The 129,094-nt window shown below is 47.9% G+C and overlaps 1 protein-coding gene across 4 annotated transcripts; it reads right to left on the minus strand.

Moving 5' to 3' along the window:
- Positions 1-32,672: 32,672 nt before the first annotated feature.
- Positions 32,673-100,988, minus strand: KMT5B (lysine methyltransferase 5B). 4 transcript variants are annotated; one of them, XM_036763517.1, is made up of 11 exons: positions 100,833-100,988; positions 67,598-67,833; positions 65,081-65,228; positions 61,048-61,116; positions 50,483-50,648; positions 49,527-49,636; positions 49,122-49,288; positions 48,792-48,811; positions 48,554-48,690; positions 44,175-44,371; positions 32,673-36,794 (listed from the first exon to the last, which is right to left on the minus strand). In XM_036763517.1, exons 2-11 carry the CDS (start codon positions 67,755-67,757, stop codon positions 35,266-35,268), a joined length of 2,703 nt encoding a protein of 900 aa, XP_036619412.1. In that variant the 5' UTR covers positions 67,758-67,833; positions 100,833-100,988; the 3' UTR covers positions 32,673-35,265. The 4 variants fall into 4 exon arrangements, with proteins under 4 accessions (XP_036619412.1, XP_036619411.1, XP_036619413.1 ...); XM_036763516.1 differs by lacking the exon at positions 100,833-100,988 and adding an exon at positions 100,280-100,437; XM_036763518.1 differs by lacking the exon at positions 100,833-100,988 and having other exon boundaries at positions 67,594-67,717.
- Between the last annotated feature and the right edge of the window lie 28,106 nt (positions 100,989-129,094).

A 129,094-nucleotide genomic window follows, 5' to 3' on the forward strand; every position in this document is an offset into this window, starting at 1 on the left:
CTGCCCTGGAGTCAGGAGGACCTGAGTTCAAATCCAACCTCAGACACTTGACACATTTACTAGCTGTGTGACCTTGGGCAAGTCACTTAACCCCAATTGTCCTGCCTTCCCCCCCTCAAAAAAAGTTCAAATTCTGCTGTGCTCCTAACTTCATAATAGTCCCTCTCCAGTTCATGGGAGGGAAGAGACCAAGGTGGATGCCAAAGTGCTCTTCTCATGACCCCCTCCCTAAATTCCTTCTCCAAAGTGGTTCTCTCTTCTTTGCTGCCAGAAGAGGCTCAAATATCCTAGTTTGATGGTTTTATGCAGGCCCCAGAGGGAATGACTGTCTCTCAGCCAATCTGAACAGACTTCTCATCACAGTTAGGGAGGTATTTAGGCTTCGTTCATTTAGTGAAGAACCCATGTGTCCTCACCAGATAAATGTATCGAGGCTTAACATCTTGACACTTCTTTTTGTGGTGTGTATGACCTGGATCTCTCTCCTAGAGCCAGCCCAGGTAATCTACCCTTTTGGGTTTCAGCAACCTCTACTGGCATTGACTGGAGCCGCTATTGGTTGCGTCCCCCTCCCTCCTTGTTAGGGGCCAATCTCCAGGTCCATCTAACCTCTAAACATGGGGTGGGTTTTCCAAAAGGATATTTAATTCAAAGATATAGCAAAAGCAAAGCACAAACATTTCCACCAATACCTAAGGAGCCCACTCTCCCCTATACTACCTCATCCTTTGGGGAGAATAGGCTCAGTTTCACTCTGTTCTTACATTATACCAGTCCCACCAAGTTCACATGTGAAGGCAGCATCACTGCAAGATGAGTCCTTAGCTCAGTTCCCACCTGTCTGGGGTCTCAAAGGTTTCTCCCAAAGGTCATTCCTTGCTACAGTGGACTCTGGCCCCCCAGACCTTCTAACTCACGTGGTCGTAGCTGCCACTCCCTTCAGGTGTTACCAGGATTGAAGGAATAATCGAGTTCCCTCAAGAGCGTTGAGCTTCAGCGGACATGCCTTTTGGAATGCCTCTGTAGCCAAAGAGCCTCCTCTTCCTCAGAGGTTAGCTGCCCAATGCCTACACATGTTCCAGAGTCTTTCCAAGTCACTTCCATTCCTCGTCCTCACCACCCTTCCAGAAGCAGGCTCCTCAGCCTGTGGAATGACCCCATTAGAGGCACTCTGCCCACACAGCAAACCCAAGTTACACTTTAAGTAGGATGAAGTGATTTGATGGATTTATTCAACTGACCCCAACCTTTGCCCAAACTACGCACGTCTGACAGTGCATGACCAAACTGGCTTCCTTTTCTGGAGGTTTTCTAACTCTCTCTGAAGTGACATGTCAAGCTCCCTGGCCTAGAAGTGGCAGACTGTTTTCCCCCCTTTTTGAAACCTGAAGTCATTTTTTCTCTTCTCTAGCCTTGGGGTCCCTCTCCTGTCCTCCAGGGCCTTTTAGAGGTCACCGATGGCAGCCCAACAACCTTTCCTCTCAGGATCTGGAGGTTCAGTTCCTCAGGATGGGCTGATCTGATTCCTCAAAGGCAGGGGGTGTCCTCCTACCCCCTTCCTTCTCTTGGCTATCTGCCCCCATACAAAGATCACTCTATCTGGCTGACCCAACCAGATGCAAGACAGAGTTCAACAGCAGAGCCTTCGAAAGGGTCCTTTTTGGTTTGTCTGGAGTCTCCCTCATTAGGTTATCATGGGCTTTAGTTTTCCTGACCCTATTCTTATAAGGCTGGGTCTTCACTCTTCGATTTGTCTTCTCATTCATTCTCATCTCTACAAATGCTGACTGACTTGACTGCCTTCCAGAAATCTATCAGATGGGTGAGTTCCTTGTTTTTCAACACAGTTCTTCTTAAACAAATACCCTTTTCCCCTTTAGCATCGAACACTCATAGACCTAAAATAGGAACAGAGGTTAGAAGCTGTCTGGCCCAACCCGCCCCCCCCCCCTTAATTTTACAGATTAGGAAACTGAGGCCCAAAAGGTGAAGCAATCTGCCCAGGGTTGCTCAGGTTGCAAGTAAGATTTGAACCCAGGTTTTTTGACTCCAGAGCCAGAGGCCTTTCTGCTACACTGCCCCTTCCTCGATCATTTCTCTCCTTGCCTTCCGATTCCCAGTCTCAGGTTTCCCACTGCTCTTGCTCAGGCTTCCTTTTTCCAAAAGTCCATGAGACCCTGGCTTTCCTTCCTTCAACCCTTTGAAGTCTTCACTCCCCAAATCTAAACGACACGGCTGACTGTTCAGGCCTGCAAGGGTTAAAATGTAGCTGACCCAGATGCTGGCCTTCTTCTTGGAGGCAGGCCTTTTCTTGGACAGAATCTGGTTCAACAGGTTCTGAGTCCTGTCTGCTCAGTCCTGCTTTCCATGGCAGAGAAACTCCCCACGGTCCTCAGGCGCCCAGGTGCCTTTTCCACCAGAGCTAATCACCTGCTGATCTTTCCCCTGAGGCCAGTTTCCCTGCCCGCTCCCCACTCCCTTTCCTCTCCTTTCCAAGAACCCTTCGATGAAGTGAGGAGGCGGGGTGGGGGAGCCTCAGGTGAGCTTCGGTGGAAGGGAGGAAGCCCAGAGGACAATCGTAGTACAGAGGGTTCCAGCTCAGGGAGCCTCCTCCTCATGGCTCCTACCTCCCTCTTAGGTCGAGCCAGGACAGTTGCCATCTGGAACACCTTTGATCGGGAGTTAGGAAGCCAAGCAATGCCTAGGTTCTAATCCTGGCTCAGACATTACTATCTGTGTGACCGTAGGCAAGTTGCAAGTTGCTTCACTGCTATGGGCCTCAGTTTCTTTGTCTGTAAAATGAAGGGGCTGGAATCGACAATCGCTAGCTTCCCTCCCAGGTCTAAATCTATGATACTATTAGCCTATCGGCAATGTTTGTAATTGGGGGGTGGGAGGAAAGTGGAGGGAGAGTGATCAATGACAACCCAGTTCTTAGAGCATGAACGGATTTGCCCTTCCTGGTGGGTTATACCAAGCCTGAGAAGATATTCCCTGCCTGGGTCCAGTATAACACAGGGAACTCTGAAGACTGGTACTGTGTGATGACAAAAAGTCTTTAGCTGGCTGTGGAGCCAGACGAGGACGGTTCAGGAGATGCTGAGCCAGAGCTGAGCTCCTGAACAAGAGGGAATGCCCAGCAATCTCTCTCTTTTCCTTCCTAAAGGAAGCAAGAATTTCTGTGAGCTTCTGGGCTGGGGTGGGGGTGGGGCATGGGGGTGGGGGTGGGGTGGAAGAAAGGAAGCTGCCCTCTGTCCCATCAAGACTTCATGTGCCCAGGGACACACGGCTCCCTTGTTTATTTGTGTTTATTCTTTCCTAACTTTGGGTGAATGAGTATTCTAAGATGGAAATGCCCAGGGGTGAGGTTGTATGTGATGAGGAGAATGGTCAGCATCATCAGGAAAGGGGATGGAATAAGCATTCATACGGTGCCTACTCTGTGCCAGGCACTGTGCTCACTGCTCTTCAAATATCACCTCGTCTGACCCTCACAACAGCCCTGTGAGGTTAAGGGCTACTATTAGCCCCACTCTACAGTTGAAGAAACTGAGGCAGCAGAGATTAAGTGACTTATCCAGGGTCACATAACTAATACGTGTCTGAAACTGGATTTTAACTTAGGTCTTCCTGCTTCTAGGCCCGGCGCTCTCTCTCTTGTTCCACTCACTGCCTCAAATGCTGAGGACAGAATCCGTTCAGTCAAATGGCCACCCTTGAGGATCTAGAAAGCCATGTGTGGCCTCGAGGGCACAGGTTCTCCCCGCCCCCCCCACCAGCTCTAGGTTCTTTAAGTCCCTGGGCTAGTCTCAGTTCCCTCATCTGAAACATGAGGGTCAGGACGGCAGGGAGTTTAAAGCTCTTCCTTCATCTGCTTCGGTGTGTGGAAGGATGGGGCGGGCGAGGTCTCATCCCTGTGGCTATTGGTGATCTCCAGGCAGCTCTTCCTGTCTTGGCCTTCTTCTTCCAGAAACCCTCCTTAAAGGCCCCCAAGGCTCCATCTAAGGTCCTGGGATGACCACCCTAGGAGGTCTTCCTCTGGCTCCTACTCCACGGGAGGACCCATGTATCATTTGGGCCATCCATCCCCTTCCGTGACAAACCCACCCCCTTTCCTTACCCTACGCTATCTGAGTGATAGCCCTTTGCCACTTCTGCAGATAAGATGTCACTGGAAATAGGCTTCGGCCTACTAACATGCACCAAACATTTTTCCTTTGCTCTTTGGGCCCCCACAATTCTGATTCTTCAGAAAGAAACCATGGCATTCTATGGTCTGCAGCCCTGTGAGGTTTGTATTTCAGAGAGCACCCTGGCATTGTCAAGGGAACCAGAGAGTTCTTCAAAGACAATCCAGGCTGCTCTCTGATTCAGTTTGAGGCCACTGGTAGCAGCTATCCTTGATACATAGAATGGAAGCTCCTGGAGACCAGGGACTTCTGCATTTTGATTGTTACACCCCCAGTCTTTAGTACAGTGCTGGGCACATGGTAGGCAATTAATAAATACTGATTGATAATAATATAATAAATAATAGTAATAAATGACTGATAATAAATGGCAAATAATAAATGACTAATTGAGGAAGGATTGTATGGTGGAAAGAACACTGGACTTGGAGTCAGAAGATCTGTGCTCAAATCCTGCCTCTCATGACAAGCAGGATGCTTTAAGAAAAAGCTGGGAAGACTTAACATGAACTGATGCAGAACGGAGTGAACAGAACTACGAGAACATTGTACAGACTAACCACAACATTGTAACAATGATCAACTATGAATGACTTGGCTACTCTCATCACCTCATCATCAATACAATGATCCAAGACAATTCTGAAGAACTCATGACAAAACATGCTATCTGCCTGCAGAGAAAGAACTGATGGAGTCTGAATGCAGATCAAAGCAGACTTTTTTAAAATTTATTTTTCTTGATTGTTTTTTTCTGGTCTATGTTTTCTTTCCCAATGTGACTAATATGGAAATATGTTTTACACGATTGTACGTATATGACCTATATCAAATTGCTTGCCTTCTTGATGAGGAGGAAGGGAGGGAAAGAGAGAGAATTTGAAACTCAAACCTAAGAAAAAGGAATGTTAAAATGGGTTTTGTATGTAAATAGAAAAAAATTAAAAATATTTTTTAAAAACCCTGCCTGTTCCTTAACTATCTGTGTGATGGTGGACAAGTAATAACCCTTCTGAGCCCTAGTGCCCTCCGCTGGGCAAGCCAGCTCTAAGTCTGTGGTCTTTTGATCACCCTAAGTGTTAATGTATTAATTCAACAGACAGCCTGTTCAACTGCATGCCATGTGTGGACAATAGACATTTGTCTCCCATTTGATCTTTTCCTGGATGGGTCTCCTTTTCTTGGCAATAATACTATGGGTAAGTTGGTTTTTTTTCTTTCTTTTGGCACATCCCCTCCCTGGGATATCCTGTAAAATAATCGTTCTTTGCTTTCAAGGTTTCACCTTCATCACAGAGCTCCTAACACATAGTCGATCTTATCCAACTGCTCCTCTGGACTTTGATCGGTCGATTGACTTGCATTTATTAAGTGCTGACTGTGTGCCAGGCACCGAGCTTAGAGCTAGGGATTCAAAGAAAGGCAAAACAAAAAACTAGTCTCCACCCTCAGGGAGCTCAGGTCTTATCGGGAGAGAATACACAAATGACTGAACAAAAACAAGCCATAGACAGGAAGTATTGAAGGGAATCTCCGAGGGAAGGCGCTGGCTTCAAGGGGTGGGGGGAGGCTTCTGTTCAAAGGTGGGATTTTAGCTGGGAGTTGAAGGGAACTAGTGAAGCTCAGAGGTAAAAATGAGGAGGGAGAGTATTCCAGGAATAGGGGACCATGAGAGAAAGGTGATAGAGATAATTTCTATTTGATCCTGTATGTAACAAGGAGAATTTATGGATGGGGGTGGGGGAGGGGAGGGTGACAGGGCCAGACATGTTTAGGAAGGTCATTTTTGTGGTTAAATGGAGGATGGATTGGAGGGGGGAGAGACTGAGGCAGGCAGAGCCCCCCACCCAGCAGGGCTATAGCAGTAGTCCAGATGTGAGGTGATGAGAGCCTGTGCCAGAGTGGGGGCCACATCAGAGGAGAGAAGGGGTACAGGTGAGCGATGTGAAAATGGAATTGACAGGAATTGGCCACAGATTGGATGGGGGCGGGGAAAGAGAGTGAGAAATTGAGGACAATATGAGGTTTCAAGCTTGGGGGACTGGAAGGATGGTGGTTCCCTCAATAATAATAAGGAACTTAGGAAGAGGAGAGATTTGGGGGTAAAAGATAACTGAGTTCGGTTTGGAATATGTTGATTTTAAGATATCAATAGGACACCCAGTTCAAGATTTTCAATAGGAAATTGGAGATACAAGTCTGGAAGTCAGGAGAGAGGTTGGAGCTTAATAATTAGATCTGAGAATCATCTGCATTGGAATTGTCACTGAAGCCATGAATACCATCAGAAGAGTGTAGAGGAGAGTGCCTTGGAGGACACCCATGGTTAGTAGGCATGAGGTGGATGAAGATCCAGCAAGAGAGACCAAGGAGTAGACAAACAGGGACAAAGAAAGCCAGGAGAAAGAAGTGTTGTAAAAGAGGACCCAGGTGAGATTATGTCGTCCCGGTTTTGTGATTTTCTCTACCTTTGCTCGTAAGTAGGAGCAAAGGCCAAGGATGGTGGCGGAGATGCAAAGTTGGGCTGTTGCAGTGATAAGCTAAGAGGGCAGTGGACTCCAAAGAGGAGCGCAGTGTAGACTTGAAATGGATTATGAAAGAGTCAAGATGGAGGAGGGAAAAGAGTGTAGCTGGAGCAAGAGCGGTAGAAGGATTAGAGGTTATGGTGAGGGTGAAGAATAGGGATTGGACCGCAAGGCAGGTGGAGATGAGGAATGACAACAGATTGAGATCAGGTAAGAGAATTCCGTAGTTCATAAACCTGGAAGTGGATATAAATAATTAAGTATATACAAGACACAGAGAGAATACATGGAAGGTAGCTTTAAAGGTAAGGCTCTAGATTCCTAAGTTCTATTGTCTCATAAAACACATCAGACAGTGAGATATTAGAATCTAAACATGATGGTTCTACTATGGATGATGAAAATAGATGATTATTGAAACTCTTTGAAAAATCTGATTTTGTTTTTGCCTCTTTGTTGAAACTAGTAGTTTCACCTACTGGTGTTTGGGGATGATTTGACTTAGCTAGGTCTCCTGACACACTTTTTGCTGTGGACTTGTTTTCTCCTCCATGACTTCTTCCTGTTTTGTGAAGTGATGCTGCTTACAATCTGTCATCTTCTTCTGGAACACTTTCCAAATATTTGTCCTCTAAATGGGCATTGATCTTGGCTGCTGCTTGGCAAGGAAAAACAAGTGTTTCTGGGCTAAGGCCATTGCTGGACCTTGTACTTTGTTGACTGCATTAGACAGATCACACATAAAGGAAATTGGGTCTTCCCAGTCAATATCTTTGCCTTTTTCCTTTTCCCATTTTTCAGTGTTAAAGATTGTTTGAATAGGTCAGACTGGAGATGCTGTAATTATAGGCAGTGACCTCTTGTCTTTATCTTTCATTTAACTTGGTGTTGACGGTCTGATTTCACCCAGAAAGCTGATTCAGAAATGATTTCCCTGAGAGTAATTAGTTGTTCCTCTGTGTTAAGACACAGCCAGTTGTGTGTGTGATGACTTGCTCATCACGTCTCATGCCCTCCAACTGTACTTGGAGAAAGTGCTGGTACAATGTTATGAGCAAGAATCTTGAGTCATCTCCAAATTCTTGGAGTCTTTCACTTTAGTCTGAGTCACATTCCCTCCCCATGCTCTTCACTGTCTTCCCCTGGACTAATTTTTGCATTGAAGTCACCCAGCCTCAAAGAGCCAGTTAACTTGGTCCCAAAGGCCCCTTCTCGTTCTCAATGTGTGACCCTCACACTAGCCCCCTGGGTCCAGTACCAGACATGTGTGGCTAGTCCAGTCCTAGCCCAGAGGAAAAGAAGGGGAGTCTATGTCAGGGAGATAGAGGAGGCTATTTTGAGCTCCCAGAGGGTTGGGAGGGGGCAAGCTAAATGAGCGTGCAAGTTGGCCTTCCATTTAATAGCAAGGCTACCTCTAAAGGGGTTGCTGAGTGCCAACCCTGGGTTGGGAGGCAAAGAGTTCATGAGTCAGAAGCTTATCTTCTGATCCTTTTCATCCCTAGTAAGATGAAATCCTGGCCATGTCAGTGGCTATCACTCCTTCTACAATGGCTTGGGTCTGCCTCCCCTTCGATGTTGGTCAAGGTCCATTTCAGCCTCCAGCCACAGTGATTTTTTGAAGACAACAGGAGGGAAATCTTTCTGCCAACATGAATGTCTTCCTCTGTTAATCGAAGGCAGCAGGGGACCCTTTGGAGTCATCTAACCCAAGTGCCTCATGTTATAAAGGAAGAAACAGGCTCAGAAAGCTAAAGTGATCCATCCAAGGTCACACAGATAGTCTGTGGCTGGGTTAGGTCTCAAACCTGGATCCTGGGACCTAGGCAGGGGGCTCTGGACTGGGAGTCCACAGGCCTGGGTTCCAGCCCTGTCTCTGCCGTGGCCTCTCTCTGTGACCTGGAGGTTAAGTTGCTGGATCTCTCTGGGTCACTGTTCCCTCCTTTATAAAACCAGCATGATAACTATGACTTTGCCAACATCACAGGGACATTTGGGGAAGCTGAAAAATCATGATCGAGAGTATTCTAGGAGGCCCAAGAATTACCCAGTTGGATCATGGGCCCTGCCTGTTCCTGCAGTACTCCAAAGTTTAACAAAGTAGTGCCTTCAGAGCAGCCCAGCGAGAGCGGAAAATGTTAGCCCCGTTTGGGGAAACTGAGACTCAGCGAGGGGAATGAAGTAATACCCCCCAAGGACTATAAGGCCATTTCTTACAGGAAGACTTTCTTGATCTCTCCTCCTCCTCTCCCCCCACCCCCGATCATTTGTGCTACCTACAGAAAGATTCCTTGGTATTTATTTTTTGTCCAGTTATCTATGGGTTGTTTGCCCTAATGGACCACAAGCCCTTTGAAGGAGGGGAATTCTCCCTTTCTTATCTTTGCTTCCTCGGTGCCTAGCCCAGTGCCTGGCACAGAGTAGGCAAATGTTTACTGATTTGAATTAAATAGCCACCTCCCTAGTAAGTGGAGAAGCTGAGACTAGAACCTAGGGTCCATGGCAGCATCAGGGGACCATAGATTTAGAGCCGGCAGGCCCCTTGGAGGTCATCTAGGTGGTGCAGTGGAGAGTGTGCTGGGCCTGGAGTCAGGAAGACCTGAGTTCAAATCTGGCCTCAGACACTTCCTAGCTGTGTGACCCTGGGCAAGTCACTTAACCCTGTTTCCCTCAGTTTCCTCATCAGTAAAATGAGCCAGAGAAGGAAGTGGCAAACCCCTCCAACAACCATAAATGTCTGCGGTCATGAGCATCATGCCAATTTTACAGAGTGGGGAGCTGAGGCTCAGAGCTTTCCAGTGACTTAGCCCCAGGTCACTGAGAAGGGCACTGGAGACATAGGACCAGAGCCTGGGTCTCTTGTCTTTCCCCCACCAAGCCCTCATCTGCTGGAGAAGAAGGATTTCTAAGGAGTGAGAAGGTCTGTATTCAAATCCTGACTGCCCACACCCACTGTGTGACCCTGTCCAGTCCTCTCAGCAGCCGAGTGTCCTCTAGCTGAAACCGGGCAGCAAGCAGAGGTCTGCCGCTGTCCAAGGGGGCCCATCACACTTGAGGGCCATTCCCAGGCTTCCTTCTATCTTTGCAGCTTTTCTCATCTTATACCCGCAGTGTGTCAGAATTAGGACTTTGAGTGGCGGATTTGCTCAGAATTCACACTCTTCTCTCAGGGCCCTCTGGCTCTCTCAGTAAGCTCTGGGTATCACCTTTTCTCCAGGACTCACAATCGCCTCCCAGATTCCTTCCCCAGGAAGGGAACGGAAGGAAGAGGAAGGAAGAAGCAATCTGTTAATTCAGACCCCTCTGCCCTCCTGTCAGGCCAGGAGAAGGTCACTGGCTAACAGAGGCTTGGCAACGTGTCCCCTCTGGGTTATGGGCTGTCCAGGGGCTGGCGCTTCCCTGGACAGCCTGGCAGCACAAAATAAAGTGCCATGGAACCAGGAGAAGGAAAGAGGATTTCAGTAGGAGCAACACAGGACAGCTCATGTGTGGGTCCTCCCAGCTCTGGCATTCTCTGCCCTAAGGGCCCTCCCAGCTCTGGCATTCTCTGCCCTAAGAGCCCTCCCAGCTCTGGCATTCTCTGCCCTAAGAGCCTTCCCAGCTCTGACATTCCCTGTTCTAAGATCCCATCCCATCTGAGGGCCTCAGTTCCCTCACTTAGCTGGGCTTTTCCAGGTCTCTGTCTGTGGTCCTGACCTATGACCTTTCTTGTGGGCTGGGAAGGCAGTTCTTGTGGGTGCTGCCGCCCCATCTGGGAAGGAGAGTGGCCTGGGCCCTTTCCATGCTCTCCAGAGCCTGGCCATCTGGGGCCCTTCTCCTGAACCAGGGGAGGAAGGCAAAGAGACCAGTGGCTGCAGCCGGCGTCCAGCCGGAACATGCTAGTGGCCAATGCTGAGCCGATCAAAGGTGGCCTGGCCTTCAGGTCACATGATGAGAGAGCCTCCTGGTCAGGGCCAAGGCTGCTGCACTTATTTGGTAGTTACCACTCCCCAGTAAAAAAAAAAAATCATTCTAATTATTAGGATCATTACTGCTCTTTCTAGTCCTGCCCTCCATGGTACCTGACTGAACCACACATCTCAGGGCTCCCTCCCGCCTGGCCAGGACAAGGGCCTTTGGGGGCCAACAGCTGGGCATAGCGAGAAGGGTCTAAGAGGGGGCAGGGTGCCAGGGAAGGGTCAATGCATGGTGGAGCAAGGGAGTGCAGCACTAGGCTTGGGCAGGAGGGGCAAGGGAGGGTAACTCACAGCCTTGACCTCAAGGGCCACATTTCTGAGCCTCACCTATGACTCAGGTGGCCAGAGGCAGTTCCAAAAGAATGAGGTGAGTCACTTAGTTGCCTTGCATGTCTTCCCTAGGTTTCCCCAAACTCTGCCCTGATTGGCTGCCAGTTACTCCCTCCTGCTCCACCTACCGTGAGCTGGGAGGAGGAGGGGGGAAGAGAGAAGAAGGAAGGGGAGAAGAGGGAGGGGGAGGAGGAAGAGGAAGAGAAAGAAGGGAGGAAGAAGAAGAGGAAGAAGAGGAAGAAGAGGAGGAGACCACACAGCCTCAGCAATACTAACCAACAGGTTATGCCAAAGGCTGGCAGCTATTCAAAGGCCACTGGCCAATACCTTGTGAATAGGCCGAGGATGCCCTTGAAGCCTGGGGACCCTGGTCCACTTTGGTCAGTAGGATCAGAGAATGACTGGCCATTTGGTGAGCAGGCCAGTTCCCCACTCTATGGCCCAAATGGCTGTGCCTGGGCTGACTTCCTGGCTGTCACACAAAGATGCCAGGGAGAGTCTCACCCCCTGTCACCCCTTCATTATCAGTTAACAAGGATTTCTTGGCAGGCAGCTGAGATTAGGAACAAGATAGGCACCGGAGAAACAGGCCCGGCTGCTTGGTCGGTCATTCTTCATTCCTGAGGAGGACCGAAAGGCTGTCACTATGTTGGGGTCAAGGTACAGCATGTCAGCTGCGGCGGATCAGACCCACACAAGCTTGGAAGGCTCTACCGCAGGTTGGGTGCAATAGGCCATACGGCAGAGTACCAGTTTGTGAAGGGAAGAGCCTGCTCTTGCTACCCACAGTTAGGCCCTTGGGGCCCATTCAGCATTCACACCACATGTTCACAGAAGCCCGAAGTTCAGGGTTAGGAGGGGCCTCTGTGGTCATCTAGCCCAGCCCGGATCCACCATCCAGCAACCAATCCCCAAGTACTTATTAAACTCCTATCATGTGAGAGGCAGTGTGGCATAATGGTTAGAGAGATGACTCAAGCTCAGGAAGGCTTCAGTTGTTGTGGCTGTGTTGACCCTTCTAAGACTCAGTTTCCTCGTCTGCAGAATGAGGGCATTGGATGAGATGACAGCTAATACCCCTAGTGGCTCCAAATCTCTGATCCCATGCACACACATGAGGAAATAAAACATTTACACTGAATGCATTCTCGACAGGTTTGGCAAAGGGGACCCCAGGTAGCAGCTGAGCTGAGCTCCTAAGGAAGGTGAGGAAACTGAGGCAGAGGTGAAGTGATTTGATGACACATTAATGGACCTGTTTTCCCAGAACCTCTTCAACAACGGTCATTTTCCTTCCAAAAAAGAAAAGAAATCCTTGCCAATCTGAAGGGTATGAGGTATCAATGGCCTTCTTAACCTGTGGCCCCCCAGGGCTGAGTCTAATCCCCATGCTGTGGTCTGACTGAGGACAAATGCCTTGGGACTCTCTCTCCTATTCCTGGGAGTCTGCCTCTCTCTGCCAGGGTCACCTCTCACTGCCCCAGACCAAGAAGGAAGCAGGGAGAACAGCAGCAATGGAGTAGTCACCTCTGGCCGGCTGCCCTGGCAAATATACTCCATGGGGCCGTACACACACACCAGGCCCTCGAGGACAGCCTCCATTTGACCCAGTGGCCCTTCTGGGCTTGCCTGACCCTCTTTGGCATTAGCATTTCCCTACCCTGGCCAATAGTCGGTCAAAGTCTAAGCCAGTCCCAAGGGTCAAACCTGTGAGGCCAGTGGCTCCAGGGAAGGGGGCAGGCCTGTGAGGGAATGATGGGGGAGGTTTCCAGTTGTGTGGGGGACTGAGGAGGGGCAAAGTCTAAGGCCACCCAGTCATAAAAGGAGAGCTGCAAAGACTCAGCTGACTGGCCTGTGCTCTTTGGATGGACACCTCAACAGTTGGAACCTGTTTCTGGACATCTGACTTCACCTCCTGGAAACCTTTATCTTCCCTCTGGCTTCCCTTCCCAGGCCCCACCCCCAACATGCTCAGGAAGCCATTAGGAGGCTGCTCACATTCCCTACCGTGAACTTTGGCCTCTGTCAGGATGTTGACTTGACCATGTGGACCGGCGCCTTTCTGATCAATGTGGGTCACCCAGGCACCCAGCAAAGGGATTGCTTCCAAATTAGAAATGGGTAGTCCAGGCCTGGGGCCAACATGGCAGGTGACCAGGCCCCGATATCTGAGAGATAAAATGATAAAAATAGAGCTCCAGCACCACCCTTCTCGCACCACTGAGGCAGGAGACTCGGGAACAGAAAGCTGTATATGCTGTCAGTGGCCAGCTGCTTCTCTTTGCTCCTAAGGCGCGCGCGCGCGCGTGTGTGTGTGTGTGTGTGTGTGTGTGTGTGTGTGTGTGTGTGTGTACGTACGTGTGCGCACACACATATACACACATATAGACATTGTGTGGGTTTTTCATGTAGACTATACACACCTGCATAGGAAGGACTTAGACGTAAAAACAATGATGCCGACCACGGGATAATGTCAGGTCCTTCCAGTTCTGGAGCTGATGAGTCAAGCCATCAACAAGTCTTTATTAAGCACCTACTATGTGCCAAGTTCTGATCTTTCAACACTGATTGGCCAAGTTTCAGAGAGACAGTGATTGCAAAGAGGGTGGTGGGTAGAAGTTGCTGTCGGATGTTTGATTCAATCACCACTTATGACATACCTACTGTATACCATACCCAGTGACCTGTGAAATGGCACAGATCATTGAACAAGACCACATGACCGGCAAAGCAGGCAGACGGCCGTACCAAGAGCAAGAGGGCTGAGCAAGAGACTTCCCAGTGGATACAACAAGCTCCTACTATGTGCAGCCCTGCAAGAGGCCCTGGGGAAGAGAGGCAAGACAAAAACAATCCCTCCCACCCCTGGTAATCCCAGCTGGTGCTGAAAAGAGGAAAAGGACAGCTTCTGGCCCATTGGCTAAGCCCCTCGAAGGAGATTTACAGAAAATGGTGGATGGGCATTGCTCGGGCTAGAAGCCTGTGCACGGAGTAGCCTCAGAGGAGGTCAGGAGCCTCAGGAGTGTTGGAGTACGAAGAAGGTGAGACTTTGGCCTCTGAAACTGGCCACCACCTGCAGCCAGGCCCTTCTGCCAGGCACTCCGGGATGGAGCTCAAAGTTCCGGTCTGTTCTTCATGACCCAGCCCTTGTCTTGTTCAATCACAGACCATGAGATCTGAGCGGACCCCGGAGATCCTGGTCCAACTTTGTCGTTTTACAGGTGAAGAAAACGAGGCCCAGAGAGGAAGGGGCTTGTCCAGGTCACACAGTAAGTAAGAGCCAGGACGCCTCCAAGTACACACACGTACGGACGTGTACATAATTACATAATAGACACGCACCATAATAATTAGTAATCATAACATTTACAAATCCCTTTAAGCTTGGCAAAGTGCTTTAACTTCTGTTCTATCATGTGATCCCCACAACAACCCTGGGAGGTAATCGATCAGTCAGTCAACCAACACTCGCTTATTAAGCACCTACTGTTTGCCAGGCACTGGACTAGGTGATGATAATACAAAGGCAAAAGGTAGTCGCTACTCTCACAATCCGATGGAGACACAAGCAACACCACTGTGCACAAACAAGCTCTAGGTGGGGGAGACTGAAGACGGACAACAGATGGGAAGCACCGGAATTAAGGGGGGTGGGGGGGGAGGCTTCCTGGAGAAGGTGGGGCTTTTAGCCAGGACTTGAAGGAAGCTGGGAAACCGGGAGGCAGAGGAGATGAGGGAAGGCATCCCAGGCATGGGAATGGCCAGAGACAAAGGCCAGAGGTGGAAAATGAAGTGTGTGTTTGAGGTACAGCTAGGAGACCAGGGTCATGGGACGGAAGAGTGTGGTTGGGGGGACCAAAGCAGGGGCAGGGTATGGAAGACCTTGAAGGCCAAACAGGGCTTTCTAGTTGATCCTAGTGTGACGGGGAGCCCCTGGAGGTGCCTAAGTGCGGGCATGGCATGGTCACACTGTGACAGCTGAGGGAGAATGGACTGGACTAGGGAGAGACTTGTGGCTAGGAAGCCACTTACAGATGTGGAAACTGAGGCTGAGAAAGGTTCAGTGACACACCCAGGGTCACATGGAAATACCAGAAGCAACATTCGAACTCAGGTCCTTCTGACTCGGAGTGATCCCCATCACACAGTGGCTTCGGGTGCTTTTACTTCCCTTTCACAGCTGGAAAACTGAGGTTCGGAGAGGAGAAGCAACACCTGGGGGTGTCAGAGATGAGGAGGGAACCTGGAGTCCGGAAGGACGAGGCTTTCAGTTCCACCTCTGACACTGACTTTGCGATTCTGCGAATCACCGAGCCACTCTGAGCTTCAGTTTCTTCATCTGAGAAACCCGAAAGCACCTGCCAAAAGCGGCCGGCGAGGCTCAGCCCGGGGAGTGCCGCGCCCCAGCACTGCGCGAACCTGGTTGTTCGCCCTCCGGCCGTCTCGTTATTGGCTCTTCCTTCCGGCCTCCCCAGCTTCACGGGTCCCTGCTCCTGGGGAGGGCGATCGGGCAGACCGTCCACCTCGTTGTCCCCCAGAGCAAAGGAGGAGGCTTTGGGGCCGTCGCTCGGGGTTTGAAGTAAAGTCAGGAGGAGAGAGCTGGAGAAAGAAAGGTCTCTTGTGAGAAAGGGGGCGGCGCCCGGCGCTTCGCATTTGCCCAGGCTCTCTGTGCCCTGGCCCCACCGTGCCAACGGGAGCTGGGCCGGGCAGCTGGGACCCAGGGCAGGCAAAGGCAGAGAGAGCGCTGTGCGTGAATGCCAGGCTTGTGCCCCAGTGAGCCCAGCTGGAAGGGGCGGAGAAGAGAGGCAGAGCCGAGGGAAGCTCGGCAAGCTTGGACTTGGGCCATCTGAAATTCACTGGGCACCAGAACCCCACCAAGGCCACCCCCTCATTTGAAGGCCAAGAAAGGGGTGGGACTTGATCATGGTCCCACAGCTGGGGCCAGAACTCAGGCCTCCCAACCCTAGGTCTAGAGTGACGTGGGTGCCCCTTCCCCCTCTCCGGAGCCCCAGCCCTGTGGAAGATCAGTCACAGCATCGCAGGAGTCATCTGCCCACTTCCCCCTGGCCTGGGCAAGGGGCTAACACCCACATCCACAGCTGGCCTGGACATAGGCAAAGTAGGTGGCTGCCCGTAGCCCCAGGTTCAAATGGCCCAAAGGGGCTCCCAAATCTCTCCCTGATTCCTGAAATTCGGACTCCTCAGACTGAGGTATTTCCTCCAGAAGCCCCTGCCATATTCACAAAGAGGAGCTTCAGAGACTCATGGCAGCGACTGAATTGGGTATTGGACGTGGGACCAGGAAGACCCAGGGTTCAAATCCTTCCTTAGACAAGCCCCTTAAACTCAGCCTCAGTTTCCCCATCTGTCAGACAGGAATAATGATGACTGTTGACTTTTGCAGCCTCCTGAGGTTCTTCTTGGAACTGACCATCCCTGACTCTCTTGCCTTGGTGCCATCCACCACTTCCTCCATTCCTTCCTCCTTCTCTGCCCCCCAGCTTTGCGGCCCTTGTAATGGACTGGGGTCCCATCTGGCAACCAGTGCTGGTGAAACCTCAGCCCAGAAGGGAGAGTCCCAGGCCCCGTGCAACATCAGGAAATGATATGACCTGAAAGTAGAGACCTGCCCCTCTGCCCTGCCCCTGCCCTGCCCCCTAAGGACCAGGGGACCTTCCCTCTGCCTTGTCTCTAGCGTTAGAGCCAGGACTCCATGAGGGCATGGGCTGCCCCCTGCTCCAAGCACAGAGTAAGTGCATCCTAAGGGATCACTCACTCACTTGTTTGTTCATTCGCTCACTCATTCATTCATTCACTCATTCATTTGTTCATTCACTCATTCATTCACTCATTCATTCGTTTGTTCATTCCCTGCTCTCAGGTCTCTCTCCCACTTCGTCCCCATCCTCTCTAGCTCTGACACTGCTTCTGCTGGGCTCTGACAACCCTTCCAGCACCTCTCAAGCAGGATTCAGAAATCAGGCAGCAGCCCTTCTGGCCTCCGTGCTGAGGGGCCCAGCCCCTGCACAGGAAGTGAGGCAACCTTCCCTCATCTTTCTGGGAGATCCTGGTGGCCAAGGTACAGATTCTAGGAATGGATTGAGGGCCCCCTGGCCCTAGGACAGGCTGTCCTGTTCTCTTCCTTCCCCCTCTGTTCTCGGCAGGAGTCTGGAAGGGCCCTCTGTCTGCTCCCCACCCCCTGGGCCTGTTCCTGGCCCTGCCTCCTCCGTTCCCTCCCCCCATGCAGGAGGCCCAGAGTATCCAGGACCGGGGAGGGGGCAGGGGAGGAACTGGAGAGTGGGGGGGGGGGATGCCCTCCCACCTCCCCTTCATCCCATCTGAGCCTAGGAGCAAAAGGGAGCAGGCCTCTGCATTTGACAGGTGTGGAAACTGAGATCCTGCAAGAGAAAGGCAGTGCCCAGGCTCCTACCCCAGGGCCGGAGGGGACCTCTGAGGCCAGCCAGCCCATTTTATAGACTGCAGAGGAGGAGTTGGAACCCAGGTCTTCCACTTCCACAGCCAAAAGGCTGCCAATCAGTTAGTCAGCAAGTGTGCATTAAGCTCCTACTGTGTGCCTGCCACTCCCCCCAACCCAGCTGTCCTCGATGCCCTTCTGCCCCAAGCATGTAAGACACCTGTGTGTGCACACACACGCACACATGTTTGTAGCTTTCTCTTTCTAAAGGCTCTCCCAGCCCTCCCTGCCACTGTCATCTTGCCCCTGGGCAGCTTCCCCATGATTTAGGATTGTGTGTATCCCCATTGGACAGACAAGATGGGCAAGACTCAGAGCAGACCAGTGAGGTCTCCCCTCAAGGTCACCCTGAGAGTCCACCTCATGGCTCCCTTTGGATGCCTCTGCATTCCCTTTGCAGCCCTTCCCTGAGCACAGGCATGCATGAGGGTGCACACACACACTCACTCACACTCACAAACGCACTTGCATACATTCACACTCATGAACACACACACACACTCACAAACAGGCACGAACAAACGTGTACTCTCATACATACATACAAACACACATACACATGCTCATACTCACACACATATGAACACTTGCACACACACTCATATGTACATACAGGTACACACAGAGTGGGGAGGTCACGGCAGGGAGTGCGGGACAGCCAGGGATGGGGGGCAGCTGTCTCGGACCTTGGGTCTCCTTTGTCTCCACCCAGCCCTCCCTCTGGCTAGTCTGTCTGCCTTCTTCCAAAGAGGAGGCTGGGAAGTGCTCGCCACCTCCTGGAGATAGATGGTAAAGTCCAGCCCAGCCCGAAGCGGTACTTGGATGCTCTGGGCCGAGGCCTTAATGGGCAGGCAGATCCTCTGACTGCCTCTGTTTGTGTGTGTGTCTCTGTGTGTGTCTATATCTCCCCTTTTCCTATGCCACCTGACACACACAAAGGACAACCAGCAAGGATTTATTAAGGGTCCAAGCCGTAGGATCACAGATTTTATGTGGGAGGGACCTCGGAGGCCATCAAGGCTGGTGCCTTCATTTTACAGGTGAGATCACTGAGGTTCAGGAAGGTTGAGGGGCCTACTACCCTGCATTGTGTCAGCCACCACAAAGACAGAAATGAAGCCATCTTTGCCCTCAAGGAGTCAGAGTCAGGGAGGGAGACAGGAAAACCGCACATGCCTAAGGGACACAAAGTGTGTAACAAGTGAAAGGGAAGATAACTTCAGGGAGGCAGAAGAGGCCCCAAATTGTCGTGGGGTTCTCCCTCTACCTTCCCAGCCTTCCATTTACTGCTTAGGCCATCACACCCCCTCCCTGTCATAATGGACCCAGCCGAGGTGTCCTCTCATCCCCTGTGCCTCTGCCCTTGGGCGTCTTCCCATCAGTGGAACAACTTGACCAGGAGGAGATACTTTGCCCAACTGAAACCTGGCCTTCATGGTGGGGATACTATTAAGAAAAAGAGCACCCAGGCCTGTTGTGTGAGTTGTCCTGGTTACCTATGTGATTTGTACCTGTGCCTTTCTACTAGCATACTCTCTCTGCATAATCATTCTTCCCACTTATGCTATGCATATTGGTGGGAGGCAGCACCCCAACTTGAACAATGCCATTTCAGTAAATGCCTTTGCTTTGAGTTTGTTACCTGACTTACTGTTCTACATAAGGCCACTGGTGGGGGCTCACAGACTAAAGTTTTCAGAGTGTAAATTCATAGCATACTTTGAACCTAGGGTAGTCGTCTCCCTATGAGTGTGACTTAGAACGACCCCAAAGGAGATGCTACAGACATTGCTTCAAATTATATGTAAAGTAAATGCCAGGTAATTTTTCTTTGGTGCTATGGAGCAACACCAGTCAGGGGAGGGGCGCTTCAGCAAAGTCCTCCGGTCTGAAGGTGCTAGATTATGACAGATGGAGAAGAAAGCAGTCACCCCCTTCCTCACTTCGGCACAGCTCCATCCGCTTTGCCAAACCTGTTCATGTTCATATCTTGCTGTATCTGCCAGGGCCCCTGGGAGCTGGGCAGGGCAGAAATGATAATGCTGATTTTGCGGAAGACAGGGAGTCAGGCAGATGGAACATCTAAAGACCTGGAATCTTCTTGCAGATGGATGTCGCTATGACCCTGGGGAGTGTCCCCAGTCGACTCTCCCTGCTCCCCAAGCAGTGTTAGGGCTTGTCCAAGGCATGGATATCCCTGGGAGCCATCCCAGGTTCTGGGACTAGCCAGTCACAGTATCTAGAAGGTCCTCTGTCTTCTGCCGTGGTCAGGTCACATCTAACAGACAGTGGAAGGACCTCCTGTGTGCTGGGGGATACAACCACCAGGATAGGGAGGGCCCTGAGGTCCTGCCATCCAGGAGCAGTCCAATTAAATCCAAGAAGCTTTTACTAAGCACCAACTGTGTGCCATGCCCTGGAGATGCAGTGACAAAAATGAAGACAGCCCCTGCCCCCGAGGAGCTTACATTCTACTGAGGAGGGAGAAACAATGTATACACATAAGTAAATAGAAGATTTGGGGATGTGGAGAGTGGAGTCCTAACCAGTGATAGTCACAAAAGGGGGAGGACTTAGCACCTACTGTGTGCCAGGCACAGCACCAAGTGCTGGGGACACACAGGAAGGCAAAGACTGTCTCTGCCCTCAAGGAGCTAACAATCTAGAGGAAGACACAATGTGAAGACACCTGTTCTGACAAGACACAGGGCAGCAAGGTGGCGAGGTGGGCAGAGCACCAAGCCTGGAGTCAGGAAGACTCATTTTTCTGAGTTCAAATCTGGGCTCAGACGCAGGTGACCCTGGACAAGTCGCTTCACCCTGTTTGCCCCAGTTTCCTCGTCTGTATGATGCTGGAGAATGAAATGGCAAACTCACTCCAGTATCTCTGCCAAGAAAACTCCAGATGGGGTCATGGAGAGTCAGTCAGGACAGAAAAGACTGAACCACAATAAATAAGTGGGATGAACCAGTGGCTGGGGGTCCCTGAAGATGTGGGCGTCCCAAGGCTTCTCTCCCCAGATGCCTGTGAGTGAAAGAACCTAAGAAATCCACTAAGACTGAGTAGCCAATCAGAGAGGCTGTCCTATCAGGTATGGAACATCTACACCTGTTTAACCATACCGCTTCCCCCCCCCCCCCCACCAAGGCTCTTCCATTTCAGAAACTGTTCAGGAATCAGGATTCTCAGCCCCTTCCACCCTAGGCATGAAGTGCTCCACATTACATCAATATTTGTTTCATTTAATTAAAATGTTCTTTTGTCACATCTCCCAAAACTCTTAGCACAGGCTTGGATGCATAATAGATGTGTAATAAATACCTACTGACTAATTATGTAATTCTGTTCTGGTTCCACTGTGGGCCAAGCAATCAAATGGACTATTTGCGCTATAACCAGGGTTGGGTGATCGAAGCTTTGCCACAGGGTGCCAGAATTGGGAGGGTGATTCTATTCCTTCAGCAGATAGGAACAACTGAGCTTGGTGCCTAGTTGGCAGGAATTCATGGTAGAATCCCAAGTGGGCTCCTCCCTGCCCTCCCGGCCCGCCCTTCTGAGGGCCCCAAATTGTCTATCACCATTTCCTTCCCCCATAGAATAGTGGCCAGGGCTTCTTCCCCTACGGGGTCTTGTGCCCCAAAGTGTGAACACTTTTCCTTTGGTCTTCCCTCCAAAGGAACTCTTCTCTGCTGTGGGATGTTTTGTGGGACTTACATCAGGATAAGAATAATTTCCGATTTGTCTGCTTGCCCTTAAGGTCTTGGTAATGTCAGTGTTCCATTGTTTCGTATTTCGACAGGGCAGGCAGCCTTTCTCCCTCAGGCGTTCTCCCTGGCACCCCTCTCTGGAGGAGCTTCCCTGGCTCCCTAGTGCCCCAGGGGCTAAGGCAATCAGCTCCTAAAACCCTTCCCAAACTGATGATTAAGGGGACTTTGGGGCACTCAATCCTCCAGGCAGGTGGCCTCCCAGTCATGACATTCTATCTCCTGACTCCAGGCCTTCATTTTTAAAAATGTAATTTGTTTTCAATGAACAAAAATTGGATTTCTTCCTCACCCACCTCCCAAAAGGAAAAAAAAAACCCAGACGCAAACCTTTGTAACAAATATATCAAGCAAAGCCAGTCCCTGTGTTCTGCCTCCTGACCTTCAGTGAGGACTGGCCCCTCACTCATCTGGCAGCCACAAGGAAATGTCTCCAAGCTAAAAGACAAGCCAGTTCCCTTTGGGTTTTCTGGGTGGTCCGAGGGCACATCTGGGGGGTCATTGAGGGCTGTGTTGTTGACCTTTGTGGTACAAAGTCAGTCTGTTTGGCCTGGAAGCCCCTGGAGCGAATGGCAGCCAGGCTCAGAGAGGACTTCCAGCCCGGCATGTGGCTCCTGGGTCCCTGTGATGCCTCTGGCCTTGTACCTCAGTACTCTCTTAGAAAGCAGTTTTGGAAATTTTGGGAATGGGCTGGAACCATCTCCATCCCCTCTACTTAGGATAGTGCAGAATACAGAGAGCTGGGTTTGGAATCAGAAAGACCTGAATTCAAATTCAGGCTAGGCAAGTTGCTTAACCTCAGGTTCCTTATCTGTAAAGTGACAGTAATATTACCACCTCCCTCTCAGGGTTGCTGTGAGGATCAGATCCGAGAGTCCACGGAAAGCGCTACCCAAAGCTAGCTCTTATTATTAAAAACGACACCAATAAGGGATCAATGTTTGCTTGGGTTCCAAAAACCCCTTTCACAAGCACAGGGCTAGGAGGCAGTTTGGGAAAGGTCTGGGAGCCCTCTGGGGACCACCTTCCCCCATAAGAGGCAGCGGGGGGCCAGGGCCGCCAAAAACACAGATCCCATATCAGGTCACCCGAAGAGAAATGGCCAAGGGCTCGGGCACCTCAGTCAGGAAAGTCCCAGCAGGGTCACGGTGTTGGCCATGACAACAGCAGCAGCGCCCATGAGAGGCTGGCGTTCAGGTGGTTAGGGGGGCGCTGTCACCTGGTGCTCTGACCCGGGGGGGCTCCGCAAACACTCCACATGTCACACCTTCAGAAGGGCTCTGATGGGCCAGAGAGCAGGACACACAGAGCAGCGACCAGCATGGGGAAGGGCCTTCGGGCTGAAGGGATGGAAACCCTCATCCTGGAGCAGGGAAGGCTTGGGGGATTGACATCGGGAAAAGCTTTTAACCCAGAGGCCCACTGGGGTTGAGTGACCTGTCCAAGGTCCCACAGATAACAGAACAGAGCTGGTATCAGAACTCAGATCCTGACCAGGAGGGGGAGAGAGAGAGAGGGAGAGGAGAGGAGGGGAGGAGAGGGGAAGGGAAGGGAGGAGAGGAGAGGAGAGGGATAAAGAGAGAGATAGAGAGTGTAGTGGTAAAGGGTGAGAGAGCCAAGGGGCAGGCATGTATGGGCTAGGCCAGCCCAGCAGGAAGGGTGCCACCTTTGGGAGCTGGGAGGGCAAACCCACAGGGCCAGAGGCCAGGCAGACAGTTAAAAATTAACTCTCCCCCTTCCCTCCACCATTTCTGGCTGAAACACAAACCCCGTTTATCAGACACCCAGCCCCCAGCCCTGTCTGGGGCCAGGCATTTGCCTAGGGTGTAACCCCAGGCCAGAGGCAGTTTCCTCCTCCTTAGCAGGAGTTGGTGCCCCTGAGAAAAGGCTGGAACTGGAGTCAGGAAGTCCTGAGTTCAAGTTCCCCCTTTACCATTCCTTAGATCTGAGAACCCAGGCAAACACTTTAAGCTGTCTGTGCCTCAGTCAAATGAAAGTGTTAGACCAGATGGCTTCTGAGGCCCCGTCCATGTCTTGGCTCTGGTCCAACCTGTATCTGAGCAGGAATCCCTTACAAGAAATCGTGTAGTCTCCCCCAGTGACTGGGAAACACTACTTCCCAAAGAAACCCATTTCATTTTGGGGCCATTCTGAGTTTTCCCTTTCAACAAGCCTAAATCTCTCTCTCTGCACATCCCCCCAGTGCTCCTGAGTCCCCAGCTGGCTATCCAGCCCTCCTAAGTCCCAGGCCACCCCCACCTTGGAGCAGAAGACAATGTAAATGGCCAGGAGCTGCCTGTGGGGATTCGTTAGCACTTGTCCTGGCTTTTTACAAATTTTAACCAGACCTTTGATTTCATTGATGGGGAATGGCAGGTGACAACCCCCTGCACTGATGGAGGCCGACACCTTTTCTGCCATTTATCATTAGGTGGGTGGGGGGCCAAATGACTTGCCCAAGGTCACATAGCCAGGAGAGCAGAGGCAGGGTCTTCCTGACTCCAAAGCCAGCTTGGCTCACTATGGCACCTGCTTCTCGCCCGGCTCAAAGGGGCTGTCTAGTACTTGTTTGTTGATTATTTCATGTTAAACGGAGCAGGGAGAGCTCCCCTCCCGACATCCATTTGCTCCCTGACTCGTCTCCTGGGCAGCGCTGATCTCAGCTCCTGAAAAATCACTCCTGCTAGCCTCCATGGCAGTGACATCTGGTCTGCTGCCCACCAGTCCTGGGGTAAGGGCTCCAAGGGCAGGAGTTTGTTGTGGGAACCAGGGAGGCTTGTAACGCTGACCCCAAAGCGTCAGGATGAGGTCTGTGGAAAATATTATACTATTTTATATCATTTTTGTAATTTCTATAAGGCTCAGGGCCTGAACTACTTAACCAGAAGAAAAGCCTGATCCTAACAGTCTCTTTGTTCTCTGAGTAAGCTCAGAGATATCTCTATCTTGTATCAACAAATCCAGATGGAGTATTCCTTGCTCTGTCCATGGCCATTAAGGGTGAAAACCTTGAGCCCAGACACTATCTTGAATGATGTGACTTTTCCTTATCTTAATATTTTATGGGCATATACTATGTTGTGGAATGTTAATGGCCAATTAAACACAGAGATCCTGGGGCTGCAAATCCAATTGACACTTTTGACAACTATCTAATTGGTTGTATTTACAATCTATCCCATTAAGGGAAATCCTTGTCTTTATGGTCAAACACAGCTGAGAATCATAAATTTTAGTAACATGCTGAATTGTGATTGTTCAAAAGAATATATAACTTGTTCATGTTTCTGTACAAGTCAGTCAGGCATTCTCTGGCTCAATCTCATACATGTATGTCTGTTGGCTATGCTTATGGGAATTTATATAAATAATACAATCTTTTTATTATCTAGTCTGTTGTTTCCTTTAACCAACATCTTAAGGTTCACAGTTTGGTGCCGTGACGCGGATTGGAACTGACGCCATAGGAGAACTGCACCCCAAATCTCGGCAACGCTTTGACTCAGGCGCCACAGGATCCATTTTTCCTGGAGTCTTAACCTTGACGAGAGTTGGGTAAGTTCATTCCTATCCTCAGCTTCCAAGGACTCCCACTAGGTTGGTTGAAGTCCGAAATTCCCTTAAGCTAGCTCTGGGGGCAGGGATCAATCTGTGGTAAAACACAGATCTGCGGTCAAACGCACATAGATCCCCTGGAAATACTGATTGATCTAGGAATTCACTATGGGTCAATCAAAAACTAAAATTAGGAATCCAGCCGATAAGACCCCGGCTTCTTATATGTCAAGTCATTATCAATCAGGTGATCACAAATACTGCCAACGTTGGTCTCAGTTAACTAAAGACAGCCCTAATCTATGTTGGCCGAGATGGGGCTCTTTTGACCGGTCAAAGTTACTTTATCTTAAGACCAAATTAAGCTTAAAGGCCAACAAAACATCCATCCGGGAGTGGGAATGTTTTCATCATTGGTTTGCTGAGATGGCAGAGCGAGAGCGAAAAGCAGAAGCAGCTTCTCTTAAGGCTCGCAAAGCTATTCCAGCACCACCCCCTCCCTCCACTGTCCCTACTAAACCCCTCCACCCCACCCCTCCCTCTCGTCCAGAGGCCTCAGTCTGTACTTCACCTGCGGCCACTGCTCCTCCTCCACTCCCTCCACCTTATTTCTCACGTCCCCCTTCCCTCCCTCCCCTTGAGAGCTCTGATACAAAGGATAGCGAGGCCTCCTTGCTACCCCCGCTCTCTTCACTTTCCCTCCCTCCCCTTGAGAGCTCTGATACAAAGGATAGCGAGGCCTCCTTGCTACCCCCGCTCTCTTCACTTTCCCTCCCTCCCCTTGAGAGCTCTGATACAAAGGATAGCGAGGCCTCCTTGCTATCCCCGCTCTCTTCACCTTCCCTTCCTTTGATTCCTCCCCCTTCCCCTTCCCCTCCCCTTAAAGGCTCTAATCTTGATGCTCCACCTATAGATCAGAAGCCTGAACCCGATCCCATTGGGGCCTATCCCTTTAAGGTAGTCAGTAAACAAAGCCCTCAGACTGTAGCAGTCGAAGGTCAAGCTGGCCAAGCTAAACCCACCATAACCCTTATTTCCACCACTCAGTATAACTTCAAGCCATGGGAACGGGGCGAATTGCAGGCCATAAAAAGGGATTTTCCTGATCCTCGCCAAGACCCTATAGGCTTTGCTGATCAGTTCAGGGTTACCCTCCAGTCTTACAGTCCGGGGATCCCTGACATTTGCCTCTTAGTGGTGATTTTGGTTGGGAAGGGTGAAGCTAGCAACTGGTGGAGAAAAGCAGGGATAAAAGCCTCCATTGAGGAAATGCAAAAACAGGATTGGGTCGCTTGTAAAAATCAGGAAAATCACTATCACGAGGCTAAAGCTTTAGGTGAAGCCCTAATTGAAGCTATCCCAGCAGCCTTTCCCAGACTTGTAGACTTTTCTAAAATTAAATGTGTTACTCAGAAACCTGATGAGACTGTCTTCCAATTTTATAATCGCTTAGCTGAGGCTTTTGATGCTAACTCTGGCTCAATCTCATACATGTATGTCTGTTGGCTATGCTTATGGGAATTTATATAAATAATACAATCTTTTTATTATCTAGTCTGTTGTTTCCTTTAACCAACATCTTAAGGTTCACAGGTCTCAGTGGCTTCTTCTTCCCAGTTTCACCAAAATCTCTCCCTCCTTGCAAACTGGGGGCACCGAAGGACACAGAGGGTCAGAAAAGTGGTCCTGGACAGAAGCCAATGGCTGAGGCATTTCCTGTCAGAGCTGCTTGCTGATGGCCACAGGCTTCATTTCAAATCCGGCTACACTCTACACTCCTGGAGACTGGCCTCCATCATGATCATGCCTGCTTTGGTTCCCTCCCCACTCTCCCTTTCTCTCTTATGTGTCGTCTCTCCCCTTAGACTGTGTGCTGCTTGTGAGCAGGGACTGTCTTCTGCCTTCCTTTGTATTCCTGATGCTTAGCACAGTGCCGGATACATAGTAGGTGCTTAATAAATGTTGACTGACTGACTGTTGATGGCATCCAGTTTCAGAATGTATCAGGACCCTCCTCCCTAATGAAATCTCTGACCACTCAGCAGAAATCAGCCTAGCAGCAGTAGGACAGAGTGTGGACGTTGCCCCCCCAGGTTCAGAAAGAGCAGATTTCACAGGGCTCAGAGGGTGGGCAGGGAGTTCCCATGGACCAAAGTTCTTCAGGGTCAGAAGTGAGCACTGGTGACCAGTGAGACTGAGAGGGAAGCTGCCAGGAATGAAATTCAGAAAACACAAAAATAAACATTTTGGAGAAACAAGCAAAGGAAGGATTGTGAGGAGGGATCCATGGGGGGATGCACAGGGGACTCACCCATCAACCTAGTTTTTTTAATCACGTATAGAAAATCTAGGCAAGGGCTGAGAATGACGAAGTTTAGGGTTCGAGAGGCCAGAATGGGCAGAGGACAGTGAGGACAGCTAAGGAAAGTGAGATTTTGTTCTGTCTTTGAGCATATTAGAATCAGAGGATCAAGGAAGAAACGGATGAAACACGTCCTAGGGCATGAAAGATCGGCAGATGGGTAAAGAGACCCAGAGAGGGGAAGCCTGGGGCAGTTAGCATAGGCTCTCCTCTGACCGATTTCTGGTAAAATTCCAGGATGGATTGCCAAAGGGATAGATTACAGTTGGGAAATTGTGAATCACATTTTGGAAATTTTAATGATCCCAGAACAAAGACTCGTCTTTTCAAGGAAATCCCATCTCCCCCCTCCCACTCCAGCCAAGCTAGACACGGCTCAGACAGACGACAGTACGAGTTAGAGTCAGGAACAGGTTGGACCCGAAGAGTAGTCGGAGTGAGCATTTTTAAAGTGCTTCCTATGTGTCAGGCCCTGTGCTCAGAAGTCATGAATAGGTTAATGTTGATTCGTGCTGGGGTCTGGCCTTGTACTGTTGAAAATGACTGATGGCTTGGATAGATGCCTAAGAAATATGTTTATCAAATTTGCAAGTGACAAAAATACTAGGATAAAATTGATAATTCAGCAGATAAGGGAGAGAGTCAGAATTCCAAAAGGTCTCCACAGAGGGACAGCCTAAGACTGAGCGGACTCACAGAATGACAGATGAGCATTTGGGTTCAAAAACTCAGTGTCACAAGCACAAGATGGGGGAGGTGTGGAAAGTATCATCTTCATTAGAAAGAGATCTGGGAGCTCCCAGCAGACTAGAAGTAAATGTGAGTCCACATGGGAGAGGGCAGAGAATGGGACCTTGACTGCATTGGGTGATGGTCAGTCCCTCTGTTCGGGTCAGGCCACCTCTGGAGGACTTGGTTCAGTTCTGGAAACATTTTAGGAAGGACATGGATCAGCTGGAGGCTGTCTGGAGAAGGCAGCCAGGTCGGTGAAGGGTCTTGTGTACCTCACCCAGGAGGAATGGTGTGTGTGTGTGTGTGTATGTGTGTATGAACATGATGGCTATTGTCAAGGATGTGAAGGGCTGTCTTCTGAGAAGGGATTAAAGACTTGCCAGGCAGATAGAACTGGGAACACTTTGGGGATGGGGTGGATCACCACAGAGGCAGATTTAGTCTGGATTTAAGGAAAAATGTTCCAGCCATCAGAGCTGCCCCAGAGAGCATCAGGCTGCCCCTAGAATGGTGAGTGCCTCCATATTGGGGGTCTTTGGGCAAAGACTGGATGGCCACTTGTCTGGGAGTTTACAGGAAAGTCTTCATACCTTGCCCCTGACCCATAGCTGGGTAACTCATTTTTGGCAGCTGGGTGACTCATTTTTAGCTCCAGGCAGGTAATGTGCATTGGTGGAGGGGCTTCCCATACCCATGAAATTGCAGGTCCCTGACATCTGTCTATCTACACATAGTACCTGCCCAACAGTAGCGATGTTGGGGGGCAGGAGGAAGCAGACCTGTGGAAGGAACGAGGGACTATGATTCCCTAACCAAGGGAAGCAAACAGACCCTGAAGGCAAAGAAGTCCAATAGACAATCGGCAAAAGAGAAACCGATCTTGAGAGAAATGCCATCTCAATGATGTCTTCCCACAGGGAAATAAAATAAATCAGCTGCATTTCATGGTACAGGGAGAATGAGTCTGGAGTTGGTGTCCAAGGACCTGCATTCAGGTTACTCATTGGCTGACATTAGAAAAGTCCCTTCCTGAGTGGGGGCCTCTTTCCTCTTCTGTAAAACACAGGGGTTAGACTCGGCCACCTAGACAGTCTCTTCCAGCTCAGAGCCTGGATCCTTGGAAAGCACCTATTTAAGGGGGAGCTATTCTTCTGAGAAGCCCAGCTGCTTAGAAGTCTTTCTTGGCCCCTTTTAAAAATGGCAACTTCCCTCTGCAATTCTCTCCAGCGCAGTCTCTCTATGGAGTGTTTGTACCTGCTTGTTTGCCTTTTGTCTCCCCTATTGGACTGTAAGCTCTTTGTTTTTTGCCTATTTGGTATCCTGGCACACAGTAGGTGCTCAATAAACGTGCGCTGACCAACTGCACCAGTCAGTAGCTCCCAAGTTTTCTGGTTCTGTGTACTTTCAAGTTCTTCCAGGGTAAAAAATGAAACAAAAGAACAAAAAAATCAAAATGAAACTCAGCGTGGGTCACCAGCTCCTAGGAACCCCCAGGGAAGAGGTCACACAGACCGCAGTATCTTTCTCAATGATGATTCCAGTTCTCTTGTGAGCATTGATGGTGATGGAGAGATAACAGCCCCAGCTCCACCCTTCCTTTGGCTTAGTCTCAGAAATTGCCCAATGAGAGGGAATGGGGGTGGCCCTTTGCCACTGGGGCCAGAGGCAGGTTCTTCCTCATTGGTGCCTTCCAGAATCAGCCTGAGTGGACGAGTGAAGACCTCTCATAAAAAGGACAAACTGAATAAATAGGAATAAGTAAAATAGTAAGGCCTCTCATGAAATCTAAACTTCAGCTTTGCACTTGAGTTTTTCTGTAAGACAAGTTAGTGACTGTGGGATCCCCCGAGAATGAAAATAGGACACAGGATGCTCACATCCTGTGTATTTACCTAAGGGCGAGAGGCCCGAAAGAAATAAGGGTAGAGGTGAATAAGTCAGCAACCGTAAAATCCTCTGAGAATGAGGATAGGATGCATCCTGCGTACTGACCCCAGGATGAGGGACTCTCGGCTCAGAAGAATGGATGAGAAGCCGGAAAGCCAGGTGCGGTGCAGCCCTGTAAGACCTGGTCGTAAAGACCAGTTAGGTACAAGAATGATGAGAGACAAAAGTAAGGATGCTGGGGGATATCCGTCACAGATGTAAGGGTGATGGGAGGCATCCTTTGCAGAAGCAAGGGTGATGGGAAAGGCTAGTTTGCCACAGATGTGAAGATGAGGTAACCAACAACTGGCTTCTGCTTGTCACAGATAACCAAACCATTTGTTCGTTGTCATTGTCACTGAGGTAGATTTATCACTTAAGATGTAAGAATGGTGTGTCACCTGCTTGTCAAAAATAACCATACCATTTGTTCTTTGCCATTGTCAGTGGGTAGATTTATGGCATCCAGATTGTACCCTCAAAGCCTGTGTCTTCAAGCCGAGAGGAAGGAGGTTGGGAGGGGGAATTGCAGTTAGGGACGTAAACACCCCAATTGTCTGTGTCTGGTGCGCTCTGACACTGAGAGGATCCTTGGGGTGCTCTTGGTACCTGAGTTGCCCTTTCCCACAGGATCATAATAAAATTTCCTTTCTACTTTCATCTTGAGATGCCTCTGCTTTAATTCTTTAATTCATAAATCTGTGCCACACAAGCCCTCCCAAGGCTAAGCTATATGCTTTGGGACCAGCGACCCTCCTTGATGCTTCCCAGCAAAGCTCCAGGACCCGATTCCTCTTTCAGTCAATTAACAAGTACCTACTATGCGCCTGGCACTGAGGCAGGCTATGTTGGGAAGGACCCTCAAAAGTCTATTCTTTGCAGACAGCTCACAGCTTTTCCAAGCCCGTCAGAGGAAATCTAAGGGATCAGAAAGCTTTAAGATTCCATCAACTCTCCCTGGCCCCTCCTCACTGGCCCTGGGGGCAGGTTGCAGGAAGCCTCCCAATACCTGGCCAGCCTGGGGAGGGGCTTCTCCGAGTGGCAAATACACAGGCCATCTGGAAGGTTTCAAAGGCTGTTGGGACCAGACCGAGGCTATAGGCTCTGGTTGATGGCTGCCCTCCTCTTTCCAAGGGTCTAAAAAGTGGAACTTCCCAAAAGGGCATTTGGTCAAGAGAAGCCCTTGACATCTCATGGCTCTCAGTCCAAGGCTATCAGAATGGAGGCCCCCTGCAGATGGAGGAAGAAGACTCCTCAGGGTATTTACACCACTCGACCCCAACTCCCACTCCCAGAACTTCGCACACTGGGGCCCTGCCCCCTGCCCCAAACCAGTTTTAATCTGGGTTCACATCCAAGTGGGCACCTGTGCCTCTGGGGATGCCTGGTCAGTATGAATATCCGTTATCCCAATCATGCTAAAGTCAGTCAGCACTGGGGGTAGGGGAGTAGGAAGCTGAGGAAATCTCCTGCCCCCAAGATCCTGACAGAATCAACAGGGCTGCCCTTCACCAAGAAGAGCTTCCTCCGAGCACAGGCTCTTGGGTCGGAGGGGACCAGCAGGGTGGAAGAGAACAGAAGGGGTGTTGCTCTGCTATCAGAAGTTCTGGAGTCTCTTGGGGCCTCAGAGTTGGTGCAAACCCATTAAGAATGAAGCTCTTGCGTCTTAAGAAGGTTAATGACAGACATTGGAAGAAAGTTCCACGATGCAGCAGACGGAACCAGCTTTGAAGTCAGGGCACCTGGGTTCAAACCCTCCACCCCTTACGAGCTATGGCGGCTTGGAGGAGTTCCTTTCCCTCTGTAAAATGAGAGGGTTAGGCTAGAAGCCTCTTCCCAACCCTCAATCCTGAGATACAATTTGCTACCAAAATCTGATCAGCGTTGGACTTTTCAGGAACACGTTCATAGATTATGTAAGAGGGTGGAGGGGGTGGGGGATTGTGTCCTCCCCCTGCCTGCTGCAGGGATAGCAGGAAGAATCAAGAGGGCAGCCAAGGGCCCATGGTTTGATGAAAGGAAGCAGCGTAGACGGGACAGGGGACAGGATGGAGATAGAAGCACTGATGGCCTATGGCCTGAAGGCATGACCAGGGTCATGGCAGCGCTCCAGCCAGCCCCCCCCCCCCACTACAAACAGAAGGCAATGGATGCCGTGTGGGGCGGAGAGGTCACACCAGCCAGGAGCAGCTGGTATTTGACACGAGCTCTTGAGGCCTGGTGGGATGGGAGCTGCAGTCACTGTGGGCCAGCCAGGAGGCCCATTTTGTAGATGCTCAGGGAAATGACTTACCCCTGGTGTAGCACAGCTGGTGTCAAAGGCAGGATTTGGAAGCTAAGGGATGTATGAGACAGAGAAACAGACTGAGGTCTCTTGCTCTTCCCACAGGACAGGGTATAGGTGTCCCCTAGCTACCCCCTTGCTGATTCTTCCCATCATCCCTGGAGCAGGCACCACCAGTGCAGGTGGGGGCAGGACAGACCAAGGTTAAAAGTCTCCTGCCTGGGACCACCTTGGAGATGGCCGCTGACGGGGGTCTACCACTTCCAGCCTGCTTCCTAGTCCAGCCTCACCTTGGCCCACCCCACCCCATTGCCTCCTTTATCCAGAAAGCCCACTCTCAGCCAATACCAGAATCCTGAAGCCAGACTAGAGAGGCCTGGGGAGATCAGCTAGTACCACCCCTCTGCGCCCCCCCTCCCCCGCCATTTCCCAGATGTGGAAATGGCCCCAGAAAAGGGCACACAGACACCAAGTACAGGGCAGAACCGGCATTCAAACCCAGGCCCTCTCCCTCCAAACCTGCAAGTTTCAGTGTCATCTTGTTCTATTATATACACTCTACAGTGGCCAGAACGTTTTCATTTTTGAATTTATTAAAATGATTAACCTCAATACTGCAAGTCCATGTACAAAATTTTTGTAAAAAAATGTTTGTTTTTTTTTTAATGAATTGTAAAGAACTTACCTCAAATGCTGAAAAAGGCCTTTTGGCATTCATTCTTTCAGTACAAGGAATACAGAGTATCTCAAAAGTATTACAACTCAGTCAAACAATTTAAACAGTCATTTGAAAAATGATTTAAAATGGGATCTTTACATAGATTTCTACGATTATCTCCTAAGCTCTCACAATGTCTGAATCTTTACCCATCATTGCATAAGCTCAAGCCAGGAGTTTTGACCTCCTGCACTCGGTCCCAAACTGGCCCCCAGCCCACAACTCTCGATCCTCCCCCCTACTCCTTTCCAGGACCACAGCAGCTCTGAACCTCCTGTCCTAATGAGGGAAGATCAGACTCTCGAGATGGCATCACCAGTGGCTTCCAGGTGCTTGTGCAAACCAACCCCTGAGAGGCAGCAAGCTACGGCAGTGAGTCTTCCATCAGGGTATTGATGGCATGAGACCCATGGGACAGAAATCTCAAAAGAGACTGACACAAAATAAATAAGGAAAAAAATAAACCTCAACTTAAAAAGCAAGAAAAATGAGAAATGTAATTAAAGATCTTTTATTACTTCACAATGAAAGCTAGAACCCATGGAAGGGTGGCCCCAAGTATGCAAAGAACCGGCCCAGGACATTCCTCTACCCTCCCCCACTTGGATCCCCCAGTGCCCCAGGCCCCAACGTGAACTACTGATTTGAGGGACAGGACATGATTTTGAGCTCTGGAGTTGTCCTCTGCGATACTACCTGGCTTCCCGGGGCATAGAGGTGCTGTAAGGACTAGGTAAGGTCCAGAGGGGCTTGAACCCCTCACGGGCAGACCATCGTGCTTGCAGACCAACTATCATCTGGCAGCCTAAGAAATCTACACCCACCACCTGAAGACAAGGCTGGCTGCTCCCTAAGGAACGTGTGAAGGGCTGAACCTCACAGGCAACAGAGAAGACAAGACTAGGGAACTCCCTCCTAGGAGAATTAGGGTAAAATAAAAAACAAACAAACCCAGAACCAGAGGATAGGAAGGCCCTTCTCTCTGGTCACCCCCTGGCATTTCAGTGGAAAGTGGGAGCTGGACAAGGGGGGCAGACACTGAAGGCTCCTCCCCAGCCCATCCCCCTTGGCTCCTACTGCTTCCTGTCTCCAGATGTGGCCAGAAGGGAGCCATGGGCCTCATGACCGCCACCTGGCACAGCAGCCTTTCAAGCTCTGAGTTCAGTGATTTATAAGATAATCCATAGAAATCATACAAGAGGCTGGCATCGACACCAAGTTGTAATCAAAGTTGCTTTGTTCGTTAAATTATAAGGAATTCATCTTCCCTCTCCTCAAAGTGTCTACCGCAGCTCCTACTGGCTGCGAACCAGGAGGGCCCACTGGTGCGGGGCTCCACGGGGCAGCCTATGGCATTGGCATGAATGTAGAGAAACCTTCCTGGTAAGTTCTTTTAATGTCTCATGACAAAAGTTTCTCACAACACACAAATATTTACAACATGTACAGTGTTTTCAGTCCTTTCCATTGAATCTCCAAGACAAACATTTTCATAGGGCACCACAGAACAAAAGCTGTGACTCATGTTTTTATTTCATAAACTATTATAAGTTAAAGTGAATAGATTTCTTTATATTCCTTGTAGCATTTTACAAGTGCAACAGAAAACGATGAAGAGCCAAACGACGAGCTGTGGTTCATGGGGTCAATGTTGCCTGGTGTCACCACATTGTTTCACAGCAAATTTTTGAAAAAATAAGCACCAATCATTCTTGCAAAGAACAATTTTATCTAAAAGTATTGAAAAGTGTTAAATACAAGGTGTTTAATTTACATAACAAGCAATAAATACACCATATCCAGACCTCCGCTCTGCACACTGCTACCCTCGCACACAGAATGTACTACAAAGTTAGCAAACTGTCAACACCTTTGTCATCGTACTTTTTTTTAAAAAAAAGAAATCCGTGTGACTTCCAACCAACGGTTTGCTACAGGACCAAGGCCACCAACAGTCCATCCGGGACAGCATACAGTGTAAAACGGACAAGACTCCAGGGAAAACACCTACCAAGGAAATCAAAGAGCCACAGGTCATTGCTGGTGATAGTAACATGTACTCGGAAACGTTACTATGCTGCTACGGTGATTCTGTAAATGACGATTCAGTCAGGTATCAAAGAGCCGGCGAATGCTCTCGAGGGTTAAAAATCATCGTGTAGCCACGTCATCGTTCCCGCCGTCCTGTCGGAAAAGCGGGTCTCTCTGTACAATGTTCTTCGAGCCTCTATTTCACAACAGGGCATCCCCTCGACCTCAGAATTGCACGTAAGAAGGCTATGTAAAAAGTACAATAAAAAGGTGCGCCCGCCTGTCAGGCGCTTGCTGTACACGCTCTACAACATGAGTTAGGCTGATAAATGAACACAGGACAAGTGCTGCACGCGGACTTCTCCGTGGGGGAATCGCTGAGCCTGGAATTGCGGTTCCTTCTCTCCGGCGGAGGCTCAGGCGTTGAGCCGCAAGGACTGGTCTTCCCGCCTTCGGGAGGAGATGTCGATGTCGATGGAGTCCTTGCCGACGATGAGCCGCAGCCGCTTGGCCGGCGGGAGGGGGATGAAGTCATCTTCGAAGTCGTCGTCCTCGTAGTCCTCCCCATCCTCGTCCTCGTCCTCGGCCCCGTCCGACGAGGATGAGTCCTCGGCGCTCTCATCCTCGTACCGGCCGTAGTCATCCACGTCCGTGCGCGACTCCAGGAGGGAGAGGGTCTCCGGGCAGCACACGCCGTTCTCCCGCAGCTCCTCCGCGTAGGGGCCTCGGCTCTCTTCCTCCCGCTTGAGCTGAATCTTTAACTTGGTAGAACCGCCGCCACCCGATCCTGAGCTGAATCCATTATTAAGCTTGGCTACGTAGAGACTGTTATCTTTGTCATGGTCTTTACTTAACTTGATGCTGATTTTTGAAGAGTTCATCCCGTCGCCGTCTTGGTCGTTGGCTTTACTGCTGCTGTCGTGGCGCCTCCGAAGAGTCAATTTGGGAATCCCAGAGCTGTTTTCTAGGATTAGCTGCGCATCGTACCTTGTGATACGCCGTTTTTTTTTGCTTTTTGCAGTTCTAAAGTTGTCTTTTGTTTTGAAATGATCGGGTATCCCAACGGAACACCCACCCATAGCGGTAGGCGTGCGGTCCTGGCGGCCCGCTGGCCCGTCCGCTCTGTCCCTGGGCTCTCCGTGGTCAGAGGGAGAGCCGATGAGGTCGGACACCGCTTCCTCACTCTCAGGGGCATCCAGGACCGGAACGGGTTCTTCTGCTTTTGCAAACTGTTTCAAAAGTTTTCCTTGCCGTGATTTCTTTTTGGCCGTGCTTATGTCATCCTTTGGAGACCTCCCCTCCCCCCCCTTTGGGGATGTGGTTTCATGAGCCTTTTCCTCGTCATGCACTGCATGAGTGGTGGGTGGCTCCACACTGTCCGTGTCCGTGCCAGGGCCTGTGCCCGTCCAGTTGCTGGGAAAGCTGCCCGACAGGTTTGGTTCAAGGGCTGGCTCAGAGGTCTCCTTCCAATTCGTTCTCGTCCTCACTGACCTCCGAGTGATGTAGGTGCAGGGCGACTCCCCGTCCTGCTCGGGAGCCCCGTTCATGGGCCCCTGCCGGTGTTCTCGGGCTGCATGGCGGGTCAAGCACCCGCTGCCCGTAGTGGCACCCACTGGTCCCTCAGCTGCTTTGTCCTTTTTAATGGGCAAGTTTTTGTAGAGAACCACCTTGGGCTCTTTGAGGACCAGGTTCCCCACTTCGAGCTTCCTCGAGGCGCTCTTCGGCTCCGGCCTCCTGCACTGGTTTCTTAGCTTTATCTTGGAAAGCAAAGGCTTGATGACAGGCCTTTTCAGTTTCTTTGGTACCCTGGGATTGTGGAGAGGAGTGAGTTTCGATGAGGTAGAGTTGGAGGATGCTGGGATCCGTGACACGGACGATGATGGTCGTGTTAACGACCGGTTCTTGCTGCTCTTCTTCACACCAACAGATGATTTCCTGTTAGCAGCTGCAAGAAAAAAAAAACCAACAGAGAATTAGGGAAAGCCCAGAAATGGAAGGATCCGACAGAGACCAAAGGCAATGGAAACCTCTCGGTCGAGCGGTGATGGGCAACGGCTTCTTGATGGCATGAGGGTATGTGACGTAGATTTTCTTTCCACGAATTCCTTTTCAAATATTTCCATTTATGGAACATCTATTACTTTCTGAGGGAAAACTATTTCATGGTTAAACGGCTCCTATCACTTGGAATTTAGACTTCATGGTCAGCCTTTCCTTAATCTCCTCCTAATGCCAGAACAAACGAAACCATTCTATGGTTCTCACCCTGTTTTTCCACATCTCAGAACACCTTTAAAAAGGAGAAATCAAGAGAAAACAGGTGAAATCCACGTTCCCTCCCCAAATCTTGTTTAGTGGAAAGCAAACAGTAATGGCTTTGAATGAATCATCCAAATAATGGCTATTGCCCAAACTCAGACGAACAAAGCCCAGGATATGCAGGGCAGGTGTCGGCTCACATGGGCGTTCAGCTGGTAGGAGCAGCTGAAGTAGGTTTAAGACAGGAGAACTGAAAGCCAGGGGCACAAAGACATGTCTCCTGAGAATGGGGATGGTTCTGGGGAAATGTAGGGACAGGCAGAACTTGGGGAGACAAGGCTTGGGGCTGTCCATGTACAACACATCAGACACACACGCCCTCCCTCCTTCTGGACCCTCTATGCTTGATCCTGCTGCTGTGTTCAGTCACCCCGTCCTCACCCTGATCCTGCACCTCCTCTGAGATTACCCGGACGCCTGGGCTCAGTGGGTCCCCGGATGACAGAGAGGTTCCCTAAGCTACCTTTTCCTATCCGTTGTGTCCAGCTCAATGGCCTCAGAAGACAGCAGGGACCCCCCTGACTGATGGGAGCTCAATGATTGCACTATGAATGTGTCTATGTTCTAGAACTGAGTCTACAACAGACTGTTCTACCCCACATTTCTCTACCACTGCCCTATCCAAACAGAGGGGATGAACCTTGTCACAGTGGGCTCCAGTGTGCTGACCACACCTCTCTTTATGTAATGGTTCATTCTGTTCCTTGGGGGACCCACAATACACTCTTAGCAACAGTGACCTGTGAATCAGATGGGACAACGACCAACCTAAAGGAAACTAACACTCCTGGGAAAAGTAAGAGGTGCTGGCAGGCCTAGGAGAGTGGGTGCCACTGAGAATCCTGACAGCCATATTCAACAGGGACAGATGTTTAAAAAATAAACCCTGGGAAGCATTCAGGATCCTGGAGTGTCTCATCAGGACAGAAGAGCCCTGAGGAGGGGCCACTGTTCAGGCCCTGGTATACGGTCATTACCAGGCAGTCCACTCTCCTTAGTGGCTGGAGATTCAAGACTGTGTGCCACCCCCTTCCCCCCCTGTAAACTATATGAATGAATGAAAGCACTTATTAAATGCATATTGCACTGGGAATACAAAGAGTCCCTGCCTTCAAGGAGCTTCCATTTCAACAGGGGAGTTCATGCATGTGGAAGGTCAGGGAGCGGCAGCAGCCAAGCAGATGGTCAGGCAACTTCTTTGATGAAATCACCCCAGCTCCTAAGTACGGACAGGGCCCAGGCCTTTGGGGGCACAGCTTTCCCTTCTGGGTCCCCAGTTGCTGTGGCTGCAGCCCTTGCAGGAGCGGGTCTGGCTGTGTCTCCCCAGGGTGACCCCAGGACACGGGCCCTGGGCTGGAGGCGTGGCTCTTCTATCAGGGTCATCAGGTCTGAGGTGGGGGCAGGGGTTTGCCGTGCCCAATTCATGGTGATTCTTATCTCCTCTTCCCACTCTAGGCGGGCTGCTTGGCCTCTGTCCACAGGAGTTGTTTCCCGAGACAGCAACTACAATGGCAGGACGTGCAGTGCAATGGGTGCTGCCACTCCTAAGGGGTCCTGTTGGCACTCGGGCAGACAAGCCACAGAGCTCCAGGGCCACAGGCATGACTGTGGGCTCTGAAGGGGGTTGTAACCGCTGCTGTCTGGGCAGCAGGATGGAGAACTGAGGTGGACAAATACATAAAAAGGTCTACAATTCACTGAGGTTACAGGCCACATCAATGGAATTTAGCTTTGTAAAAAACGGAGCCAATAAAGGACAGGTATACGTGTCAAGCGAGCTAAGCAGCACGGCTGGCGCTGTGGTGTTGGCCAGCTTTCTGTGACATGCCTCTTCTCGAGGCTCAGGAGAGCCAGAGTTAAGCCGGCTGCACATCCAAAAACTTATCCAGCTGGCACCAAGGGCTCCTGTCTGAATGTGACCCTGCCTCAGCATCCTAGGGGGTTTGCGCATCCCACTCTGGGCCTCACCAATGTGTCTGGCTACAGCAAAATGGCAGGGCTCCTTGGTTCTCTCCTGGCCTTCTCTCAGGCTGCAAAAAGGGAAGCAACACAAGGTCACGGCTCCCCAGGCAACTTTCAAAGGCATTAACATGGCGAACAAGAGGAAGCTCCTTGATTAAAAAAAAAGCCAATGGAATCCAATGCTGACTTGGGTGAGGAGATCGGCAGCCATGCCAAAAAGGAAATGCCGGTTTCTCGTTTCCCATGGCTCCTTCCTCTGGGGGGCTCGTGTGTTGGTAACCAAAAATGGGCTCCTTAGCACTTAGTTCAATAAGTGCCCTTGAATAGTTTGGCTTTTGTTCCCTTTTGAGTAATTCATTGAGCCTTACTAGGTGCTAAGCCCTGGGCCCAAACCCCTATTAGGTGTAAAACCTTAGTGGGTGTGGATTGGCAACTAAGGTGGGGCCCAAGGTGGGGCTAACTCCAGGGAGGGCCTAGTTTACATGTTTGGGAGAGCAGAGGCTTTTAGACCATGTGGGTTTAAGTCTGCCTCTTTGTGACGATTCTAGGTCACGTGGGTGAGTCGCATGTGTGACTCATCCCTGACGCTGAAAAAGATATAAAAACCAGGGGTTGGCTGTCTGTTCTTTGCAGCTCATTCCTGCAACAGTGGTGGCATGAGTGACTCTGGGCCAGCCCTTGTTCTGAGCTCCCGGGCTGAACCTAGATGTTGGTAACTATGAATCTGTATTGGGTCTGTCTGTTGATGTTTATAATTTGTTTGTAATTTGCTCTGAAGTTTATGGTGCTGGCCTTCTCTCCTGAACTAAGTGACTGATACTTGTATGCTGAATTAAAGTGAGCTTGTCAACCCCTTCACCTTGCTTTCCTTAGTTAAGCAGATCAAAAGAACCTGTGCTGTTAGCAGCTTTTTGGGTGCTGGCTGTGGGTGGATCTTACACTCCCACAGAAGCTGCTAGCCGGATTGTGGAAACAGCTCGATGTCACCATCTACGTTACACGGACACTTCAATCTGTCTCTCTCTCACACAAGTGGTCGATAACAGAAAGAAATAAAACATAAAAGAACACAACTGACATCCAAACCATCTGGTGTCGTTCAGAAAACAGGCAGCTGGGACAATGGAATAAACTAGCTGAGGAGAATCAGAAACAAAGGAAATCACTGACTGGTTCAATACACTGGAAGACATCAATCGCTTAGGAAAGAATACCTTACTTGACAACATTTGCTGGGCAGCCTGGCAGAAACGAGGTGCAGGGCAGCACCTTGTGCCCAATTCACAATGAATTCAAAGTGAATCCTCAGCCTCGCAATAGTAGCTGTTAACACTTATAAAGCACCTACTATGTGCAGGCCCCGAGCTAAGCACATAATTCCATCTGATCCTCACAACCACCCTGGAAGGGAGGGGCTGATATTACCCCCATCTGACATATACTCCGCTACATCACCCAGCTAATGCAGACCGTATCAAATTAGGAGAGAAGCGAATCGCAGGCCCTTCCGCAGCTCTGGGGAGGAGAGGACTCCTTAACCAAGCGAGGCAGAGAGCCCGTTACGAGAAAGAAGACTGGGAGCCCCAAGGAGGAGATGTCCGATGAATGGGAGAGGAGGCCGGTGGAGATGCCAATCACGGGGCCCATGAGGCTGGCGGGAAGGTGAGCACCCTGGCACACTGCAGGCAAGGCTGGGAGTGCACCCACTTTGGAAAGCCATCCGCAATTAGGAGAATCGAGTAACTCCAGCATCTCTACCCTCTGACCCAAAGGTTCTATTGTAAGGCTTATGCCCCACAGAGGCCACTGAGAGAAGAAAGTCCCTGCTACCCGCAAATGCTGAGAGTGGCCCTTTTTGTGGCCCAAAGAATCAAGTGTGGAATAGCAGGTGATGTCACAGACTGATTCATACAGAGAAGCACAAAGTGAGGGACAGGAGCTGACGGGAGCCCAGGCTAACGTCAATGGAGGGGACCCCCCTCCCCCCGCCCAAACGATCAGAAGGGAACGTGGCCACACTGCAGAGAACGAGCGTGGTCCCGCCCGCTCCTCCCCAGAGCCAGCAGTTCCAAACTCACAGCACACCGTGGATATTTTCCTGATTTTTTCAACATGAGTCAAGTTTTACTGATTATTTTTTTCCTTTAAAAAAGTATTATTCGATATATGGGATGAAATTTTGGGAAGGGAGGTAAAGTGTGCTGGGAATAATTCTGGTGATGTAAAAAACCAGAAGATATTGATAAAATTTATTTTAAAAATGAAAGGAACATAAATGAACTCTGAGGGTGGTCTAAGGTACAGATGTTTAAGGAATGATACGGGAAACCCAGCACTCCTCTATGCTAATGTGCCCTGCCTGCTTGATGGTCTTAAATAATTATTTTGGGAAAAAAAGATGGAACTAAACAGTTAGCCTCCTGATGACTTGGATTCACTTTTCTATCACCGAAACACACAAACATTTCTTAGAATGCCACGTGTTCAAATTATGTTTCTGTCCTCCACACTGCTGCCAGGGTAATATTCTTCAAGGGCAGGTGTGCCCCTGTCCCTGCCCTACTCAAGACATTGCCAAGTCTCCCCAGGCCTGTAAGATCAAATCTCAATTCTTCCCTTTGGTCCTGAAGGCCTGTCTCAGCCCACCCTTCTCAGCCTTAGGACCCAGCGCTCCTTGCACACACATTAGGAAGGTGGGTTCGGCTGGCGCTCTGCCCATTCCCATGCCTCGCTGCAGTGCTTGGCCATGCCTAGAATGCACTCTCTCCTAACCTTGCTCAGAAGCCCTGGTTTCCTTCTAGGCCGAAACAAGTAGGACCTTCTAGATAGATGAAGCCTTTCTTTAGGTCTGCCCCCCTCCCTGGTGCTGGGGCTTTATCCTCCAAAGCCCTTGTCTCTGTTTTCTCTGATGACCTCTCTTCCCAGGCAGGAGCTGGGTGACCCCGGGGCCTGGCACTCAATGGCTTGTTGGTGACTGATTCCAATTCCACACCCAAAGCTTTGCCACTCCAATAAAATGCTGCAGTCTGTATGTTACATCCCAAATGCAGAAACCTGCTCATTTGCAAGCAGGCCTACTGATCCAAACAGCTGTGGAGCAGGGCCTTCCTCAAATTTGGAAAACCACTTAGGGGCACTGAAAAACTCTGGAGGGCTGGCTGGCTGGGGCTGGAAGGAACCAGGCTGCCAGGTGCATGTGGCACAGCTCTCCAAGTCTGTGCACATTCATTAGGGGCAGGCGTGGTCTGGGCTGTCCCAGGGCTGTCTCCGTAGAGAACCACCAAGATCCCTTTTAAAGCCAGCTGACTGTGGACAGGCAGGGACTCATGTCAGTTCACATACATATGTCAATGGTGAGTGTCTGGTCCTTCATGTCAAGAGTCCAGATGCAGGAATCCAACACGTTTCCAGCTGTAAGGACCCCTGGGCTTAGGAGAAGAACCAATGAGTCTTGGAAATGGAAAATGAACGTTTGGGATGATGCCAATAATCCCCTGGTCTCAGAGATCCTATTACCAGGCATATGCTCCAAGGAAGCCACAGACAAAAAGGCACCATAGATACCAAAGGTGGCTGAGAACTAGAAACAAAGGCCTGCCCTGGGGAAGGAGCAGAGGAAACCCAAGCTGAAACAGGCCAGGAAGCAGCATCAGGAGAGTGATCTAGATAAGGACTAGGGATAGGCAGGCAGTGCAGCGATCCGAGGACCCCCCAGCTCTCTGCACACGCCTGCGGAGACAGCCTGTCGGATTTCTTGGAGGTCTTGGTCAGTCTTGCTGGTTGTCTGCCTGTGTCATCTGAGTGTGCCCCACAGCTGCCCCCGGGGCTGGCATGCCCCCATCCCACTCCTGCCCTCCTGCTGCAGGTGGGGATGCCAGGGAGGGGTATGCACAATCAGTTCATCCTCGTGCTCAGTGGTCTGAAGGGGATGACAAAGGGGCCGTGGTACATTTACGTTTAAATTCATGCAGGGACTTGTCAAAACTGCCCTGAGAGAGAGCCTCTCCAACAGGATTCTTGGGTCACTGCTCCCCTTCTGATGTGGCTCCTGACCAAGTCTTTTCTTCTCGAGGTTCGGCTTTTTTGGGGGTATTGTATTTTGTCTTAAAGACTGTTGTACGTTTCTTTAAATTCCTCATACTCACCAAATCTGGCTGCATCGTAGGAGCCCATTAAGAGGATGGATCGCTCCTTAGCTGCCATCATTGGCCAGAAGCGTCTTTTGGCAGCTAAATGCAGCCACTGCTGCGCCAACAACATCTTCTTTTGTCCTCCTCTGGTATTGCTCTTAAGGGATATTCCTGAGTCGTTGGTTTGAAGGGCTGTGACTCACTTTCAATCCTGCCTTCAGACAGTGTCATCAGACAAGTGCCACCAGTAACAGCCTAAAGACAGCTCCCATCACTGGACCAGAACAGGGCCCTGGCTGCGCTCCTCTCAGACCCGTGTGCTTAGATGTGTCCCCTCACCCCGCACAGGATCTCCCACGGCAAACTTCATGCTATTTAGCACCATGGTGTGGATTCACCCTGCCCCCCTCCCCCAAATCTAGCATCCAAGTATCATCTGCTCAAGGAAAAGGTAGAAAATGAACATTAAAATCTGAAATAATTGATTGGATTAGAAAGCAGAGGAGAAAACCCAAAGGGGCAGCTTCAACTTCTCCTGAACACTGCCCAAGGGAGAAGGCCTTGGGGCTCAAACTTGTCAGTGGTTTAATCCCTTCCCTTCCAAGGCCAGCCTCCTAAGGATTGGGTCCTCCTGTCTCCCACATCAACTCAAAGCCCTTTGAGATGGACAATGTTCTCAAGCCATTTCTTCCATAGGCTTTAGCTACTGACAAGAGCCACCACATTTCCCCTGGGAAACAAACTACAGTGTGGTTTTTCTAAAAGTCCAATGTGATGAGGTGTGTCCAAGTAGCTGCACTGCAGGGGCCGAGCTGGCTGGAGCCCTCCAGCCTGCGAGGCAGGGAGAGACAATTCCCCAGTGAAGGAGGCCTGGCGCAAGGACACACAGCACACAGAGCCCACGCTTTACTCACTTGCATCGTTTTTTTCCTGAGCGGTGTCTGCGTCCGTGTTGGAGCTGACGGACTGGCTGTCTGAATTCTTGCTGCTGTCCCCGAGCTTTTTCAGTCTGTTTAAGCGCTTGTCGGTCTCTCTCAGCCCGTATTTGCTATTGATGACAGGAGCAGGCGTGGGCAATCCCACTCTCGACTTAAAAGCACCAGTCCCCCGTCTGGAAGAGAGAAGAGAATGCTGGCAGCAGCGCCCACACCCTCCTAGGGGGTGGTGGCGGAGGGGGCAGGCCACAGGCACATCTGACCAGGTCCCTCCCCTCTGGCCCCAAGAAGCCCCCAACTCCAAGGCTCCACAGAATTTGAACACAATGGATAAGGGTGGCTATTAGAAACAAGAGAACCCATGATTTCAAAAAAATCAATTTGATGATTTCAATTCACCTGCCGTTTCCCAAGTGCCCACAGGGAGCTGGTCCTGTTTCTGGGGCCCAAACCTCAGGGAGCCTCCAACCTCCCGAGAGGACACAACCTCCTCCCCCATTTTGAAAGTGAGGACAGTGAGGCCCAGAGATGCTTAGGTCCACACAAAGGAGGAAATAAAAGATACATAAGGGGACCACAAAGTTTCAAAAGGATCAAGGGCTAACAGAGAGGAGAGTGCCAGGTAAGGCCACAGACAGGAGGCGGCAGCTGGGGGAGGGGGGGGCTCTGAAGAGGAGAGGGCACGCCAGGTATGGGGGACAGCCTAGACAAAGGCCAAAGAGGTGGGAAACGGAAAAACAAACTATGGCTGGAAACAGGTGGGAGCCAGCTGGAGAGGCCGGCCCTGAGATTGGCCTGGTTTGGTGGAGGGCAGTTCTCACAAGACAAATAGGAGAGAAAAGACTAGAAAGGCTCCTCGTGAGTGAGGAGGCATAGAGGGCACTAGTGACTTGCCTAAGATCAAACAGAACTGTCAGAGGCAGGATGACCTAGGTTCAAATTCCACCTCCAAGGTCAGCGCCCTCTTCTCTACATGCCCCGAGCTTCGGGTTCTTGGGGTCTGTGGGATTTGTGCCTTTTCCTCACAAAAGGCTCTAGATGGCTGGCCATCGGTTGGTGTTCCTGGGTTGTTGGGCCTAAATGCCCAACAGGCATGCTCCTGGACACCAGTTCCCAGGGATGCCTGGGGCACATACCCTCCTGGAGAGGGGCCCGTGGCCCTCACTCTTCCCCCACCCCATCCCCATGATTTACTAGAAATAGAGGCAAGCTGAGGCTTGTGAACTTGTTTTTCATCATTTTGACTGCTGTACTCAGTGTTACCCCATATATTTTATTGTGTTTAAACTGTGATTCTGAGAAGGGTCCAGAGTCTCTAAGAGTGACTGCCCAGGGAGTTCGGAGCACAGAGCTGGACAGGAAGCCCCATCTAGACTGGGAGCTTTGTGTCACATGGCTACGTGTCCAGGACGTGGAAAGGGCTCACCAAGAGGGACTTCTGACTCTGTGGACATCTCCACCTCCCCATGGAAGGCAGGGGTTATTTGGATCTCTCTGCTGAGGCCAGTGATTCTCTTCCCCTTGATGAAGGTGACCCAGAGATGACTTTCAACAATATGAGTTAGGTTGATAAGCATGTGTTAAGTGCCTACTGTGTGCCAGGTGCTGCGTTAAGTTTTGGGGATACAAAGAGAGTCCAAAGACAGCCCCTGCCCTGGGGGAGCGCCCAGTCTGATGGGGAGACATCCTGCAAACAGCTACAGACAAGCACATCCCAGATAGGATCATGTGTGGGGTCTCAAAGGAAAGGCACCAACATTAAGGTGCAAGAGATTTTAGCTAGGAACTGACAGAAGCCAGTAAAGCCAGGAAGCAGAGGTGAGGAGGGGGACTTCTAACCAGTAGGGAAAACAGCCTGGGAGAATGGCCAGAGCCAAGAGAGGGAGCATGTTGTGTGAGAAGAGTCCGGAGGCTGGGTCACTGTCACAGAGGATGTGAGAAGTAGGACTACAAAGGGAGTAAGGGCCCTGAAGGCCAAGCAGCCTTGATCCTGAGGGCCTCAGGGAGCCACTGCGGTTCACTGAACAGGGGAGGACACAATCAGACCCGTGTTCTAGGAGAATCCCTTGGTAACTGAATGGAGGATGGGCTGGAGGGGAGAAAGACTTGGGGCAGGCAGAGCCCCAGCAGCAGCCTAGGTGGGAGGGGGTGAGGGTCTACACCGAGAGGGAGAGAGGGAGGGGGGGGGAGAGAAAGAGAGAGAGAGAGATAGAGTGTGTGTGTCTGTGTGTGTGCGCACGCGCGCATGTACGTGTGAGCACAGAGAGAAGGGGGTATATTTGGGAGAAGGTGCAACCAACTTTGAACACTACTTACTGCATGACAAGCTTGGGCCCCCCAGATCTAGAGGCCATCCGCTCCAAGAGAGCCCCGGCCCCCATTGGTCACTTAACTCCCTGCTCTCTTGACTTCTTTTAGGCCTCTTCCCTACCCCATCCCCCACACTCTCCTGGCCAAAATGAGAAGCATGGTTGGATCAACTCTGCTGACAGGTCCTAGAGGACGACAGGTCAGCTGAGCCTCTTTGGCCCCCCAGCCCTAAGGGCTCTCTAAGGCCAGCACAGTCCTCTGTTCAGTTTCACCCACTGGAATGGAAGCTCCTGGAGGGCAGGGCTAGCTTTGCTCTTGTATTTGTCACCTCTGGCTTAGCACAGTGCTTGGCACACAGTAAAGCTAAGTAAATGCTTTTTCTTTCATTCATTCACTCAGCTCAGGAAAGGAGAGTAAGGAAGGCCTGAGGGACACTACCATTTCAGCTAGTCTGTCTACCCTAACAAATCCCATTCGACACGGGTGAACACTGAGTGAATATACCAGAAGAAATCTTCACAGACTTCCATCAACTTCCTCCTGAGTTCTGTGCATACTTCAGTTATCCAGCTAAGTCTGGACATCTAATTGGAAGTATTTGGGGAGGCCAGTGGGAATTAGGGACTATATGAACATGATGCATTTTTATGCCTAGAATTTATGGGAATTAGAAATAATTTAACTGTGGCCCAGTGTCTTAGGAGACCTGCTTTCTAGACTATATGCTGCTTGACAACTGGCATTTCGTCACTCGTGTGCTGACATATACTTCTAAAATAGTGGAGGGAGCATCCAAAGGGCTCATTCTCAAATATTCCCAAACCATCTTGCTGAGCAAACCTTCCCTAAGAGCGGGTCTTCATCTCTTACTTTTCCCTCACTCAAAGTCTGCTGCATCAGTGAATAACCAATGGTAATCCCATCTCCAGCATGAGAAAGAAAATGGACGGCAGGCATTCAAGCTTGTAAAGCGTCATCTCCTGTCACCCTCACCGCCCCCTGGGAGCAGAGGCTGTTATCAACCCCGCTCCACAGATGACGAAAACGAGGGAGTCACAGGTAAGGGACTTGACCAGGGTGAGGCCAGATTTGGAGGCGTAGAGGTGCCCTGGTCTTGACCACTCAGCTAAACAGTGAGTGGTAGAAGGAGCACACGATGCCACTTATGGGATCTCCAACTCTCTCTCTACGGCCTTCAACCCCACCTGGGTTAGAGGGAAGCAGAAGAAACACCACGAGCAGTCACTTCTGGGACAGAGATGCTTGGGTCGTTTCCAGTTCCTTAAAACCCTGAGGTGAGAAGACACACACGCTCTCACCCTTTGCTCAGAGGGCCTTGGCAGGACTCATCCCATGGCTGAGTGGAAACCTCCAAGAAGCAAACTGAGGCTGGACCATGAGAAAAAAACCTGCTAACAAAGACAGCTTCCTAAAGACGCAATAAGTGGGTCTTTGGGGGTAGAGCCTGGACACCCGTCAGGGACAAGGGGATTCTTGTCTGGGGGCTGGCCTCTGAGGCCTCAACATACTCTGATCAATGAGGCAGCGACAGTAGAAAGGAGAGAAAAACAGTGGAAAGAGGGAGAAAGACAGAGATAAAGAGAGAGACACAGGTAGACAGAGAGGTGAAAAAGAGAGACATACACAAGGAGACAGAGAGGAGAGAGAGACAGAGAGAGAGAGACATACACACAGGGAGACGGAGAGAGACACAGACCAAGGGAGAGACACAGGGAGACTGAGAGAGGAAAAAGAGACACATATAGGCAGACAGAGAGGGGAGAGGGACAGAGAGAAGACACAGAGAGAGAAACCGGGAGGCAGAGCAGAAAGAAAAAGATTCATGGAGACAGACGAGAGAGAGAGAGACTGGGAGGCAGGAGGGGAGACACAGGGAGAGACAGGAGAACCTGGCTTCACTCATTCCTCCAGGAATGACTCTAAGGCATTGGGAATTACCATAACCCTCAATGCCTCCAGCACTAACCCTCTATGCCTCCAAGTCATTCCTAGAGTAACACAATGTGTTCTGAAGACTGAGAATATACCTTTCACAAGTGTAACACTCGCAATATTCATTATTTTCTCCAAAAAACCCGTCTCCATAATAACAAGATATTTCTTCTCCAGGCTCAATATCTCTCAGGGCTTTCACACATGCGGTGTCCCGACCAGTTGAAACAAACTGTAACATAACAAGGGATGCGTTAAATAAAGGGTCTAATTTGAAGAGGGCCCAGAATTCAGACATACTGATTTTTTTTTTTTAAAACAAGTAATACCCACCTTACAGTTGGGTCTGCAATCTGAAAAATGTCCAAAAGATAAAGTCAATTAAGTGCTGATAAGATCTGAAACACGAATAATTCCAGAACCTGAAATAAGCTTTCAAAGCCGTGCTGAAGCTTGCGCTAAGAGGGAGGCAGCAACGGCCATGTTCAAACAGGGGAACAGGAGAGGATGGTAGTCGGGGGCTAAGGGGAGCCCCCCGGGAGCTGGGCTTCTGCCCCTCCCAAGGGCCAGGCTAACGTCTGGGGCTGGGCTGAGAAGGTGCGTCTAACTTCAGGCCACATTCCCAGACAGCAGAGGGCTGACCGCCGCCCCCATCCATCTTACCATGGTTTATAAAGGCAGCAGGGCCGAGCCAGAGCTGAGCACAGTTTTTCCTGGTGGAGTACATGACACTGAAGTCATTTTCTCCATGTCTAAGGAGCATGTTCTCCTCGATTTCAGAGAGTTCAGCGATACAACCCACCAGCAACTCTATCTTGTCATTTCGTTTCCTGTTGAGAACACACGCAGAGAACGGTGATCAGGGCTTTGCTTTTGATAAATTAATCCAGCCAGCTCAGGAGAAGCTGGGAATGGCCAAGGTACCTCTCTGGGGCAAAGAGGCGCCAGGCAGTCCAGTACTGTCCTCCTGCCCATGTACCATGGCAGCTCCCAAGAATGCTGGGCTGGGGGAGCCCCCCCACACCCTGGGCCTCATCCCTCCCGGGGACACCCGAGTCTCATGGTTACCACTCTTTTGTAGCAACAATTTTGGCTCCATTCTGTTCTGATGAATATCGATTGCAAGGCAGGATTTCAAATCCACTGTCAGTTGCAAACATTCGCAAATAAATAAATACCTAAAATGGGGAGGAAAAAGTTTTGGTTTGAATTTGTACTTAACCACCTCATCATCAGCTTTCTTGGTACAAATAAAACCCATCACCAGAAAATGTGTCCAGTGGAGGAGGTCACTAGGCTGTGACCTGGATGGCTATTCTGGGGCCACAGGCTCTCTGGGGAGATCCAGGGGCTTCATCAGAGCCCTTGTAAATACTCACACACACTCCCAAGTTTCTTCTTGGACATCCCTTCAATCACCTTCCTCCCCATATTTCATTATCTCCATGATTCCTCACAAGAGGGAAATCGATAACTAAAGCCGTAGCGCATATTCATTACCATTCTATCATTGACCAGTGAACTTTAAACACATCTAAGCGCTAACAGGCAGTTCCTTACTAAGATATGTCCAAAAATCCATGGATTTCTTCCTTATGGACATTCCTTCTAGCCAGAGAGACCACAGACCCTCCATCCCCTCCACAGTGGGGTGAGATGAAGGGCCAGCAGGCAGCCCAGCTTCTGAGGAGCCTGTGCATGTCCTAGCGGGGGGCCCTGCACCTGAGTCCTGGCTTTGCCACTTAGCACCTGTGTGACTTTGAACACACACCCCTTTACCCCAATGGGAACACAGGCCCACAATACCTCCTGGCCCTGAATCTATGCCCTTATGGCCCTTTCCTAGCCCGGGAGAGTGATGGAACTCTCCCTCCCATGGCTGGCTGACGCCCCTATCCCACAGTGAGGCAGTAAGGGGAAGAAACGCTGCCCTAAGCCCAAGAGTGAGGGGGCCTTGTGGCTCCCCCATCAGCACCAAGTTCTACTGGAAAGAAGGGAAGGTCGCTGTCACTGAAGATACCTACATGTTCTTTGAACAATCGCTCTTGTGTTTTATTCTTGTTAAGAAAATAGTGCCGAGCCCATTCGCCCGAGGTCAGGCATTTGAAGGCCTTCTCCAAGTGCTCATCTTTTTTGAAGCGTTCGATCACCTCCTTCAGCTCTTCTTGTCTTCCTTTAATAGGACGAAATCTGAAAGAAAACACAAAGGAGTCAAGCTTGTGCTCTGCCTGGGTCACTGGGGTCATTCCCCAATGGCTCAAGTCACAGGTCCCACAATGAAGCTGGTAGATGCATCGCCTCAATGACCAGTCACCAAGCAGGGACCAATGAGGGCAGAAACTGGGCTCTTGTACCTTCAAATGACTTCCCCATGATGAGGGGCTTGGCTATCTTACTATTTATTCATTTGGATTCCTTGTCACTGCATCTTTTTTTTCCTCTAAATTTATTTATTTCATTAAATATTACAATTACATGTAAAATATTTCAAAAATTCACCTTTAAAAATTTGTGAGCTCCAAATTCTCTCCTTCCTGTCCCTCCCCAACCCCTTGAGAAGGCGAGCAATACGACAGAGATTATATGTAACCTTACATTCCCAAGACAACACCAAAGCGTCAGGGGGAAAAAATCCTCAGCTGCCAGGAGCTGTCTCGCTTTATTAAAATGGTGCTGCCCACCACAGGGTGAACCATGCCCTAGGAAGCCTGGCTGACCTGGAAAGTCACACAGCTGGGATGTAGCCACCAGAGAAATAGAGCTCCTGTGACGAAAAATCACCACCATCGGTGGCGGAGAGGCCTATGGGCATGAGGCCCACCATAGTCCTTCAGGTCTAGGAAAGGGCCAGGGAAGAGGAGGAGGGAGCCCGCCCTCTGGTGGCCAAACAGGACAGCCTGCAAAGAGTCTGGACATGCTTAGGGCCAGAGTTCTTCTTCCAGGGATCGGGCTCCCATGGATGGCCGCTGGAGCAGGGTCTCTGTAAGAACCCGGTCCGGGCTGGTGCCAGCTTCAGGCAGGAGCCTCCCGTCCTGCTAAGGGCAGGGATGCTCCACCACAGGGGAATGACCAAAGTTGGGGGAGGTCTTTGGTCCTGGCGACCCAGGAAGCTGAGCATGGAGCCTCCCCCATGTCTGCAGCCCAAGTACTAAGAATATCTGGGTGGGGAGGGGGTGTCCTAGACTCAGAGCTTCTAAGACACCATTGCTGTGATACTTGAAACACAGCAATCTTGACATAAATAAAACCAAAGGAAAAAAAGGAAATTACAGCTGAATGGAAGGCTGGCTCAAAAGTTCTCAGCAAAGCAAAGAATTAGGAGGTGGTTTCGCTTCCAAAATCAACAAGAACTCTAATTTCATGGCAAAAGCTGGTCACTTCCCAGGGCAGGCAACACTCATGGAATGCATTTGCCTCCCTCACCCCGAAGAAAAAGGAAACAAATGAGCAGGAAAACAACTGTAGCTCCGGTAGCTCCCATGTCAGCTTTGATGAGGAAAATGAGAAGACAAAGTCTACAAACGACATGATGAGAGCCTCTAAAGAGAAACCAAAGGACTTTTCATATCCAGTGTCTTCAATGCAAAGATGGCGCAGCAGAAGGAGGCCCAAAGAGGTCTGGAAACACATGACCCTGAAGAAACAGGAGGTTGAACTATCAGATAAACGATTCTTCTCTCCTGGTCGATCAACATTCAACTGGATAGCCTAAAAACGACGACTCCCTTAATGAGCTTGGAAGTAGGTCCTCTCCACCCCAGGCCCACCATCCAGCCATTCTCCATCTTTGGTTGCTCATGGACGATGCCAGGGCCTGACTAAACACTAACTTCTGGGGCACTAGTAAAAGGGGCCAGGCACCATGCTGGCTACTGAGGATACACAGACAAAAGAGGAAATCGTCTTTGCCCTCAAAAAGCTTCTATTCTCTCAGGGAAGACAACACCTGCACACACAAATAAACCCGGGATTCCTGGAAGCACAGCCTGTGCAACAAAGTATGGAGATGGGAGATGACCAGCAGTAAGAAAATCAGTCCGGCAGCACCGTAGAGTGCCAAGGGAAATCATATGTAATCAGGCTAGAGAGACGAGGGACAGCAAGGCTGGGAAGGGCTTCAGGTGACAACCACGAGGTTCTATGTTTGAGCCCAGAAGGTGACACATGGAAGGGAATTGGACTGGAGTGGGCAGAGACCTGAGAGGGAGGCCAGTGAGGAGGCCACCGCAGCAGAGGAGGCGCCAGGGCGCCTAAATGGCAGAAGCAGAAAGGCGGCACAACAAGGTGTGGGAGCTGAAGGGGGCAAACAAGACGTGACAGAAATCCAGGACAGAGTGGGCGGGGGGGAGACATGTTGGACATGGCTGCCCAGCAGCTGCCTGGGGAGGTGGGGCTGCAAACAGAGGTCTGAGAATGTGACCCACGGGAAGAGAGAAGAGGGCTCAGCCTGGGGGAGGCTGCCAAGGGGGCAGAAAGTCAGAGAGGATCCAGAGGCAGAAGGCAGGCAGGCACAAGGGATGAGGATGAAGCTTTCTCACATCTCAGCTCTGCACAGGTGGGAAGCAGGGGTTTGGCGCAATGCAGAGAATGCAGATTTCAGAATTTGGTGATGTTTCTTGTTTTGCTCATTTCCCTCCCTCTTCTTCAGAGTCAGCTAGTGACATGATGCATAGAGCACCGGGCCTGGAATCAGGGAGCCCTGAGTTCAAACCCAGCCTCAGATACTTAATAGCTGTGTGACCCTGAGGAAGCCATCTAACCTTTGTTTGCCTGGGTTCTCTCCATGGTGAAGTGAAGCTAGCAAGAGGGCGGCTGTGAGGACCCAACGAGATGATAACTGTAATGTGCTCAGCACAAAGCCCGGCACATGGTGGGGGCTGCAATGCTTGTCTCCTTCTTTATTCTAAACAAGGCTCTCTGGGAGTGGTTAGAAGCCCGCAGTGGAAATAGAGGTGGTGTCAAAACAAAATGCAGCCAATTTTTAAAAGAGATCGTTAGTAACGCTAGAGAAAGAAGTCACAGTTAAGCCACAAGGTTGGAGCCATTCTGCAAGGTGCTGAGAAATGACTGAGAGAAGAGGGAGTGGAGTCCATGAGGGCAGGCTGCTGCCTCTGGGACTCTGGCTGCCAAGGAGCTGGAGGGTATCTCGGCGTCACCCTGAGCACACCTGCAGTCGGCAGGGAAGGGATGGACCGATGGCACGGGAGAGACTGGAGTCAAAAGGGTGGTGACCAGGAGAACGGACAGAGGGGTGGCCTGAGCATGGAGAAGGGTCATCTCTGGGCACCGTGTACACTTTCCTGGAGAAGAGAACCGAGAGCCACTAGGCACGGTCAAACACAAGCTACAACCCAATGGAACAGACTAGAACAGTGCCCGACGTGGGGGTCATTGCAGAGCCAGAGGCTGGTGTGCATCAGACGCCACTTCCCACTGTCCTGCTACAGCCTGAGAACAGCTGGCTCCAACTGAGCTTCCAGACAGAAGTCTGCCCAAGGGGATGCCCTCTTGAGGCTACGAGGGGCTATGCTGGAGGGTGCTTCAAAAGAGTGTAAGCTCCCTTTATCTCTGTGTAGTATCCAGCGCACAGCAGGAAGTTAATAAATGTCTACTCAATTGACTACCTGAAAGATGGGATGAAACCAATGGTCTGGAAAAAATTTCAGACCTTATTTTGACTCTCAAAAGTTGACCAAGAAAATAACGTGAACTCTCAAGCCCAATGTTTCCTTTCTTATCTCTACAATCTGCTGCTGTGCATGTGTTTCTCCTTCGTTCTCTAAGAGGACCATGGCATCAGGGAAATGATGTTATGACTTGCAGTTGACTTTGATTTGAGTGAGAGAGGGCTGTGCAAGGTCACCAGCCTCACTTCCTCCTCCAGAACCATCTGGGTCCTGTGGCCTGATATTCACCTGGATGACTGGAGATGCAGTAGATCCAGGATGCAATGGGAGAGCCCGGCCCTTTTAGGCTAAGGTCTTTTCAGGTTCTCACTTTGAGTGAGGCAAAGCCCATTCAGTGAATAGGCCTCTTTAAGAAGTTAATCAAGGGATGGCCCCCTTAATCAAAACTCAAAAAAAAACCCAAAAAAACTGGGAGGGGAGACCCTTAGGAAACCAAAGAAGTAATATGGCCCAAGGCAGCCTGGGAAAGGCCTATAAAAGGCAAGAGGTAAAGATCTGATGAGCATTTGATGAGGTATAAAGCTACAAAGAATTGTTATCATCAAATTAGACGATTTTGCAATGAAGAGTACAGGCTCCCTAAGAGAAGCTACGCTAAAAACATTGGGAGTCCAAGAAGCAGTAGAATGTAGTAAACCCAGGCAGGAGCTTGCTGGTGCCCAAGGAAAGAAGTGGTGACAGAGATGTAGAGGAAGGCGCTAAACAAGAGATCTTGGCAAATGATTCAACTTTCGGTGTAAACACTACAAACTGGTGTTAAACCCCAACAGCCGCATCTACAGTCTACACACGTTAGAAAAAGCGTCTCTGAATAAGGTCAGGGAAAGAACAGGCAGGCTCCCACCACAGGTGCTCCACAGGAGACCTCATCAGTGGTCAGCGGCTGGTGGTAGCTTGGAGCCAGAAGACCCGAATTCAAATTCTGCCTCAGACACCCTGCTTGCCTCATTTCCTCAGCTGTAAAATGAGGATAATAACGGTGCCTCCCTCCCAGGGTGGTTGTGAGGATCCAACAGGATTTTGATTCTAAAGCACTTAGCACAGTGCCTGGCACATAGTAGGTACTATATAAATGTGAGCTGTTATTGTCGCTCAAGCACCCAAAAGGGTTGGAAATAGTAGCTGCCAGATGGTTCTGTACAATAAAAAGTCCCTTAGGGTGCACTGTGGACATGCACACTTACTTACATATTTGTACAGCAATTATGGATTTCATAAAACACAAATCTGAAATTTAAAAAGGAGAATGAAGACAAAACCTTCCTTGATCCTGGAGCCAGCAGAACTAATGGAAGAGCGGAGAGATAGGGTCGGTCCTACCCTTTGGGAGGGATAGAGCTGGAGAAAGCCTTGAGGCAGGGAGGCCAATGAGGAGGCTTCTACTAGAGTGGGGGTCTTGGGGGGATTGAGGAGGAGATGGAGGTGAGAGCTGTGAAGGGAGAAGCTGACTCGTGGGGACAGTGACATGTGGAACAATGGGAGGAATGGTGGGTGTCCACTCCCCATATGAAGACAAGGAGGCTGGCCTCCTCTGGCAGGCTGTGGAGAGCACCCCCATCAACGGCTGTCAAGGTCGACATTGAAATACAAGGAGAATGAAAACATGTGAACTTAATATGAGAGATGGCGACGGGGAGGGGAGGAGACTGGGACTGAGCCGAGAAGACAGTGACTCGCTTAGACATGCCAAGACAAAATAGGACATTCTAGGCAGGGGAATCAGAGGGGTGAGGGTACAAAGGGGAGGGGTAGACAGGCTCTTAGAGTGGGCAACGGCTGCTGGACAGCCTCAGAAGCCCGGCTCGCCTTCCAGCAGTGACACAAACTGAAGCTCTGGTGTCAGAGGACCTAGAACCCAACCTCACCTCAGAGGCCCATGTGTGTGACACGTGTCTCTGGACCTCAGGTTCTGTCAAATGGGAGAGTGAGGCCAGGGAACCTCTGCAGGCCCTTTCAGCCCAAACTCCAGGAGCCTCTGATGCTCTTACCTAAGTCTATCCTCATCTTAGCAGAAAAGGAAACTGAGGCCCAGAAGGAATAAGTGGGGATGGCAGAGCTGGGGCTAGAAACATCCTCTCCTGATCCCCAGACAGTGGACGCCATACTGCATCCCAACCTACCAATACGTACCAATGTTGTGTCTAAAATACAAACTACAAATCTCTGTTGACTGACCATGTGATGACACGGGACTCAGAGGCAGAGACTCAGAGGCAGAAAGGACTTCAGAGAATGTTTACTCTGAGCCTCCACTGCACAGCTAAGGAAGCCAACACTCAGAGACCACTGCCATGGCAGCCCCCCTGAAGGTGATGCCAGAGGCCACCATCTCTGAGGTGGGCAGTTTGAGGCAGAAGCTCTGAGGGGCGAGAGCCAGCAGACACACTGGGGGTGATGATCAGGACATGCTGACCAGCCCTCGAGCCCTACTGTTCTAACTTCCCAAGAGACCTGGGGGAGGAGTCCATTGAGGGGGAGTCTGGGCTAAACGTGGGGCTGGAGAAGGGGCCATGGCATCAAAGTCTGAAAAACACAGCTTGATTGTATGATGTGAGGACTCTCTGCTGGATGGAGGGATCTGCTACCCGAGCACTTACATTTCTTTTAATTAAATATGGCTGCCTCGCGCATGGGATTTATGTAAAATAATTTGGAAATGCATCAGGCTGAACTGACATCATCTGACCGGTAATAAGGTTTGTCTCGTGTTTTAAAATATGATTTTGTGCATGTTATTATGTTACTAAATTCTCATATTGTGAAATATGAGAAATCATTATACTAGAAATGCTGCTAGAGCTGATAGATTACAAATTTAGCTGTTAAAAGAATGTGATTTTTAAAAACATGTATTGGAAAACTCAATGGATGGAGCATCAGGCCTGGCCACCGACGGGATCCTGGACAGGTCATGTAACCCTGCCTGCCTCAGTTTCCTTATTGTAAAATGAGCTGGAGAAGGAAATGGCCAACCATGCCAGTATCTTTGCCAAGAAAACTCTAAATGGGGTCACACAGAGTCGGACATGACTGAACAAATGAACAAAAAATTTTAATGTGGCACACTTTGTTTTGAAACAGATAATTTCCTGTTTGGGGGAAAAGTTGAACAGACCCTTTAAGATCCTAATCTGTGAGGTCCCTTGAGAGTCTGTATTCAGACAGGGTCATAAGAGCTTATTAGTTCTACTGACTGCATGTTGTAAAATCTACAGTACTGAAGGCTGAGAATCTAAAACTGAGAATAGGATCCTTTCTCCCACTCCTTGTCACACGGGGGAAATCTATTAGTTTACTATAATAAAGAGTGAATGTTATCTGAAAACTTTTGGCTATCACTTATAAAAATCATGGAACCATCTAGGGGGGCTTAAATATGTAATTTCAAAAAATCAATATGAATTAACTACAGGTATTCGCTGCCTATCTGAAAGCACAGAATGCCGTGGATTTTAATTTATAAGCAATACATAAATGACATCTAACTACTAGGGAAACATGAGAAAACTGATAATATTCAAACCCTAAGTCACGGTTAGTGAAATTTTGCTATCTGAGGTAAAAACTTTTGGGACTATGATATTATTTTGAGTATGCTTTCAGGTTTGGTTGCTGGAAGGATTATTAAGCCAATATTCTACCAGTCAAGGAGAAAATGGCATGTGCTTCAGCCTAAGAACTGCTACAGGGGGATGTCTGCTCCTGGGAAAAGTTGAGGGGATTGAGGGGATGACCTTGATGCGGTCCAACATAGGATTCTCTTGACTCAGTTTCCCAATGGTCCTATTTACTTTCTGAACAGGAAATTTCCCCACCTGGTTAATCCTGAGCCTGGCTTTTGATACCCTGTGAATAATGTGGAGCTTTACTAAATGACTGGCTGTCAGATAAGACTCGTGTCTGGAATCAAATAGAGCTAAGGGATTTTCTTCCCCTGTAATGGCATGTTAAGTCAGTCTGTGGCCTTGAGAGGATGACTCTTGACATTGTTATAACTAGATCCCTCCTTTTCCTTTCATAGTAAATTTCTATAATCAGAGGAGGTAAGCAGTAGAAGTTTTGTAAGCATGGTACTAAACCTATTAATTAGAGGATGGATACTGGAACATCTCTGAGTTACTATAAGAGGATGCAAGTATGAAAAATCTTGCAATTTTAATCTGTATGTATGGTCAAATGATAATATACAGATGATATCCTCTGGGGGGGGGAGCGGAGATTAGTAATGTAAAAGTTTTCAAATTAAATGGAATACTAAATCTTGAGAAAGCAACAGCAGTCTGTTTTCTAGATTATATGCATATGTGTATAATTGGCTTCCAAATGTTTCCAGTGGAAAATTCAGGTTTTAAGTATGTTTTAGTAACAAGTTCTCAAAATTGGATCAAGGATTTTGCATATAAAATTGCATAGACAATGGTAAAAAGAGCAAAATTATTTTCCCATTTTAAAATATCTGATAATTTTAAAAACAGAAGGGTTCATTTTACAAGTTAGACTCTCATGAATTTTTTTTTAAAGATTCTTACATCAAGTACAGGGTTTAGGTAAAGATAAAAATAGCAAGTGATATATAAAAACTGAAATTCTCTGAAGTCTCCAGTGAGTTATGGGTTCCTAATTTGATGTTCTTTTAGCTCTGTTAATAACATTAGCTCCATAAAGCTTGAACTGGTTTTTACTACATGAACTAGTTATTGGAAAACCAAACGTGGTAGGTTGTCGCTGTTCAGTCATTTCAGTTGTGTCCAACTCCTGATGACCCCATTTGGGGTTTTCTGGGTAGAGATACTGGAGTGGCTTGTCATTTCCTTCTCCAGCTCATTTTACAGATGAGGAAACCGAGGCAAACCGGATTAAGTGATTTGCCTAGGGTCACCATGCTAGTAAGTGTCTGAGGCAGCCTGCAGTCTTGCTGACTCCAAGCCCAGCACTCTATCCACTGTGCTACTTAGGAATTTCTGCAAGTGACTAGGAACTAGAGAAGCATAGTGCCCTTCAAAGATGCCCTGAGAATGAGGCTTATTCCAGAATGTCCAAGAGAAGATATTTCCAAGGACTAGACAATACATGGGATATTTGGTTGTGATGCCCTCTGGCCCTGAAGAAGGGTATATATACTCTGAGGTTAGCATTTTGCTTTGGGGCTTACTCACTGGAAGAGCTGTTTGTGTGATTTAGCCAGATGAGACTCTTGGTAGCTGTTAAGGAGCCCCCCAGCTTTGAAAAACTCTGATGCTGGTGCTTCCCTCTCTAGTAACTATGTATACATTGCTTTTGGTCAGATAGTTGGTAGCTCTGTCTGTTGGTCTTTGCTGTTTGTATTTGTTCTGTTTATATAATTTCTGCTTGTAACTTCTGTTTGTATTTTCTCTGAAGTTCAGGGTGCTGACTTTTCCCCTGAACTAAGTGAATGATATATATATATATATTTGATTAAAGTAAGATTGTGGACGCCTTTAAAGTTGCTTTCCTTTAGAAAAGCAGATCAAAGAACCTGTGCTAGCAGCCTTCCTGTGTGCTGGTGTTATTGGTCTTACACCCCCACAGCAGCTGCAAGTAGCACTGTTGTTATACCATGAAGGGACATAAAAGGCGAAGTTTTGCTCTTTGAGCAAGCCAGATGCAACTTTGAGAGCGTCGGAGCATGAGGGAAGAAGCCAGTGAAGAAGAACTGAGAGGCCATAGAAGAAGGTCCCTCAGAAAGTTGAAGTGATAGGATCCAGAGCTGAGGTATGCCATGGTGCCTATGGCAAGGATCTCCACAGTAAAGTCATCACTTTCAGGGCCTCTACATGGTTTCACTCAGTGACCTAAGATGGAGCATCTATCTCTCCAAACCCAGAGAACACATGGCCAAATTAATTTCCATTCCTGACCAATCCAGACATGACCATGGTCACATACCAAGCCACGCCACGAAAATGCTCTCCAGATCAAGAACGTTCTTTAGGAGGCTAGTCCTGTCAAAAGAGCATTAACTCAAATCAAGTCAGGGACCTGCAGACTGCTGGTGGTGTCCCATGTCTACATGACAGTCAGACCTAGGCTTCAACACAAATGACAGACCCTACAAACTATACCTCAAGGTCAAGGCCTCAAGTAAGCCTAATACAGAGCCAGGCCACTAAAACAGAAGCTCTTCTCACAGCTGACAAAGCTGTCAGATGGACAACAGGATTAACCAAAGAGCAGGATGGGAGAAGGATGCTCCATAGAGAGATATTCGAGTACTGGCGACGAGAAGCAGCGGCAGGAGACAAAGCAGAGTCTGAGACCACTGAGTCCTCCCCTCCTTTAAATGGGGGGAAAGCTACTGTTTCACAACTAAGTAGATTGCTTTAGCTTTCCAGGTCTGGTATGTGTCTAGTATGACCAGCAACTAAAAAGGGGCCATTTGTTTACAAGGCGGTTCTCAACTTGGGTACATGCACATGCACATACATACACATGCATGACCATCTCTCATGCTCTCTCCAGAGATGGCTTTGGGTCTCTTGCCATTTGATCAAGAGGACCTGGAGGCAGTGAGGCAAAGCCACTGACTAAAGCTCTCCCTGTACTGGCATGAGAGACTGAGAGGTGACCGGAAGAGGCCAAAGGTGATGCGGAGCTCAGAGGACAGAACATTCAGAGGGAGGCTGACTGCTAACAGAGGGGCTCTCGGGTACTGGGACAGACTCACACAAGAGTGAACTCTTCATCTCCAGATCTGAAAAGAAGAGGCTCCCAAACGTACCTGGCTGAGGCCTGCAATCCGCTGAGGCCCCACATCTGGCTCTCTAGAAACGCAACCTAGCCAGGACTTACTGGATCTGGGGCATTTTCAAAGGGCAGGACATTGTTCGGAAGAAGGGGTGGGGTGCACCGTTATCTTGAGGAGGGTACCATGTTTTACCTACCTCGCCGGGTGCGTGTGAGGGCAACTATCAGATTTGGTAAAATGCCTGGAACTCCTCCAAGGAAAGGCGCTACAGAGATGCAAAAACAAACAGGTTAGTGATGAGAGGGCTGGTAGAGGGCCTGGGCAGGGGGCTAGAAACAGGTCTTACGCTGTAACACTTCTGACCCCCTTCTTCAATCTAGTTTCAGACTAATGACAAGGGCCATTCCAGCATCTGACCCACCCAGCCACCAAAGGACAGTCTAGGGGAAGACATCCAGGTGAATAGGGAAGCACAGGGATGCCCTGCCCATCCCAGAAATGGTACTCTCCTCCACCCCCAGTTCCAAAGGAGCTGCCTACCACAACCCTTCTGGGGGCCTCACAGCCTAATTCCAATAGAGTACAAGCCCTGACCTCATCTCTTCCAATTAACCTGGACCACAGCTAAGGATTCTGTCTTTACTGGAAGCCCAGAATTCAGTGCTGGCTGACTCCAGCCCTGCCCCTGCCCTGCAGGGTCTGGGTTAGTCCCTCCACTCCTCTGGGCCCAAACAAGGCATCTCAGATAATGTCTGATGTCAGAGATCAGTGACTCAGAGCTGGAAGGGACCTTGATTTTTTCCACCCAAGCCCGCCATCTTAGACAAGGCTCAACAAGGCACAGAGAGGTTACTAGTGACTTGCCCAAGGTCAAACAACAAGTATTAGAGAGAGGAGGACCCAGGTTCCAATCCTGCCTCCAAGGTCAGTGCCCTCTCCATTGTACACCACGCTGCTGTGGCCCTTCCCCAGAGTTCTGGGTTCTTGGGATCTGTGGCATTTGTGCCTTCTCCTTACAAGAGGGAGATTGGGGCTAGGTGGCCACTGACTGGTGCGTCTAGGCCATCTCAGCTGAGTGCCCAATCAGGTACGGCCCCAGCTCAGCCCTGGACACTGGCTTCTGTGGATGACTGGGATGCATGCCCTCCTGGATGGGGCCGAGTGACCTTCAGTGACGGCTCCCTCACTCTTCCTCTCTCAGTGCAGGTTTCAACTCTGGCCCCCACGCCCTAGGCCTAGTATGGACAATGACTAGGTGAAGATGTTTCTATCACCTGCTAAAAGCCAAAGCAGTTTCTCAAAGTCTCATGATTATAGCATTCCCAATGGGGGTGCAGCAGACAGAGTGGGAAGAGCTGCTGCTCCTCCTCTTGCCCTCTGTAGCCCCCTCGCTTCTCCAGTTCTGCCTTATGTGTAAATGCAGGCATGGAGCTGAGTGACTTCTGGGGTCCCTTCTGGCTCTCAATCTATCATCTGTATTCAGTCTCAAAGATGACTCTTCAGACCTCTGCTAACTACCTGTGTACTCCCAGGATGTTGCAGTAGAAAAAACCACTGGGCCCAAGGTCAAAGGCTCACTGACATCTCTGGAGCTGAGAGCCATCTGTAAAATGACTCTAGTGCTGCCAAACACTAGTCACTCCAGTTTCCTTTAAACTTTAAATCTGCTGATTCAGCCAAATGGCCTGGGACCATGAGGCAACTATGTGAGTGCTGAAGATGAAAAAGTTCATGGGCCAGGCCTCTGCCACATGGATTGATGGGGTGTGCCCAGAGAGCTGGGCCAGGGGACACAGAAGCATGGCATGGCCCGAGCTGGGGGAAGGCTGGTGTTTCTCCTCCCCTGTGCGAGGAGGATCATGCCTGCTCTCCACCCCCAAGCATGCAAAGGTTGCCTGGCTTGCTGAACCAAAGCTGCTTTCTGTAGGAATGCTGCCTTCCCACTGGCCTAACCAATGGCACGGTGTATCAGTGTTGTTGGGGATTTACTTCTTAGACAACTCTTCAGAAACATCCTCTTCGGAAATGGAAAGGATCCCTGCATTAGCCTTCAGTCAAAGGGGGACAGAAACGATGAAATACTGCAGAAGCTGAGCTACTTCACTGGGTCATCAGAACAGGGTATTTCAGACATTTGTGGTTGTTCAGTTGTTTCAGTCAAGTCCAACTCGGTGATGCCCCTTGGGGTTTCCTTGGCAAAGGTACTGTCATTTCCTTCTCCAGCTCATTTTACAGATGAGGAAACTGAGGCAAGCAGGGTGAAGTGACTTGCCCAGGCTCATATAGCTAGTGAGTGTCTGGGGTTGAATGTGAACTCAGGAAGATGAATATTCCTGACTCCAGGCACAGTGCTCTATGCACCGTGGTGCCATCTAGCTGCCCAATTTCAGACATGGGAGGTCTCAAAACAAGGAGTTATTTGTTATCCGTATTAAGTGGTTATACCCTTTGCACCTTGAAGACTGTTAAGGCCATGTTGATGCCCACTCGGAACATGAAGGATACAGGTTGTCACTGCCGATGGAAGTGAGGGCATCTGGTACCAGTGCCAAACCACACTGACTACAACCCAGGGCAGCCTGATGCTCCCTGCTCCGTGTACCAGCTAGGTGGGTGAGCATGCTCGAACACACGAACACGCTGATCCTCTTCTCCTCCCCAAGACTGTCAGGGACAACCCTGAAGCACTCTTATTTCTCCTTTTATTCAGCCAGACTCTTTTGACTCATTCTTTAGGGGGATCTGGGAACATTCCCCTCCTCACTTCATCACCTGGATTTAGGAGGAGTCCATGGCATCCTGAAACTGATCTCTATCATCAATGAGGCTGGGGTCCAGGGAGTGCCCACGGAACCACAGTCCAAAGCAGACTTCTCTAATCAAGGCAAATACCCCATCCCAACAAGTTCTACAGGACATGCAGGGAGACTGTCCTCTTCCCTCTATCTCTCCTGCGCCTGGACCTTCGCAGCCCCCAAACGACCACCATGTTGATTCGCTTCCTTTCAAAGGGTTGAGAACTTGCCGTTTCCGTTTCTGGCCCGTGGCACATGCAGCTCTCTAGCACCTGTGGACACTTTCTCCCCCTTCTCTCAGCCCTTCTTCCCTTGTGTAGATGGCCATTGCTGACCACATCTCCTTTCCAGAAGAACTCTCCAGACACTGTACTACCCTGGTTTTCCTCCAGCCTCCTTCTGTGCTCCCTGGGAACAATTCATCCCAAGGCTTAGCCCTAGAGATCCTGTTCTGATGCTGTGCCATGAGGGCTGGATGGAAGGGTCAAGTCTGGGCTCGTAGCCCCTAGCTCTCACATTTGCTGGCTCTGGAGCTTCCTTGAGGCAGGCTATGAAATCCTTTAGAAGCTGTGGAACACTTGATGCCAGTTATTAGCTCATCTATTGTTCTGACTTCCACAAGCATTTCTCAGCAGGTCACCATCTTTCCAGCCCTGATCTCTCTTCTAGACTCTCATTCTTCGTTGCCCACTGGACGTAGGCAAATCTGTCCCACCCAATTCAACAGCTCTAACATCAAATTTGTTATCCTTCCCCTATCGTGGCTGCCCAGCTTGGCAAGGGCATCCTCACCAAACGTTTGATGCTGAACTCACACTTGGCACGCTTGCTGTTTCCCTTGATCCGCTGCTGGGTCTCCTTCTATGTCCACAGGCTTTAGAAGCATTCATCTGACACAGAGATGCATGGCAGCCATATTTTCTAAGGACCCAAATGGACACTGAACACCCCACCCCACCAGCACCAGTGGATGGGCTAAGCTTCAGGTCAAGCGAATCAACTACTGGGCCAAATCACCCTGCCACTGCTGGCCTAAGGAAAACCCTGTTCTCATCGAATCTTTTGGGAGAAAGACCTCTCAAGCATACCCACTGACCTCTTCAGGGGCACCCTCATTAAAAGGCCAAATGAGTAGCAAGTCAACCATCCAGACTCTGCTTCCCCCTTAGTCTCTGTCCAGCTTGCCTAGGGAGTGGCGCAGGCTCCCACCCCACACCAGGACCAGCACGCTGACCTTCCCGAGGGCTAGATGCAGGGCTGGGATGGGGAAGAAGGCATGATCCTGGAGCCTGGCCAGTTCTAGCTTCCGACTCCCCTTCCTCCAACTTCCTCGTTGCCATAAAGACAGCTCTGAGTTTACCTTTTGGTTTTTTTTGGTTTTCTGAAAATCAACAGTTTCCTTGTTCCCCTGCAGGATAAGGACAAGAAAATTACCTAGTGTTCATTTTGTGAGTCTGAAAACCTAGGTAGGGGTCAAGCACCAGACTGGTGGCTAGGTCGTCATTTTCACACAGCTCCTTGGCAGACATCCCAGAAGAAGGTACATAGCGACTCTGCCCTTCAAAGCCTGAAGCGCCGCTACCTGGGAAAATCAAGAAGCACACAGGTTACTCACTTTGGGCTGCTGTGCTCACCTCCTGAATTTTCTGATTAACCAAATCAGCAATTCCTCATCCCCATCAGTGAGTGAACAGTCAGTCAGACAGACAGCCCTTATGGTCATCTGGGGCCAAGCTTCCTCCATTCCCTGGGCACTGGCATTTTGGTTCGCCAGTGCCCGAGGGATATGTTACTCCCCAACCAAGGGGCCTGACTAAGCAGACCTGGGGACTTCCGCTCAGCTTCGTTCATCTCTCTCACTGCACAGGTGGGAACCTGGGAGGATAATCCCATGGCTTTAACATGGTAACAAAGGAGGCTGGGGGAAGAAGAAACAGGGGTAACAGGTGGTTGGGGGCATAAAGAGCTTTCAGCAAGTCAAGGCAGAAAGTCTGGATCCTGGCTCTAAGAGGGGCCTCAGGAGAAAAGCTGTCCTCACCCCCGCCTTTACTGGAGGTGAGTAATCACTGCCACCTGACAGGTGAGGGCACAAAGGGCCATCCCTTGCCTACAGCGCTCCCACAGCTAGTAAGGGGTATCAGGAAAGAACTGGCCCAGACTGTTCAGCTGCTCAGCCCCAAGAACTTCAGAGACGGGAGGGAAATGAGAGAATGAGCTGAAAGCTGTAACAGAGGGCAAGGCCCAAGGCCAAGGGCCCCAGGGCAGGGTGGTGGTGGTGCTGGGGCTACTAGCTTGCAACTTGGTTTTTAGGATGGGAGAAGAAGACATAGCATGGCTATCTACACATTCCCTATCACAGGCCCATGTACCATGTCACAAGAAAAAGCAGCTCTGCCTGTGCCTTTGCGGGCCTTCTCTCCCCTCGGACGGCCCTGCTCTCTTTTGTCCCAGCATCTCGGACTTAAGTCTTCTGACAAGGCTTAAGTTTGGGGTATTTGATGGATGTTTTGTTCTAGGGGAGGAAGGAGGCCCTAACGAGCCTCAGGCTATTTCTAGTCTCCAGGGTCCTGGGAATACCAGGCTAATCCTTAGAATTAGATGCAGAATCACATTCTGATCCCAGGAGGTTTGGGGTTAATAATCTACAGAACTTGAACTGGTCACCTGACCTGGCTTGGGCTGAAGGCCGGACTGAGTGAGACCAGCACTGGGTCAGCATGGGGCTTGGGCCTAAAGGCACTCATCTCAACCCATGCCTATGAAGTTTGGCCATCGACAGCCCTCCTGGACCCATGGAATGACCTTGGGTCCACCCTATCTACAATTCTGTATTTATCCTGAGTCACAAAGTGTAGGTCTCTGAAGTAGCAATGGCAGAGACACTCTCTGGGAGGACACCCTGCCCCATGGCAGGCTGGCACCAGACAGAGCCCTGAGAAAGGACAAGTGACCCGCCCAGGGCCACCGGGTCAGAACCGGAGCTCCGGCCTTCCTGGCTCCAAGGCCAGCTCTAGATGCTCTGCCCTTCTGCTCCTTGCCCTTGAAATGGACACCAATAAGAATGGACTAAGCCCACAATTTCTTGAAATAAAAAATGGGGGTGGAGAGAAGGGAGGAATAGAATTTGGAGCTAAAACTTTAAATAAAAATGTTAAAAATTGAAGAAAAAAAGTGGTTCCCTTTCAACTAAGAGGGAAATGTTAATTAAATAATTGTTTCATTATGCATTATTTAATACATCCCAAGGGGAATGGTTATTCTGCCTGGGTGGAACAAGTAAAATGGCTCCTATTACTGCCCAGGTGTCTGGGAAGCAGTCGGTTCTGACCCCCACCACCTTGCTTATCATCTAGGCCTCAGCCCTCAACGCTAAGATGGACAATTGATTCTGTTCTTCATGACGATTTTTTTTGGAGGAGGGAAGGCAGGGCAATTGGGGTTAAATGACTTGCCCAAGGTCACACAGCTAGGAAGTGTGTCAAGTGTCTGAAGCCAGATTTGAACTCTGGTCCTCCTGACTCCAGTCCCCTTCATGACTATTTTTAAAACTCTCTATGGACAGGTTATCAAAACCAGACGTTAACAATCACTCCAGAACACACAGATGGATGGCCTGACACGCTGCCAGGACTAAGCAGCTGCGCTCGTCTGCTTTTACAGAAGAAACCCCCATTTAGGTGTAAACTCGAGAACAGGAGGGGCAGGTTCAAGCTGCAGACCCCAACCACACCAGCTGGATTTCTGCATCAGGTCCAGCAGACTGTGTTGTTACTCACTCATTAGAGCAAGAGTTGAGCAGTGGCAGTTTTAGAGTAGGAATTAGTGATTCTTCTAATGTGCACAGGATGAACATTGTCAAAGACAATAACAAAATAAAACGTATTACCGGAGAAAGAACATAACTGACCCCCACAACAGTGAAAACACCCAAGAGCTGAAGTGTGTACCTACATCTGCTTGACCTTCTCTCAACTGCATTTCGGCCAGCCTTCAGGGTGTCCTTTCCCGTGTGCTGAAATTTGGATTGACTCGGCTGGTGTTCATTAGACAACTTGCCTCCATTTCTCCTGCCATTCACCACCATGTTCTTGGAGTCTCCCAACCACTTCATACCCACAGACAGCCCGACCCAGTGGCATTTAGTCACTCTCTTCAAATAGCTTAGAGAATAATTTCAATTTTCTCTCCTAACGGAAACAAAATATGGAAAAAAAATAACTGGGGAGGGAAATACAAGTAAGACCAATATGCTAAACAGACACCCAAGAATGGCACTTATCTGCATTAACAGTAATGGAATGGTAGTCTCTAGTATTAGCCCCATTTTATGGGTAAGGAAACCAAGGGTGGAAAAGGTGAAGTGCCTTGTCTACAACCACCCCACTCATATCTGACAAGATCTGAAGCCACATCTTTTTGACTCCAGAGCCAACATTATTCTATCCCTCTATCATGTGGCCTATTTTGTAGACTACCAGGCAGAGTTAAGAGGAGGGAGAAAGATAATGACTTCCTTTTCAGCAAGCTGAATTTGAAATGATTACAGGACACCCAGGCTGATTTCTAGCCAGCAGATGGAGATGGAGAAGGCTGCACATAGAGCTTTGTGGGTTATCTACATAGAGATGATAGCTAAATCCACAGGGAGGGTGTGTGTGGTTTTTTTTTTTTTTTGGGAGGGGAGACATATGAGGAGAAAGAGGGAGACAGACAGGGAGGGAGAGAGGAAGAGAAGGAGGAGGGAGAAGGAAATGTAGAGGGAGTGAGAAAGGGAAGGAGGGAGAGAGGTGGGGGGGAAGGGAGGAAGGGAGGAGAGAGAAAATAAACACATCGAGAGAACTGCAAAGATCAGTCGTCATAAGGAAAACATGTCGAAGAGGAAGGGGTAGGTGGTCAGTGGTATCGAATGCTCTGAAAAGATGAAAAAGGATGAGGCCTGAGAAAGGCCACTGGACTTAGAAATAAAGAGATTGTTGTGACCACAAAGAGAACTGCTTCAGTGGCATGGTGGCAGCCGGAGTCAGGAAGCGGACACAGAGCCCCGAGCCCAGGGAGAAGAGGCTATCAGCAGGTCAAACACTCCAAAGGGCTCATGGATTTGGCAATTAATAAATCACTCATAAAAGCCTGGAGAGAGCAGTTGCAGTTGAGTGGGGAGGCTGGAAGTCCAACTGGCAGGGGCTGAGAAGCGAATTCAGGCCATTTTTTTCCCTTGAGAGTCAGCAGTGAAATCCCTGGCTGGCGGGGATCATCGAGACATCTAGTTTTAGGAGGTCCCGCTCCTCCAGGGTGGACGGTCACTGTCAATGTCACAAGCACAACTCAAGTCTTTCACCCAGTCCAGGTTCTTTCTGCTCTTCTCTACTCTTCATTGTGCAAAGACAACTAAAGAGCTGCTCTCAGAAATTCCTCTCTCCTCCTCCTCCTCTTTATAATGAATGCTCCAACCAATGTCCCCAAAGCCTCAAATCCCAGTGACTCTGCAGCAGCAGCAAGCTCAAGCAAAGGTGTCGGTGGCGTCAGGGCCTGGGCGGCAACTGTCTTAACACACCTGTTCCTTGTTGCGCTGGTTCTTCTCCCAGGTAAACTGAGCTGTCAAACTGAAACCTCCTACTTTGCCTGTCTTCCAGTTGTTTCCAAATCATGACTAAAACCTGGAGCCATGCTAAGTGCCTTCTAGCAGAGGAGAGCACGAAAGAGGGTAATTTCGAAGACACCACAGGACATACAATGATTTTTCATTTATTCAACTTTTTCACCAAATTTAATGTAATGTCTCTTTTACTCAGGTTAATATGGAAATAAATGACAAAGATTTAACTTGAAATCATAACACTATGACCCATTTAATTCAGAAAAATTTAGAACTCTCAGGAGGTGCTATGTAATCTAAATTTTCCTACCCATGACTGATAAATGACCCTCTTCTTCAAGGTCAAGAGCCACAAGCAATCCTGTGAGTGACGAGTGTCTAGAGCCACAAAACTAGATCATGCTTAAGGGAGTGTGTGTAGAGTAGCAACGATGCAAGAACTGTCTCCTACCCACTCTCCTTGTATGCTTTGGTCAATCCCTCCAATCTGTTCTTTATTAAATATGGGAGATGTGGGGAAGAGTGTCAGGGACCAGGACCAAGAGCTACCCCGGGACTGTGATCTAGTCCCCCGAGCCGCTACACCTAAGTCGCTGCTGAAGAATCCATGACAAAGGTGATATCAGTGGGGCTCACCTTGCAACATTTTTGTCCATGAGGTAGAAAGAAGAAATGGAGAGGGAGGATAACAACAGAATAGCAATTTGGAAGTAACTGCAATCACCAGACTGCACAGCTCAAATCTGACTGTACCAGTTTCATCTTAAAAGACAACCCTGAGTTCTAAACTTGAGGTGTTGACTAGGCACAGCAGGAGGCCATCAACAGAACCAAGGGAAAAAACCAGAGTGTTTTCTCATATACAAAGGCCCCATAGCAAAAATAATTAAATATAGCTGGGAATAAATGGCATAATCTACTTGCTAATGACAGGGAAACATTAGCTGATTCATGGGTGTGAAGCACAAGAAATTTGGGGCAATTATTTTTAAGTCACACTGCTGACGGGCACAACTTTGTCACTTTTTAAAGAGTATATCTCCTATGAAAGCAAGCTGGTATAAAATGTGTCCACAGAGATCCCATAGGCAAGCCAACAGAGTAGGTTCCTGTTAGGTAAACCCAAAGACACCAACTACTGGGTTAGAAGTTCCTTTGAAGAAAACTGCTGGGAAAATTAGAAAGCGGTGTGGTAGAAATTAGAGTGAGCCCTACACTTTACACCATATTCCAAGATCAACTCCAAAAAGTCCCCCAAAACAGAGGAAAAGGGAAGAAAGTGCTTTGTACAACTATGGTAAGGAAAAGATTTAAACAGGAATAGAGGTGATCACAGATGCAAAATGAAGAATTTTGATTACATAACACAAAATAGTTTTTACATGACAAAGCCAATGCAGCTAGTAGCAGGGACAAAAAAACCAACAATAATGGGGGGGGGCGGAATCCTAACAGTCAATGTTGCTGATTAAAGAACAATACACATATTTATACAAATGCACAACAAAAGCCAATAATGGTTAGATGATATGCAGGCAGACTTCAAAGAAATGCGAGCTATGAACGAACCACATAAAAAACCATTCTGAAAGACTAATAAAATTCTGATGTTCTACCTCATACTTATCAAATTAAAAAAGATGAGCAGAAACAGTATATATTGGGGTGGGGTGGGGGAAACTGTGGAAAACAGGCACACTCATACACTCTTGGTGGAACTGTAAATTAATCCAACTGGTCTGGAGAACAGTTGGAAATTATGCTACAAAGTCACCAAACCATGTCTCTCTAGTCTCTGACTCAGGGATACCACTGCCAGGAGAGTTCAAGGACAAAAGTTAAGAGCCGGAGGGAATGTGGGTGTCCCCTGGTTGGGAGATGGCTGAATGCAGCCCATTCATTTTATAGAGTATGGTGGTTCCATAAAAAATGGCAACTATGAATTCAAAGGAGCCTGGGAAGATGTGAGTGAGCCCTGGCAGGCAAGCTTTCTTATTACTGGGGAAAACATAAGCAGTGTCATACAGGCCGAACTAGCAAAGCAACTTCTGCCATGACCACAAATCATAGAAGGGAAAACAGTGCAGCAAGGCGCCGGAGCCCCGCACTGACCAATGAGGGTTCCAAGAGCCTGTGACAGAGGCATGATCCTTTTGCTAGTTAGTCAATAAACATTTGTTAAGCGCCTACTGTGTGCCAGGCACTGTGCCAAGTCTGGGAATACAAAAGAAAGGCAAAAGATAGTCCCTGCCCTCAAGGAGCTTATAGTCTGGGGGGAAATGACGAACACACAAACGTGTGCAACCGAGCTATAGAGAAGATAAAGAGTTAATAATCAGGCAAGAGAAGATACTAGAAGTAAACAGCAGGAAACTCCCAGAGTGGGAAACTCCATTCCCTAATGCAGGTCTGGTACTTGCTCTGTAATTTCATCATGACGGATGGATGTGTGTATGTGTGTATGTACGTATGTATGATTACAGTTCACAATTTTAGCGAGTCACCTAGAGGTGAACTTACTTGTTCAGGGTCATTCAGCCCGGATTTGCACCCAGGGCTTCCTGATCTGGAGACCAGCTCTCTACCACCATGGCTGCCTCCTTACGTTTCTATTCCATTAAATGACCGAAGTTCCCGTTCTTTCCTGGAGCTCCCCTCCTCCTAACAGCGATTCCTTGCCGGACTTTCACCAGTGTGTCCGAGTTACACCAGCTCCTGGCTTAGCTTATTCACAGCAGGCCTCTGAGCAGGCAAAGAACCTTCCTTCTGCCAACAAGTAATTCCCATTTCAGAAAGGCCTTCCAGAAGAACTGATGCCTTTTCTAACAGCTGCCAGGCAGTTTGGGGATTTGAGCTCAAATGGACAGATAGGTTCAATGTTTGTTTTTTTGTTTTCTGAGTGTCCAATCTGCCCAAGTCAGCCCGGATGACTTGGCTGGTGAATTTCTGGAGGGAATGCTGGTCACCAAACATCCTACATAAACACTGTGGATGACATCCAGGATGTTTCACACCACTTTTTCCAAAAGCCAGCGAAGGTTATGTGGCAGGCAGCCGTAGAGGAGCAACATGGGAAAGCAGCATCTTATCACAGGGGCCAGTTCCGGGAGCCCTAGATCTTTCCCTTATAACAGATGGGACCCAATTAACTGCACTCATGATCATCATCATCCCCACAGAATCATTTTAGGGACCTTCCAGCATCGTCTTCATTCAGTCTAGCATATTCACAAGTGCAGAACTGCAGCCCCAAGATAAGAACACGCTCGAGGTCACAGATGACGCAGGTGAACCAGGATTTGAACCCTAATAACTGAACAGCCACAGAATCCACTTTTAAGCACACGCTGTCTCACTCTAACCCCAAAGTGCATAAAAGAGTCAGGGAAGCGGTCCTTGCACTTTGGCGACATGTCTTTTCCTACCCCAGTTTCTCAGGGGAAGAGGATCATAAGGGAAACACTATTTGTTTACCCCAGGTCTACGGATGACTGCACCACTGATTCTGCCAACATCTACAGAGCATCTAGAAAGTGAGCTTCACAAAGAACTGGAGAGCGCTCCTTAAGCAGAGGCAAAAACCACGGGAAGATGAGTGGCGACATTTGGACAAACAAAGTCCAAGTCCTAAGGAGTTAATGGCCAATCACCTCCTGAGGTGAGGTTTCTGAAAAGAAACACTGCTGTTGGGGGGAAGGGGGTAGTACTGGAGGACAGGTCAGTCACAATTTTCTTCTCCCTTCCTGAGGGACCTTGGGCTTTAGTTTCCTCCTCTGTCATAGGAGAGGCTTGGGCTGAGGACCTCAAAGGTCCCCTGCTGCTTCATCTCCTGGTCAGCTGTTTCTTGGATCCTCTCAAACTCACAGACCACAAGTGAGGATACCTGCGGCAGCACAGATGAGCTTCATTCTAAAGTGGGATATAATCTAGGCTTCACTGGATTTTTATTTCTTTTGTGAATTATTTCCCAACTCCATTTTAGTTTGGTTTGGACTTGAGGGTGCTGCAGGCAACCTCCTGACACCTCTCCTCCGGTTTAGGTGACTAGACCAATTCAACCTGGGGCTGTCCACCCATCACTCAGAGCACTGGTTTTTGTCTCTGTGCCTGTGGAGAGTTAGAGGCTTCAGGGAAGTGCGGCTAAGATAACTCAGCAGCGTCCTGTGGCCTTAGAGTCTGGGCCTAATCTGCTCCCAAAGCCTAATGGGTCTAGAAGACGCTTCCATCCTGCAGGTTTCCAAGTCAAGTGAACAAGTGTTTATTAAATGCCTACTATATACCCAACATCGTGCTAAGTGTATATAAAGGTATATATAGGAAGTCACCCCACACCCCACAAAGAGTCCCTGCTCTCATGGAGCTCCCAGTCTAATGGGAGAGACAATCAGCTCTGTATAAGCCAGCTAAATTGAAGATGATCTGAGGGAGGGGCTGAGATTAAGGCTGAAGAACCAATACAGGAGGAAAGAAATAGGTGATTCTTATTTCTACTGTCAAACATAAATGAAACGAAACAAGATACGGTCAGCAAAATACTTGTGGGATGCTTAAAATGAGGAGCGGGAGCTAAAAATGGTTTACAGAGGGATTTCAAGTTGCCTGCTAGGAACACTCTGAGAGTGACAATATCAAAAAACAGAACCCATGTTTATTCACAGTAAATTCTACTTGTAGAGAAAAAAGCCTTTCTTTAGGCAGATACGTCCACTTTCTCGATGATTCAATTATACCAAATACTGTTCGCTGTTACTGTGCAGATCTATTTTGTTTGGAACACTGCTGGGTGGGCCAAGGTTCTTCGATTGAGCTCACATCTTATACTGGAATGCCAGCAGCTTCTCCTGGGATAGTTTACCCAGCGGCAGTGAAATAATCACAGATGCCTCTGGGAAAAAAAGTGACACCCTAAAGACCTGAAGCCAGGCAGGAGACTTTGGGTGATTTTTACACAGAAAAAAGAAGCAACATTTTCAACCATTTTCACTAACTGTACTCCAAGTTTAGTCAAGGCCAAAGTCCCCACAAGACAATGAGGGTTATTGAATTTTAATTGTTCCAAATGCCTTCCCCTTTGAGCGATAGGCAAATAAGTTGAACTCCAAGCTAAGTTTCTAAAGCTTGGAGCTTCCTTCAATACAGCAAAAATAGAGATGCCCAAGAGACAGGAAAAGTGCATGGAAAGACACTGATAAAGAAACACAGCAAAAAAAACACTCCCCCCCCAAAATGAACCATTTCACTAGAACTCTTTGTGATGCTAAAAATCCCTGATGGGGCCTTCAATTTAAAATAAATAACAGGAATTCAAATTTATGAGAAGAAAGAGTTCAATGTGATCCAACCAGTATTCACTAGGCTTTCCTACTTCTTGTGCCTAGTACCGTGTTCAATCCTTTGGGTAACATTAGTTTAAAGGATGCTTGTTAAGTCACTTGAGGATAGGAGGATCATTCAGGCTAACCAAGAACCAAGGATAAGATTAAAATCAGCTAGTGGTTCACAATCTACTTTTCCAAATGCTCATGTTTCCATCAACTCAAGCTTCAAAAGGAGTCAAAAACTAGCCACTGCTTTGGGTCTTCTGAGGTAAGTGAAGAAAGCTCCCTATCCTACCTCCTCCAACACCTTTAGAAAATGGCCCCACCCAAGCTCACCTCCCACAGGGCTCCTACGCATCTGTGAGCAGGTTTGCTGAGAGACATGGGGAGTTGGGAAAGAAGGGAACGTTCATTCTGAGAGATCAGTGAGCCGATCCCCTGATAGCCACTACTACAATTTGAAATTCTATTCCTTTACTATGCGTGGGGAAGAGGATGGTGGGGCACTAGGTTCATCTGAAAGATGGAACAAGAAAAAGGCTGAGACTGAAGGAAAAAGAACAAGGGAAGAAACATTTTTCCTCTGCCAAGTCAGTCCAGACCATACATTGAGATCTGGTTTCCACATTTTAAAGAAAAAATGAAGAGGATCCAAGAAAGGAGTCATTAATGAGGGCAGGGAAGCAGATGAAGGTGACTGAGGCCTTCACTCCAGGGCTCAATTTTGTTTCTTCTAGAGAGAAATAAAGTTACATCATAACATGATACAGAGACATCACAACAATCTTCCTGAGGACCAGTAAGGTCACACAATTCCAATCCTTAGAGATGAACCCACTGGGACTCTGCCTCTTTAGACTTAAAACAGAAGGCGGATGGGAGCAAATGCACGGTTCTAACAAGCGCCAAAGAGTTTGTAAAAACCAAACCAGGGTTTCCTTTTCCTCAAAGACTCTCCAAGTCAGTAGATATTATAACTTAATGACGTTCATTACTTGCTGATTCTCTTTAACCTGTACCGGACTCCAAAACTTTATAAATTTCTATCCTGCAGTTTTTCCTTCTCTTTACTACATGACACTAGTATCCCCTTTACATTTTTTTCAATTAAAAAATGTATTATTTAGTTTTAACATTCACTTAGAAATTTTTTGAGTGCCAAATTCTCTCCCTCCAGCCCCTCCCCCACCCCTTAAGAAGGCAAGCAATTTGCTATCAATTATACATGTGAAATCATGCAAAACATATTTCCATATCAGCCATATCGAAAAAAAAAGAAAGTGAAAAAAGTATGCTTCATTCTGCACTCAGTTCATCAGTCTCTCTGCAGAGGCGACAGCATTTTTTATCATGAGCTCTTTGGAACTGCCTCCATCGGTGTAGCCAAGTCGTTCACAGGTGATCACTGGTACAATGTTCTCCTGGTTCTGCTCACTTCACTTTGTATTAGTTTATCTAAGTCCTACCTGGTTTTTCATTGCTTACAGCACAATCACATTCCATTACAATCACAGTCACATACCACAACTTGTTCAGCCCCTGTCCAACCGCTGGGTATCCCCTTAGATTCCAATTCTCTGCCACCACAAAAAGAGCTGCTATCAATCTTTCTGCACATAGAGGTCCTTTTCTTTCTGTTTTGATCTCTTTGGGACACAGACTGAGCAGTGCTGGGTCAAAGGTATGTCGAGTTTGTAGCCCTTTGGGTGCGGTTCCAAATTGTCCTCCACAGCGGTTCTCCATGCACAGCTCTACCAACACTGCCTCGGTATCCCCATTCTTCCAGCATGTCTTTTCCCTTTTCTGTCATGTTAGCCAATTTGCCAGGGGTGAGGGAGTACCTCAGAGTTGTTTTAATTTGCATTTCTAGAGCACTTTTTCATATTACTACAGTTTTAATTTCATCTTCCAAAAACCGCTTGTTCACATCCTCTGACCATCTATCAATCAGGGAATAGCTAATTTTAAAAATTTGGTTTAGTTCCCTATATATTTGAGAAATGAGGTCTTTACCAGAGAAACTTGCTATCCCCACCCCTTACCCTCCGCCCCAGTTTCCCGCTTTCCTTCTAATTTTGCCTGCATTTGTTTTCTTTCTTTAAGAATTTGGATGCACTGCCAATTGGTCCATATATGTTTATTAGTAGGGATATTACTTAATTGTCCATTGTACCTTTTGGCAAAGTACTCTATCTCTTTTAAGTAGGTCTATATAGGCTTTTGCTTTGTCTCAGATCTTGATTGCTACCCCTGCCTTTTTTTTTTCCACCTCAACTGAAGCATAATAGATTCTACTCCAATCCCTTATTTTAACTCTGTGTCTTTCTGTTTCAAGTGTGTTCCTTGCAAGCAACATTATCGTTGGATTCTGGTTTCTAATCCATCCTGCTATTCGTTTCCATTTTACGGGAGATTTCATCTCATTAATATTCATAGTTATGATTACTGTGTATTTCCCTCCTTCCTTCCTTCTGTTTATCTATCTCTTTTTACCCTTTCCTTCCTCAAAAGTCATTATTTTGCTTCTGACCACTACCTCCCTTTTATCACCCCTCCTTTCTCTTATCCCATTCCTCTCTTACTTTCCCTGTTGGACAAGCCAGATTTCTATACTCAACTGAGTCTTCCCTCTTTGAACCAATGAAAGTGAGGTTTAAGCATTACCTGCCCCCACCCCTATTTTCCATCAACCATAAAAGCTTTTCCTTGTGTACCTCTTTTACATGAGACAATTTTCCCCATTCAGCCCTTCTCTTCCCCTTTCTCCCAGTGTATCCCTCTTTCTCACCTACTCATGTTTTTAAAAATCATCTCGATATAATCAATTCCCTCTTGTGCCCCCTGTTTATGTAGATTCCTTCTAACTGCACTAATAATGACAAAGTTCTTAAGAGCTATATACATCAAAGGGCGCAGCCAAGATGGCGCTGTGAAAGGAAGGAACTACCAGAGCTCTCTCACAAATTCTGTCAGCTATGTCTAAAAAAGTGAATCTGAGCAGATTTGAGAGTCAGAAGCTACTAGTGGACTGAGAGGGGCAGGAGCGCCAGGCACACGCAAGGGCACCAGACCAAACCAACCAAGAACAGCAGAGGAATCCAGCCAACATGCTGGTCTGGGAGAGCGCTGGGCAAGTGAACCGCCAGAGCGGTAACACGCTGAGGGCAGAAGTACCAGCTACGTCAGCGATCGAGCCCCAGGCTTCTCAGCCCAGGAGGGGAGTCTATCAGAACCCATAGCCTGCGGCTGCAGGAGCAGCTAGCTCAGAGGCCTCCAACCCACAGTCTAAAGGTTTGAAACTTGCCTTCTTGAACTTCCGAGAGCCATGATGGCCAGGTAAAATGGTTCTCATCCCTCCCTTGAATAAACCCAGAGAATAATACCTCAAGAGAAACAGAGGAGCCAGAAGGGGGGCTTCAGTAGCGAGAGAAGTTGGGGAGAGGGCCCATCCTGTAGTGGCAGAAGGAGACTAGCGCAGGAAGAGAGGTGTCCCAGTAGCCCTCCCCTCAGCAGAACAAAGAGAGTAACTGAGCCCCAGGGGGGTGGAGCTAACAAACATCATCACCAGGACCCCAGACATGGCTTTGTACAGCCACGGGAAGTGGCAGACACCAGCACAGACAACAGCTGAGACCGCCTGTGCTGTAGAGCAGTTCTGGGTAAGAGGAGACTCCCAACAGCCAGACCACCCCTGCCCCACACCTCATGAAACTGGAGGCCATAGCACATAAAGCCAGATCCCAACACAAGAAACTTGGGACAGAGCTCCCTGAGCCCCAGAAGCAGAGATCCACTTTAGAAACCAGGAGGGGAAAAAAAAACACCATGAAAAAGCACACTAAGAAGCTTTCAAAGACCAATGATTCCTATTATGGAGACAGAGAAGATCAAAATACCAATTCAGAAGAGGACAGCATGGACACTACACCCACATCTGAAACCTCAAAAGGGAAAGTGAACTGGTCTCCACACCAAAAAGCATTCCTGGAAGAACTCAAGGAGAACTTTAAAAAATTCACTGATGAAAACAAATCTTTAAAGAGTAAAATCAGTGAAATGGTTGAGGAGAATCAGAATATAAATGGAGAAAATCTCTCATTGAAAAGTAAAATCAACCAAATGGAAAAGGAGATAGAGAAGCTAAAGGAAGAAAACAATACATTATAAATTAGAATTGGGCAAGTAGAAGCTAATGACTCTATGAGACATCGAGAATCAGACAAACAAAATCTAAAGAATGAAAAAATAGAAGAAAATGTGAAATATCTGATTGGAAAAACAATTGACCTGGAAAACAGATCCAGGAGAGGCAATCTAAGAATTATTGGTCTACCTGAAAGCCATGATGAAAAAAAGAGCTTGGACAGTATCTTCCAAGAAATCCTTAAGGAAAGCTACCCCGAGGTTCTAGAACCAAAGGGTAAAATCGTCATTGAAAGAATCTACCAATCGCCCCCTGAAAGAGATCCCAAATTGAAAACTTCAAGAAATATTATAATATAATTATAATAATAAATAATATAATATAAATTCCAGAACTACCAGGTCAAGGAGAAAATACTGCAAGCAGTTAGAAAGAAACAATTCAAATATCACAGAAGTACAGTCAGGATCATGCAGGATCTTTCAGCTTCTATATTAAATGACAGGAGAAACTGGAATATGAAATTCCGAAAAGCAAAGGAGCTTGGACTACAACCAAGGATCAACTACCCAGAAAAACTGAGCATAATTTTCCAGGCAAGGAGATGGACATTCAATGAAATAAGGGAATTCCAGACCTTCCTAATGAAAAGGCCAGAGCTCAACGGAAAATGTGACCTTCAAATACAAAACTCAAGGGAGACATAAAAAGGTAAATGGGGGAAAAAAACCCTAGTTAACCAATAAGGCAAATTAGTTACATCCCTATATAGGATTATTTTGTTTTATATATGTTTTATACATATGTCAATCTTGAGAATAGTATAGTTATTATGACAACTGAAAGGGATATGCATAGACTATCGGTATCAGTATAAAATAACTGATATAAATGATAAAAATATAATTAAAGAGATATAAAGCGATGGTTCTGGGATCAGAGCTAAGGAGGTAATAGAAAAGGGTAAATTATATCACATGAAGAGGCACAAAAACACAGCAGAGGGAAAGAAGGGAGGGAGAAGAGTAGTATTTGAGCTTTATTCTGATTGGATTTGGTTCAAGAAAGGAATAACATACCCTGATAAGTATAGAAATCAAACTTGTCCTACAGTCAGTAGAAGGGGAAAGGGGAACAGAAAGGGAGGGGGAATGGTCAGAAAGGGGGGAAGAAGTAGCAAGGGGAAAAAGGTAAGATAAGGGAGGGGAATCAAGAGGGAGGGTAAACTGAGGAAGGCGATGGTCAAAAGCAAAACTGTTGAAGAGTGGAAGGGAGAAGTGAGAAATAAAAGCATAAACGCGGGGGGGAAATAGGATGGAGAAAAAGACACAGACAGTAATCATAACAGTGAATGTGAATGGGATGAACTCTCCCATAAAACGGAAGTGGATAGCAGAATGGATTAAAAACCAAAATCCTACAATATGCTGTTTACAAGAAACACATTTGAAACAGGGGGATACACACAGGGTAAAGGTAAAAGGCTGGAGTAGAAATATATTGTGCTTCAGCTAAAGTAAAAAAAGCAGGGGGAGCAACCCTAATCTCAGACAAAGCAAAAGCAAAGATAGATCTAATTAAAAGAGAAGGCAAGACACTACATCCTGCTAAAAGGCACCATAAACAATGAAGCAATCTCATTATTTAACATATATGCACCAAGTGGTATATCATGCAAATTCTTATAGAAGAAGTTAAGGGAGTTACAGGAAAAAATAGACAGCAAAACTATAATAGTGGAGGACCTCAACCTCCCCCTCTCTGAACTTGATAAATCTAACATCAAAATAAACAAGAAAGATGTTAAGAAGGTGAATAGAATTTTAGAAAAGGCATATATGATTGACCTCTGGAGAAAACTGAATGGGGATTAAAAAGGAATATACTTTTTTCTCAGTGGTACGACACATACTTAAAAACTGACCATGTACTAGGGCATAAAAACCTTACAATCCAGGGCAGAAAGGCAGAAGTAGTCAAAACATCCTTTTCAGATCATGATGCAATAAAAATTATTAGTAATAAAGAACCACAGAAAAATAAACTAAAAATTAATTGGAAACTAAATAATCTAATTCTAAAGAATGAGTGGGCCAAAGAACAAATCATAGAAACAATAACTTCGTTCAAGAGAATGACAATAATGAGACAATATATCAAAACTTATGAGATGCAGCAAAAGCAGTTCTTAGGGGAAGTTTTATATCTCTAAATGCTTACAAGAATAAAAGAGAGAAAAAGGAGATCAATGAATTGGGCATGCAACTGAAAAAGCTAGAAAAAGAACAAACTGAAAATCCCCAATTAAATACCGAATTAGAAATACTGAAAATCAAAGGAGAGATTGATAAAATTGAAATCAAGAAAACTGTTAAATTAACAAATAAAACCAAGAGCTGGTTTTATGAAAAAAAAAAACAATAAAATTGATAAACCTTTGGTCAATTTGATTTAAAAAAAAAAGGAAGAAGAAAACCAGATTACCAGTATCAAAAATGAAAAGGGAGAATTCACCTCCAATGAAGAGGAAATGAAAACAATAATTAGGAATTATTTTGCCCAATTGTATGCCCATAAATTTGACAACCTTAGGGAAATGGAGAAATATTTACAACAATATAAATTTCCCAGGTTAAGAGAAGAAAGTAAAATACCTAAATAACCCCATCTCAGAAAAAGAAATTGAGCACGTCATCAATGAACTCCCTAGGAAAAAATCTCTAGGGCCAGATGGTTTTATATGTGAATTCTATCAAACATTTAAAGAACAATTAATTCCTACACTTTATAGACTATTTGGGAAGATAAGTGAAGGAGTTCTACTAAATTCTTTTTATGACACAAATATGGCACTAATACTTAAACCAGAAAGAGTCAAAACAGAGAAAGAAAATTATAGACCAATTTCCCTAATGAATATTGATGCAAAAATTTTAAATAAAATATCAGCAAAAAAGATTGCAGCAACTTATCAGAAGAATAATACACTATGACCAGGTAGGATTTATTCCAGGAACGCAAGGCTGGTTCAACATTAGGAAAACTATCAGCATAATTGATCATATCAACAACAAAACTAGCAGAAACCATATGATCATCTCAATAGATGCAGAAAAAGCCTCTGACAAAATGCAACACCCATTCCTATTAAAAACACTAGAAAGCACAGGAATAAATGGAGTCTTCCTTAAAATTATAAATAGCATCTACCTAAAACCATCAACAAGCACTACTTGTAAAGGGGATAAGCTATATGCATCCCCAATAAGATCAGAGGTGAAACAAGGATGCCCATTATCACCCATATTATTCAATTTGGTACTAGAAATGTTAGCTGTAGCAATAAGAGAAGAAAAAGAAATTGAAGGAATTTGAATAGGCAAAGAAGAAATCAAATTATCACTTTTGCAGACTATATGATGATTTACTTAGAGAATCCTAGAGAAGCAAGTAAAAAACTACTTGAAATAATAAACAACTTTAGCAAAGTTGCAGGATATAAAATAAACCCCCATAAATCCTCGGCATTCCTATACATTACTAACAAAGCCCAACAGCAAGAGACAGAAAGATAAATTCCATTTAAAGTTACTGTAGATAAAATATTTGGGAGTCTATCTGCCAAGACAAACCCAGGGCCTATATGAACATAATTATGAAACACTTTTCACACAAATAAAGTCAGATCTAAATAAATGGGAAAATATCAATTGCTCATGGTTAGGCCAAGCTAATATAATAAAAATGACAATTTTACCTAAATTAATTTACTTATTCAGCTCCCTTATCAATCGAACTACCAAAAATTATTTTACAGAGCTGGATAAAATAATAACAAAATTCATCTGGAAGAACAAGGGATCCAGAATATCTAGGGAATTAATGAAAAGAAATGCTAGGGAAAGTGGCCTAGCCATACCAGATATTAAACTGTACTATAGAGCAGCAGTCATCAAAACTACTTGGTACTGGCTAAGTAATAGAGTGGAGGATCAGTGGAATAGGTTAGGTACGCAAGACGCAGTAGTCAATGACTACAGCAATCTACTCTTTGATAAACCCAAAGAATCCATCTTCTGGGCTAAGAATTCATTATTTCACGAAAATTGAAAAACGGTGGGGCAGAAACTGGGCATAGACCAACATCTTACACCATATACCAAAATAAAGTCAAAATGCATTCATGATTTAGGAATAAAGGCTGATACTATAAGTAATTTGAGAGAGCAACGAATAGTTTACCTATCAGATTTATGGGAAAGCAAAGAATTCACGACACAACAAAAGATAGTGAGCATTACAAAATGCAAAATGGATAATTTTGATTATGTGAAAATGAAAAGTTTTTGTATAAACAAAGCCAATGCAACAAATATTAGGAGGGAAGCAGAAAATTGGGAGAAAATCTTTACAACAAATGTCTCTGATAAAGGCCTTCATCTCTAAAATATACAGGGAACTGAGCCAAATTTATAGGAATACAAGGCACTCCCCAATGGAGAAATGGTCAAAGGATAAGAATAGGCAGTTTTCAGAGGAAGAAATTGAAGATACCTATAGGCTTATGAAAAAATGCTCTAAATCACTACTGATTAGAGAAATGCAAATCAAAACAACTCTTAGGTACCACATCTCTCCTGTCAGATTGGCTAACATGACAAAACAGGAAAATGATAAATGCTGGAGAGGATGTGGAAAAATTGGAACACTTACATTGCTGGTAGAGTTGTGAACTGATCCAGCCATTCTGGAGAGCAATTTGGAACTATGCCCAAAGGGCTATAAAAATGTTCATACCCTTTGACCCAGCAATACCACTTCTAGGGCTGTATCCCAAAGAGATCACAGAAGTGGGAAAGGGACCCATATGTACAAAAATATTTATAGTGGCTCTTTTTGTGGTAGCAAAGAATTCGAAATCAAAGGGATGCCCATCAATTGGGGAATGGCTGAACAAGCTGTGGTATATGAATGTAATGGAATACTATTGTGCTATAAGAAATGGGGAAGCTACGGACTTCATAATAACCTGGAAAAATCTACATGACATAATGCTGAGTGAACGGAGCAGAACCAGGGGAACATTATACACAACCACAGATACATTGATTCTGTGATGACTAACCTTGATAGACTTGGTTCTTCTCAGTAATACAAAGTTAAAGACAACTCCAAAGGATTCATGAGGGAGAGAGCTATCTACATCCAGAGAAAGAACTATGGAGTCTGAATGCAGATTGAAGGGAACTATTTGCTCTTTTTTTTTTCTCTTTTTTTTTTTTTGGTTTTGTTTCTTCTTTCTCATGATTCATTCCATTGGTCATAATTCTTCTTTACAACCTGACTATTGCGCAAGTAAGTTCAATGCAAAGTTATATGTAGAAGATATATCGGATTCCATGCCGTCTTTGGTGGGGGGGGGGGGGAAGAAAATCTGGAACTCTAAATCATGTGGAACTGAGTGTTGTAAACCAAAAATAAAAAATCTTAATTAAAAAAAGTTACATATATCATTTCCCTATATAGGAATATGAATTTTTTTTCTATTTTTTTAAATTTAGTTTTCAGCATTGATTTTCACAAGAGTTTGAATTACAAATTTTCTCCCCATTTCTACCCTCCCCCCCACTCCAAGATGGTGTATATTCTGGTTGCCCTGTTCCCCAGTCAGCCCTCCTTTCTGTCACCCCACTCACCTCCCATCCCCTTTTCCCTTCCTTTCTTGTAGGGCAAGATAAATTTCTACGCCCCATTGCCTGTGTATCTTATTTTCTAGTTGCATGCAAAAACTTTTTTTTTTTGTTTTTGAACATCTGTTTTTAAAACTTTGAGGTCCAAATTCTCTCCCCTCTTCCCTTCCCACCCACCCTCCCTAAGAAGTCAAGCAATTCAACATAGGCCACATTCCTTTCATTATGTATAAATAACCCTTCCACAATACTCACGTTGTGAAAGACTAATTATATTTTGCTCCTTCCTAAACTATCCCCCTTTATTGAATTTTCTCCCTTGGCCCGTCCCCTTTCAAAAGTGTTTGTTTTTGATTACCTCCATCCCCATCTGCCCTCCCTTCTATCATCCCCCCCCCTTTTTTTATCTTCTTCCTCCTTTTTTCCTGAGGGGTAAGATACTCAAATGAGTATGTATGGTATTCCCTCCTCAGGTCAAATTTGATGAGAGCAAGATTCACACATCCCCCTCACCTGCCTTCTCTTCTCTTCCTACAGAACTGCTTTTTCTTGCCACTTTTTTGCAAGATAATCATACACATCATCTTTCCATGTAGGAATGTAAACAAAACAGTTCAACTTTAGTAAGTCCCTTGCAATTTCTTTTTCTTGTTCTTTTTCTTGATTACCTTTTCATGCGTCTCTTGATTCTTGTGTTTGAAAGTCAAATTTTCTATTCAGCTCTGGTCTTTTCACTGAGAAAGCTTGAAAGTCCTCTATTTTATTGAAAATCCATATTTTGCCTTGGAGCATGATACTCAGTTTTGCTGGGTAGGTGATTCTTGGTTTTAATCCTAGCTCCATTGACCTCTGGAAAATTGTATTGCAAGCCCTTTAATCTCTTAATGTAGAAGCTGCTAGCTCTTGGGTTATTCTGATTGTGTTTTCCCAATACTCAAATTGTTTCTTTCTGGCTGCTTTCAGTATTTTCTCCTTGATCTGGGAACTGGAATTTGGTGACAATATTCCTAGGAGATTTCTTTTTTGGGATCTATTTGAGGAGGCGATCAGTGGATTCTTTCAATTTCTATTTGGTCCTGTGGCTCTAGAATATCAGGGCAATTCTCCTTGATAATTTCTTGAAAGATGGTATCTAGGCTCTTTTTTGATCAGGGCTTTCAGGTAGTCCAATACTTTTTTTAAATTCTCTCTCCTGGATCTATTTTCCAGGTCAGTGGTTTTTCCAAAGAGATAGTTCACATTGTCTTCCATTTTTTCATTCCTTTGGTTCTGTTTTACAATATCTTGATTTCTCATAAAGTCACTAGCTTCCACTTGCTCCAGTCTAATTTTTAAGGTAGTACTTTCTTCAGTGGTCTTTTGGACCTCCTTTTCCATTTGGCTAATTCTGCCTTTCAAGGCATTCTTCTCCTCATCGGCTCTTTGGAGCTCTTTTGCCATTTGAGTTAAGTCTATTTTTTAAGGTGTTGTTTTCTTCAGTATATTTTTCAGTATTTTTTTTTGGGTCTCCTTTAGAAAGTCATTGACTTGTTTTTCATGGTTTTCTCGCATCCTTCTCATTTCTCTTCCCAATTTTTCCTCTACTTCTCTAACTTGCTTTTCCAAATCCTTTTTGAGCTCTTCCATGGCCTGAGACTAGTTCATGTTTTTATTGGAGGCTTTTGTTGTAGGCTCTTTGACTTTGTTGACTTCTTCTGGCTGTATGTTTTGGTCTTCTTTGTCACCAAAGAAAGATGACTGAATCTGGGTACGGTTTTGCTGCCTGGCCATGTTCCCAGCCAACTAACTTGACCCTTGAGTTTTTCAGTGGGGTATGACTGCTTATAGAGTTAAGAGAACTGTGTTCCACGCCTGGGGGGGATGCACCAGCTCTGCCACACCAGCACTCCTCCTTCCCCAAGAACCCCCAACCTGGACTGGACTTAGATCTGCAGCAGGCTCTTCACTCCTGCTCTGATCTGCCACTTAATTCCTCCCACCAGGTGGGCCTGGGGCCAGAAGCAACTGCAGCTGTAGTTCTGTAGCTGCCCCACCTCCTCTGCCCCACCCCCCGGGCAGTGGCCTACCCTCAAACTCCTTTGTAAACTCTGTCCCCAGCAGCTTTTCCCACTAACCTTCTCTGTTGTCTTTGGTGTTTGTAGGTTGAGAAGTCTGGTAACTGCTGCAGCTCACTGATTCAGGGCGCTGGGGCCCAATTCCCCAGGCTTTGGTCCGCGCTGCCCACGCTGGGCTCTGCTCCGCTCCGCTCCCAGCTCCGTATGGGATAGACCTCACCCAGAGACTATCTAGGCTCTCCTGGGCTGGAGCCCTGCTTCCCTCTGCTATTTTCTGGGTTCTGCAGTTCTAGAATTGGTTCAGAGCCATTTTTTATAGGTTTTTGGAGGGGCTCGGCAGGGAGCTCACGCTAGTCCCTGCTTTCCAGCTGCCATCTTGGCTCCACCCCCGGAATATGAAAATTTAACCTTAAGTTCTTTTTGATTTTTCTTTCCTGTTTACTTCTTAATGCTTCTCTTGAGTCCATCTGAATGTCTAAAGTTCTATTCAGGTCTGGTCTTTTCATCAGGAATGCTTGAAAGTCCTCTATTTCATTAAAAGTTTATTTTTTCACCCTGAAGGATTAAACCAGTTTTGCTGGGTAGGTTATTCTTGGTTGTAATCCTAGTTCTTTCGCATTCTGGAATATCATATTCCAAACCCTATACTCTTTCAACACGGAAGCTGCTAAATCTTGTGTGATCCTGTCTGTGGCTCCATGATGTTTGAATGGTTTCTTTCTGGCAGCTTGAAGTATTTTCTCCTTGATCTGGGAGTTCTGGAATTTGGCTATAATATTCCTGGCAGTTTTCATTTTGGGATCTCTTTCAAGAGGTAATTGGCAGATTCTTTCCATTTCTATTTTACCCTCTCTCTGGTTCTAAAATACTGTGGCAGTTTTCCTTTATAATCTCTTCACATACGATGTCTAGGCTCTTTTCTTGATCATGAGTTTCAGAAAGTCCAATAATTCTTAAATCTATTTTTCAGGTCAGTTGTTTTTCCAATGAGTTATTTCAAATTTTCTTCTTTTTTTTCATTTTTTTCCAGCTCTGATTAGTTATTTCTTGACCCTGATGGAGTCATAAGCTTCCACTTGAGTAATTCTAATTTTTAAGGAATTATATTCTTCAGTGAGCTTTTGTACCTCCTTTTCCACCTTAGCTAATTCTTTTTTTTAAGGAGTTATTTTCTGTCATGAATTTTTGTGTGCCTCTTTTTACCAAGCTGTTAATTTGTTTTTCATCGTTTTCTTACATCATTCTCATTTCTTTTTGTAATTTTTCCTCTGTCACTCAACTCTTTTTTTTTTTAGAGCTTCCAGGAATTCTTATTGGGCTTGTGTCCAATTTGCATTTTTCTCTGAGACTTTGCTTATAGCTGTGTTCACATTGTCGTCATCTTTTGAGTTGTGTCTTGGATCTTCCCTATCCATAGTTTTTTATGGTCACGTTTTTGTTGGTGTCTGCTCATTTTTCCAGCCTATTTCTTGACTTTGAACTTTATGTTAAATTTGGCCTCTGCTCACTTAAGGGTTGGGGGATACTGTCCCAAGTTTTGGGCCTTTCCCACACTGCTGTTCTTAGAGATAGTTTTGGGGGTCTATAAGTTTTTGGGGCTTCCAAGGTGGTATTATCCTAGAAGAGGTGTGGTCACTGTTCTAATTGTCTTTGCTCTGGTCTTACCCAGGAAGGGCCCCTGTAGCTACAAGTGCTAGTCCTCTTCTTGGCCCTTCAACTGTGACCAAGCCTCCTGATCCCCTGCAGCCAGAAGTACTAATGCTCATCTTTGCCTTGGAATGTCTCTGGGCGGAGAGTTTCAGAAGCAGCTGCTCCTGCTGTTGCAGCCACCTCCAAGACCCACCACTGATGCTGCAGCCCTGTGCATTCTGGGCTGACCCCCACCCTGGTGTCACAGACCTCTCCTTCAAACCTAAGTTGTCTTGGGCTAGAAAATTGTCTCATTCCTACCTTTTGTTGGCTATGGCATTGGAGAATTTGATTTGATGCATTATTTTAAAGTTATTTGGGGGGAGGGGGGAATGTTAAGGAAGTTCAGTGGGGTTGCTGCTTCTACTCTACCATCTTGGCTCTACCCCACTTCCTCTTTATATATGTAAAATAGCATAAGTAAGGTCTCCTCTTAAAGAGGAAAAAGATTTGGCAAGCTCTGAAAGTCGAGAAGTCCCTCCCTTCTTTGCAGAGGTAGAGGACTACAATTGTGGGACACGACATACATCATGGCACTCAACTGATGTGTTCCTTTTTAGTCTTCTTGTTACAAGGGATAAATTGCCAATCAAGGAAGGGATATACAGACAGTTCTCAATTTATGTAAATTCACATAATGTAAATTGGACTTTACATAAAGAATTCTGCATTTCAAAACCACCTATGTTAGCTTTGCTGCATAGTTCTGTGTTTGCTTTCTCTCCTCTCCTGTTCCTTGGCTCAGTACTCCAGGATACATCCCCTCCCCCTAGCCCCCAAAATAAAACCTCCAAGTGCAAGCAGAAGAACCAGCCTCTGGTGTTGAGAAACTCACTTCCCATCACCTATTCCTCCATTCCATCTCAGCCATCACCCACTAATTACTACTTCTATCCTGCTGGTGAGTACAGCCTCCAAGCCACAGAGGTCTCATTCATGGATGAGTGAGCCAGTGTTGGGCTGGGGTGCTGGGCTTTTCTAACAGTGGCACTCCTGGGGTTACTCACTTCAGTATCTGCAAAGCTTTCTGGGTGAGACTGGGGGCCACGCTTAGACAGCTAGGATAGTTTGACTGCTTGTGGTTGGGGTCATTAATAGACTTTGGAACTTCTGGGTATAGAATTCGTTAAAATACTAGCATTGAAACATACTCAATATTCAGGCACTGTGCTAGGCACTGGGGATGTAACACAGACCCCTCCCTTTGAGGAGCTTCTATAGGGGGTGGGCTGTGCTGAAGCCAACCTCTGTGGCCACTGAAAACCTACACGAAGCTCTCCCCAGTCAAGTCTTCCCCATTCTAGTGATTATGAACCCCAGGGTGGCATCATTTTGGTCCTGGTCTTGGCTTTATTCCCATCTCCTTCCATTCCCAATGGCTCTAAAGCTAGCTGCCCCCTGCACTGTGATTCTGGTGGTTGCTCTGTGGGCACAATCTGCTATCTTCTCGTTTCCCACTCCTCTGCCTTGCGACCCGAAACCTTGTTCTTTGTCCATACTGGGTCCTCCAATCCTTCAGCTCCTTCTCTCTCTCCCCATTCTTTCCCAGGCCATCACCCATTAAGTGCTATATTCTCCTTCCTTCCCCATCTTCATTCTTAGGTGAATCAGGTCAGCTCTGCACACGTTCCCCCCAAAATGTTTAGTGTTCTGCACCCTGAATCTCTCACCCCTGTCAGGAAGTGGGTAGTATGTGTCATCATTGGTCCTCTGGAATCATGGGTGTTATTGTGAGAACAACATATACAATAACATTGTAAAGACAAAGAACTTTGGAAGACATAAAAACTCTGATCAACATAATAAGACCCAGTGGCTGAAGCTGGAGGGCCTTCTCTGCCAGCTGTTCTATGAGAAGTGGGAGACCTGGATGGAACTGGAGGAACCATCTAGAGGGTATATGACCTTATTGAGCAACATAAAAGACCAATAATTCTGCTACCATGAACATAGGGTCACAGTATAACAACAAGCTTTAATTAAGGACCAATGATGGCGTCAGGCTCTGTGCCAACTAGTGTATTCAAATGATAATCACTTGAGGGACTGCCAACTTCCTAATGACAAGGGTGGGGTGGTCCAAAAACACACCTCTGCCTCTGGCCCAATACAATGACAGCTTTCTCAAACCTCTGCATTGTTCCATATCCCAACAAGGGAGCCAAGATTAGAAGCAGAGGCTGTGGAGCAGAAATGCTGCAGGTGCAAACCACTCATCAACTTTCTGGTCCCTACCCGCAGGGGTGGATGGATGGCAAAGGTCAGGGTCCCCAACACCACGGAGGATCTGTGCATTTCACACTTTACCTATGGGCTCTAAGTTGTATCTGACTGTAGGAAGAGAAAGAAGGATTGTGGAAGAGGAGAAGGTGGCAGATGGGTGCCAAGGCACGTGCACAGCCCCCCGGCTTTTGGGAGCAGCAACTTCTCATCTGCCTCAGACAAACCCCAATAAAAATCATTTTAGATACTCGAAACAAATTTCAAAATAGTTCTGACCAAATCTTAAACAAAGAACATTAAAAGAATGAAATTAGTTCATTCAAATAATGCACTAACCAACTAAATGACTTTGGATAAAATGCCGGAAGTATAAGTCCCCTGTATTAAGAAATGGAAAATTAACAGAAATAGATGAAATCCAGATCATTCCCAAACTCATTTTGGCCATTAGCTCCCACTCTTTCCTTAATTTAAAAGATTATGAAAATACACAAATTCAATTAGTTTTCCTTCCCACTTTCGTGTGTTGAAGAATAACGAAATTCAAAGTGATAAAAACAAATGGCCAGAGAGAGACTTGGCGTTCTATGAGGTGAAAAAGTGGCACTGAGACACTGAGCAAATAGTTCTTTATGATCAAGGTATAATACAAATTGTCCCTGAAGATCTTCACTGAATTCTATATGATCCATTAATAAAAATGCAACTTTGAATGATTGTTTGAACGACATAAATCAGAGCCTTTGAAATGTATCTGAAAAATTTTTACTAGTGCCTTTCAAAAACGGTTTTTAATTTAAATATTAAAGAACAGAGTTGGCTTCCTCATTTTTTTTTTAAATGGGAATAGCCAAAGCCGTCTTACTCACCTGGGTGCTGTTGTCAGAATCCAGGACAGGTATTTAGCTAACACTTAAGGCTTGCAAAGTACTTCATAGCCATCATCTCAAGTGATCCTCCCAACAATCCTGTGAGGTGGCCAGGGCAAGTACACTCACCTCCGGCTTACAGATGAGTGTTAAATCATTTGCCCACAGTTACACATTTGGCAGGTACCAGAGCAAGAATCCCCCGCAGGCCTCTTACCCACACCACGATGTCTCCTGGGGTTTGGTCAGGTTTGGTCAAGCTTGCACCAGGCTAGGAGTGCAACGGCCACTCACAGGCCCAATTCCACTGCTCCCTGGCACCTGGTTCAGAAGTGCTGGCCTACCGTGAGCATCCCGGGCACCTCGCTGCCCTTTATCAGGGAATTAGCCCTATGGTAGCTTTAACTCCTGACCACAATCAATTTACCAGTACTGGTCTTCCCATTCACTGGGGCTACAGACAAATGTCACGTCCCCTGTTGCCTCCAGTGACTCTCCCTGTATGGAGGCTACCTCACCCCCCACAATGGGGACCCCTAGTTCAAACTGTGTTCTGTAATCGTTTTCCAGTCATGTCCCACTCTTGCGACCCCATTTGGGGTTTTCTTGGTAGAAACACTAGAGTGGTTTGCCATTTCCTTCTCCAGCTCATTTTACACATGAAGGCCGACAGGGTGAAGTGACTTGCCCAGGGTCCCACAGCTAGGAAGTGTCTGAGGCCGGATTTGAACTGGGGAAGATGAGTCTTCCTGACTCTAGGACTGGTGCGCTACAGCGCCCCTTAGCTGCCTCTTAACTTGTCCCTAGCTCTAGGGTTTTCTATCTCTTCACATGTTCTCAAAGCCCACTGCCATCCTTCTGATCGGTGCTCACGCACACTCCTGAATATGCACACTCCATAACATCCTCTTGCTAGAACTGCGAAGCGCAGTAAATCAGAGCAAAGGAAAGGAAGGCCTTTTCCGCAGGAGAAGACCAAGAGTTAGAGCTTTGCTTCTCGCCAGCCTGGCCTCCAGATTCCAGCTTCTTACTTAGAGCTGGGCTGAGTTCTAGAGGGAGGTGAGGACTCGAGCAAAAGAAACACTCCTCCGGAGAAGTGAATGGCACTAAGGTGAGAGAGGGCTTCTGGGACCTCGATGAGTACCCATATGACCAGATGTTCACTCCTGTGTGAAGCAGAAAATCCACGCCCCATAAAGTGCTGCCAATTGGGCTCTGGCCCATCCTTCTAAGCTCCCTGCCTACCACTTGCTTCTCATCTCCCATCTCTGAACTTTTGTACACACTCGTCTCCCCTACCTGGAAGGCCCTCCTTTTTTCTATTTCTTTTTTCCTCCCCAGTTTTTAAACATTTTCATTTAAAGTTTCGAGTTCCAAATTCTATCCCTTTCTCCCCTCCTCCCCACCTGAGGTGGTAAGCAATCAGATTAGGTTATACATGTGCAATTATGTAAAATATTTCCATATTATGCATTTTGTACGAGAAGACTCGAACAAAAGAAAAAAATCAAAGAAAGTGAAAACAGCCTGCTTCAGTCTGCACTCAGTCAGTATCAGTTCTTGGTCCTTTGGGATTGTCTTGAATCATTGTCTTGCTGAGAATAGCTAAGTCATTAACAATTCTTCATCAAACAACACGGCTGTTACTGTGCACAACGTTCTCCTGGTTCTGCTCACTTCACTCAGCATCAGCTCATGTAAGTCTTTTCAGGATTTTCTGAAATCATCCTGCTTGTCATTTCTTACAGCACAATAATATTCCATTACAATCATATACCACAGTTTGTTTAGTTATCCCCCAATTGATGGGCATCCCTTGGATTTCCAATTCTTAGCCACCACCTTCTACCTCTTAAAGCCGGACCTCCCTGGTAATCACTGCCTTCCTCCAAGGCCTTGCCTTTCCTGATCTCTCCAATACTGACAGCCCTGTCCCAACCAATCCCCATGGCTTTCCAAACTATCCAGCATTTACTTCTCTGCGAATATCACTGTAGCCCCTGGCCACACAGTAAGTAAGCACCTTGAGGCCAGAGACATCTCCTCTTTCTGTTTGTCTCTCCTGCCCCTAGCACAGTAGCTGGCACACAGTAGGCACTTAATAAATGCTTGTTGATTAAAATCAGTAACTGCTATGAAGTCCTTTGTTTATGGCCCTGCTACTAGCTAATAAGCTACAGCCCATTACAATGCCCCCCATACCCTTCACCCCCTTACAAATAAGGGCAGATCAATTAAGGTGGTGACTTCGAACTCCCCTTCAGGAGAAGAAATATAATGAACTTCTGGGTCTACTGCCAGGGAATCTGCTCACTTCTCAAAGTATTTTTCTGCAGCCCTTAAATCAGCTTATATCCCTTGGCCCCAAACCCAGAGCCGAAGGGAGATGGCTGAACAATAGAGCTAGGGAGGGGGCAGTCTTCCTCCTCCCCCTCCTCAGGGTTTCACTGCTCGCCCAGGGGAAGGTTTTATTTTGTCTTCCTTTGAGAACCTATTCGGTCAGTATTTCAATTTGTGGTGTTATCGGGAGGGAAGCACTGAAGACTCTCTGATACCCAGCAATGACTGATCCTGTTTTCCGAGGGCCACAGGTACTCAACTGGGTTCTGTCTGAACATTAAGGGTGGGGGGAGGGTATGAGGGCTGAGCCACATGAATTCAACCATCAGATTTCTTGTTCTGCCATCAAGAAGCAATTTCTCAGCAGCTCCTAACCTCATTATCCCCCTCAAAAGTCCCCACAAATATTCATTCACAATTTAGCAACCTGGGAAGAGAAGGGAGCAATATACAGGCTGGATATTCAATATATTCTTCAATTCTAACCTCAGAGAAGCAGAGGGAAGAGCCCTAAATCTGGGTCAGAGGATCCACCTCAGACACTGATTTCCTCTGTGTTGTTAGACGAGGGAACTTAATCTCAATCCCCTTGGGTCTCAGTTTCTTTATCTGCAAAATGGGGGAGAGGAGGCTGGAGCCCAGATGGCTGTGAAGTCTAGATACAGGATCCTGTGGCTTTTTTTTTACTTAAGCTTATTCTTTGGTTCCTCAGGTGAAGAAGGTGATTATAACGACATTTCATTGCACAACCATTTTGATCTATGGATTTTGTGTTGATGGGATTGTGACCTCTCTGTAACTCAAGCTTTCTCACCTGGGGAAGAAGGAAAGGTCAGCTTTCTGACTAGGATGGCCACGTGGATGGCCGTGAGCATCTTTTACTGTTGGCAGGCTCATTTCTGTCTAATTTTGCTACTCTACCATTTTAGAGCCTGTCTGAACCTCAGCCGGACCTCTCTGAACTCCCTGCTGCCAATGTAGCCAATCGAGATGCCCCAAACAGGAGCACAAATGACGTGGCCCGTCTGATGGCTCCAGAAGGGCAGACGCCAGGAAGCGTCCTCATCTCCTACAGCCACACTGGCACCAACACCAAGGAACATAAGAAGAAGGGGAACTCCTTTCCTGGGTAATATTCCAGAAGAATTCCACTGACTCAAGTCTGCGGAAGCAAAGGGCCAGCAATCTTCCACCTGAGCCTTTCTTCCTCACTGTTCACAGGCGACTTTGGTGGACTGCTGCTTGGCCCCAAGCTGTGAGGGACCGAGCCTCTCTTGGGCCTGACCCTCAATCCCTGGCCACTCTGGCTCAAGGACTGTTGTTGGGGTCACAGGATTTTAGGGCAATGCCCCTATTCCAGTATGACAATTTTCCAGGTAGTGAATCATTGGCTGTAAGAGGATACGTGCATATATTTCTATTTTCCATGAAATGAGTTTTCAGTTTTGCTGTGTATCTAACCTTCCACTTAGAGAACACAAACTTCTTTAGAGCAGGGACTGTTTCATTTTGTCCGACTCAGAGTAGGTACTTAAGAAATGCTTGTTGAATGATTCTTCACTAACAGCAAAGGGCAGTGAAGAGAGACTTGAAACCAGAGGTGAGAATACTTGGTGCTGGTGATGGAGGGAGGAACCATTTTATCAAGTGCTTTAAAATATATTCACTCATTCGACCCCCCACAACAACCCTCTGAGGAGGTGCTGTCATCCCTTTTAACATATGAGTAAACTGAGGCAGACAAACTTGAGTTGACTTGCCCAGGATTACACAGCTAGTCAGTGTCTGAACTCAGGACTCCCTGCCTCTAGGCTCCAAGCACCGCCCCCCCCCTGCCTAAATGGTGGGTGGGAGGGAGGAGACACTCTCTCAGAAAGTCACAGGGGCCCCTGGGGGGGGGGGGAGGGCACTGGAGGGGAGGGTTTGTGCTGCAGGTACTGTGCACACGTGGTCTGGGACAATGGACTCAATGCAGCAAGGGGGAGGGGAAGATCTAATGGAGTCTCGCCACAGGACTTCCAGAAGCACTTTCAATACTCCAGGGTCACTATGTTCTGTAAGATGGCCTATAATATACACAGATTCTCAAACAAAAACTAAAAGTCTTTCAATTCAATTCATCAAATGTTTATTAAACAAGGACTCCAGCAGGAACTGAGACAGGTTGCATGCACATCTCTGCCTAGGAGTTCAGCCCAGTCCCCGGCCTGGGCCACGGACCACAGACACACGAACATAACCCAATAAGCCCTTCAACTTCCTGGGACAAGGAAGGAGGCAGGAAAACCAGGGGCCTAGGCCAGGGTAGAAGGCCCCCAACTGCTTGGGGGGGGAGGTGATTCCCAGAGTCAAGGTTACTGAGGGCCCAAAGCAGGGAGGGCCTAGCCTGGGGATGCTATCCTGGAGGGCCAGAGGGGCACCAAAATTCCAAGCATCCAGGACTGGGGGGTGTTGAGAGGAAAAACAAAGGCCAGGAGTTGGTTTTAGACTATTGGAAGAGGAAGTGCCAGCCTGTCTTCAGATACTAAGAAGGTCAAGAGGAGAAGTGCCTGATTTGCGCTCAATGAGGGAAAAACTTTCCAGACACGAAGGGGCCACCTCAGGAGGCAGAAGGGGTGGGTGTGGGGGCCATCCTTAGAGGTCTGCAAGCAAAGGCTGGACCACCACCACTGGTCAGGCACAAGTACATGGAGTGGGGACCCTGGGTGTGAATGGATTGGCCTAGGCGCCTGCTGAGGAGCTCAGGGGATGAGGGGCTGTCTATCCTGGCAGCGCCTGGGAATGACAGGCAAAGGGGGTGGGGGAGCACACAAAATGTGGGGGCGTTCCTCAGGATGACACTGCCCTAGCTCTGATCAGCTGCCCCTGCTGGTTCTGCAGGCACATCGTGTTCCCTCTCTGGGCCTCAGAGGGGTCAAACACAAAAGTCTCTACAATTCTGTCTGGGTCCAACTTTATTGTACCATGCAATCCCCAAGAAGGGGTCCAGAGTCTTGGGGTACACCTACACATAAAGGACAGGAGAAAGAACTGGAGCCAGCAAAAGAGAAAGGGAAGGAAGGGGATCTAAGACAGGTGTGGGCTCAGGTGGGGTCAAATGTTCCTGTAGGAGACCTCTGGAAGAGGAGAGCCGGACTAATCGATGCACTTGGCAATTCAAATCCTACCAGAATGCCTGGTTTCTTTGTTGATGAAAGAGTGATTTTTTTTTAAAGACTTATCAAACTTCTCCATCTTAAAGAAAGATAAGCTGGGGTCCTTGGAGGGGTTCTGGTCATTACATTTAACAGGACATAAGTCACTAGATCATATGCTGTAATTCTTTGTAACTGTCACATTTCCTAACAGAAAGTACAGGTTTTAAAGTTGGCAGAGATTAGTTTCCCAAACACCAGCTTACAGCATTTCCTAAATACTTCCAGATCTCAAATTCATAGTTTTTTTTTTAATTAGATGTGGGGGGTTGCTCTCAGAATTAATTAAAATCATTTTTACATGAAGACAGATCCTGAGGACATGGCAGTTTCAATTGGTTCAGACAAATCTCCATGAATGCTAAGTTGGAGGAGAAGTAGAACCTGAATTCCTACTCAGAGTCCTCCACAGATCAGCTGTTGCCACTTTGGGCAAGCTGCTTATTAACCTCTCTGCCTCAATCTCTTCATTTGTAAAATGGACATCATTCTCATCCCACCTAACTCATCGGATATAGGGAGAAAAGAGCCTCATAAACTCTAAAAGCACATGTCTCTCTGGCTAAGCAGGCCAACAAAATGCAGCCCTAATTCTTTCCATAAAAATAATGTTCATTCCACAAGACTCCTGACAGCCAGCCACATATAAAACAGAACTAATCAGTGAGTGGGTAACCTGGGATAAAGCAGGAAGCGACACATCCAAGGGGCAGATAAAAGCAGGAGGTGTGGGCGGCATGGAAGGAAAGCCTTTCTCCCTATGGAGTACAATCCCCTCCCCAACACAAGACACATATCCAATAAAACCCCATACAGGTTCCCACACCTATAAAGAGAATTAAATAGATCCAAGGTTACCAGGCTCTCCCCAAGGCACCCTGGGGCCTCACGCTCATTGCTGCCTAAAGGTGCCCCACCCCCCATCCCTGGACATGCCATCTTGGAATCTGAGAACATTTTATCCAACCAAGATCTGAACTCTGACAACATTCTTAACAATGGCCGTGCTTTGCTTCAAGTCCTCTGGGGAGGGGGTGCTGATTACCAGCTGAGGAAGCCCCTTACTCCTTTAGCTCGAATTGTTTCTAAGTTTTACCTTGACTCAAACCTGGCCCTGTCACTCCACTGCTTGTACGCCTTGGAGAACTATACCCAGGCACACAAGCCTTTCCCTCCCCACTCCCACAAAAATTCAGAGCTCCTCCTTTCCCTGGACACATCACCCTCCCCCCTACCCCACCTACCTACAGAGTGTTCCCCTCTACACACCCACTCCTACCACAAGCAAGAGGCTTGCCTATGCCTTCCAAATGCAGATTGCACACACATCTTCTCCCCCAACACCTGGAGTTATCCATTTATAGGCTATAGGTGGACAGAGTTTAGGGCACAGCCAGTTTGCTGGATGAAAGAGAATGACTGAACACAAATAGGTGATGAAAACTCAAACTGGGTTTGAAAGAATAGTGCCTAGGTGGATTAGGGGAGTAAGTGTATGGGTGGATGGCAAATGAAGATTTGGCCAGTGTCGAGTTTCTTCCTCCTGAAAAGCATGAGCACCTGGGGATAAATTCTGTAGCATTCTTTTATGAACTAAGATTTCCTGTTGATATGATATGATTTGATTTTTTTAAGAACTAAACTCATTATCACGCATTTGCTTTAATGGAAGTAAAATCAAAGTGTCCACAAACCTCAGTCACAGTTTGGTAAATAAAGGATGTCTGTTATTCCGTTCTTAGCTTTATCATCAACTTATGACTGTGACAGTGGTCACTTCTTTCTCCAAGGCCGGCAAAGGTTAAGCATTTTTGCAACCCTTATAAAAAATGTTTTATTTTCACAGGCATTTCTCAATACACAATCAAAGAAACTCCCCTCAAAGGTTAAGCAAAACTGCTTCATGGAGGGATCTAAGTTATTTTACTTTAATAAGCAAATTTAAAATTCTTCCAATATTTTCTTAGAATGGCAACAGTGTAGCTACTAATAGGAATAACATAATTACACTTCCTGTGCATTCTCAGAACAAGATGAAATGCTTCCTCTGAAAGCTGTACAGAATGACAACACAGCCCAAGGCCACTTATAGTTACATTATGGTCTCTTGTTAAAAAATAAACAAACAAAAAACTAGTTACAACCGGAAAACCCAGGGGAGAGGAGTGCACATATTATAATGCCTCTTGGAAAAAAAAAATCACAAGTGTCTTTCCAAAGTGCTCCATCCAGAGGCAGCCAGGCATGGGGGATTAAACTAGGTGCCCTAATAACCAGAAAGCTGCTTTAAGTTCGCTGATGAGTCCACTCTGCTCACCCAAAGTCACAACCTCCATCTGCTGCTGATCTTGACCAGGAAAAGGAGATCTAAAAAAACCCTACAGAAAACCCTCCAACCTGTCTGCTTCTCAATATTTCAGCTGTCACTCCCTTACAGCTGCACCACCCAAGAATCAGAAAGCCTTACAGAGCCAAGCCAGGCACACTCCTTCCCAGCTGGGGAAGACCAGGCCGGGCCGGGGGGTGGACACGCTATCCGGCCGGCTGTCAGATCCGGAGCAGGCGCTGCGCGAAGCGCTCGGGGAACTGGCAGAAGGAACCTAAGTTTGTCTTCGGGAAAGCCTGGGGACAGACCGGCGGTCCCAGAGTGGGACGGCCTGCCCAAAGGGAGGTGGGCGTCCCACAGCCCGTCTGGGGTAATTTCCTTCGACGACTCCTTTTAAGGCAAAGCCCGGGCTCTGGGCCCCTGCCTCCGTAATCTGGGGGTGCGCGGCGTGGAACAGCACTTTGTTTCCAAACAAAGGAGCCCAGGCTTAGAACTGGAAGGCCCTGCAGAGGTGGGGGTCCAGCCCTCCCCACTCCCTCCCGTACGGAGGGGCTCGCCCAGTGGGGGAGCTAGGCTTGAACTAGGAGGCCCCGGCCAGGCGGCCTCTCAGGAGCCCTCCGCCCCCTCCCCCGGCTTCCCAGGACCAGGAAGGCTACGGGGAGGGAGGGGTGGTAGGGAGCAGGGGAAGGCAGGTGGAGGCCTCGCGCAAGCGCAGAGACCGGAGCGGCCGGCTAAGCCAAGGGGGCGGCGGCCACGGAAACCGACCAGGGGGTGGGGCTTGGGCACCACGGCGGCCACCGATTGGGCGAGGCCGCCCGGCGCTGCCCATTGGAGCAGAGGAGGGCCCGGCCCCCCAATCCAGGGAGACCCGGCACGGACGCCTCCCCCGTACGCCCCGCGCTTCGGCTCCCACCGCTCCCTTCCGGCGGCCGGCCCCCACGACACGACACGACACGGCCCGGCCCGGCCTCCCCCGGCCCCGCTCCCCCCGCCGGCCGGAGAGTGTGAGGGCACCCAGCCGCCCGCTCCCCCGCCCCCTCCCGTATGGCGCACGCCGCCCTCCAGCCCAGATGTTGAGTCCCCCCAACCCAAATGTGCCCCGCCTGTCGCTGGGCCCAGATGTTTGCCCCTTGCCATCTCCACCCCCCCCCCACCCCGGCTCCCAGCCCGGCTCCCTCCCCGGCGTTACTCACCGCCCGAGTGCCGCCCGCTCCCCCTCGGGAGGAGGCCGGGGTCGGAGGCCCGGCTGCCCCGCGGCTCCAAGCGGGGCACGCGCTGCCCACGGCCCTTTCCGCCCCCAAAGAAAATTAATCACCAAAAAATAATTCCAGAGAAAAAATGGAGAGTAAAATCCAAGATGGCGGCGGCGTTGCCGCACTACCGCCCGCTCCCTCCGCCGCCGCCGGCAGAGAAAGGAGTCCCAGCTGCGGGCCGGCTCCCGCCCCCTCCCTCCGCCCTCCCCGCGCGCTCCCGGCGCCCTCCCCCCCCCCAGTTCCGCGCGCTCCCGCAGGGCCTCCCTCCCCCCGCGCGTGCGCGCTCCCGGCACACGCCTTCTCGGCCTCGAACGTGGGGGTCGGCGCGCGCGCCCCCGGGCCCGGCCGTGAGAGCCGGCGCGCGCGCTCCCGGGTCCTCGACGTCGCGCGCGCGTCGCCCCCCCTCCCCTCACCACCCCCCACCCTCGGGGCTGCGGCCGTCGCTCGGCCCCCGGCCCGGCCTCGGCCCTCGGGCCCGGGCCTCCGTGCTCACCTCCGCCTCCGGAGCGGCCGCAAGGCCGGAGAGGCATGGGCCAGGCGGCGCTCCGCGTCCCGGGGCTAGCGCCTCGCCTCGCCTTGCGCGGCCGCTCACCTCATAGCCCCGGCCCGGACCCACCCGGGGCGGCGGCGGCGGCGGAGGGGCACGGAAAGGAGTCCCGGAACCCGGCCCGGCGCCCGCGGCGGAAGGAGAAAAGTTATGTTTTAAAAAACGAGCGCCGGCCCCTGCTGTCCCCGCACGCCGACCTCGCGGCGGAGGGATCCCGGGGAAGTTCTCCACACACGGGAGGGTGGGGGGGTTGGGGGTGCGGTAGCGAGGGATCCCTCCGCCCTGACGGCTGCCCTTTAAATGGCGGGCGGAGGATCCGCGGCACCGCCCCCCCCCCGCAGGGTGCCCCCCCCCCCTCCTTCCAGGGAGCGCGCCCCGGACGGGAGGACTACACCGTAGCGCCCCCTGGCGCTGAGGCCTACGCTGCCCTGACACTTGTGCAGTGCTGGGATCTACTGAGCTGGGGAGGTGGGAGCCACAGCACCCCTGAAGCCCCGGGGTAGTGAAGCCCCCCAACGCCCCCTGGTGTCCCGGGGTAGGGAGCCCCCACTGCGCCACCTGACGTCCTGGGGTAGGGAGCGCCACAGCGCCCCTTGGCGCCCCAAGGTAGAGAGCCCCCACAGCGCCCCCTGGTGTCCCGGAGTAGGGAGCCCCCACAGCGCCCCCTGACGTCCTGGGGTAGGGAGCCCCACAGCGCCCCCTCGCGCCCGGGATGCCCCGAGACCCATGCTGGTGGTCCCAAGACAGAGAGGGCTGGGTTTGTCTCATCTCCTCTGATCTTGGAGTGATAAGGAGAAGAAAAGCTTGTAAAAGGAGCCGGGCAGGACTCCTGGGCTCTGATACTAACCCCCTGTTGGATGAGCCCCTGCCCCTCCTTGACTCCACCTCCTCATCCGTGCAGTGGAGACAACGGTCCACCCGAGGCCACGGCGCCCCCTGCTCTCTCTGCCTTTCCCCGCATTGACCCGTCTGCAGCCAGGCCCGTAGTAGGTGCCGGCCCCCCGCACGCTGTAGGTGCCAGAGCCCCGCACGCTGTAGGTGCCGGCCCCCCGCACGCAAAAGGTGCTAAAGCCCCGCACGTAGTAGGTGCTCCGTCACTGTTTATTCACCGCTTGACAGCCCTTCGATGCCCAAGCGATCCTCTCCAGGTCGGGAGTGCCTACCCGCCCTGGCGGAGGGACCGTGCTCAACACGGAGTTCCCTGGGCTTCGCCCCTCCTGAGGCGCTTTCCAGACGAACACGGAGTCTACACCGCCCCCTCCCCAAAAGAGAAGCCAAGGGAACGCACACCACGTGGGGCGGGGGCTGCCCCAGAGGGGCCTCTGCTGCTTTCCAGGGACCACAACCTGGCAGTTTCGGGTCGCGGCGCCCCTTCCCTGGAGCAGGACAGAAAGGGGAGGGGGCTTCTCTCAGTCCGGACTCAGCGGGGCAGAGACGGAAACGAGCACGGGAGAAAACACCAGCTACTGACGGAGACCACAGAGAGTGATTGGGGAAAAGAGCGGGGCTCTGACACTGGGGAGACCAGGGAAAGTCCTGGGGAACTTGACCTTGCGGGAAGCGAAGGAATCACCGGGAGAAGGGGAGAGAGGGCGTTCTAGGCATGAGGCACAGACTGGGCAAAGGGGCGGCAATACAAGCTAGAGTCCAGGAGGAGGAACAATGCATCACCGGGAGTCGTGTGGAAACAGCTGGAAAGCCGGGCTGGAGTCAGATCAGGAGAAGCTTGAGATGCGGAGTATTTGGCACAAGGCAAGAGGGAGCTGCTGGCGCTTCCTGAGCCGGCCAGTGACCAGTGACCGCTGCGAGGAGGCTAGCTTGGAAGGAGGGTGGGCGCAGGGCTCTGTGGCTGTCCAGGTAATGGGGGAGGAGGGCCACAGCTGGAAGGGGAAGCATGTGAGGAAGGGGGACAGCTGGCTGGAGAGGGGGGCTGAAGGCAGCTCCCAAGCGGTGGAGTGAGGTGGCTACAAGAAGGGAGTACTTAAGGGAAAGAGCCAACTGGCAAGAGATTTGGGGGAGAGACGGTGTGTTATTTGAAGCTGTGTTGGGATGAAAATGTCTGCTTCCATCCGGAAAAGTCCAAGAAGCCGGTGGTGATGTGGGACTGGAGCTCAGGAGAGCTCTGGGAATCTCTCTGGGAATAGTCTGAATGGACATTGGAAGGATCCCCCCCCCCCCCATGTGCTGTGGAGGTTCCCCAGAGAAAGTGTAGAAGAAGAGAAGACTCAGGACAGACCCTTGGAGACCACCCCTTCCCCCCAGGACGGAAGCAGGACAAGGCCAACACAGCAGCCTGAGAAGGAGTGTGCGGCCAGGTAGGAGGAGAACCAGGAGAGAGCGTGGCCATGAAAGCCCAGACAGAAGGCCACGAGATCTTTGGTGACTGGAGGCTGAGTAATGAGGTCAGAATCCACATGGGGTTGAGACTGGACCAAGAGGACCGAAACAGAGGAAAAGTGTGAAAATGACTTTTTTCAGGAGTTTGGTAGTGAAAAGGAGGAAAACTATAGGAGGGAATGGTGGGATCAAGTGAGGGGTTTTTAGTGCATTAATCACCTACTATGTGCCAGGCACTGAGGATACAAAGTAAAAGATGGAAACAGTTCCCACCCTCAAGGACTTTACATTCTACTTGTAAGCACAGGTCCTGGAGTCAGGAAGACCTGAGTCCAAATCTGGCCTCAGGAACTTACTAGTGAAGGGCCAGTCCCTTTACCTCATTTGCTCACAGCAGCGATCAGAGCCTTGATTTCACCGTGGCCCCAAAAAGATCCATAACTGAAGCTCCACCCAGCTTGGAACCCTTCCACTCCTCCTTCTGCCACACTTGCCCTAGCTCTTAACTAAACTTGCTCCTCTCTGAAGTCACCAGCACACTCGCTTTGGACATTTATGCCACTGTCTTTGGTCTTTCTATCACAGTCATCTCAGAATACATCCCTCCCAACTCCCCTCTCCAGCAAGCCATCTCTTGTATCAAAGAAAGAAATGGAGATGGGGTGGGGGTGGGGGCGGGAAGGCAGTTTGGCAAAACAAGCATGCCAGCCTAGTCTGACAGGACATAACGAGGAAGGAAGGTGAATTTTCACATCTCTTTGTGCATTATAATTATTACAGTGCTTTTGGTTTCAGACTGTTTGCCCTTTATGTGGAATTAGATTATTGTAATACGTGTGTGTGTGTGTGTGTGTGTGTGTGTGTGTGTGTGTATGATACAATCCTTGGCTTAAAGGGCCAACAGCAGGAGACTCTCTTCTTTGGTAGAGATTGATTACTTTGGGCTTTGAGAAAAGAGATGAACCATCCCAACCTCTCTGGGACAAAGTCAACACATAGAGGAGCTGGCAACACCTGCCATATCCCTGTCCCCCAGCTTACTGTATTAGGGATTTTGGGGAATTCCTGTTTGGGTGAGCCCCCTTCTTGGTTGACCTAAATTATTTCATGCTCATTGGGAGAGCTCGTGTGCTTCGTATTATCTGGTGTAATTCTCCTTTGTATGTTTTCTCTGATTTCCATTCTGCCATCCATTTGGATAAATGGGTTTCTTTGCTATGTGTGTTCATTATAGAATTGGCATTTGGCAGGCAGGGAGTCAAGCCTTGGATATGTAGCATGGGGCCCTCTTAAGGATAAGAGTCAAGAGGAGAGCTTAAACCTGAAAGTTACTTTCCCTAGACTAACAGCATTTAAGGAAGCCGATCGCTATTTTCCTAGCCGGTTGCTTCCTCTCTCTGAGGAGAACGGAAAGGCTGCCTCGGCCCCAACCTCCCTTCTTCCTCTCCTGGCAGAAATGAAAATCTTCCTTGGAGAAGGTTGGGGAAGGAGATTCTAGAGATGGCTCTTCTCACCTCCCTGAAAGCTACATCTAGACAGCCGTGAGGTACACATAACCTACATGATGCAGGAAACAAAGAGTGCCCATGTACGTGCCACCCTGACCTCTTACATGTACGTTATACACAAATGTAATACATATGCACACATATGTGTTTGTTTAACCATTCCCCAATTAGTGAGAACTTTGTTTCCATATCTTTGCTATCATAAAAAGTGCTGCTGTTAATATTTTAGGCATATGAGACTTTTCTGTCTTGCCCTCTATGAGTTATGTGTCTAGCAATGGATTCTTTGGTTCAGAGTAAGAACTTTTTTTTTAGAGCATAGTTCCAAACTGCTTTCCAGAATGGTTGAATCAATTTGCAGTTCTACTAAAAGAGTGTTAATGTGTTTGTCTTCCTTTAGCCCCTCCAACATCGATTAGCTCCTATTTTTTAAATTCAATTTTATTTTCAGTTTTAAATTCTCTCTCTTACTCCTGCCTCTACCGAGCCCACTGAGAAGACAATAAAAACAAAACTTATTATAAATGTGTATAGTCATGCAAAACAAAATTCTGAATTAGTTATGTCCAAAAAATAAAAAGAAAGGGATTATGTTTCAATTTGTACTCTGAGTCCTTCAGCTCTCTTTCTGGAGGTGGATGGCGTGTTTCCTCATGAGTCCTTTGGAATTGTGGTCCATTGCTGTGTTGATCAGTTACCAAGTCTTTCAAAGCTGATTATCTTTACAATATTATCATTGTATAAGTTATCCTCCTCACGTAATTTTGCATCAGTCCATACAAGTCTTCCCAGGTTTTTCTGAACCCATCCCCTTCTTCATTTCTCACAGCACAATACCATCCCACCACAATCATACGCCACAGCTCGTTCAGCCGTTCCACAACTGATGGGCGTCCCCTCAGTTTCCTATTCTTTGCCACCACAAAAAGAGCTATCATTATTTTTGTCCTTTTTTTCTTTCTTTGATTGCTTAGTTTCATCTTTTGTCATCTTTGCCAGTTCGATGAGTGTCAAGTAAAATTTCACAGTTGTTTTGGTCTACGTTTCTTTTTCCTATTAATAAATTGATATCTTTTGTTTGTACATTACCTACATTTCCCAATGTATAGAAAGCCATGCTTTATAACAAAAAAAGAGATAGAAAAAAGCCCCATCCTGTCCAACTTGACGAACACAGGAAGTCTTCCTACATTATGAGCAGCGTCCTCATAGTCTTCCACCTCTGCAAAGAAGGGAGAAAGGTTGATTCTCGTAGCTCTTCTTTGGGACTGAGCTTTGTCACTGCAATTTGGCAGCATTTTGATCGCTTTGCGGTTGTTACCATTTATCCTGAAGTTATCATCATTGTTGTATATATTATCGTCCTGCCTCTCTTTACTTCACTTGGCTTTATATTCTGTCCATACCACTCCCCATTTTTCATATTTGTAATTTCTTATGGTGTAGTCATGTTGTTCTCTGAGCGCTTCTAGTTCTTTGTTACTGCTAAAGGTGCTGCTAAAATGATTAATTATTGTGGTCTGTGGATGTTGTAGAATATCACTGTGCTGTCAGAAAGAACTGGAGGGGATGAAACATACAGGAATGGAAAGATCTGTGTGAACTGATGCAAAGTGAAGTCGCAGAACCAAGAAAACCAGCAACGACCGTGAAACCATCAAAATGTAACAATCATGTTGCAAAATGACAAACAAGCCTCGTTTCAAAAAAGACCTGGAAGGTCCACAAGTGCTTCCCATTGCATGTATTTTGAGACTTTGGATGGACTTATGTGCTTCATTTTTTGTCTTAAAAAATTCTGTTTGTTATATGGGATGGCTCTCTGGGAAGTGGACGGGAAGCGTACTGGGGAAAACTATGGGGGAGGGGGGATGTAAAAAACCAAAAGACTAAGGAAACTTTTTTTTTAAAGTGCTACACATGGGACTTTTTTTTTTTTTAAATCTCACCTGGACATTCTGTAGGCATTTTGGATTCAATATGTTCAAGGTAGAATTCATCATCTTCCCCCTGAAACTCTCTGCCTAACTTAATAACTTTTATCTAGCATTGAAGGTTTGAAAAAGACATCATATCCTACCTCATTTGGGCCTCATGGCATGCTGGGAGGCAGGTGCTATTACTTTCATCCCCAAAGGAAATTGTAGCTGAATCAGGTTCAGTGACGAGAAAGTGAGTTAAGATCCAAACCCAGATATTACCGAGTCTTTTTCTGTACCTACTGTGCCTCCTCAGTGTCCCTGTTTCTAATGAGCCACTCCATTCTTTCAGCCCTGAAACTGTTTTGTATTAACTTTGTGAATATTTTTATTTACTTGACCACGTTCACATCATATCACCTGCCCTGAACCCCAGTAAAACCCCAGTGTAAACTCCTAGAGGGCAGAGGATGTTTCAATTTTATCTCTATGTCCTTAGGGCTCAGCACAATGCCAGGCACATAGGAAAGGAAGGAAACAAGCATTTATTAGGTACCAGTGGGGGCCAAGCACTCTGCTAAGCTCTTTACAGATGGTATTGCATTTGATTCCTGCCACAACCTTGGAGGTAGCTACTGTTATTATCCTCATTTTGAGAATATTATTCTTCAATTGAAGAAACTGAGGCAGAGGGGAAGTGACTTACCCAGGATCACATAGCTAGTAAGTATTTGAGGCCAGATTTGAACGCAGTCCTGGCTCCATTGAATTGTTCTCCAATGGAGCCATCTGTCTGATTGTGTTAATAAAAGCAGACCCTGCTAGTTAATGCAGCTTTTGTTGCCCTCATCCCCACCCCATGCAAAGCCTCTCTTTCACTTGAGTTCAGGGACTTTGTCCCCTCTCTACCCTTATCCCTTTTGTACTGGAACAAAGACTCTCAGAGACCCTCCCTGGGTAAAAGAGATGAAGGAGATATGCAGGCTGGTCCTGACCCAGTGTTACTCTCCCTCCATCTCCTCATCCCTAATTTCAATTCACTGCTCACCTTCCACATTCATATGCAAAGGGACCCTCTGATCACCAGTGCTCCTCACTGCTGGCCAGCAACTAGCCCACTATGGCCACAAAGAAGTATCATTTGAGGAAAACCTCTAGGGGAGAGAGGAGGAGGAGGAGGAGGAGCAGGAGCAGCAGCAGCAGCCACCGCCAAGGAAATGCAGAGCTTTTTCTAGTCACTAGGGGTGGTTGCTGGTGGAGAAGAATGGAGAGTTGCATTTAGGGGAGAGCCAACAGTCCAGTTCAGCTGTCTCCTGGACTTCATGGAGTGTATGTTTGCTCACACACAAAAGGAGATGAGAACAATTAGGAGGACAGACTGGAAGGAGAGTCGGTCAATCAGGAAGCTCTTCGGTAGTCTGAGTAAGATGTGATGAGATGGCAAAGTGAAAAGAAATGTGAATGTGAAATGCTGGGGAGTCAGAATGGGCCAGACTTGACAAACTGATTGGATGCTGGAAGCGAGAGACAGGAAAGTCAAAGATGCCTCCAAAGTTAAGGCGTTGTAAGCAACACAGCTGAGGTGTTGTTGTCTCTCCTTTGCTTTCAACAAGGACCAGTGACATCAGGGGGATGTCTTGGCTCCTGCAAGACTTGGATTTCTGTGAGGCAGAGCTACATAAAGCATCAGCTTCACTCTCTTCCTGAGTCACTGAAATACAGTGGCAAGACAAAAGTCAGGATGACTGGCAATGACCCAGGATGCAGCAGATGACCTTGGTGTCTTCGATATCTAACCATGCTCTAAGCACTCCACAGCACTTGCTACAGCCGCCTTCATGGCCATTGGAACAAATTGTTCTCATCTGCCCATTCTGCTGGGAAACATCTTCACGTGCTTGGGGTAGAAACTCCTCTAATTCACAGATGTGTCTGAGACCCCTCAGTTCTCCTCAACCTGTTTTAGCCTGTCTGCCAAGACAGTTTTACCGGGGCGGTTGCTTTGCATGCCACAGCTTCCTGGAGTCACAGGTGAGAGTTAGGTGGGTCAGGAAGACACCAGAGGTGAAAAGCTATCCTGAAAAGGGCCTGACCAGCCTTCCCACCAGAAATGCTAGCATTCCCTGAGCACCCTGTAGAACCCAACACAGCTACGGTATAGTGGGTCTGGAGCCCAGGGTTTCTAGGGCCCAGGTTGGGCACCCCTGTATTACGCTCACTACTCTGCCTCTCCACCAGAGAATGTTAGGGCTTCAAGTCCCCTTCAAGATTATTTACTCTGAGTTCCCTCACTGTTCATAGTGGGAGAAGGAGGACAAGACGGGGGAACCGACAGCCCCAGAAGGGTAGTATGACCATTAGAACCAACAGGAGAAACTGGTCTCATTACACTAAATCAAGTGCCCTTTCTACCACACTATACCACCCTGCCTCTGAAGTTGGGGAATTGTCTAAAAAGGCTGGTGTGGATGTGCAGGGAACTCAGGTTAGATCTTTAAAAAGAAATCTGGGAAGCAAGGGCAAGCCTCTGAGCATGAACACAAAGTGTGACCCTGTAAAAACAGTGTCAAGGGTGACGAAGCACAGAATAAGTTGATGTTTCCATGGAAAACACAGCAAAAAGGGTGTGTGTGTGTGTGTGTGTGTGTGTGTGTGTGTGTGTTTCCTTTAGGAAAAACTACAGTTGGTGAAAAGAAGAGGATCAGAGAAGAAGTCGGACCTTTCTAGCTGCTCGGGCAGATGCAATGGTGATGCTGGAAGGCAGAGGTCAGGGAGAGAAACTGCTCATCTCTTCTTGGATTTCCATTTTCTCTGCTAAGAAGAATGGCCTTTGGACTAGAAGAATGGAACAAAAATGATGAATGCCCCAGATAAGGCGCCACCCTTAGTGTCTTCAGGTCGCTTGCTGGCCCAAGTGAGCTACATGCTAAAGCCCCGCCAATGTGACTGGGCCGTCATCTCTAAGATGGTACCACAAGATTGGAGAGCACAGTCTGGATTTAAAAAGGAAGGAGGGGAAGAGAATGAAGGCCATTCCTGGAGAAATGTTTTAAAGTGTTATTTATGGAGTCGTCGATGAATATTCAGAAATCACATCATGAAAAGCCACTGCCAGTGGGGATAACAAAGGGACAAAATGTGTACCACCTGCCAGGGAAGGCTGCTGTGGATTCAGGATGTTCCAGATGATGCTATCCTAGAGTTCCTCAATTTGGGGACGTCTTTGAACTTGGCTCTCTGGGATTGTATTTTTGGGAGAGAGAAGTTGGGCTTTGTTCATCCTCTCGAGAGCTTCATAGAAGTGTTGGGACATGTGGAGGTGTTAGAGGGCCAGCCCCTGCCATGAGATGTCTTTGTCTATGTTCTGTAGCCCTCTGTGTACCCCAGGACTCCTGAAGACTAATGTGGCAGGATAGAGCAATAGAACTTGTGGGGTGCCCTACAGATTGTCAAGAGCCAAGAGCAATGGTTGGTGAGACAATGCAAGTGATGAGCCCAGATGCCTGTCTCCATCATCTCTGCTCTGGGAGAGGGAGCATTTCCCCACTAACTAACTGACCAACTCATCAGAGTTTGTCCCTTCTTCCTCCTGAGGAGGGGCAGGAGTTAAAGGAAGCACCAGTTGATTCTGCCTCTGGAGCCAGAGAAGCTCAAGCCCTGGACTTTTTCCCATCCAGTAAACTGTCCCGTCAATGCCGATGATATTTCCAGGACTATTATTTGTCAAATGAAAGTGTGCAGACCATGAATCCTTCTTTGCGTGATTAATCCCGGTGCGGGTGTACAGATTCAAGAAGAGATTGTGATCATGTAGAGTTGAGAGATAGCCTCTCTTCAGTGTGGACGAGGCACAAGGGGAAGGGGAAAGTATTTATTAGTCACCTACTGTGTGCCAGACACCATGCTGAGCACTTTACAAATATGATCTCCTTGGATCCTCACAACAACCCTGCCAGGTAGATGCTATTATCCCCACTTTCCAAGTGAAGAAACTGAGGCAGATGGAAGTTACATGACTTGCAAGGATCACGCAGCTAATGAGCATCCAAGGTCAGATTTGCACTCATCCTTCTGTCTCCAGGCCCAGCACTCTCTCTACTGAGGTACCTGGCTTCTTCTAAGTGGGAGAGGGAGGAGGAAAGAGTATCCCATTTAGAAGTCCCACTAGCAAGAGCAGTATATCTGGTATCATACCCCTAGGCAAACAGGAGAGTCTAGAAGCAGAGAGAGAATTTTAGATAGACAGACCTAATTGAGGGCAGGACCAGCCTTCAAAGGGGTGATCTGCTACATGTGGGTGCTCACCCCTTAAACCAGCTCCAAGGGAAACAAAACCCTAAATGCAGGAGCCCACTGAAACAAATCTTCTGTGGGGGGTGGGTGCATTACAACTGTCACACAGGGAAAAGGTCTGCAAAGATTTTTGCAACAAGTTCTTTTTATTATCAGGAACAGTGGAGTCATGATATTTGAACTGTAATTTCTGGGTCTTGGTTGTGCTTCTAGAGAAAGTGGATATGAAACTGAAGAAAACAATTTTGGAAAACACAACTAGACCTGATCAATTACATACAAAAGGAGTTTGTGTTGAAGGTGAGGCAATTTTGAGGGTATTGAAAGGCTTATTCTTAGAATATCTGAAGAAAGAAAAGATACCAAACCTGGGAAGACTTATATGAACTGATGCAAAGTGAAGTGAACCAGGAGAACATTGTGCACAGTAACATCAATATTGTACAATGATCTAGCAGTACCATATCTCAAACTATATTATGAAGCAGTAGTCATCAAAACTATCTGCTACTGGCTAAGAAATAGAGGGGTAGATCAGTGGAATAGCTTAGGTACACAAGACACAGTAGTAAATGACCATAGTAACCTAGTGTTTAAACAGAAACTATTGAACTAATAAATAAAACTAGGAGCTGGTTTTATGGGGGAAAAAAACCCAATAAGCCATTGGTTAATCCGATTTTTAAAAAGTCAGAAGAAAACCAAATATCTGGTATCAAAAATGAAAAGAGCGAAATTACAAATGAAGAAGAAATTAAAGCAATCATTAGGAAACTTTTTGCCCAATTATATACCAACAAATCTGACAATCTGAGCAAAATCGATGAATATTTACAAAAATATAAATTACTTAGATTAACAGATCAGGAAATAGAATAGCTAAATAACCCTAGCTTAGCAAAAGAAATTGAACAAGTCATTAATGAAATCCTTAAGAAAAAATCCCCAGGGCCAGATGGGTTCACAAGTGAATTCTACCAAACATTTAAAGAACAACTAATTCCAACACTATATAAACTATCTGTAAAAATAAGTGAGGGAGTCCTACCAAACTCCCTTTAAAACACAAATATTGTGCTGATACCTAACTCGGGAAGAGCTAAAACAGAGAAAGAAAATTATAGACCAATTTTCCTAATGAATATCAATGCAAAAATTTTGAACAAAATATTACAAGGAGATTACAGCAATATATTACAAGGATTATACACTATGACCAGGTGGGATTTATATCAGGAATACAGGGCTGGTTCAATATTAGGAAAACTACTAATGTAATTGACCATATCAATGACAAAACCAACAGAAACCATATGATAATTTCAATAGATATTAAAAACACATTTGACAAAATACAACCTCCATTCCATTAAAAACACTAGAGAGCATAGGAATAAAGGGAGCATTCCTCAAAATGATAAGCAGGATATAAGATAAACCCACACAAATCATCAGCATTTCTTTACATGACCAACAAAGTCCAGCAGCAAGAAGTAGAAAAGAAATTCCCTTTAAAATAACTGTAGACAATATAAAATACTTGGGAGTCTACCTGCCAAGACAAACCCAGGGCCTATATGAACACAACTATAAAACACTTCTCACACAAATAAAGTCAGATCTAAACAACTGGAAAAATATCAATTGCTCATGGGTAGGCCAAGACAATATAATAAAAATGACAGTTCTACCTAAATTAATCTACTTATTCAGTGCCATACCAATCAAACTACCAAAAATTATTTTATAGAGCTAGAAAAAACAACAACAAAATTCATCTGGAAGAACAAAATGTCAAGAATATCAAGGGAATTAATGGAAAAAATACAAAAGAAGGTAGCCTAGGAATACGCGAGCTCAAACTATAGTATAAAGCAGCAATCATCAAAAATATCTGGATTGGCTAGGAAATAGAGTAGTGGATCAGTGGAATAGATTAGGTACACAAGACACAGCAGTAAATGACCATAGTAACATAGTATTTGGAAAAAAAAAACCATTGAACTGATATATTGTGCAATGATCAGCTGTGAAAGACTTGGCTACTTTGACCAGTACAATAATCCAAAACAATTCCAAAGGACTCATGATGAAAAATGCTATCCACCTCCAGAGAGAGAACCAATAAACTCTGAGTACAGACTGCAGCACAGTTTCTTTCACTTTATGTTTCTTGCTTTCCTCTCCTGCAACATGGCTAATGTGGAAATATGTTTTGCATGATTTCATATATATAATGGGTATTGTATTTCTTGCCTTCTTAATGGGTGGGGAAGGAATGGGATAAAGGGAGAGAATTTGGAAATAAAAATAAAAGTAAAAATGTTTTATAAAAATTAATAATAAAGAAAAGGAAGATACCAAAGGCTGAGAAAATGTTGAACCTTAGTATTAGAAAAAAACAAAAAGAGAAGGGGAAAGGGACAGTGATGAGGAGGAGGAGGAGGAGAAAGAGGAGGAGGAGGAGAAGAAGAAGGAGAAGAAGAAGAAGAAGAAGAAGAAGAAGAAGAAGAAGAAGAAGAAGAAGAAGAAGAAGAAGAAGAAGAAGAAGAAGAAGAAGAAGAAGAAGAAGAAGAAAGAAGGAGGAAAGGAAGGAAGGAAAGAAGGAAGGAAGGAAGGAAGGAAGGAAGGAAGGAAGGAAGGAAGGAAGGAAGGAAGGAAGGAAGGAAGGAAGGAAAGGTGGGAGGAGGGAAGAAAAATGACCAAGAGGATATTATTCATTGCCAATTCATATGCTTACCTTTTTATCTATATAAATTTTAAATAAGTTTCTGTTGGTGTTTTCTGCATTGTACATCATCGTAGTTATTTTCAGCATCCTTCCCCTTCCCCCTCCCAGAAGGCCATCAAAAAATCTGAAAACATGTTCAGTAGGTTGGGGCTGTCATTTCCTCTCTGTTCATTTGAGTCCTGCTTAATCTTTATAATTTTGTCTCATTAACTTTTGGTTTTTTCGGCATGTCCTCATCCTTTCCATTCCCATCACTGTAGTCCACTGTGTACATCGTTTTCTTGGCTCTGCTTATTACTCCGCATGCTTCTCTATTCATCATATACATAATTTCTTATAGCACAGAAATATTGCATTACATTCACACATTCCTGAGTTTGTTTAGCGATTCCCCAACTGATGGCCGTCTACTTTGTTTCCTATTTGCTATCACAAAAAGTGCTACTATAAGTATTTTGGTGTATAAAGGGACTTTCTTTTTATCACTGGCTTCATTGGGGTATAAGTCTAGGAACAGTCTCAGATTCAAAGGGTATGGACATTTTAGTTACTTTATTTGCATAATTCCAAATTGTTTTTCAAAATGGTTGTACCATTTCACAGCTCCACCAACAATGTATTACTGTGCCTATCATTCCATAATTCCTTCAGTACTGAGCGTTGCCATATTTTGCCAGTTTGTGGGGTGTCAGGTGAAAGCTTAGGGTTGTTTCAATTTGCATTTCTCTTATTATCAGTAATTTGGAGTATTTTTTCATGTAACTGTGTATACTTTGCAGTTCTTTTGAGAACTGTTTGTTCATATCCTTTGACTACTTATTTATTGTGAAATGGTTATTAGTCTTGTATATATTTATTAATTGTTTATATATCTTGGATACCAAACTGTTAGAGAAATTTGATACAAAGATTTTTTCCCCATTTAACCATTTTCCATCTTAATCTAGATGCAGTAACGTTGTCTGTGCAAAACCTTTTCAGTTTTAAGTAATCAAAGTTACCTATTTTCTCTTTTATAATTGTCTCTATCCATTGTTTGGTTAAGAATACATCTTCTGCCCATAGCTGTGAGAGGTGCATGATCCACTTCTAATTTTTTAATGGTCTGACCATTAACGTTAAAGACGTATATGAAGTTTCTATTGAAATAATTTATGCAGACTTTGAGGGCATCCTCAGAGGCAGCCTTAGAAGGAAACAGGCAGGCTTTTGCAAGCCATATTCTGCAGTAATCTACTGTTTACACCACATAATTAACTGAAAAATGTAGAGAACATATCATTTGTTGACTAGAAATGCATTCGACTTGGTGAAGCCAAATATGGCCTTAGGGATTCCCTTCCCACAAAGTATCTCCCACCCGTACAGTGGACCCCCTTGAGTGAAATGATGCACAGACATAGATAAGTGTCTCATAGGATGGGCAGGCATAGACGGCTGTAACATGGAAGGGGATGCGCATATCGGCCAGCTCACAGATTCATTGGAGTTTTGCAGGCTTACCACTTAAGATTCAAAAAATCATTCTCATAAATACAAGATGGGGAACATGGCTAGACACCACCTAGGCTGTCAATATACATTTATTAAGCACTTACTGTGTGCCAGGCTCTTAACTAATCGCTAGGGATACAAAGAAAGGCAAAAGATAGTCCTTGCCCTCAAGGAGCTTACAGTCTAATGGGAGGGACGACCTGTACACAACAATATACAAACAGACTACAGACAGGGTAAATTAGAGATAACCAAGAAAGGGCATTGGATTGAGAAAGGCATCATGCAGAAGTGGGATTTTAGCTGGGACTTGCTGCTGCTTGCTTGCTGTTTGTCCTTTGTTCCCAAAGGGGACCATGACATCACAGAGGTGATACCATGACATGCAAGTGAAATGGATTCCATTGAGGCAGGGCTGTGCAAAGTCACTAGCCTCACTTTCTCTTTCAGAGCCATCTGGGTCCAGTGGCCAGATATAGGTCAGCACAACTGGAGATGGCCCCAGCTGGGATGTAAGGGAAGCCAGGAAGCAGTGAGGAGGGAGGGCACTCCAGGCATGAGGGACAGCAGTGAAAATGTCCTGAGTCAGGAGACCAGTTTGTCAGTAAGGCTGTGTCCTAGCAGCCAGGCCTCCCCTCCCCTGCCATTTGCCCACAGGCTGCATTGAGAGGCCTCAAGAGGATCTGGAACAGGGCAGGTGATGGTTCCCCATCTTCTGCTTTGGTGAAGCCAGGGCTGGAAGACTGTGTCTAGTTTTGGGGGCCTCATTTTAGGAACAACAATGAGGAGCTGGAGAGTGCTCAGGAGGGTGCTTAGAATAGCAGAAGATCTCGAGATCATGTGCGATAGGAGGCTTTTTTTTAGTTTATTTTCAGTTTTCAACATTCACTTCCGTAAGTTTTAAATTTTCTTCCCCTCCCCAAGATGGCCTGCAATCTGATATAGGCTCTACACATACATTCCTATTAAATGCATTTTCACATTAGTCATGTTGTATAGAAGAATTATAACGAATGGGAGGAACCATGAGAAAGAAAAAACAAAACAAAAAAGAAAACAGTCTGCTTCGCTCTGCATTCAGACTCCATGGTTCTTTCTCTGGATGTGGATGGCATTTTCCATCATGAGTCCTTTGGAAAGGTTTTAGGTCCTTGCATTGCTGAGAAGGGCTAAGTCTATCAAAATCAGTCTTTGTACACTGTGGCTGTTACTGTGCACAGTGTTCTCCTGGTTCTGCTCACTTCACTCAGCATCAGTTCATGTAAGTCTTTCCAGGTTTTTCTGAAGTCTGCCTGCTCTTCATTTCTTATAGCACAATAGTATTTCGTTACATTCATATGCCACAACTTGTTCAGCCATTCCCCAATGGATGGGCATCCCCTCAATTTCCAGTTCTTGGTCACCACAAAGAGAGCTGCTATAAATATTTTCGTACACATAGGTCCTTTTCCCATTTGTATGATCTCTTTGGGATACAGCCCTAGTAGTGATATTGCTGGGTCAAAGAGTATGCACAGTTTTACAGCCCTTTGGGCATAGTTCCAAATTCTTCTCCAGAACAGTTGGATCAGCTCACAGCTCCACCAACAATGAATTAGTGTTTCAACTTTCCCACATCTTCTCCAACATTTATCATTTTCCTGTCTGTCATGTTAGCCACTCTGATAGGGGTGATATAGTACCTCAGAGTTCTTTTGATTTGCATTTCTCTAATCAACAGTGATTTAGAGCATTTTTTCATATGACTATAGATAGCTTTAATTTCTTTCTCTGAAAACTTCCTGTTCACATCCTTTGACCATTTATCAATTGGGGAATGACTTGTGTTCTTATAAATTTGACTCAGTTCTCTATATATTTTAGAAATGAGGCCTTTATCAGAGACACGAGTTGTAAAAATTCTTTCCTAGTTTTCTGCTTCCCTGCTAATCTTAGTCTCATTGGGTTTGTTTGTGCAAAAACTTTTCAACTTAAAGTAATCAAAATTATCCATTTTGCATTTCATAATATTCTCTATCTCTTGCTTGGTCATAAATTCTTCCTTTTTCCATAAATCTGACAGATAAACTATTCCTTGCTCCCCTAATTTGTTTATAGTATCAGCCTTCATATCTACATCGTGTACCCATTTGGACTTTATTCTGGTATATGGTGTCAGGCATTGGTCTATGCCCAGTTTCTGCCATACTATTTTCCAGTTTTCCCAGCAGTCTTTGTCAGATGGTTAGGTCTTATCCCAGAAGCCAGGGTCTTTGGGTTTATCAAATAGTCAATTGCTATAATCACTGACTGCTGTGTTTCATGTACCTAACCTATTCTACCTAACCTGATCTACGCCTGTATTTCTTAGCCAGTACCAAGTGGTTTTGATGATTGCTGCTTTATAATACAATTTAAGATCTGGTGTGGCTTGGCCACTTTTGATGGGAGGCTTTGCTGAAGAAAAAGAGAAAATGAGTGGGGGTGTGTGGGTGGGAGTTAGGAGTTAGCTGGGTGTAGGAAGGACAGGATGGCTGCCTGTAAGCATCTGAAGGATTGTCATGTAATAGAGGGCTTAGTTTCCCTGGGCTTGGACCCAGAAGCAGGGGATGGAAGGTTTGCAGAGGCACTGAAATGCTATGGGCTGTCCACCTTGGGAGGCCTGGAAGCAAAGGCCTCCTGGCCACTCACTGGGGTGGGGGTGGGGGCCCTCTTGGTCAGTGGCAAGGCCTTGGGGGCCTGTCAAGCCCACGGCTTGGTGATGCTCTGCCCATCTCTGTCTTCAGAGGCCTCCCAGCGCCCCTAGCAGGTCAGTGAGCTGCTGCGTGCTTGGCAGCTGAGGGAAGGCCGGACTTTGCTCTGTAATGGCTGACCCTAAGTGTACAAGACACACATGGGACTGTTCCTCCTATGAGCCCTTCCTCTCCTCAGCCCCTCTTCCCCCTTGCACTTCATCGATTGACTCCTGTGAAATCAGGTCCCTCTTAGTCACTGGCCAGGAAAGTTTGCCCTACCCGTGATCTGTAGAAAGGCTGCTTTTTCTACTGGCTGAAGGCAAGGTTTCCACAGGGGACAGAGGACTCACCTTGGGCACCTTCTACAGGGTGAGATGCTGCAGGATTCCAGGTAGGAGGTCCTCCCCTCCTTCTCTGACTCCCAAGAAAGAGAACAAGCCAGTTCAAACCAACTGAAAACTCTGTCCGTGTGTCTGGGATGGCTGGGATGGGTGTCCCATCTTGGTGTGTCTGAGTAGAAAGGAATCAGGTCCCTTCTATAAATGTGGCGGTCAGTGCAAAACAGCTCCCAAATGCTAGTCGGCAGCAGGAGGTAACTCCGGGTAGGGCTCCAGACCTCCCAGAGCTCCGAGGCCAGTGTTTCAGGAAGTCTAGTCATTTTTAAAGCAAAGACTCTCCCTTATCCACCAGCTAAGAGTGAAGGCCAACGATTTCTTACCAGGCTAACTGTGGCCTGGAGCAGGCTGTACCATTCCTCCTTGTCAGAGGCACTGCGCTTCCAAAGGTCTCCAAGTCAGGGTGTTGGTCTTCCTCTTGATGGCTCCAGCGTTGCTTCGGCAAGTGACTTTGGTTAGGGAGACAGCCTAGCCTTGCTGCTCCCAAAAACCCTCATCATGGCATTAGTCTCTCTTCCTGTTGGAAGGAAGCCCACAAAAGTAGAGACAACCATCATGGGCCCATGCATTGGATTGAGCTCTGAGAAGAAGGGAGGGGACCTATGTGGTGGGAGATATCTGGCTGGCCATGCAGGGGAGCCTTCCTGCTGAATCAGAGAATCACAGACTTTCAGACCTGGGAGGGACCCTCAGAGGCATCGAGTCTAACCCGGACCTGCACAAGAAGCCCCCAGAAGTGCTTGTCTAAGGAGAGAGCCCCTGCTACCCTCCCTCCCCCATGAGGCCCAATGCACCAGGAGCAGCTCTCATGGTTAGAAAGGTTTTCCTGGTGTCAAATTGAAATTCACCTCTTCAAATAAACTCCTGGTTATGCCCCCTGAAGCCAAGCACAAACGTCTGACCTGCTTAACACAAGGCAAGACTTCCAATTATCTGAATGTGGTTCTTGGGTCCCCCCCTTAGTCTTCTACATCGAGCTCCACTGTGTGTCCTCTGACCTAGCTGGGATGACCCTGGGAGCCAGCATTGGAAGTGACCAGAATGGTCCTCAGTTACTCAGCCACACACTCACTTCATGATCACATCTAACTTCCTAATGCCCCTCATCTCCATCACCTTCTCTTCTCACTTCCCACCATGCTGCACTTCCCACGGCCACACCTTTGCAATGTCTGTGCTTCATTTGGGGAGCCCTCTCGCCTTTGCCTCTCAGAATCCCTGGCCTCTTTCAAGACTCGGCTCAGATCCCATTTCTGCTGGAGGCCTCCTTGTCCCTCCCAGACTGTCTTCTGCTGCTGATGGGCACATCTCCTGTGCACTTCAATGCGTCCATTCGGTCTCCTCCCCATTTAGCGTTGTGAGCCCCAACCGCAAGGGTGTTCTTCCCTGTCCTCGTGCCCTCGGAATGAGCACCAGGTAAATGCTTGTTGACTGACGGCTGAGTGACTGTGAACTGGCCAGGCCGAGCCTGAAGAAGACAAGGCTGAGAGGGGCCAGGCTGGCTGTACAAACAGCAGGAGCTAGACCTGATGGAGCTCTTTGTGGTTTACAAACATGACCTCGTTTGAGCTTCACAACCACCCTGGGAGAGAGGTGCCGTTGTCTCCATTTTGTAGATGAAGAAACGGAGGCAAACCAAGGTTCAGCGACTTGCCCAGGGTCACCTGGCTAGTAAGTGTCTGAGGCCAGATTTGAACTCAGGTCTTCCTGACTCCTGGCCCAGGGCTCTATCCACTCTATCCACTATCAACCCGCCTAGGGTTGGCATGTGGAAGAGAGATGAGGAGCAGAACTAGGAGCTGTGGGGGCAAGTTGTGGAGAAGCCAGTTTGGGCTCAATGAAAGAAAATCTTCCCAGTATCAGAACTGTGTGTCCCAAAGTGGAATGGCTGCCTGGAAAGGTAGTGAGCTGACCCGTCGCTAGAGGTCTCCAAGCCAAGGCTGGATGACTGCTTTGGGGGATGTTGCAGAGCATTTCTGCTCAGGTAAGGTTGGCTCCACGGCCTCAGAGGTTCCATGAGCTGGACTCCTGTGCTCTCTGGAAGACATCAGGTAGATTTTTCTCCCTCCATCAGAAGCCCTGAAGCCCAGACCCAAAAGCAATCACTGAGCCCAGACCTGGGGATTTCTCTGGGCCACGGGAGTCTTTCCCTGTAGCCACAGCCTGGCATCTATTTCCCCACCAATGCTGTGACTTTACCACTCAGTGTGAGGCTGTTTTTTGAACAGATTTAACTGGTAAGGAAGCTCATGCCCAGAGAAGTAAAGTCAGTTACCTAATATACAACTGGATAGCATCAGGACTAGAACCCAGGGCTCAGGGCTCTGTCCAGGACATTAGGCTGTTACCTGGGGGCTCTCCCATAGTGTCCGTTTGAGAACCTTCCCCAGGAGTGTCCTTACTCCTAAATGAATCATATAACTCCTTCCCGAAGGAAATTTTAGGGGCTCTGGGGAAGCCCCCTTGTCTCTGATTTAAATACCAAAGTTTCACCTTTTTGGTTGAAGGTTTTAAGGCTTGTTAGAACAAAAGGGAGAAAAGCACAGACACTGGCTGTGGGTGGTGGGGGCTGGGCCTCCATGGTGGGGAGAAAAGACTTCATTCGTTCATTCATTTGTCCAGTCACTGGCACTGATTGAGTAATGTCACAGTAGTCCCTTGCCCCCAAGGAGCTTATATTCTTCCGAGGGAGGTGGTAGAGAATAATATGAACACAGATAAACAAATACAAGATACATTCAGAGTAACTGGGGGGCTCTGGCAATGGGCAGGGGGAGGAGGATCAGGATCAGTCTTGTGTTGGAGGTTCAGAGGGAGAGCCCCCCCCTTCCCGTCCCTGGCCAATATTGAGGACTGCTTGGGCAAAGACATCTAGAGGACATGGAGAGAAGACCGGTTTGTCCAGAATGCAGAGATCGTGAAGGACAGCTATGAGCAGCATGCCCGAAAGGTTCCCTGGAGAGAGATGATGGTGTTCATGTGCCACCAGGGATGTCTGGAGCACAGTCAAACCATGGGACACTCCAGACTGGCTTAATTCGGTGGGCAAAATGGTTTGGGGGATGGGGGTGGGAGAGGAGCCCTGTCTTCACCTGCCATTTGGCCTCAGGCTTTCTATCTTCTGCAGCCCCTGGCCCTGGAGGGAAGAGGAAGTGGCCCCTCCTACCTACGGGTGAACATTCTCACTCCTGGTCCTACTTTACATAGCTCAGGGATTCTGAGCCTCTTTAGGTCTTCGTTAAAACCCTGCTCTCCACTCCCACCACCTGATTCCTTGTTCCCATCCCCCTCAACCCTCCCACCCTAAAGTTTGTGCCTCCACTGTGCCCTCCAGAATGCCTGTTCCATAGGCAACAAACTTCCCTTCCACTTAAATCTTCTCCTCTCCTACTTCTCCCATCTTGTAGTTCTCACCGAAGCCTGGCTCCCCCAATGACGCAGCCTCCTTGGCCACCTTTACAGGCTCAGCTGCACCGTCACTCATCCTCCTCTGCTCATTGGTTGAGGCAGGGGGAGTTGGGAGATGCCTTGTTCCCCATTGTCACTTCCATGTGCTCCCTTTTCCTCCTTCACTCAGTAGCTTCTCTTCCTTTGAGGTTCATGTGATTCCTTTCTACCACCGAATCAAAATCCTGTTAGCTGTTGTCTGCAGAGCCCCAGATCCTTCCTCAATGACCTAGATACCTGCTCACAATTTTTTCTCTCATCCTCAACTCCTACCTTCTCACTAGGAAAATTCAGCATACAGATGACTGTCCTTCGAATACTCTAATCACTCAGTTCCTTAACCTACTCACTTCCTAGAAGTAACTCCTCTGCCCCACCTTAGCCACATGCCCTTGGTGGTCATGCCCTTGATCTTGCCATCACCCTGTTGACCTGAAAGTTTGGTTAAAGTAGGCAAACAGGCTAGGTGATATGTAAATTCATATTGTTTACTCCCTTAAAGCTAGCAGATACATATATGTATGGAGCCAGACAAAATCTGACTGTCTGAACAGAAGTATGAGAAGGTTTAAACACATTTTTAGAACAGTTACAACTCAGCATGTCTGTGTTACTCAGTTTTATGATCTCCATGTGTGTTTAACCATGATACAAAAAGAGGATCTTTTCTAAATTGAATAGGTTGTAAATACAATAAGATAAGAGAGTTGACAGGGGTCAATTGAAACCCAGTATTTCTGTGTTTAATTTACCATTAACATTCCATAACCTAGTATATGCCCATAAAATATTAAGCAAGATGGTTTCTTGGCTTAAGGGTCTCATCCTTAATGGCTAACAGACAGAGAATGCCCTTGAGTCAGCCCGATCTGGCCTTGTTGACATAGGAAGAGGCATTCTCTGAGTTTACTCAGAGAACAAAGAAGCTTAGGTCCAGGCTCTTCCTCTGGTTAATCAGTTCAGGCTCTGACCCTTATTGAAGTTACTATTTTCATATTAAATGATTGGTATCACCCACAAATGCACCACTTCTGCGTTCAAGAATTCCTAAATCTCCTTACCCAACCACATTCCACCTCTGGCTTTCCACCTCTCTGCTTTCCCTTACATAACCCCATTCTTCATCCACACCGTGACCTCCATCAGCTGACCCCTCGATCCTCTCCCAGGTACCCTCCCTGCACCGGCTATCCTCTCCTCTTCTCCCCATCTCGACTCTTCGGTGACCAGTTCAACTCTGCACTGTCCTCCTCCCTTGAGGCTCTTGCACCCCCCACCCATCACATTACTGATTATGTCCCACCAGACCTCAGCCTTGGATCCCTCCCACCATCCTCTGCCTTCACTCCTAACCGTGTGCTACTGAACAAAGGTGAACATCATGCAACCATTGTGGGTTTGCTACAGACTCATGTTGCACAAGCTCCCCTGGGCCCTCACTGCTGCCTGGCAATCCTCTGATACCTCCCTCTCCCACTCTCTCAGCTGAGATCCTTGCCTCCCTCTTCTCTCCCCTTCCTCATCTCCTGTCACTCAGACGCCCCCTGCCCCCTCTCTCCTCCTTCACTCGTGTCACATGATGGGGTTGCCCGACTCCTGACCTCTCCACCTGCTCCGGTGACCCCACTCCATCGGCCTTCTTCAATAGAACGCCCCCTCTGTCATCCCCGTCTCTCGCTTATTTTCAGTCTCTCCCTCCCTTCTGGCTCATTTCCTGCTGCCTGCAAACATGCCCTTGTCTCCTCATCCTCAGACCCCTCACCCAGCCCTTCCTTCTCTGCTAATACTGTCCTCGATCGCTTCTGCCCTTTGTGGCTGAACTCCTTGGGATGGCCGTCTATACTGGGTGCCTCCACTCTCACTCTCTTCTTCCCCCCTTACAGTTTGGCTTCTGACATGATCCCACTGAAATGCTCTCTCCAAAGATACTGATAATCTTTTAGTTGCCAAATCCAGAGGCCTGTGTTCAATCCTCCTTCTCCTTGGCCTCTCTGCAGCCCTTGACACTGGGGATCACTCTTGGTTTTCAGCCCCCCCCCCTTCTCCTCCTCTCTCTCTGGCTGCTCCTTCTCCATCCCCTTTGTTGGATCCTCCTCCAGATCCTGGCCTCTAAGCATGGGTGCCCCTCAGGGCTCTGTCCTGGGCCCTCTGCTCTTCTCCCTCAGACAGCTTCACCCGGGGATCTTATAGCTCCCATGGATTTAACGTCCATCTCTGTCCCAACGAGTCTCACATCTACCTATCCTGCCGCAGTCTCTCTCACATCTCAGTCTCACATCTGCAGTCACATCTTGAGCCGGACAAACACACATCCAAAACTGAGTTTGTTATCGTCTCCCCTCAATCCTCCCCCATCACCGCAGGGGGCACCACCGTCAGGCTTGAAACCTGAGTCATCCTGGACCGGCCCGTATCCAAGTCCTTGTTACAGCCTGTGATTTCCCCTCCGCAATATGCCCCCTTCTCTCCTCGCAGGCCCCCATCACCTCATACCTAGATCACTGCAGTAGCTGCTGGGGGCAGGGGGTCTCTCCCCACTCTAGCCCATCCTCCACTCATCCAGATTTTCCTAAGGTGCAGGTAGGTATCCCTCCCCTTCACCTCCAACAGCACATACAAAATGCTCTGCTAGTCCTTCACTGAAGAGTAGGTGGGAAGGGAGGAGAGGGAGATGAAGCTGGGGCCGGGGTTTAGAGCGCCGTGAAAGCCAAGTTGAGTTTCTGGTGGGCTTGGGACTGGGATTTCTTATGCCCTGACTCAAGAGGAAGAGCTGGGAATGGTGGGTAGGTGGAGCTTTCAGAGCGGCAGGTTTGTACACCATGCAAAGAAACAACTTTCTTGCATCTGGAAATCTTCAAGAAGGACATGGGCAACTCCGTCACTACAGGCTTCTGGGCCGAGGCTGGATGGCCTTTCATCGGTAACGGGACTGAGTTGTATCAGGGGGCCTTTGAGTACCCTTCCCACCCTGAGACAGGATGATAGGAATGGGCCAAGAAAAGGAAGGTTTCAGAACAACTCTCAGATTCATCGGGCCCAGAAATTACGTCTTTGTCCTCAGAGAGCTCTGACCTGGTGATTTGTCTCCAAGGGAAGCAACTTCATGAATGTAAATTCTGTCCCACTTCCTTTGGGGTACATGCCTTCTTCTTATGTAACCCAGGTTTCAAGCCTAGGGCATTTTGTGCCCTGCTGCTTAGGTGTGAAGCCTAATTTGGGGGAGAATGTTGAGATGCTGCTTGGCTGTGTGAGAGATGGAGTTAGTGCGAGAGCTTGGGAGGGGAGCATCTTCCAGCCTCCCTTGCAGACTAGCTTGACACACTTAAAGAGATGACAGGAGAGACAGAGAGACTTTGGAAGGCAGACGTGCAGGGGAGCAGGCTCTCAACATGTCCCCAGTTCCTAGCTTGCCTTCCGAGACACTGGGGCATTTCCCTGTGGGGGTGAGATCAGAGCCCTTCTTTTGGTTGAGCTGAGATGACTTCTCTCCCATCTGAATAGCTCCTTCACGTTGGGATGTGTTCTGGTATATTATCACTGGTAAATCTTTCTGCTGGCCATTTGAATAAATAAGTTTTCTCATTATCATCTGTTTGTCATGTCTTTTATGTAACTAGCAGCTGGTGGGAAAGAGGCCAAGCTGAAGAGTGTAAGCTTCAGGTGCCCTTCTCCTGTAAGGGACAGTGACCAGGGAGATCAGTGGCCTTTAAATATAAAAATCATGGCCCTCACCAGCAATATTTAGGAGGGCTGAAAGACACATCATTCTAGTCCAGTGCCCCTCTCAGAGCAACCTGCCTCACGGCCTTCTTACCTCCCTTAAGGCACAAATCATAATCTCCCTTTGAGCAGGGCAGGCAAGATCCCAGAACTTTCTCTCCGTGCCTCCCCTTAAGCCTATACATACAAGTCACCAATGTGTATATGGGCAACTTATCATATGTAGCTACCTGTCTTGTTCCTGTTTATTTACCCGAGAATGTCCCCCCCGCACCTTGTTTATTCCCCGTCTTGGGGCCTTGCACACAGCTGATTCTCCATGGCTATCTGCAGGGTGGAAGACTAAACAAATTTTTGAACTACCGAATGAGAGTGTAGCCCTCAGGTCCTGTGATGGACACTTGGAATGTCCTTCAGGGAGGACAAGGGCAGCATTGTGAGACGGCCAGAAAGGAGAGGATCCCAGAGCATTTCTGTCCCTCTGGCATGGAAACAGATTTTCCAATGGGCTTCCCTCCCTCCCCTCCCCCCCCATTTTTCTGAGGGTCCAGCAAATAACATAAAAAGTCAGTGCACAGTTACTGTGTCTACGCTGGGCCAAGCAGAGTGCTGGGTGCTGGGGGGAATCTAGAACATAAGCACACTGAAGTCCTGCTTCAAATGTCACCTCCGAATTCTCCTGGTCCTTGAATGAGCTCATGGTTTGAGGAGTACACTAACCAGAGATTGTGGAGCTAGACCTGGAAAGAACATTAAGGGTAATCTCCAGCCCTCCATTCTCCAGATGGGGCAAGAGAGGCTCACTGAGGCCAAAAATAGTAATTAAGTACCTATTATGTGCCAGGCACTGTACCAAATGGGGGCAAACACAGTCTAGGCTCTCAGTTTACAATCTGATGGGCAGACAACATGCAAACAACTACGTGCCGACAAGATATGTTCAGGATCAATCAGAGAGAACCAACAGAAGGAAGGCACCAGCATTGAGGGAGATGTAGACAGCGGGATCAGAGATGACACCTGACAGGAGAGAGTACTGGGCATGGGGGCAGCCAGGGAGAACCCTTGGAACCAGAGTGTACATTGTCGTGTCTGAGGAGCAGCAAGAAAAGCGGTGTCACTGGGATATAGGAAGGGGGTGAAGGACAAGAAGACTGGAAGGAGACAGTCTGTGAAGGGCTTTGAATGCCAAACAGAGGATTTCATATAGACCCTGGAGGTGATAGAGAGCCACTGGCATTACTTAAACAGGGTGTGTGTGTGTGTGTGTGTGTGTGTGTGTGTGTGAGAGAGAGAGAGAAAGAGAGAGAGAGAGAGAGAGAGACAGAGAGAGAGAGAGAGACAGAGACAAGACAGACAGAGACAGAGAGAAACAGGGAGACAGAGACAGAGAAAGAGAGGGAGGGGGGACATGAAAATAGAGACACAGGCAGAGAGAGTGGGAGGGAGGGGGAAAGAGAGAGAGAGAGAGAGAGAGAGAGAGAGAGAGAGAGAGAGAGAGAGAGAGAGAAGATAGCCAGACTTTCCGGAGATTAATTTGACACTGAATGGAAGACGGACAAGAATGAGAAGACACTTGAGGAAGGGAGCCCCATCAGTGGCTTTTGCCATAGTTCAGCCATGAGATCATGAGGGTCTGCACCAGGGAGGGTGGCAGTGTCAGAGGAGAGAAGTGGGCATATTCTAGAGATGGTACCAGGGCATAAACAATGATTACTTGGAAATGGGGAGTGGAGAGAGTGAGACATCTGGGATAACAGCCAGGTGGGGAGGTGACTGCAAGGATGGGGGTCCTCTCCACAGTGAGAAGAGGGGGTGGTTGGGATGAGGAGGAAGAGAATGAGTTCGTTGCAGACACGCTGAGTTTAAGATGTCTCTAAGGCATCCAACTGATTCATCCAATAGACAGTATGAGACATAAGATGGGTTAGGAGAGATGTCAGGGCTGGACAAGATCTGAGGATCTTCTGAACAGAGATGATGGTTGAATGCACATGAGCCGATGAGATCACCTATGGATTAAGTGAACCTCGGTGATCTCATTTCCGACTCTGTCTGAGGTCAGTGGGTGGATCATCTATCACATCTATCACATGATCCCAAGGGTCCTCAGAGGTCCCTCCCTCTACAGAGGAAGCATGGGGGAATTAAAGGCTTGCCCTGTGCCTCCCAGTGACTGAGGAGGGGTTTGAACCCGGGTCTTTCTGGACCCAAGGCCAGTGCTCCTCCACAGCTTAAAGTGGGGTATTTCTAAGGTTTGCAGAACGCTCGGCACCTGTTGTTTCTTCATGTGATCCTCATGATGACCATGTGAGGTAAGTGCCATGATCATCCCCACTTTACAGATGGTGAAGCTGAGGTTGAAATGGACTTTCCAAGGATCAATAGCTAATAAACATTTGAGGCAGGGTTTGCATTCGGATGTTCCTGGCTCCAAGCACAGAGGTCCTTCCATAACATCATCTAGAAGCCTTGGACAGAACACTAGGCTTGGAGGTGGGAAGTCCCGGGTTCAAACCTTGCCATGATACTAATTGTATGGTCATAGTCTACAATTTAACCTCTTGGAGCCTCACCCAAAAACAAGACTAATCAAACCTTGTGGGGTTATTTGTGAGGCTCAAGGGAGAATGAGTATGAAAGTGCTTCGCCAACTGTAAATGCCGTACTTTCATAGAACAACAATGCGGGTTAATATTAATTAACAGCTACTTAGAGGCCGTGAGGGGGTGCCAAAGAGGGACTGGAGTCAGGAAGATCTGAGTTCAAATTTGGCCACCAGGCCAGCCGATCTGGCTACGTGACCCTGGGCAAGTCCCTCTTCCCGTTTGTTTCCTCATCTGTACCAAGGGAATAGGACCTGCCTCCCAGGGATGTTACTGCAGGGATCAAGTGAGCTATTTGTAAGGCACTTAGCACACGAGATGATACACAGAGGAAATGAGCCTCCTCTCCCTCTCATCATGGAGAAGCCGCACGTAGCAGGGGCCGCAAGTCCAGCCTCAGCCTCAGGAAAGCCTGGGTCTAGTCCCGGCCTAGGACGGTGCTGGTGATGGTGTGCCGGTCAGGTCAGGGGCCTCCCTGCACCCAAGACAGGCATTTTAAGTTCAACAGAAGCATTGTTTTTGCATCCCGGGCATCTCCAGACACACGCCTCTCAATGCAAGAAAGCAAATCCAAGCAGCGTGTGCAGCCTCCTGCACCTGTATCTTCCACCTCTCCAGCTGGGGGAGAGGGAAGGCGCACTTCCCCATCCCTTTTCTTGGGCCAAGGTTGGTGGTCCTTCTACCTCGTAGGCAAGCTGGGAAGGCTAGAGGAGACTGGAGGAGGTTGGTGGTGGTGTCCTTCCGTCTAGAAGAGGACCAAAATGACACTACTATGCTAGAGTCCAGTTTCAGCGGGTCTGACTGTGGCTGATCAGGCCAACACGAGCTCAGAATGCCCTACCACAGGTCGGGCACAAATAGTCTGTGTGAACATTTGGAGTGGATTCTCTCGCTTTGCACATCCTGCATTTCTTTTGAGCTGTTTCAATTCTACTTTGTTCATAAAGTGCATACCTTCTCTGATGTGGTCACGCCGTGCTGGGAGGTCCTGTGCCAGTGTCTCCCACGTCACACAATCAATTCCAGAGTTCTAGAGAGAGACCT

This window comes from Trichosurus vulpecula, chromosome 6, assembly GCF_011100635.1.
Source record: "Trichosurus vulpecula isolate mTriVul1 chromosome 6, mTriVul1.pri, whole genome shotgun sequence".
NCBI lineage: Eukaryota > Metazoa > Chordata > Mammalia > Diprotodontia > Phalangeridae > Trichosurus > Trichosurus vulpecula.

Bases quoted from the DNA above. Each gene is read 5' to 3' on its own strand.
- KMT5B (XM_036763517.1), bottom strand. From the start codon at position 67,757: ATGAAGTGGTTGGGAGACTCCAAGAACATGGTGGTGAATGGCAGGAGA. The intron at 50,649-61,047 runs GTAGGTAAAACA...GTTTTCTTTCAG, and splicing joins CCTCACACGCACCCGGCGAG to ATTTCGTCCTATTAAAGGAA. The intron at 49,637-50,482 runs GTAGGTATCTTC...TCCCCATTTTAG, and splicing joins AGCGATTGTTCAAAGAACAT to GTATTTATTTATTTGCGAAT.